Source organism: Apium graveolens, chromosome 3 (assembly GCF_009905375.1).
Source record: "Apium graveolens cultivar Ventura chromosome 3, ASM990537v1, whole genome shotgun sequence".
Lineage (NCBI taxonomy): Eukaryota > Viridiplantae > Streptophyta > Magnoliopsida > Apiales > Apiaceae > Apium > Apium graveolens.
This window is the reverse complement of record NC_133649.1, coordinates 31,923,973-32,068,151: the sequence shown is the minus strand read 5'-3', so window position 1 is coordinate 32,068,151 and position 144,179 is coordinate 31,923,973. Positions and strand designations below refer to the sequence as shown.

The 144,179-nt window shown below is 36.3% G+C and overlaps 4 protein-coding genes, 1 long non-coding RNA gene and 1 other non-coding gene across 8 annotated transcripts; 3 read left to right on the top strand and 3 right to left on the bottom strand.

Annotated features, from left to right (window-relative positions):
• The first annotated feature begins 2,262 nt into the window (after positions 1-2,262).
• On the top strand, positions 2,263-5,277 carry LOC141710656 (proline-rich receptor-like protein kinase PERK3). Its single transcript, XM_074513208.1, has 8 exons — positions 2,263-3,169; positions 3,278-3,319; positions 3,403-3,513; positions 3,606-3,719; positions 3,859-4,077; positions 4,168-4,283; positions 4,450-4,710; positions 4,791-5,277. The coding sequence occupies exons 1-8, from the start codon at positions 2,458-2,460 to the stop codon at positions 5,061-5,063; spliced, it is 1,848 nt and encodes a 615-aa protein (XP_074369309.1). The 5' UTR covers positions 2,263-2,457; the 3' UTR covers positions 5,064-5,277.
• Positions 5,278-25,007: 19,730 nt separating this feature from the next.
• LOC141712063 (RING-H2 finger protein ATL46-like) lies at positions 25,008-27,269 on the bottom strand. 2 transcript variants are annotated; one of them, XM_074514845.1, is made up of 2 exons: positions 26,969-27,269; positions 25,008-26,846 (listed from the first exon to the last, which is right to left on the bottom strand). In XM_074514845.1, exon 2 carries the CDS (start codon positions 26,754-26,756, stop codon positions 25,629-25,631), a length of 1,128 nt encoding a protein of 375 aa, XP_074370946.1. In that variant the 5' UTR covers positions 26,757-26,846; positions 26,969-27,269; the 3' UTR covers positions 25,008-25,628. The 2 variants fall into 2 exon arrangements, with proteins under 2 accessions (XP_074370946.1, XP_074370945.1); XM_074514844.1 differs by having other exon boundaries at positions 25,009-26,856.
• Positions 27,270-38,678: 11,409 nt separating this feature from the next.
• LOC141710655 (uncharacterized) lies at positions 38,679-51,248 on the top strand. 2 transcript variants are annotated; one of them, XR_012571004.1, is made up of 3 exons: positions 38,679-38,984; positions 39,586-40,065; positions 51,025-51,248. It is a non-coding gene; the product is annotated as an uncharacterized LOC141710655 (long non-coding RNA). The 2 variants fall into 2 exon arrangements; XR_012571005.1 differs by lacking the exon at positions 51,025-51,248 and adding an exon at positions 50,523-51,012.
• A 1,851-nt stretch (positions 51,249-53,099) lies between these two features.
• On the bottom strand, positions 53,100-59,392 carry LOC141712062 (protease Do-like 9). The gene is made up of 9 exons (XM_074514843.1): positions 59,011-59,392; positions 58,083-58,282; positions 57,820-58,000; positions 57,438-57,629; positions 56,487-56,719; positions 54,318-54,419; positions 54,122-54,172; positions 53,615-53,719; positions 53,100-53,485 (listed from the first exon to the last, which is right to left on the bottom strand). Exons 1-9 carry the CDS (start codon positions 59,354-59,356, stop codon positions 53,387-53,389), a joined length of 1,509 nt encoding a protein of 502 aa, XP_074370944.1. The 5' UTR covers positions 59,357-59,392; the 3' UTR covers positions 53,100-53,386.
• Positions 59,393-60,817: 1,425 nt separating this feature from the next.
• Positions 60,818-125,509, bottom strand: LOC141714070 (xyloglucan O-acetyltransferase 4-like). The gene is made up of 3 exons (XM_074517613.1): positions 125,353-125,509; positions 61,901-62,184; positions 60,818-61,591 (listed from the first exon to the last, which is right to left on the bottom strand). Exons 1-3 carry the CDS (start codon positions 125,507-125,509, stop codon positions 60,818-60,820), a joined length of 1,215 nt encoding a protein of 404 aa, XP_074373714.1.
• Positions 125,510-130,760: 5,251 nt separating this feature from the next.
• Positions 130,761-130,867, top strand: LOC141715963 (small nucleolar RNA R71). Its single transcript, XR_012572701.1, has one exon. It is a non-coding gene; the product is annotated as a small nucleolar RNA R71 (small nucleolar RNA).
• Positions 130,868-144,179: the final 13,312 nt, after the last annotated feature.

Sequence of the window (144,179 nt, the reverse complement as noted above, 5' to 3'; positions counted from 1 at the left end):
ATTTCCACTTCATCAGAAAGGATTCAAAAACTATTATTAATCTGTTTGAAGACTTACTGTCAGCCATAGATATTCAAGGACCTTACACTCGCAAAAATCTAGTGTTTTTTTTGCGAGTGATAAAATTCTTTAGCAATCCAAACAAATAGTTTCTTAAATTTGATAGTTGTTGATTAAATTATTTAGAGATCTAGTTAAAGTTACTTTTTCTGCAAATGATCTGATCATATAAAATTTAAAAGATACTATGCAGCATCTTATTTTATTGAGGTGTTCACATATTTTTATTAGATACAATGCAATATGCAAGGGAATTATGCAGATATCTAATATCCAATCAAATAATGTGTAAATGGATTTATTGAAATGACCTCTTATTTTGAGCTTGATATTTTTGTTGATTATAAGAGCATCTGTAACTCTAATCACCGTTAGGTCTAATATCTACGCGTCTTATATTATACTAGGTATAATTTTAGATAACTAAAATTATACAGGCTACATTTGTCATCATCTATAATAATTCACGTCAACTGTAACCCTAATTTTAACCCATTATTTAAGTATAACAGAGCATATTAAATTAAATTATATTTTTCAATATTTAACTTAAATATTTTATATAATGGTAAGTGTAAAAATATTATTTTATTGTTAACTAAATTTATAAAAATTCTAATACAAGATATGTTTTAGTTGTATATTTTATTTAATATGTCAGTAGTGTTTGCTAATCTATTTATTTCATTTATTTTTAAATATGTTATTACACTTTCAGTTAATAATAAAAATTATTTATTTTTAGTTTTATAATTTTAGTTTAAAATATTGAAATAAATATAAATTTTTTATAAATTATTATTAAATTTCTTTTTATTAAATATTATTATTTTATTTTCTCTAATATATAATATATATTTAAAATTAATAAAAAAAGAGATTTTGAATATAGCTAATGATTATAGCTAATACCACTAGAGTATAATTACTTAGAGGTTCAACAAAATTTTACCTAACCATTTTTAACTAAGAGTTTTAACCCTTAAAGATGCTCTAGCATATTTCAGGAAAAATGGTTAAAAGGTGACCTGCAAGTCTGCAACCACACATTTGAAAGCATCACCCCTCTGACTCAAACCGCCTTATTTCGTATGGTTCCTTTTAACATTTTCTTGAATTCAAAGAAGACTTGGTTTATATTCCCTATGTTCCAATTTATCTATCTTATTTGATTTTTGTTGGTTAGATTAACTCAATTTTGATTATAAATAAAAATTCATTCTTTCATTATTTTGAGAAACTAAAAATACATATTAAATTAGATTAAACATATATTCTAGTGATATAATTTTTATAAATATTTTCGATAATATAATATATGGAATTTTCAGTTAGTCAATTTCACTACAAAAAATCAAATTAGACCGATAAATTGGGACATAGGAAGTACTTTTTTTCTCGTTACCACAGTATGGGTTCTTGGTCCGCCCACCAAAATTTGTTTACAATAAATTACTCTTAATAATTATCACTAATTGTAATTGACTATAGCACATTCCAGAGTCCATAAAACATACAACAGCAAAATCTCAATAATAAGACAAACCAAAAAGAAATATACCAACATGCTATTTTGCTATTGGATATTGGGCATAGGCGCTGTTTGGTATTACTGACAGTTATAACAGATTTTTGCTGAAAAGTTGTCAGAAAAATGTTTGGTAAATTCTAAAAGATGCAGAAAGTAACTATCAGTTTTACCATCAAACATTCTCAAAAATATTATTTTTACATATTATATCTCAAAATATCCATAAACTAAAAAAAATTACCAAACAATCATCTAATTTTGCTCACAATACTTTTCTCACGACACAGCAGTTTTAACAGCAGAGCCACAGTCCTTTCATTTTATAAAATTAATTGGACTAAACTTAATGAACACCCTAAATATGTTGCAGGGATATCATATCACTCCTTGTTAATTCCTAGACTCCATAATTCTTTTGATAAAATAAAGAATTATATTACAGTTCCATGTAACAAACTACCCAAAAGGCCAAAATTAAAGAATAAACCAAAGCAATACATACATATGTATGCAAGCCATTCCTGCATAGGCCAGCTATGGTACATTTTTTTTTCTTAAACAATACAGAAATGAAAGTGTTAAGTTTTAATTAATATATACAATGTGTTGTTTGTTTTGGTTGGACATTGTATTCTTAGCCCAGTTTCAACTGAATCATGCCAAAACTGACAACTGTTGGTACAATTTTAGAAATTACAGCACACTTTAAGTCTTAAGCTAGAGCTACTACTCCCAAGATGTTGCTCTCACTATACTGTAAAAACCAGCTTTTCTAAAGTTAACATTATGTGATGATTTGAATGTCAGACATTTAACTTAACTTTCTTGAAAGTCTTCTTGATTATCTAATAGCTTCTTGTATAATCATGGGTGAAGATTATTTAGATTTTTACTCTCGTTATCGGATTTTGCATCAAATACGAGTGGACCACTTGGTTAGCATCTTCGCGATCTTTACCTTAATTGGCAATATTGAATGTGGAGTATCTGATGGATCTGGATGCATTCTTGATCTTGGAGGGGGAATCTCGTCATCTTTTTACGATGCAAGTAATGCTAATGGGAGCTGGGGTGGATTTTTGAACAATAATTCCTGTGCTAGACCATTTGAAGAGTATCTTTATGCATTGGCTTGGCACACAAGTCAAACTGGAAAGATATTCTTGAACTCTGATGAACAGATGAAGTGCTTGACTACTATAAATAGACCTGGCGTCGATGTGTTGGGTTGTGGAATTGAGAAACTAACAAGAGGTGGTGGTGGATGCTCGGGGTTCTCTCGTAATGATGTCGATCATAGACTAAGTAATGAGTTTAGAAGTATGAAGGAAAACTGTGCGTTTGAAGATCAAACAGTAAAGCAGGAGCAGACATGTGGTTCCTGCCTAAGGAGTTGGAAAGACATCAAAGGATTATATTTTGACAATGACGAGGCTACGGATTCTGAATCTTATATTTGCAGGTTTGCAGTGTTAGTGTCTTTAACAAGTGCTAAGATTAACGATGAGATATGGATTCAGAACACGTTTAGATGCCTCAAGGATCAGGACCAGGTTACCATTACAGCCTTTTCACCAGGTACATATGACAATATGACATCCTTAAATTAATATTATCTACCTGTGTCATTTACTGTAGATGTAAAGAACACATGTCCTTCCTAATTAACCTCTTTGCTAGTTGCAGATGAAGCATCAGAGACGGAAGGGAAAAGAACGATCAGCACACGTGAGTAGGACTCTTTGTGCCTTTTACTAATCTTTTAGGTCTCATTATGCAATCTAATACTTGAAAAACTTTGAATGTTGCAGGTAGATGGATTTTATTGGGAAGCTTGGTAGGTATTCTTATTGCCGTCGTCATCTTCATTTGGAGGTTTTCACGAGGACGGTGCAAACTAAATACCTCAGCGAAAGATAATGGTATTTTCAGCTAACTTGTTTGTAGTATCATTAAAATTATGAATTTTATGATGAAGATAGCTTGCATGTAACACTTCTCACTGGCTTGACAGAACTAGAATTTGCATTGCCAATAGACTCTAGTCATTTAAAATTTTCAATTAAAGAGGTCTACTTTGCCACAAATAATCTACACACAACAAACTTCATTGGCGAAGGAATAGCAGGTATACATCTCTGTAATGCACGCTTGATGCAAACATTTGATAGTATTTCAGATGTGCAGTACATAAGTTATTATAAGCCAGGTGCAGTGCGGTGGTTTTGTTCACTTAATGCTCTATACTCCTAACTGATGTTCATTAGGTAAAGTCTATAAAGGCATACTTCGAAATAACCAGCATGTTGCCATAAAACAAATCACTGATGAGGGATATACAGAGACTTTTCTCACAGAACTTAAGAGCTTGTCAAAACTCAGACACCCAAACCTTGTGGCATTGTTGGGATATTGTAAACATAATGACGAGTGCTTCCTCCTTTACGAACTATGTCCCAATGGGAATCTCTCGGAGTGGATTTTTGGTAATTAATTGCCATGTTATGTTTGTGTGAAATATTTCATACCTATACTTGATCTGGTGCTGATGATTGTACTGTTTCACAATGTAACAGGAAAGGATAAGAGCCTGCCTTGGGTTCATAGGCTGAATATTGCAATACATTGTGCAAGAGGACTTTGGTTTCTCCATAACTATCCTAAAGGATGCATTGTTCACCGTGATATCAAGGTCTGTGACACCATTATCACCCTCGTCTCAAAACCTTATATTTCAGTAACTGGCCAACTCTTTACACATACCGTGATCTTTAACTGTTTGACGACCATTTGTTTATTAAAAATGATGAACAACAATTATCTACTGACCAATCCTGTGAACTTTTTCTCAATTGCAGCCTTCAAATATTCTCTTAGGTCCAAACCTAGAAGCTAAGCTTTCAGATTTTGGACTGTCCAAGGTGATTGATCCAGGTGATAGCTACAAGAGCTCAGAAGTGAGAGGAACATTTGGTTATGTTGATCCGGAATACCAAAACACAAGAAGAGTTGATTCAGGAGGTGATGTATACAGTTTCGGGGTAGTACTTCTGCAGATAATCTCAGGAAGAAAAGTTATAAATATGAACATGAATACACCTATATCCCTACATAATACAGTAAGCTTTCCTCATTTTAAGTAATGTACTTTCCCATAATTGGTCTTACATATATAATACTAATCATTCTCGTTTAACAGGCAAAATCCCTTACAAGAATTGACAGCATAAGAGGATTTGCAGATCCAAAGCTCGAGGGAGACTACTCCGAAGAAGCTTTTGACCTCACATTTAAATTAGCATTGTCATGCACAGCGCCTAAGAAAGAGAGACCATCTATGGAGAAAGTTACTCTAATCCTTGAGGAGGCACTAGACATTTCAATGACAGCTAGATCATCAACTCCTCTTACAACACCAGAATGGTCTTCAACTCCTCGTACTACATCTGACTGGTCTTCAACTCCTACCTAGAGAATCTTGAGCAAATTTATTGAATCATTTGTCAGATAGAAACCACTTAAACTTGGTTATTTTTTCTCCAAATGTTAGTCAGAATCCTTACACAAATCTGTCATGTTGTGGCCTAAGCATGGATTAGTAAACTATAGATGCTAAATGTAATCATTACAAGTCGTTATAAACATAAACAGTAACATGCTATTGAAATTCTTTGTAAGCCGTGAAGTACTCAGCTAATCGAATCAAATCTCCTTGTCAGATGAGACAATAGTTCTTGCAGCATGAAAATGCAGACTTTAATTTTTACTACGACTATACCTAACATTAAGCTTCATTTTTACAACGAGTTTTCTTTGGAACTCATTTGGAAATGGTCGGTCTTTTTCTGAAAAATTAAGCTAATAAAACTAGTGAGAAGTGCTATGCGTTCTGCTGTTTCTTGAGTTGGTTTGCCAACTCTTATTGTAGTAAAAAAATGCTATTTTCTATCAATTAACTATCTTGATTCAAACTATGTTATAATTGATTATAATTTATAAGTAAATGGTAAAATAGTAAACCTATTCTTACGGGTAGAAATTATGAAAATGCATTTAATGCTCTTAATTCTTCAACTTACCTATAAAACTTTTACCGAGTTTCCTTTCTATGCTCATATTTCCCACTCATCTTAGTCTTGAATTTAGTAGCTCTTTTATAGTTACTATTATTACTAGTATATTACAACATCTTATCAACACGAAATACGAAACCCTGCCGAAACTGAGAAGGTATAATTTTAATTTAAATATATATATATATATATATGAGTAGACATGATTACACCCTCTACATATAGTTTAAATATATATGACCGAAGTAGACGTGATTACACCCTCTACTAATAATTTAAATATATATGGCCAGAGCACCACCTATTAAAATTATTTTACGGTACCATTTAATTTTGGGTAATACCGAAGTATTATGAGAACCTTAATTTATAAATTGCATACTTATCGGATAATAACTTTTTACCCCTAACTAACTTATGCAGGATTGTCAACTTTAATTTATTATTGGTCGGAGATAACCTCCATACGCAGACGTCCGTATGGCGGGTGAAAATCCATTTGTCATTTTATATATAGATATGTTTATAATATCAATGATAATAATGATATATACATTAATTATTGCGTACTTGTTAACGCACTCGATTAATTAGGATTTTATGTACTATTTACATTGATGAATTAAAATTTAATAATTTTCGTGTTAATTCAGATTTAGTATGACAAATATTACAAGCTTGTCGTTCGTTGCCTTGGACATTTCTGGCGATAATTATTTATTATGGGTACAAGATGTAAAGTTGGACTTGGGTTCAAAGAAATTAAGCGATACAATAAAGGCAGAAAATAAATCCACGGCTGAAGAAAACTTTAGCTCTATTATTTTTCTCCGACACCACATGCATGAAGATTTCAAATCTGAGTACTTAGAAGTCGAGGATCCCTTTATTTTATGGAAAAATCTAAAGGATAAGTTCGATCACCAGAAACTAGTTTATCTACCTGCAGCTGAAAATGACTGGGCTAATTCAAGACTTCAGGATTTTAAGAGTGTCCGAGCATATAGCTCTGCTTTGTTCAAAATAAGTTCTAGGCTTATTATGTGTGGTGAGAAAGTTACGGAAAAAAGAAAAATCGATTAAACACTATCAACTTTTCACCCCAACAATATCAACTTAGCAGAGATGTACATGGAGCGAAATTTACTAAGTTCGGGGATCTTCTATAAACTCTCCTCGTTGTTGATCAGAATCATGAATTGGTGATTAAGAATTATCAATCCCGTCCAACAGGATCTGGCCCATTACCTTAAGTAAATAACATGTCATTCCAGCATTATATACGTGGAAAAGGGTATAGAGGTGGGCGGGGCCAAGGGCGGTACCGTGGACGAGGTCGAAGCCACGAGCATTTTCGTCTATATAACAACGCTGGTCACCGGAAGTGGCAATCTGAATCACAGAGTAAAAGAAAGGCACCACGAGGAGGAAAAACTGAAAATATTTGCTATAGGTGCGGCATGGATGGGCACTGGACACATAATTTGTTGTAAATCTCACTAACAAATATAGCAACATAGAAGGAAGTGTATAAAGAATTTAGCAAGTTTAGGCCAAGACCACAGTTAACAAAACAAAGCATGCAGGTAAACAAAATCAGTAACTGAAATAACGAAGAGAGAAATAAAGATGTACCCGAAACCATGGCTTTTAACAGTGACTGTAATAAAGGTTCACAGATACAAAATGCCAAGAAAATGATCACAGCTGAGTCACCAGGCCTTGCTCGAAGTCCTGGCTGCTCTTGAAGAGAATATTGCCCCTACCTGCTGCGTTTGGGATGCGCACAATATCTCCACCAGGATAAAACAGCTCGGAGTTTATGTTAACAGCAGCAACAAAAGCTCCACTTCGACCAGCACCTCAGTCGCCGGAAAATATCAGCACTTCAGGACTTTTGGGAGAGAAATGCAGAGAGGTTGAAGAGAAGAGAAGAGAATGTAGTGTCTCTGATACATTCACTTTAACCTCTATTTATAGGAGAGGAGAAAATAAAACTGTCCACACACTTAATGTCTGAATTAAACTGCTTCATTAATAAAAAATCAAAACTGATCAGATTTTGAATTTAAATTACTTGTAACAGCTTTTCACATTAACACCCATTAAAGCCCACATTATTATCAGAACTTAAGTTAATTTCTGATCTGATATCAGAACTTAAGTTAATTTCTGATCTGATATCAGAACTTAAGTTAAGTTCTGATATCAGAACTTAAGTTAAGTTCTGAGATATCATATCAGAACTTAAGTTCTGATTTTATTCATCAGTTACAGATCAGATTATTATTTGTCCAGGTTCAAGGTATTTAGACTAAGCCCACTAACAAAGTGACTTTCAGTATCAAACCCAACCCAATAATTTATAATAATCCAATCACTGATAAATAAATTTGAATTAAAATTAATTCTCAAATAAATAAAATATCCTCGCCCAGGTCGCCTCGCGTACGCGAGACGCCGAGACATTCGCCCAAATCGCCCTTCGACCCGACCCGGTCCGGTCCGGTGCGTGGCGTGGCGGGGCGGCGGCGCGCGTGAAGCACACAACAACACAATGGACCATCACACACCTTAGTAGTTGTATACTACTCATGTGGGTAATACCATATAAAGCACACAACCTCCTTTATTTATTTCAATGTGGGACAAACATTCTCAAAATTTTCCATGCTTTTCCAAGCTACTTTCAACTCTCATTTCATATGGATTTCATTAAGAAAATTCTTAAAACCATACATGAAAATTTAAGTTCAAATATCATTGAACAATTTCAAATCATTAGATTTTAGGATTAACATCAAGAACATAATTAAATTATGCTCTAAAATCCTAATTTTCTAACAATCCCCCACAAATCAATACAGAAATGCGATCAATTTCCCATCATGACTTGTTTTTCAGAGTCGGTACCCTTCCGGGTTTGAACCCTCCTAATTCCTCTACTTCAATGGCTATCGGACTCAGATGGAATGTTTCACCTTGAATCTTAATCCATTTAGTATAACCATATTTCATAGACGACGACAAGTCAAAGGTTATGGTGCCAATCTACGGCTTTGAGACATTAATGGTCATGTCTCGATCCTGTTCATCGAATGCTTCAAGGATTAACCCTATCCTCTAATTGCGACCACACAATTACATTCGCTTAGCTGGGCATCTCCAGAGATATACTGCCTCTATCTCGTCAAATGACTTGATCCCATTCAGGGTTTTAACACTCTTGCTTTTCTGGCAGTGTCAGTACCTTCTAGGTTTACAGGGGATAAACTCAGATACTATAATATCATCTATGTAGCAAAGGTACTACCAACTCATCCTTACAGCTTGTTATTACCCATTGAATACACTTCGAGGGATCTCCTCTCATGTGTATTGGGTTCCCACTGTTGATGAATTATGATGGGTTGACAATCCCATCCCCAACCTTGACTTAAGGACCACTGCAGGTTCTAGTCCTTTAGTAAGAGGATCAGCTATATTATTCTGAGTTCCTATGAACTCTATAGCTATGATCCTATCAGTCACTAAACCCCTTATAGACTTGAGTCTAACTTGGATGTGTCTCTTAGTTTTAGCATAATGCTTTTTACTGCTAATCTTGTCGATAGTTGTTCGACTATCACAGTGAATAGCAATTGCAGGAAGCGGTCTGCTTACTACAGGTATTGCAGACATAAGTCCGTGTAACCATTCAGCCTCCGTCCCTGTGGCATCAAGTGCACACAACTCAGCCTCAAAAGTAGACCGAGTAACAATAGTCTGTCTGCTTGACTTCCAGGATATTGCTCCACCAGCCAAGGTGAACACGTATCCAGTCACTCCATTGGAACCAGACTTCTTAGCTATCCAACTTGCATCACTGTACCCTTCAAGCACACCAGGAAATCTCCTGTAGTGTAAACTAAGGTACATTGTGCCTTTTAGATATCTAAGTACTCTATCAAGAGCATCCCAATGAGTTCTGTTTGGACAGCTTGTATATCTAGCCAATTTAGACACAGAATATGAAATATCTGGTCTAGTACAGTTAGCAAGATACTGCAAGCTCCCAATAATCTGAGAATACCTTAACTGAGACACAGGCACTCCTGAAGTATTCTTGACAAGGGCAACTTTCGAATCATAAGGTGTACTAGCGATTCTACACTGTGAATAACCATATTTCTCAAGAATAGATTTCTCTATATAATGAGATTGAGTCAAGGTTATTCCTTCAGTGGACTGAATCAGTTTGATTCCAAGAATCACACTTGCCTCACCCATATCCTTCATTTCAAAATGCCTTTTCAAGAATTTTTTAGTCTCGTTAATAATCTCAATATTGGTTCCAAACAATAAAATGTCATCCACATATAAGCACAAAATAACACACTCATTACCTTTAACTTTAGTGTAGACACACTTATCACTTTCATTAATCTTATAACTGAAAGGCAATATAGTTTCATCAAACTTTTTATGCCAATCTCTGGGAGCTTGTTTCAAGCCATAGATGGACTTGATCAACTTACATACTTTCCTTTCATTGCCTGATGCAACAAATCCATTAGGCTGATCCATATAAATCTCTTCTTCAAGTTCACCATGAAGAAAAGCCGTCTTTACATCCATCTGATGGATGATAAGACCATGGACTGAAGCCAATGCTATAAGCATTCGGATTGTTACCATTCTTGCAACCGGAGAGTATGTATCAAAATAATCAATTCCTTCCTTTTGCTTAAAACCCTTAGCTACCAATCTAGCTTTGTACTTATCTATTGAGACGTCAGGGTTCAACTTCCTTTTAAAGACCCATTTGCACCCAATAGTAAAACACCCAGGAGGGAGATCAACCAACTCCCATGTTCCATTAGAAATAATAGAGTCAATTTCACTCTTGACAGCGCCCTTCCAGTGCCTTGACTCAGAAGAATCCATAGCTTGCCGGAAAGTTGAAGGTTCGTCCTCGATATTGTAAGTGATGAAATCACCTCCAAAATCCTTGACTACCTTTACACGCTTACTTCTCCTTGGTTCCTCTAGTTCCTTAGGACTAGAGCTACTACTAGGTTCCGCCCTCACATTTGTCATCTTTTCCACATGATCAGGAATAGAACTTGATGTGTGAGTAGGATCTTCCTCAGAAGTCGTTTCAGGTATTCCAGTTTTCATAGGGTAAACATCCTCAAAGAATGTCGCATCTCGAAATTCAACTATCGTATTTACCACTATACCATCTATGTCAGATTTTAACACTAAAAATCTCATAGCTGTAGTGGTTTCAAGATAGCCCAGAAAGATACAGTCAACAGTCTTTGGACCTAGTTTCTTTCTCTTGTGTTCAGGAACAAGCACCTTAGCAAGGCACCCCTACACACGAAGATACTTAAGACTAGTCATCCTGCCTTTCCATAACTCTAAGGGTGTTTTATCCATGTGTTTCAGAGGGACTCTATTCAAAATATGGCAAGCCGTATTTAGAGCCTCTCCCCACATGTATTTAGGCAACCCAGAGTTAATAAGCATACTATTAATCATATCTTTAAATGTTCTGTTCTTTCGCTCAGCAACCCCATTAGACTCAGGTGTGTATGGTGGAGTAACTTCATGAACTATACCATTGTTTGCACAAAATTCATTAAAAGCATTACTCGTATACTCACCACCTCTATCAGATCTCAATCTTTTAAGTAGCTTACTAGTTTGTTTTTCTACTTCAGTTTTATATATAATGAATTTACTAAGTTCTTCATCCTTATGTCTAAGTAAATAAACATAACAGTATCTACTACTATCATCTATAAAAGTAATGAAGTATCTAAACTGGTCCTTGGTCAACACACCACCAAATTCACAAATATCAGTGTGTACTAAATCTAACAAATCTGAATCCCTAACAACGTTATGAAAAGGTTTCCTTATCTGTTTAGCAGACACACATACTTGACATTTAGAATTCTTTTCTATGGTATATTTTGAAATCAACTCTAAGTTCATCATGTTCTTAAGAACACCAAAGTTTAAATGACCTAGTCTAGCATGCCATATATTTGAGGATTCAATACAGTTAACAGTAGGAATAACATTATTATTCAAATTTCCCAAAACGGGATCCGCATTAATAACAAATAAACCATTTGACAAGTAACCCTTGCCAAAGAATGTACCAGTGTGAATAAGAACTACTTTATTACACTTGAACGAAATTTCAAAACCACTAGAAACTAAACAGCTTCCACTTATTATATTTCTACGCATGTTGGGAACATGATGCACTCTCGTCAGAGATAGAATACGTCCTGAAGGGAACTTCAGATCCACGTTTCCAACTCCATGTACTTGAGCAACACTAGCATTCCCCATCTTCACAGTCAGGCTATGACTCTGTTGATAAGATACAAATAAACTAATATCAGCACAAATATGTACATTAGCTCCAGTATCTATCAACCATTCATTTGACAGATAGGTAGAAAATATTACAGGATTGTAGGATACATACCGGTCAACGTTAGTTTCAGAAGCCGTAGCCTTACCAACAACCATGTTCACTACAGGCCCACTTGCGGTTCCAAGCACAACATTTGCTTGCGCTACCTCAGTTTTCTTCGCTTTCTTCGTAGGGCAGTCCTTACTCCAGTGCCCAACCTGCCCACAAGACCAGCATGGTTTGTTTGCCTTGGGTTTCTTGGCCTTGTCCTTGTCACACTTAGGTTTATTACTATTAGCTTTCTTAGCAAAAGCCTTCCTCTTTTATCCTACAGTTGCTATGTTTACCTTTGAGGTACCGTGTTTAGTTGGCATCACATGTCCCTGTTTGGACTTGTGTTGTTCTTGCATCGAGATGTCCAGCATAAGGTTGGTCCAGGTGATCTCTCCTTTCTGTCTTTTCAGGGAGAGAGAGAACTCTTCCCAAGACTTCGGGAGTTTTTCAATCACACTCATCACCTTAAACTTCTCCGGGAGATTCATTCCAGACTCCTTCAAAGCATGCACTATCATCTCGAACTCATGCACCTGCTCAGTCATGGACTTATTGTCCACCAGCTTGAACTCGAGGAACCTTGCCACAGAATACTTTTCTAGACCTTGTGAGTCAGTATTATGTGTCTGGTCCAGCTTCTCCCATAAGAGTTTTGCAGAGCAGGCATCTGAAGAATAGACATCAAACAAAGTATTTGTTAGTGCCGCCAGAATGGCCGCCCTAGCCACTCCATCCTTCTCAGCCCACTTCGCAAAAGCCTTAACTGTGTCAGCCTTCTCTTGATCCACTACTGGTTTCTCATATTCCACAACCGGCTACAGACCCTTTATAGTCAGCCACAACTTCATCCTTTTCTGCCAGCGAGAAAAGCCAATGCCACCGTTGAATTTCTCCGGTAAACCGGTTAGTTCAACAGCCTGTGGGAAACTATAGGTGGTCCAATCAATGGCCCCAGCAGTTGCACCCGAACTGCTACCACCACCAATGATAACCTCACTTTCGTTAACCATTATGCTAAATTCTATATAACTAATATTCTCTTCAAGAATGTTGTAAATCTCACTAACAAATATAGCAACATAGAAGCAAGTGTATAAAGAATTTAGCAAGTTTAGGCCAAGACCACAGTTAACAAAACAAAGCATGCAGGTAAACAAAATCAGTAACTGAAATAACGAAGAGAGAAAGAAAGATGTACCCGAAACCATGGCTTTTAACAGTGACTGTAATAAAGGTTCACAGATACAAAATGCCAAGAAAATGATCACAGCTGAGTCACCAGGCCTTGCTCGAAGTCCTGGCTGCTCTTGAAGAGAATATTGCCCCTACCTGCTGCGTTTGGGATGCGCACAATATCTCCACCAGGATAAAACAGCTCGGAGTTTATGTTAACAGCAGCAACAAAAGCTCCACTTCGACCAGCACCTCAGTCGCCGGAAAATATCAACACTTCAGGACTTTTGGGAGAGAAATGCAGAGAGGTTGAAGAGAAGAGAAGAGAATGTAGTGTCTCTGATACATTCACTTTAACCTCTATTTATAGGAAAGGAGAAAATGAAACTGTCCACACACTTAATGTCTGAATTAAACTGCTTCATTAATAAAAAATCAAAACTAATCAGATTTTGAATTTAAATTACTTGTAACAGCTTTTCACATTAACACCCATTAAAGCCCATATTATTATCAAAACTTAAGTTAATTTTTGATCTGATATCAGAACTTAAGTTAATTTCTGATCTGATATCAGAACTTAAGTTAAGTTCTGAGATATCATATCAGAACTTAAGTTCTGATTTTATTCATCAGTTACAGATCAGATTATTATTTGTCCAGGTTCAAGGTATTTAGACTAAGCCCACTAACAAAGTGACTTTCAGTATCAAACCCAGCCCAACAATTTATAATAATCCAATCACTGATAAATAAATTTGAATTAAAATTAATTCTCAAATAAATAAAATATCCTCGCCCAGGTCGCCTCGCGTACGCGAGACGCCGAGACATTTGCCCAAATCGCCCTTCGACCCGACCCGGTCCGGTGCGTGGCGGGGCGGCGGCGCGCGTGTGTGTGTGCGCGCGTGAAGCACACAACAACACAATGGACCATCACACACCTTAGTAGTTGTATACTACTTATGTGGGTAATACCATATAAAGCACACAACCTCCTTTATTTATTTCAATGTGGGACAAACATTCTCAAAATTTTCCAAGCTTTTCCAAGCTACTTTCAACTCTCATTTCATATGGATTTCATTAAGAAAATTCTTAAAACCATACATGAAAATTTAAGTTCAAATATCATTGAACAATTTCCAATCATTAGATTTTAGGATTAACATCAAGAGCATAATTAAATTAAGCTCTAAAATCCTAATTTTCTAACATAATTGTCATGCCCCAGATCATCTTGTTAAGCTATACCAATCTTTTCAAAAATCAAAAGAGAAAATGGTAGAAACAAATTTCGCCAACATTAACATAGATGATTTCCCGACAATCACAACTGGAGGAATAAGCATTAATGGTCCGAATGAACCTAACGAAACTCCCATATGGGAGGCTGAAGATTAGTTTCATATAATTATTATAGTAGTGTGTATTGTGTGCTTATTTTGTTTGAACTATGTAGTGTGTTATGTTCTTATCAAATAAATTATGTTTTTTAATTATATACAGAATGGATTCTGAAGATATAGGCATTGCTGATTGTGGTACAACTCATACGATTCTACAGAACTAAAAATATTTTACCCAAATAACCAAAACCGAAGCTCAATTCGGAACGATTTCCGGCGTATCTAATATAATCGAAGGTTTTGGAAAAGCTAGTTTCGCCATACCTAATGGTACCCACATACACATTTCAAATGTATTATATACTAGTAAGTTTACTAGAAATCTTCTTAGTTTTAAAGATATCCGACTCAATAATTTTCACATCGAAACTACCTCTGACGTTGATAGAGAACATCTTCTTATTACTTTCGTTAATCCTAGAAATCAGAAAATCTTAGAAAAGTTTCACTCACTTTCCTCAAGATTATATATGATGAAAATTAGAATTATTGAGTCACACAATGTCATTTCTTCTAAACTCATAGATCCAAAATCTTTTACACTTTGACATGAAAGATTAGGTCATCCTGGTGTCTCTATGATGCGTCGTATTATAGGGAATTCTACTGGTCATCCTCTTAAAGATTTTAAAGTTTTTTCAAACAATGACCTTCCATGTTCAACATCTTCTTTAGGAAAATTGATTACTCGACCGTCCCCTACTAAAGTTCAGATTGAAAGCCCAACTTTTATAGAAAGGATCCAAGGCGACATATGTGGACCTATACACCCATCATCTGGCTCATCTAGGTACTTCATGGTATTAATAGATGCCTCAACCAGATGGTCTCATGTTTATCTTCTCTCAACTCGTAATGATATTTTCGCAAAATTACTTGCCCAAATAATCAAATTACAAGCTCAATTCCCAAATCATTGCATTAAGTCAATTCGTTTAGATAATGCCGGCGAATTCACATCTGCAACTTTTGTCGACTATTGTATGTCTGTAGGAATCTCAGTTGAACACCCAGTTCCTCATGTACATACACAAAATGGGTTAGCCGAGTCCTTTATCAAAAGACTCCAACATATTGCAAGACCGCTGATGTTGAAAGCAAAATTACCTACATCTATTTGGGGTCACGCAATACTTCATGCTGCTAATATTATTAGGATTAGACCAACTTCCTACAACCAACATTCTCCGCTACAGCTGGTACTTGGTCAAGTTCCTAATATTTCTCACTTCAAAATTTTCGGAAGTGTTGTATATGTACCGATTGCTCCACCACAAAGATCGAAGATGGGAGCTCAAAAAAGAGTAGGTATCTACGTTGGTTTTGATTCCACATCTATAATTAGATATCTGGAGCCTCTAACCGGAGACTTATTTACCGCAAGATATGCATATTGTCATTTTGACGAGTCTATGTTTCCTCCTTTAGGGGGAGATAAACATTCAAATGAAGTTAATCCGGACATAACATGGAATGCATCATGATTATATTTTCTAGATCCACACACCGGTCAATGCGAACTTGAAGTTAAAAGAATTATTCATATGCAAAATATCGCAAACCAAATGCCTGGCGCATTTAACGATTCTAGAAATATAACAAAATCTCATATACTTGCAGTAAATACTCCAGCTAGAATAGATATACCAATTCAAAAATCAGATACAAAAGAATTGGTTACACAATCAAAGCCACGCTTGAAGTATGGTAGACCGGTTGGTGCAAAAGATGTTGCACCACGAAAAAGAAAAATAAAGAAAATTGCCCCTGAAGTGGCACATGCTCCAGAAGAAGCAAATACCCCTGAAATGGTATTATCTCTAGAAGAGATTCCAGTCCCTGAAGATACGGGATTAAACAATCATGAAATTTCAATAAATTATGTGCATGATATGAAATTATGGGATCGAAGTAAAGCTATAATCAATGATGTATTTAAGTATTCCACAGCATTGGATGTAGACATAAATTCAAAATCTGAACCACAAAATATGGATGAATGCCGTCGAAGAAAAGACTGGACAAAATGGAAAGACGCAATTCAAACAGAATTAAATTCATTGCGTAAAAGAGAAGTATTTGGACCCGTTGTCCAAACACCAATCGGTGTGAACCCTATTGGGAATAAATGGGTATTCATAAGAAAACGAAATGAACAGTATGAAATTATGAGATATAAAGCCCGACTTGTAGCACAGAGGTTTTCTCAAAGGCCTGGAATTGATTATCAAGAGACATACTCGCCAGTGATGGATGGAATTACTTTTCGTTTTATATTAGGTATGACATCTAAAGAAAAATTGGAAACACGTCTTATGGACGTCGTTACTGCATACCTGTATGGTTCACTTGATAGTGAATTTTTTTTTGAAAATCCCAGAAGGATTAAAAATGGATGAGTTCAAGAAACCTCGTCATATATACTCCATTAAACTTCAACGATCCTTGTATGGACTGAAATAATCTGGGCGTATGTGGTATAACTAGCTAAGTCATTATTTACAAAAGAATGGGTATATTAGTAACCAAATTTTTCCATGTGTTTTTATCAAAAAATCATAATCTGGTTTTGTGATTATTGTTGTATATGTGTATGATTTAAATCTTGTAGGAACAGCTACGGGGGTTAATGATGCTGTCATATACCTAAAGACAGAGTTTGGAATGAAAGATCTTGGAAGGACAAAATATTGTCTTGGGATACAAGTCGAGCACTTGTCAACATGAATTTTCCTCCACCAATCCACATATACAGAAAAGGTTTTGAACAGATTTTACATGGATAAATCTCATCCATTGACTACTCCAATGGTGGTTAGATCTTTAGATCCTGATAAAGATCCATTTCGACCACGAGAAGATGATGAAGAGGTTCTTGGTCCTGAAATCCCATATCTAGGTGCAATTGGTGCACTTATGTATCTTGCAAATAATACAAGGCTAGATATTGCATTTGTTGTGAATTTATTGGCTAGATTTAGCTCTGCTCCGATGGACAGACATTGGAATGAGATCAAACATATATTTCGTTATCTTTTTGGAACAACAGACTTTGAATTATTCTTCCCGAAAAACTCGACATCTCAGTTGATTGGATATGTAGACGCTGGATATTTGTCAGATACTCATTTTGGTAAATCACAAACTGGATATGTATTTACATATTGCGGTACAGCCATTTCCTGGAAATCCATGAAGCAAACTACAGTGACAACCTCAACAAATCAGTCAGAACTCATTGCAATTCATGAAGCCAGTAGAGAATGTGTTTGGTTGCGATCTATCATCAAGAATATTCGGGAATCATGCGGATTACCAGACATCACTAGAAGTCCTACCATTATGTTTGAGGATAACACTGCATGTATTGATCAACTCAATGAAGGATATATCAAAGGAGATAGGACGAAGCACATTTCACCAAAATTCTTCTACACTCATGAGCTTCAAAAGAATGGTGAAATTGATATACAACAAACTCGGTCATATGACAACCTTGCTGATTTATTCACGAAATCATTACCGAATTCAACATCTGGGAAATTACGACATAACATTGGAATGCGTCGACTCAAGGATTTGTTACAACAAAACTTCGGAGAATGATTTGTTTTTCCAAGGGGAGATTGTACTCTTTTTTCTTCGTCAAAGTTTTTATCCCATTAAGTTTTATTTTGACAAGAATTTAACGAGGTAATCTATGATCCATGTTAAATGACAATCAAAGGGGAATGTTATTATTGATTGTGATTTATAAGTCAATGGTAAAATAATAACCTAGTCTTAGGAGTAGAAATTATGAAAATGCATTTAATGCTCTTATTCTTCACCTTGCCTATAGATAGATGGCTTTGCAGTATGAAAAAACTTGTACCGAGTTTACTTTCTATGCTCATATTTCCCTCTTCTCTTGCTCTTGAATTTAGTAGCTCTTTTATAGTCACTATTATTACTAGTATATTACAACAAGAGAAAATGGGGTCTGAGGACAACCTCAGGGTTGTCCCCTGAGGTTATAAAAATACGACGTCGTTTAGTATGTAATGATAGAACTACTTTTTCAGGGTATTCATCTGTGGTATTAACAATACGAGGAAGCTCCAAGCTGTTAACGAGGCTCATGACACCATTAACCACATCAACACCAATAATAGACCAAGTAGCAATGAAGATTTCAGTGAAGTAACTTCGACCCCATTTGCATCTTCTAAGACTAGAATTTTATTTAACTTTCATCAATTTTTGCAGCTGTTAAATAAATATTTATTGTTTCCGTCACCATTCTTCAACCAATTAACACGAGATTTCTATTTTAAGAATTGTTCCTCCCTATTATTGTGATAGTTATACAAGTTAAGACGAGCCTCCTGCACTGCAATGTGCACGTTTCCAGTTGTCAAAGTTTAACTCAACCATAGCCTTTTTAACTTTCTTCAACTTTGTAGTTAAAATAAACCACGCAGAACCATGTACTTTTGAATCCCAAGCTTTCTGCACCTCAGTTAAGAATTTAAGATGCTCAATTAGGTAATTTAAAACTGGAATGGCTTCCGAATACAGTCCCAAGTCCTGCCCAAAGTAACCGTAGCGGGACAGTGATCAGAGAGGCCACGTACCAAGAAATAAGCATTTGATAATGGAAAAGCTGATTACCAATTGTCATCCACCAAAACCAGTATGCTTTACAAATAATCACAAAAAAATAGTTATTCCAAAATAGAAATTTTGTGGAGAATTCAATGAGCACACCAAATAACCTAAAATTTATAGAATGCGAATAAATAATCTGAATATTCAAAATTCATTTTAATTCTAGTGGAAAATATTCAACTCAAGTCACTCTACAATTCAGTCTAAATAAGAGTAATAAAGTATCAAAAAAAAATTGCTACCGTAATAATAACAAGCCAAATAAATTCACTTCTTAGAACATTTTCTTGCATTATGCCCTGTTCCACCACATGTCCTGCACGTACGTGGTTTCGATTGAGTCTGACTCTGAGCAATCTCTTTTCCAAATTGTATCCTGGTTGCTACTTTTGGCCTTCCTTTCGTTTTCATTTCTGGGGTCTCTTACACTTATTTGAGACATATTGCAAGACTGGCCTGGTTTTAGTATGGATGAATCAATTTGTGCACTTGGTTGCATTTTCTTACTCAGTTCCTCTGCATTCATAATATCAAGATGTTTAACAATATCATGTAACCCAGTAGTAGCAACAATGACGAGCCTTCGATCATTTATAACCCTTTCATACACTTGATTAACAAGAGTGCGAAACTTCCAAACTTCTACAACACTGAGTTCTTTTTCACCTGATTCACTTTGATCCTCTAGTATCTGCTTAACTTCAGAAGTATTGTATCTGGCACTTAGTGTCCATCTTCGAAAGATATACTTCTCGGGTATTGTTTTCATGAAGAATTTTTGTTTCATGAGATATAACACGTGCTTGCACAACAACCCTGCATTTTCAAACTTTGCACAAATACACACAAAATTGAAATATGATGTATTAACATCAACCATGTGGGATACAAGTTTATTTTTATAGTCAAAGGTCACTTCATAAGTTAAATTCTCTCCATCTCCTTTAACTTTCTTATGCCGATAATGATATAATAGTCTAAATTCTTCCATAAATTTTTTGAAGACCGATCTGGTATATACTTGTCCTGCATGAGCTTCAACCGGATATATCTCTGCAAAGTTTGGTTTAGTTGTCATACAAATAAAATCTTATTTCTCTTCCTTATTGCGACGATCATCAATAGCTGCGTCATATTGATCAATAAATTCGGACAATGGAGTAGTACTATGAACAAATATGTCAAAGAAGGCATTCATACTTTCGCTTCTTTGACTGGATTTCATACCTGCAATAGTTATAAATATTGTTTGATTCATAGTTAACAAATAAAAGTAGCAGTATGAGCAGTAAAGGTTTTCCCTAAAGATACAGAAATATAGAGGTACCTACAAAAAAGGTTTTCCCTAAATAAGCTCGCACCCAATGATGCCTTTGCGCATGCATAGTCTCTAACCATCTCCAGGATTTCTTTTCGCTTTTTTGTTTCTCTATCAGAGGCTCTTCAAAATGGTGTTGGTATTTGTCTTTCATCATAGTCCAACATATTTTCGATTCTTCGATGCTTCTACTTTTTTGACCATTTAGAGTAGACTTCATCAAATTCTGGATTATACGAAGATCGAAGTGAACGAATATGTTCATCCTCGTGTAGTCCAAGATGCCACTAACAAAATCCATGATGCGTATGCGGAAAAACCTTTTTAATTGCATTACGCATAGCTGGGTCTTGATCTGTAATAATTGCACCCGGAGGTTTGTTCCACATACATTTCAACCAATTTTCAAATAACCAAATAAAAGTCTCTTCACGCTCATCCGCCAAAAGGACACAACCAAACAAAGTGGATTGCATATGATGATTTACACCGGTAAATGGTGCAAATGGCATTGAAAAGCTATTAGTTATGTACGTCAAGTCAAACACAACATCGCAAAATAACATATATGAATTCCTCGCTCTTCCATCTGCCCAGAAAATGCTTCTACAAACTTGATTCTCATCAATTTCTATTGCATAATAAAATTGAGAATCTTGTGCGTGTCTCTCCAATTTTTTTTATACTGCAGTGCACTCTCTCCCAATGTTACTTTTTCGGCTAATTCTCAGATGATTACTAACTTGTTGTGGAGTAATTTTATTTGATGGCTGGCCAGATCCATTCAGCAAACGAGAAATTTTAGCCGGCCCAATTCCACATCTATGATATTCTTCTATGGTCACCTTGGTTTGTTCTTCGTGACATAATTTATGATGTGAACGTAAATGCACATTCTTTTTTGGAGAATCAATCATTGGATGTGTATGTGTGTTATAAAAACTGTTAATGTACCAAGTTCCTCCATTAGTTTGATGAATATTAAGATGAGCCTTACAAAATTCTCTTGTTTCTCTTTTTCGTTTTACTTCCCTCCCCAACTCTCGTTTATCAGGCCTTTTAAAGCCCTCTTTGTTACACACAAAATATCTCTTTATAACCGTACCATCTTTAGATTTAGTAGATTAATATTTTCGTGTAGCAAATCCTTGTTTCAAAGCAAAAATCTTATAAAACTCGTAAGCTACTTCACTAGTAGGAAATTCCATACCAATTCGAGGCACTGATGTATCAACATGACAGCGTTCATCCGTGGTAGAATCTGGTTCCTAAATAGAGTCGTGTGATTCATCTTCATAATCTTCATAATCCGATAACTGCTCTTTTTCCTCAGACTCATATATACACCGACTATATTCATCATTCTCATTTGATTTAATGCAGAAAATCCTAATTTTAGGATTGGACTAAATTAAGACATGATGGTGAATTTGGATTTTAAGGGAGTAAGATTTTGGATTTTGTGGGAGAGAGAGACGTGAGGTTAGAGAGGTGTTTGTGAATTGTTATAAACTCATCAAACAGATGTATATACTAAAGACGTCGTATTTTTATAACCTCAGAGGACAACAACCCCGCAGGTCCCGTTATCTCTTACAACAAACTCTTCAATTTTGTTCAATTTTACTGTACATTTAATCACAATTAAAATTGATTGTCGATGGATGATATTAACCGCTTTCGATTTTACTGTACATTTTACGGCAAGCAGTTGAAAATTCAGTTTGTACGCATGGGGATTGGAGAGTACTGGTTGTCTGGTAAATTATTTGAAACGTGTTTAATATCCCAAATCTTTGTTCGTATGCAGATTATTTGTATTCCGTGGCAAGTCGAGCCCTTTGGAACATATGAATTCATAATGCTACAAATACGATGTCACATATAAAAACATACTTAAGTGAATAAATTGCTCATGTTAAAAATTAAAGGAAAAAGGAAAGAATAAATTGCACTATGTGTAGTATTGTATTGACTTGGCTTGTAAAAAATAAAAATAGAGGGAAAAAAAAACGAAATAATTTGGTAGCAGAGCCGATTTGCAGTGTGTACTGACTACTGAACAATTATCACTAATCATGGTTTTGTTTTGAGCGGCATGGTGCTATCAACGTACGAATGTCCAACACCAGGACTTGGCCCAGAATGCTTTATGCTGCCCCATATCGCTATCATCTTCTCCTCGAACTTCTTACCATTAACATCGACATTCTTTCCAACGTAAGTGCTACCATCAACCGGCAGACGTCGAGCTTGCATGCAGCTGCATAGCAAGGTGAAGCTCAAGAACACAACTATAGTCATATTTAGGAATTGCTGCTGCTTTCGTTGTTTACAACATGCCATATCACAAAAATGATGATCGACAAGTAAAAATGATGATCGACAAGTTCACTGAGAATTTGACTATGCTTTGCGAGAAATGGAGTAAAAACTATCGATTCTACGAAGAGAAGGGAGACAAGATTATAAGGTGTGGTAAACATGATGAAGCTGGTGTACTTTATAGTAGTAGGCTAGGAAACCAAAGTTGTTGGTAAAACTTGTTGAGTTTGCTTATATTGACTAGCTAGTATAGCTATCTTAATCATTATGAAGGACTTGAAATTTGCATTCAAGATGCTGCACAGTCTAAACACGCAAGGATTCAGGAAAATTGCATACATTTGTTGATAAATTTACATATTGGAGTGGTTGAAACACATGCGTGAATCTGTTGCAGCCTTTGGAGTGCCAATTTTGAACAGTTGGTTCCATAGTAAAATAACTTATCAGTATTACAAACAAACAAAGGAAACTTGTATTATTTCAAACTTGTTAGTCATCCTCGTGCTTATTGCAATTTCTATATCTACTTGTAAGCGTGATACTTCACTTTTGTACATAGGTTCAACATGGACTCAGAATTTTCAATCACCTAGGTAGTTATCACACGGAATGTGAGATGTAAACTGTAATAGATTCTCTGCATTCTGGTATTTAGTAATATCATAACACAACTCAAAGCCTGTTATCATGGAACGGATACAGCGGAGGATCGAAAGAGTAAAGGTTGTGGTACCCTAAAAATGTGAACAAAAAAACATTTTGGCAATGATAAATTGTAGTAACAAATTATAATGCAATTTTGGCAAGAGTTTGATTGAAACTTGGGACCATGTGATAAAAATCATTCTTTGTAACACAGGGATCCGAAACTTATAATATGTCACAAAGGTGACACACGTGAAAGGGACTAGATGACCAAATCAAAGAGACAAAACAATTATTTCGTGAAAAGTATAGTTCTGGTGATGAAATATGCAATTATGCAACTGCACGACTACACAGGCCACCCATGCAGCATTGCAGCTAATTCAGCTACGGGGAAGGATAGATGGTAAGGAGAAAGATACAGAAAGCATTAATACTCACTACACAATTCAAGTTTCTATGCAGTAGCAGAGTAGGACTAGAAAGTAATATTGGCAAGCACATTAATAAAATCTAATTTAAATCACTCCCTGCAGTTAAATACATCAGTAGTTAAAGTCTTTAAAGAAGCAGCAAAGACTGTAAAGTACAGATAAAATGAGAAAGAGAATAGCATGCTATATAGAATTGTCGAAGAATGAACATATCAGTCGCACAACATCTGGGAAAGGTAAAATGTCAAGAGGATGCAGTCTCATAAAGGGCAGTAAACTAGTGATCGAGTTAAATTATTCTTTTTTCTTAATTAATTACCCTTCAAGATTACTTTTATTTTGGATAACATGATGTATCAAATATAAACACCTAGGCTTAGTTCTATGTTACTCCGGCTAAGCCGAAATCAGCCAGCATTGATACATGTTCAAGCATTGGACCCGATGAAATTTGAAAAAATTGCATGTTCTTGGGCCAAAATGCAGTTTTAATTGTCGATGCTCATTTCACGTCCATGTGCCAAGTCTCCGATATGGGTACTCGAGGGAAAATAAAAAATTTCTAGCTGCCAATCTCATGAGTCATGTCTATGTCCATGACTCAGAGGTAAAGTTAAGATTTACTACATAACAGGCAAGAACCCTTATGGCCTGAGGGGCCAACCTCATCCATTAGGATATGGGTAGCCCTGGATGAGGCCCTAAAGTTACGAAATCCAGTGTTCAACAGTGCCTGTTTAACACTGAAGGGCAAAGGAGGGTGTCCGGCGATAAAATGCTAACAAGCACAAAATTTCGTTTTACCAGCATTACAATACTTAAAAGTAAATGTTCACATATAAAGAACACTTGTATTTTTAATCTCCTCGATAATTAGAAGATGAGAACTTTGGGTAACTCAGACTATGCCAGGACTAACAGGAAGTTTATGGTTATATCAAGAACAAAAGTGCCGCAGCAGAGTTCTTCGTTCAGATTACTCTCTAAACTATGAATTCATTTAGGCTCTAAAAGACGTAAACGTGGACGCACATTGATTTCTTATTGTGCTTGCACAGGATGAGGCATATCCCACATTTCTTGAACTGCTGGATTTTGCTTTGTAACAACATCTGTGTTCCAGTTAATTTCAAGCCGCTGCTGCTTTCTTAGAATTGCTATTGTGTTCGGTGCAACCCCTTAAAACAGAAAAAGCTAAAATTTGTCCAAACATAATTCTAGGGGCCATCATTAAGGGTAGTATAATATAAGTAAGAGCAGCCAATAATTCATTTACAGATTCTTCAAATGGATTTTTTCCCACAAGGCAAACAAGAAGACTTTAATGGATGAAATTTCTAGTTAAATAGAATAGGGCTAAATTAATCAAAAGCACCCATATGAGGCATGTACTCTGAGATTCAATGAACTTTCGATAGGCCCTCACAAAATTTCTGCTAGAACCAGTAGTGCCAATAGAATGAAGCTTTAAAGCTCGAAAAGTTCAATAATCGATCAAAAGAAGGAAAAAAAAATCTATACAGTATTCAGTTACCTTAAGTTCTATCAATCCAAGGAAGGTCTGCATCAGAAGATAAAGAATAATTCACTTGATTTTCTGAAGAACTCGCAAACTTTCCTTTCTTAGACCAGAGCCAGATCTTCGAAGTAGAGTAGCTATCGATCTTAGTCCCTATACTGATCTTCTTTCCTTCGTCGTCACCATCAACCGAAAATTTCTCACTGTGAAGCACCAACAAACGACCATCCCTCTCGTTGTTCAGAGCCACCTCAAAAGTAATATCATCAACCACATATTGATACGAACCCATTGAGTAGCACCTTCTTGCATCCAAATTACTGCTACTAGTCTCCTCTCCTGCCTCGTCACCCCCATGATTCAACTTCCTAAATTTACCAAGCCTGACAGGTAAAAGCCCCTTATCAATGAAACTTTCGTCCATTACAATATTTTTCTGATTGGAAGATGCCTCATTTTCTCGAATACCATGAAACTCCTCTTCTCTTGGATCATCAAAATCAAACATCGGGTTTTCTATTGGAAAGCCAGGACAAAATAGAGCGCCTCTACAAAGAGGACATGACGAGTTTGATAGTAGCCATGTATCTATACAGCCAAGGTGAAAAGCATGACTGCAAGTGGGAAGCAACCTTAACTTATCATTCTCACTAAATTCACACAAACAAACAGCACAATCAAACGGTTGTTTAAGACCCTTAATTTCCTTGTACACGAAAACAGGCAAAGCATCAATAAAAGCTTGGTCCAAACCAGAGTCATGTAGATGAAACAATTGCTGTAGCTGCCTCTGAAGAGCATCAGAGCTGGAAATCTCCGGGTATCTACCCGACTGAGAAGCCGTAGAAGATGGTTGTTTCGTGAGAAATCGAACAAGCAAGTGGAGTAGTCCAGAAATGAAAAAAAGAACAGCTAAAACAACAATGATTATAAGGACAGAAGGGCTAATTTTACTACCAGAAGAAGAGGATTTCAAATGAGTAGTAGTACTAGCACCACCACTATAAGGAGATTCAATTGAAGAAGAAAGAGGAGGAGGGTATGTAAAGATTCCATCTTTCTGCTTAAACTGATATTCAATCCAAGAAATCTTGACATGGGCATGCTCAAAAACCCATCTTTTTTGTTTTTTAAACTCTGACATAGAACAGCTTCAGTGGGCACACTCAGAATCTAATCTATAGAGTTATCAAATAATCTTTATAGTTCATCATCTTGCATTCTTGAAAGATCCCTATATAAAACTGCAAGATCATTACTTTTTCACTCATATGTAAAGGAGGGGGGGGGGGAAGCAATATACAAACACTGAGCTAGCTGCTTTATTACAAATGTGGAAGATGAAATTAGAGGTACCTTGATAACTGAGAAGTCAGCATTGATGAATTCTTGGAAGAAGGTCTTGATAGGGACCTAATGTTGCAGTAGCAGCAGCAAAACCCTAACACTTGATGACCTCTCTTTAAAGAGAGGAATCATATTATATTACGACCTTTAAAAATTGACAAAACACACACTCTCTCTCTGTTCTTGATATAATATAGTATTAAGTGTATACAAATCAAGGTAGTCAAGAATAGGATGTATACAATATTTGTATGTGGAAGGCCGGAAGAAACGTAGAAGCCAACTAAGGGGCACTTTTCGCTACAAAAATTGTCCCCTATTATATTTCATGTTCCCAAAATGACAAAGAAAGTATCATGTCCGGGCATCGTCCACGCGCCTACACACGTTCAAAGCAATGTCTGTACATGTAACCGTAGCACTTAGAATCATCATCAATATCTTTATTATATATATAACCTCAAAAACTTAATTATTTATCTATTTTTCTCAAGCTCCTCAATTTTAATTTAATAAAATTAAATTTCCTTTTATACATTCAAATTAATAGGGAAGATAATAAATATTTAGAAGTCAATTCTGTTTCGAATTTATTTATTCAAATTATTTCAAATTAATGGGGAAAATAATAAATATTATTAATCAATCTTGTACTTGTATTAAGGAGAAGATGGTGGCACCACATTTTATTTTTCTAATTTTCTCAATTTTTTGAGTTAATAAATATTAAAAATTATAATTATCATATATTCTCCTAAATATATTATCAACTTCGTAAAATTCTCCTAAAATTTCTACAAAATCTTATATTAAAAATTTTGAAATCAACTTTCCATCATAATATTTTTCTAAAACTTCCCCTTGCCATTTAAAACAACTTAATATATTAATATTCTCCTAAATTTCTTCTTAAATATCATTTCTTCTCTTTTTTCCAAAATCAACTTAATATATTATATTTTCCTAAAAATTTTCTTTTATTTTTTTACCCTACTAAATACTATAAGGACAAGTATCTATAAATATATTTTCTCAAAATTTTTTAAAATCGTTATATCATCGTATTATTATATACTTATGCAAATGAGAAGACGAGGGTGGTGAGGTGGTGACTCTAATATCGTTTTGTTATGGATAAAAAACTAAGGTTATTATTTGCTGTATTTATTACTAAGATTCGGGAGCTCAAGGCCTTTAATGGCTGCTCTCGTGTTTCGTAGCTCAACTCTGCCTTTACGAGATGCCTACGTATCTCTGTGAATTAGAGAATCAAGCCAAAAAACGTAGTTCTGATTTGTGGGGCGAGACCCCTTATATAGATGTTGAGAGTCCTTGAATTGGACTTGGTATAGGAGACTTGGTGGGCAAGTCTCATAATTAGAATGGACTTTGAAGTCCTAGATAGTAGGAAACTGATTCCTTATCCTTTTAGGTCCCCTTGAGGCCAATCTACAAGGATTTATATCCCCACTAGGACTTATCTTAATAGCTGTTTTTCTCCTTTATTTATTAATTACGAAATTAATAAATAATCAGGGTTTTTGGGTCTTCTTTGTTCCATCAGGCCTGATCAATGTGTTGACCTTCTTGGTCTGAATGTCATACATCTTCTTATTGGGCCTAGCAGCCCACACCTTGCAATATTTATTTATACAATCAGGATTTATTTATCCCTATCATTTGCCCCCAACGTTTGGGAAACATTGATTAGGTTTCGCAAAAGTTAAGTCTATTCATTCTCTTACAGAGTTTCGTTTTTGTGTAAAGCGTGGAGCGACCTACACATTTACAACGATTTTTCCTTTATTTCTGGATTTTTCCCTAATTTTCTGGGATTTGTCCCTAATTTTCTGGATTTTCCCTTATTTTCTGGGATTTATCCTAATTTTCTGGGATTTATCCTTAATTTCTGGATTTTCCCTAATTTTCTGGGATTTATCCCTAATTTTCTGGGATTTATCCTTAATTTCTGGACTTTTCCCTAATTTTCTGGGATTTATCCCTAATTTCTGGATTTTTCCCTCATTTTCTGGGATTTATCCTAATTTTCTGGGATTTATCCTTAATTTCTGGATTTTCCCTAATTTTCTGGGATTTATCCTTAATTTTCTGGGATTTATCCTAATTTCTGGATTTTCCCTAATTTTCTGCCTTAAAATCGATCAGGATGTATAAAAAATCGATCAGGATGTATACAAAATCGATCAGGATTCCTGACCGATTTCGATCAGGATCCTGATCGAATTAGCTCAGGAACTTACATTCTGGTCGACAGGATTCCTGATCGATTTCGATCAGGGCTCTGATCGAATTGGCCTTCAAAGTGACACCCTAGTCGACTGATACATGGGCTTAATCGACCAGGATTCCTGATTGATTTCGATCAGGATTCTGATCGAATTAAGTGGCTTTCTACCATTCTGATCGAATAGAATATCGATCAGGACTCTCTTCTGTGTCGATCAGGACTCCGATCGATCTTAGGGGATTTCTTCCCTCCTATTCGAATGAGATATCGATCAGGATCCTTTTTTGCGTCGATCAGGACTCTGATCGAACTTAGGGGATTTCTTCCTTCCTGTTCGAATGAGATATCGATCAGGAATCTCTTCTGCGTCGATCAGGACTCTGATCGAACTTAGGGGATTTCTTCCCTCTTGTTCGAATGAGATATCGATCAGGACTCTCTTCTGCGTCGATCAGGACTCTGATCGAACCAATTTAAAATTCTGGTCGATTTTTGACCTTTCAAATTCCACAGGAGTTTCTAGATTATTCCTGATATTTCTGGTTGATGGGCTTTTAGGTTGGGCCTGGCTAAATGGGCCTAAAAACGCCTCGTATCCCGAGCTTTTCGCCTATATAAGTGTAGTGTGAAGTGAGAATCCTCATTTCATCTCACATCTCTCATTTTCTCTCATAAACCTCTCTAGAGTTCTCTCCCTTTGAGAAGGCGATTTCCGGCGACCTCAGCCACCGCAGCTCCACCTTTCTCAGGTTTTTCTGGGTTTCAAGCCTTCAACCGAAGCATATCAATGGCGGATCATGACTTGGCTCGTTTGCAGAAGATGAATGTCTCTAAGAGAGGTACAAACATTCAAATTCAATCTCCATATACTTCCCTACTTGATATGATTAACTCGAGGGGTGATGAATATCCCTCTCTATCTGAGTTAGATTCGTATAATCATGGTAACACCTTTCATGAGTTAGATGGTAGGATAGAGTCTATGAACACCCTGTACAGACTTCCACCCCACCTTAGGATTACTCCAGCCGCCCCTGGGGATAGGACTTGTAATTGGGAGGGGGATACTTTGTTTATCTATCGAGGAGCCCTGACCGCGGGTCTCAGGTTCCCATTCCATGAATTTATTCCTCGCTTACTTGCAGATGTACAAATTAACCCTTGTCAACTCCCTCCTAACGCTTGGAGGAACATTATCTGTTTTATGGTCCTTTGTCTTAGAAACAATTTTCCTCTTTCCGTAGCTGTCTTTAGGAAAGTTTTCCAATTCTATAATAGCGCCATGAGTCAACCAGGTTGGGTTTTAATTCGTCAACGGCCCAAAATCCCTCATATCTTCGATAGTAATTCCATAGTTGAGAATAACCCTAAATGGAGGGACGAGTTTGTGAGGCTGACCTGGGCTGGGGGTGATTGGGCCACACTCTTCCGTAGGCCCTTTTGCAAAGTGTCAGATGGGAGTCCAGGTAGCATCAGATTATCTGATGAGGAGGAGGTGGCCCACTAAGCCTTAATTTCGGATGATGGGAAAACAGACACCTGGACCCTTTTAGAGGAGTTTTCCTTGAAGAAAGTTGGTCTCTCTCAGGCCAGTGATAAGGGTAAATTTATAACTGGATAACCATTTTTCCTTCCCTTTATTTGTAACATTTTATCTCTCCTGCAATTTAATATTCTTTCTATCTTTCTTTTTCAGCTTGCGAGGCCATCAATAATGTCAACAGGCCCAAGAAAGGGGAGTCGGGCCGTCAGAAGAGGGCCAAGCTAAACAAGGACCCCAGGAGCAAACTTGACGGTCCTTCTTTTCTTAAGCCCCGCGTCCCGGTGGTCGAGTTGGGGGACGACACTTAAGGCACATTCCTTCAGGCCTAACTGGGGCTTCAGGAGGAGCGATACGGTGGTTGGATCCACCAAACATGCTAAGGATTGGTCGTACCATTCCATCACTCCCCATGACTTTACTGACATTGTTACGGGGAGTGATATCGAGACTATTGAGCTTCTGGGTTCTCAAGCCCAAGCTGCGGTAACTTTCTTTTTTCTCTTTTTCTTTGAATCCCAATCTTCTCGTATTTCAACGAACTTGTGCTAACTCATACATATTTCTTTGCAGAGTAATACCTACTTCCAGGCGGCCCTCCACCAGGCTAGGTCCTGGAAGGGTAACTCAGATGGGTTTGAGAAGGAGATGAAGAAATGGGAAGAGAGAGCCAAGGTCCTGGAGAAGAAGCTGGACACGAAGAAAGAGGAGCTGGCTAAGGCTCATTCCGAGCTGGTGAAACTTAGGAGCGATAAGGATAAGCTCATTGATGACTACATGGATTCTGACAAGTTTAAGAATCTCATGGAGATTCATGATGAGGGTCTTTATTCCCTACAGTTTACTCAGGGATGGGATGCGGCCGTAAAGGCGGTTTCTGAGAAGCACCCGGGCTTAGTCGATCCTAAGGACTTTATAAGTCCCGAGCAGGCTGAGTCGGAGGACAACATAGACGCCCTCTTCAACTCCCCTTAGCCAGATGATCGCATCTTGGATCCTAACACTGCTTCTCCTCCCGCTTCTCCTGCGAAGGATGCTGAAGGCGCTGATAAGGAGCAAGAGAATGAAGGCTCCCGCATGGAGGAGTAGTTTTTCTATTCTGTAATTTTATCTTTAACTTATGTCTGGACTTTTGTTTGTATTAAAACTTATTACCCTCCGGGGCTATTTTATATGCTACTTTCCTTACTTGCATTCTCTCCTTTATTTTTCCGATACTTTAATATTCAAACTTGGCTTAATGGGCCACACAAGTATTATCACAACTCAAACATCCATAGGTTGAAATAATTTCGAACTCTTCAATTTCAAGTCTGGTTTTCCAAAACCTTACATAATATGGGTTCGACCCTGATCTAAAATAAAAATCCTATGCAAACAAAGCTTCAAGGTGCTTTTAAACCTACTTGTCACAATGACAAGTGAGAATCGTACTTCGGCCATCTTACACGTAGTAAACCTTCAGGTTTTGTGCGTGCCAGGTTCTCGGGACTTCAAAACCATCCGTAGTCTCCAGCTTGTAGGTTCCTCTACCCTGAACGCTCTTGACTTTGTACGGCCCTTCCCAATTTGGGGCAAGTTTCCCTTTCTGTCCTACCCCAGAAGCTTCTATCTTCCTCAAGACTAGGTCACCTTGTTTAAAGAACCTTTCTTTAACCCTTAAGTTGTAGTAGAATGAAGCTTTTTTCTGATATTCTACTATCTTTGCATGTGCTTTATCTCGCACTTCATCGATTAAATCCAGGGCTAACCTCTGCCCTTCCTTATTTTCTTCTGCATTGAAAGCCTGAATCCTTGGAGAGGAATGTGATATCTCTACTGGAACTACTGCTTCTGCCCCATATGTCAACATGAAGGGAGTTGCTCCTGTCGTGACTCTACAGGTAGTCCTGTAGGCCCATAATATTGGAAGTATTTCATCCACCCAATTATTTCTTGACTTCTCGATCCTCTTCTTTAGTCCATCCAGGATTATCCGATTTGCTACCTCTGCTTGCCCATTGGCTTGCGGGTGAGCCACAGAGGTGAATCATAACTCAATTTCATTTTCTTCACAATACTTCTTGAATTCCTCATTGTTGAATTGTGTTCCATTGTCAGTGACGAGGATACGGGGAATTCCATATCGGCACATAATATTTTCCCACAGGAATTGTGCAACCTGCTTAGTTGTGATTTTGGCCAAGGGTTTGGCTTCGATCCACTTGGTGAAATAATCAATGGCTACAATCAGAAACTTCCTTTGTGCTGTGGCCATAGGAAAAGGCCCTAGAATATCCATCCCCCACATAGCAAAGGGAATAGGCGAGTTGATAGAGGTCAGCATCTCGGGGGGTTGTCTAACAACTGGTGCATGCTTCTGACAGCGATCACACTTCTTCACATATTCTTTGGCATCAACCATCATTTCTGGCCAATAGAAGCCTAAACGGGTTATCTTATGAGCCAAGGCCCTGCCCCCCAAGTGTTGCCCACAAATACCTTCATGCACTTCCTCAAGAGCCAAGCGTGCCTCGTCGGGCCTGAGACACCTCAAGTAAGGAACCACGAAAGATCTCTTATACAGAATTCCATCTATCAAGGAGTACCTTAGTGCTCGAATAGTTAACTTTCGTGCCTTAGTTGCATCGCTTGGCAACTAACCGGTCTGAATGTGAGCCTTGATGGGATCAATCCATGACGTCCCCAAGCCTATGGGAGCCACAAGCTTAACATCTATGCTTCGTGTCTTCAAAACATGGAAGTACACACTTTCTGAACTTTCTTCAATATCAGATGAAGCAAACTTTGATAGCGCATCTGCTTTAGCATTTTCTTCCCTTGGAATGTGTTCAACATGGCATTCATTAAATTGGGTCATCACATCCCTTACTAGGCGAACATACTTAGCCATTGTATCATCCCTTGCCTCAAATTCTCCCTTTACCTGGGATATGATCAGCTTCGAGTTTCTGGACTTTCAGTTCCTCCTTAACCAACACCGCGCTCAAGGCGCTCTCTGAAACAGCCAAGTACAAGAATAAAACTTCACTCAGAACTGGCTTGGCCAACAACGGGGCCTGGCCCATATACTTCTTTAACTCTTCAAATGCCTTCTGATTTTCCTCACTCCATACAAAGTCTTTAATGTTCTTTAGTGACTTGAAAAATGACAAGCACTTATCTCCTGACTTGGAGATGAATCGTCCTAGCGCAGCAACCCTTCCTGTGAGCTTCTGAACATCCTTAATAGTTTTTGGTGGTTCCATATCCAGGATCGCCTTTATTTTATCGGGGTTAGCCTCAATTCCTCTTTTTGAGACCATCAATCCCAAGAATTTTCCAGATGCTACTCCGAAAGCACACTTCGTAGGATTCAACATCATCTTGTGGTACCTCAGGACCTCAAAAGCTTCCCTTAAATGGGCTATATGATCAATCTTTATTAGACTCTTCACTAACATGTCATCAACATAGACTTCCATAGTCTTACCAATAAGATCCTTAAAAATTCTATTCACCAACCTTTGATAGGTGGCTCCTGCATTCTTAAGACCAAACGCCATAACAAGATAACAATAAACACCAAAGTCAGTGATAAATGATACCTTTGGAATGTCATCCTTATGCATTTTGATCCGGTTGTATCCGCTAAATCCATCCATGAAACTCAGCATCTCATGTCCAGCAGTGGCATCAATCAAAGTATCAATTCTAGGCAGCGGAAAACAGTCTTTGGGGCATGCATCATTCAGATCAGTGAAGTCTATACACATCCTCCACTTTCCATTAGCCTTCTTCACCATTACAGGGTTTGCTAACCACTCCGGAAATTGAATCTCCTTAATGAAACCAGCCTCTAAGAGCTTTTCCACTTCCTGTTTTATAGCCTCTTGTCTTTCCGGGGCAAAATTTCTTTTCTTTTGTTTCACTGTCTTCCGACTTGGATCCACGTTTAGCTTGTGAGTAATTAACTCCGGGTCTATGTCTGGCATATCAGCTGCCGACCATGCAAACACATCACTATTTTCTTGCAAAAATTTCACTAACTTCCCTCTAAGGGGCTCCTCTAATGTGGCTCCAATGAAAGTCATCCTCTCAGGATTCTCGGGGTCTAAAGGAACCGAAACCAATTCTTCTGCTGGCCTTCCTCTATTCTCATCATTTTCTCGAACATCCATATCTTCAATAGGAAAAACCTGCCCCCCGACTCCATCTGCCCTCAAAGAGGCCACATAACAGCTTCTAGCCATTTTTTGATCTCCTCTCTCTTCTCCAATCCCGTTTCGGGTGGGAAACTTCATGACTGAATGGTAGGAAGAGGGGACTGCCTTGAAGGCATGTATCCCTGTTCTCCCCATGATAGCATTATAAGTTGAACTAGCCTTTACCACCACGAAATCCAGCATCTGCGTTGCTTGCCTTGGTTCCGTACCTATGGTGGTCGGCAATTTGATTATCCCTTCCATAGGATATTCTACTCCAGCAAATCCATATATCGGCATGTCGGTTGGTGTCAACTGGGAGTCGTTATACCCCATTCTTAGAAAGGTGTCGTGGAGCAAGATATCCACAGAAGCACCATTATCCACAAGGACCCTCTTAACCGGGCTATTTCCTATTATCGGTGTTATGACCAGCGGGTCGTCATGGGGAAACTTCACACCCTCTAGGTCGGAATCATCAAAAGCCAATGTTACTTCTGTCCTGGCCCTCTTCGGGGCTTCTCCAACAATATGCATAACCTCACTAGTATATGCCTTTCTGGAATTTTTGGACAATCCAGCAGCAGTTGGACCTCCAAAGATCGTGTTTATCACAGGTCCTCGAGGGCGTCGCGGTCCTCCAAAAATTGCATTTATAACCGGCCCTCTAGGTTGGGGATTCCGCCCCTGATCGTCTTGGTCCCTCCTACGATCTTCAAAGTTCTTCCTTCCATTATTATTTATGTCCCCTCCATCTCCAGTATACTTGTTCAATCTTCCTTTTCGAATCAAAAACTCAATTTCATCTTTCAATTGCCTACACTCATCGGTGTCATGGCCAACATCTTTGTGAAACCTGCAATACTTGCCCTTATCTAGCTTGGCGGGATCAGCCTTCAAGGGCTTAGGCCAACGAATATCTCTGTCTTTCTCAATCTCCATCAAAATCTGACTTCTAGGAGCATTCAGCTTAGCGTATTCAGTGAACTTTTGCCCAGGTCCTCCCCTCTTGGGGGTTGAATCAGGGTTTTGTTCGGTTCTAGGATATTTGTCCTTTGCAATATATTCTAAATCAGTTTTCCGCTTCTTGCCTCCAGTGGGCTCATTACTTACTACGGTCTTCCTCATACTTTCTTCAACCTTGATATACTTCCCTGCCCTCTCTTGGAGCTGCAACATGCTTTCAGGGGGACGTTTGGCCAAGGACATCTTAAAAAACTCGTCCCTAGTTCCTTGTTGCAGTGCTATCATGGCTACCTTATCATCAAGGTCCGGGACTTTTAAAGCCTCCTTTGTGAAACAATTCAGGTAATCTCTCAAGGATTCCTTAGCTCCCTGCACAAGACTCATAAGAGATGCTGAACTTTTCTCATGAACTCTTCCACTGATGAATTGCTTAATAAAAGCCTGACTTAATTCTCTGAACGATCCAATAGAATTTGGGGGTAAGCGACTGTACCATCTTTGAGCCATACCCGACAGGGTTTGAGGGAAGGCCCGACACTTAATAGCGTCATTCACGGGTTGCAGCAGCAGTGCATTAGAGAATGTCCTGACATGGTTAGCGGGGTCTCCGGTACCATCATAGGCTTTGATAGTGGGCATCTTGAATTTCCTTGAGATATGGGCATTCATTATTTCTTCTGTGAAGGGTGGAGTTGGATCATCAGGGTCTCCAAAGGGAAGGAGATTGCTTGGATCAGTTCTTGGAAAGACAGCCCTTCTTTGTACCGGACCATCCAGGTCTATGACAGGAGGAGGATTTCTCCCCCTAGGAGGCATCTGGGGTCTGGTGGCCTGGTGAGCTTCCAAGCCACGCCTCAGCCTTTGGATCTCAGCCTCATGAGCCCTTATCCTTTCCTGCACTTCCTGGGGATTCGCCCCTTGGGTGCTTCGAGGGCGTTGCCTTCCATCGGCCATCGGCTTCTTGCCTGGACGTCTCCTTCTTGGGGCCACTTCATCATCCGAAGATTCGGAATCTCTCTCAATGTAAGGACCAGAAAATTCCCGATCCTCGGGGATAGGAGCCAAACCTCGTATATAAGGGGGTGATTGCCCCCGTGCTTCACTTCGCCCAGCATATCCACTTCCTCCAACCTCGGGGTAAAGGGGCATCCCATAAGGGGGGTTAGTGGTAACAACAGTTGAATATTCATACCCGACGGGTCGAGAATTCACAGGTATATGTACTTGTTGAACTTGAGGATTCGTACCTTGAATAGTCGGGGGAGTCGTCCCTTGTGGCTGAGATTGAGTTGCCCCTATCTGGGTTTCCGCTTGAGTAGATGCATAAGTTGAGTGGGGAGGAATCTCCACGGTTGACGAAATCACCTGAGTTGTCCCTGATGGTGTTCCCTCCTCCAGAGCGCTAGTTGTTCTCCGTGTTCTCGCCATGGTTGTTGTTCTTTTCCCACAGGCGGCGCCAAATGTTATGGATAAAAAACTAAGGTTATTATTTGCTGTATTTATTACTAAGATTCGGGAGCTCAAGGCCATTAATGGATGCTCTCGTGTTTCGTAGCTCAACTCTGCCTTTACGAGATGCCTACGTATCTCTGTGAATTAGAGAATCAAGCCAAAAAATGTAGTTCTGATTTGTTGGGCGAGACCCCTTATATAGATGTTGAGAGTCCTTGAATTGGACTTGGTATAGGAGACTTGGTGGACAAGTCTCATAATTAGAATGGACTTTGGAGTCCTAGATAGTAGGAAACTGATTCCTTATCCTTTTAGGTCCCCTTGAGGCCAATCTACAAGGATTTATATCCCCACTAGGACTTATCTTAATAGCTGTTTTTCTCCTTTATTTATTAATTACGAAATTAATAAATAATCAGGGTTTTTGGGCCTTCTTTGTTCCATCAGGCCTGATCAATGTGTTGACCTTCTTGGTCTGAATGTCATACATCTTCTTATTGGGCCTAGCAACCCACACCTTGCAATATTTATTTATACAATCAGGATTTATTTATCCCTATCACGTTTCAATCTATTTTTGTATTTTTTTTAAATTTTAAATTATTAAAGAGAAAAAATATTACATCGATTAATAACTAATGTATAATATAATTTTATGATAAGAGTGGCTCATTGGAATAAAAATGATTAACAAGACGACTTTTTAAACGTTTTGATCTATTATATTTATTTATTATTCATAATTTCTGAATGACCAAGATAAGAAATATTAAAAAAATAAAATATTATTTTAGAAGGTCGCTGGGAAGCGTGGGTTAGTAAGCTAGTTTATAAATAAATTTATTTGAATCGTCACACCTTTTGTCATTTGATGTTCTAATGCCTAATTTATTTGTCTTTTTTTTCAAAATATAGTTCGTAGTAACAATTAACAAATAGCACTGATAGACTAACGGCTGCTGTAATTTTCAAATATTCTTTTACTAGTTAAATACACTCACATTTTCGAACCCCCATGTTCCATTAACGAAGATACAACTACACCAATTGATCCCACATCCATTAATCCGTTAAAATATTATTGCATTCCGGCTTCTCAGCGTAGATTTGACTATTACTAATGCCTTACACTCTTCTTTAGCGAAAAAAAAAAGTCTTTTGCCTTGCTCCCGATTTTTTATGAAATTTTTTTTGCCTTACTCCCGAATTTTTATGAAAAAAAAAGTGATAAGGAGGTAAATGGGATAAAAGTTTTGAAGCGAAATACGTAAAATTTATATTTATTATCACTTGATTACGTTCCTTTTAAAAAATCGGGAGTACAATCTATATATCTATATATAGGAGAATCACGGGTGTCTACGTGACGGTGTTGAGATTGTCTCAAACTTCTTTCTAAATTTTTTAGGCCCTCTCTAATTTATTCTCATTCACAACTCTTGTGGTAGTAGTTTGTGAAACGCTTATCATTATCAACGGAAATACCAAGAGACAGTCCATTCATCCATCCATCAAATCGAATTTAATAATCGGTTATGGTCTTCTTGCCTTCCCATTCCAAACAGTATGAAATGATCGCTATAAATCTACTACAGGCGACACAAATCGAGTATCAAATTTTCTCCACATGCTCAGGTCATATTTAGTTATTGATTTGTAATTTTATATCTCAATTTGTGTTAGAGATTTTGATTTGTAATTTTATATCTCAATTTGTGTTAGAGATTGGCTTTTTTTTCCTTATATATTTCATTTGGTATGTGCTTTTATGCTCTGTTTTAGTAATTATGTTGTTTTCTTAAATTTAATGGTGGTTGTGTGGTGTTTGAGGAGTTAGATTATAGCCTTCAGTTGTGTGTTTGTTGCCAATTACTTGCAATTTGGGGTAACAAAAACTCGAACTTTATGAAGTGTTTGGTAGGTGATCATGGACTAAATTATTGATTTTGTTAGTGAAATTGGGATTCTACGGGGGTGGAGGAGGTTTGGAATCACGATGAGAGGGGAAGAGACTATTAATAAGTGCTTGAAGGATGTGTATATTTGGACCTTGAATCAAAAATCTTAGTTTATGACTTTCTTTGAACGTATAGCCTCCACACTTTTTTGTTGGGGATTGGTTACAAGCTTTAAACAATGCTTTTGTTTGGTCTAAATAATTTTCTAATAGCTAATTTTTGGAAATACATATATAAATTGCGTTTGTCATTTTTGTTTCTGATTTTGTTTGTTTCAGGAATAAAAAAATGGACGTGATTTAATGTGTATATTGCCTTATGAAGATGATTTTTATTGAAGGTACTGTCATGCTTACAAGTAGAGAAACAACAGACCCCCTTTTAAATATAAGGTCATCCCTACATGGACTCTAAAGCAAATATTCTATTTTAAATTATTGTGTCCTCTTATTTTGTTCTGATGTGAAACCAGAAAAAATTTGTTTCTTATATATGATACAACATTAATATCTATCGTGTTAATATATATCTATGTGGTTTCAATTTTGAATGACGTTCTATGAAATCTCTTACTTATGAGGAGTTGTTTATGATATTGTTTCTGCAAGTCGATCCTGCAAACTGGTTGTGGTGATTCCCAGACCAAAGTGGTGATTTAAGTTATTCAATTACAAGTCCTGGCCGTCGCCGTTCTATATGATCCTTTTTGCTACAACTGTGGTGATTACCAACTCGGAAATGGCTACGACCCTATCAAGGTTATGGTCCACCAATGCTAATTCTTATTGATAAATTATATTATTTGTGTAGCTTGTATGGTTAATATATTATTATTGACTTAATTACTAGATCACTAGAATAGTATGATAACATAAGAAACCTGGTCTGGATGCATTAGTATACACATAGCCTCCACATGTTTGGGTAGGGAAATGGTAAAAAATTTTAAACAATGCTTTTGTTTGGTCTCACTAATTTTCTGATAACTAACTTTTGGTAATACTTATATAATTCGGGTTGGTTATAAACATATAGAAGTGATTTAATGTGGCAAAAAGTGAAAGATAAATTTAAGCTAAAAAGATAGATTTTCCCCCTCTGGCCCTCTCCCCTTCCCTTTTGTGTTGACCCCTGTAAACTTTTCGCATTATTTTTTACAAACCTCTTAGATCGTCGATTTTGCTTCTGGTCGGTGCACACGGACCATTAAATTTGTCTTTTTGTGACAAATATCGTTAGAACAATTTTTCAGGCCAAGTAGCTGCTTAGATACACATCCATGAGGAGATAGGATTTTTTGATAATTTTATCTTTAAATATATAAAAACATTTGTATTAATAATGGAAGAAAAAATTTATTTTCAGAGATTCGGCACAAAGGATGTTGTAACATAATTGTTTTATTAAATGCAACTAACATGTTTGATATCCAGAGTGAATTATAATTGAAATTCGATGGCTCGATAGATAAAATAATATTCTAACTGTCAAGGCAAATGGGACAGTCTCTTATGCAAATGGGACAGTCCCTTTACAAATGAGACAGGGTATGGGACAGTCTCAATTACACTGCAGAAAATAAATAACAGAAATAAAATGCAGAATGCTGAAAACTGAAAAGTAAAAACACCAGAAGTTTTCACTTGGTTCGGCCCCTACACCTAGTCTATGGCCTACATCCAAGTCCCCATGCCAACTAGCATAGAGAATGTATTATATCAACTTTAATAAAAGAACTTACAATCTTTTCCTTGATTACAAATATAGCACCTGAAAGAAACCCTTTCCCAAGCTACCTTGCTACCTAGCCCACTGCTATTCCTTAGCCTTCTAGCTACCTTGCTATACTTTGAAATCAAGCTTGCCACAACCCGGCACAAAGTTGATATGAATACACAAGTATAAGAATAAACAAATTGATTACAACTCAAACTAGGTTTCTTGTTTTTCTGGATATGAATATCTCGGGTATGAAACAAGAAAATGATTTCAGATGATGAAAGATTCTCGTGAAAGTGTTAGCTGCAAATCTGAAATGAAGAGTTGTATTTATAAGCAAAGTTCTAACAGATTTATTTTCAAACACAAGATAAGGTTGGAAGATAAGTTTGTTTGAAAATATTTGAATGAAACTTTTAAACTGATCTGTTAGTACGTTTGAAAAAGAGATAAATCAAGTAAAGAGATAAGGCTTGAGAGATTTAAACTTGATTTATAAGATAAGGTGATGAGTTTGTTTGAGATAAGGTTTATCCAGATAAACAAGATTTACACAAAACCCTAACAAACCTAATCCTGAGAAATAGCCTCTGCTGGAACTTCTGAACAAACTGCAAACTCTGGACTCTAAACTGCTGTCTGATATGTTGCAATCTGAATATCATCATAAACTCGTAGATTAACATTCTCCCCCTTTTATGATGATGACAAAGAAAGCATAAATGCTCCCCCTATCAAAAACACTAAAGGCCTGTAAAACAGAGTTAGATTCAACAGAATATATTGCAGTTTATAATACATGCAATCAATATGATAATGAGACAACTAAAGACTGAATGAGACACGAGATCAATATGCATAAAAGAAACAGTCTCAATCAATAAATACTTAAAACATAACAACCCATCCCTAAACCAGGATGTCCAGTTGCAATCTAAACAGAATCCAGAATAACGATTAAACACATAAAGCACATCCAAAATCAAAGTTCAAAACCAACACAATCAACAATCAAAGTCTTAAAAACCCAAACAACACAACCAACCCATAGTCTTAAAAACGAAACACCCATCAAAGAAACCAAAATGAAACAAACGTCTTAAAAACAACAAACGTCTTAAAAACATCTCATACTTAAAAACATCTCATAATTTCTCCCCCTTCATCATAAAAGGGTCCTCTAATCAGAATCGTCATCAACATGAACTGGAGCTTTGCCTTTGCCTTTGCCTTTGCCTGAACCAGAAGCCTTGTTCTGGGATGAAGGAAACACCGGAGCTGAGCCGTACTCTGAAAATAGCTTGTCAAAAGCTTCCTGAGCTGGTGCCTTCCCGTCCCGTTCACGAAGCCAGTCAAAAATCTTTGCCTTGTATTCTTCTCTGGTCATACCAAAAACTGAAGGTGGAGGAATGGCAGGGAGTGGCAGAGGAGCAGTGATTTCTTCTAAAGTACAATCTCCAATCCAGTCTCTTTTCTTGTGCCAATACATCTTGCTCTTGTCTTGCATGGCTGACAACTGCTGAGATAAAAACTTAGTCTCTGACCCAAGCTTAAAAAACAACTTAACAAATTCCTTTTCCCATGCCTTAGCAGAGGAAACCATCCCTTCTTGCAGAGTCCCAAACTCAAAATCTATGGTCTTAGACAACTTGACATCGGAAGTATGCAATACAGAGAGTTTAGCATTGATATCATCCAAAGACGAACAAACATACTTCCTAAACAACTCAAAAGAAGCATTGAGAATACTAACTTCAGAAGTTAGTGATCCAAGAGTTTTGACAGAAGCAAAATGCTGATTAAGATTAGCCAAAGCAACAGAATTTTCATTTAATTTGATCAACAGAGAATTAAGAAGAGTATTGGTAGGCTGATCAAAGGGGTCTGAGGCATAATTAGGAGACTTAGGAATACCACCAACATTCCTAGAAGCATCATCAAAAACTAACTCATTGGACTCAGAAACAACTAAACCATTTAAGGTTAATACTGACAAGTCAAAAATTACGGAAATCTTATCAGACACAGAAGCAGGGGTCAAGGCACAAAAATATTCAAATACTCGAGACAAAAGACCAGGGTATGGCAAGTGCATAGAACCATGCTTGGCACAGTGACCCATATTGGATATAATCAAAGAAGCAACATTGCACTGAATCTTTTTAACAAAAACAGACATAAGAATACAATCTTGGAAAGTGACTCTATCACGACCGGATTTACGAGGCATAACATTCGTATGAAATAAACGAAACAAAACAAGAGAAACTGGGGTTAAATCATTTACCGAAGGTTTGACTGACACCGAAACAAAATTGTCACCAAGAATGACCTTGAGCTGTTCCTCGTACTGGAGACCAGGAATGTCTTGAAACGCTTGATGAGTTGTCGACGGACAAACTCCCTTGTCAGAAACACCAGTAAGTCGTGCCAGAAGATCTGCTTTAAAACAAACAGGATTCCCTTGGACTTCTGAGAACACAATATTTCCATCCAAAATACGAAGCTTGGCGTAGAATTCTTTCACTAACTCGGGATAAATAATCTCCGGGGGCGACAACAATGACGAACAACCAACTGAATCAAACAAATCCGCAATACCGGTTTTCTTCAGAAGATCCAGATCACACAGGCGTTCCTTCAGAATCAACTTTGACATCACTTTCGTCAAAGTAGTCTCCTTTGCATGTCGCTCAAAAGAACTATCAGACATTCCGCTTGATACTTCCGGTTCAAAATTACCGACCCGTTGACGCTTAGAACCTGAAGCCGCATCAGTTGGGGTACGTTGAGCGGTAGATCGAGAACGGGTGAAAGGGGTAGATTTACGTGCCATGGATAGAGGCGAGAAAATAGAAAAGAAATGGAGAAAGGTTTTCGATTGTGTTTGAGAGAGAGAAGATGAATAGGAAACTGAAAGGGTTAAGAAGATTAGGTTAAATAAAAAATGAGAATTGAAGAGATAGAGATTGAAAAGAAGTCGAAGAGATGCAAGACAGAAGTTATGTACTGAAAGAGTGATACATGCACGAGTTTCAAGGATATGAAAAGTCTAATCAAAAGATTTACAAAATCTAATGCTATATACACGCATAATCACACGGACAAATAAAATAAAAAAATAAAACACAAATTCAGAAGGTGAAATTAGCACGGAACCTAATAAATACACAACAAATATTCAAATATTATGACATAATTGACATATTTAAACACATAAATTACATAAAATCACGTAATAAATTACAGAGAACACATACCTAATTCACGACGCATTTTACAAAATCTATCTTCAGCTAAAGGCTTAGTGAAGATATCTGCACGCTGTTTCTTAGTAGAAATATAAATAAGCTCAATATTACCTTTAGAAACATTATCTCGAAGAAAATGGTGACGAACATCAATATGCTTAGTACGAGAATGCATAACAGGATTTTTAGAGACATTAATTGCAGAGGTATTATCACAATAAATAGGAATATTTGAGTAAGAAATACCAAAATCCTGCAATGTTTGTTGCATCCACAAAATTTGAGCACAGCAACTTCCAGCTGCAATGTACTCTCCTTCAGCTGTAGAGAGAGCTACTGAAGTTTGCTTTTTACTATGCCATGCAACTAAACAATCTCCTAAAAATTCACAAGCACCACTTGTGCTTTTTCTATCAACCTGTGACCCTGCATAGTCAGCATCTGAAAAACCGATTAAGTCAAAGGAAGAAGAGCTTGGATAAAATAATCCCAAGTCACTCGTACCTTTCAAATATTTAAAAATACGTTTAACGGCATTCAAATGAGATTCTTTAGGTTGAGATTGAAAACGAGCACACAAGCATACACTATACATAATGTCAGGTCGTGAGGCAGTTAAATATAACAATGAACCAATCATACCTCGAAATTTAGTGACATCTACAGGTGTACCTTGTTCATCCTTAGTAAGCTTAACTGAAGTACTCATCGGAGTTGATTTAGGTGTGACATGATCAAGTGCAAATCTTTTGAGTAGATCCTTTATGTACTTGCCTTGGTGAATAAATATTCCTGCATTAGACTGATTAATTTGCAAACCTAGAAAGTACTGCAATTCACCCATCAAACTCATATCGAATTCCTTATGCATGCAATCAGAAAACCATTTACACAAAGATTCGTTAGAAGATCCAAATACTATATCATCAACATAAACTTGTACTAAAAGAAAGTTATCACGTTTATGAAAAATAAAGAGAGTTGGATCGAGTGTACCACGAATGAAACCATTGTTCACAAGAAATTGACTGAGACGCTCGTACCAACAACGAGGGGACTGTCTCAATCCATAGACAGATTTCTTGAGCTTGTAAACATAGTTAGGGTACTTCTCGTGAATGAAACCTGGAGGCTGCTTCACGTAGACTTCTTCCTTGAGATAGCCATTTAGAAATGCGCTTTTGACGTCCATCTGATAGAGCTTGAACTTCTTGTGAGCTGCAAAAGCCATTAAGATTCGAATAGCTTCTAAACGAGCTACTGGAGCATATGTCTCGTCGTAATCGATTCCTTCTTGTTGGTTGTATCCCTGAGCAACCAAACGAGCTTTATTTCGAATAATGTTGCCATCTTCATCCTTCTTATTCTTGAAAACCCAGCGAGTACCAATGATCTTGGCATCCTGAGGAAGTGGGACAAGTTCCCAAACATCACAACGCTCGAACTGGTTCAATTCCTCCTGCATTGCAACAGACCAGTGTTCGTCTGCAACTGCTTCTTGAGCATTCTTTGGTTCGAATTCAGCAACAAAAGCACAGAATGCACATAGATTATGAAGTCTGCTTCGAGTAGAAATCCCTTGATCTAAATCAGTAAGAAGATTATCTGGTGGATGATTCTTCACAGTCCTAGAAGACTTAGGAAGTTGAATATTACTCATTTCTTCCTCATTAGAATTGTCTGCCTGGAAATGAATAGGAGTTGTCTCATTCAAAAGAGACTGCCTCATTTCCGCTTGTGAAGATTTATCCAGAGGAGTAACAGAATTCACATTTGAAACACTATCGGGAGTCTTTGGAGAGCCAGAAGATTCATCTGAAGCTTGAGTAGATCCTGCAGAATTATCAGAAGACTGAGATGGACCTGGAGAGACTTGACTGTTTGATTTGTCAGAATGAGACTGACTCTTTTCAGAATGAGACTGTCTCGTTTGGGAATGAGACGATAGATCCGCAGTGTCTTCATCAATTTGAGATATATTCCTTGAGGATTCATTGAATGTAATATTGATGGATTCTTCTACTTTGTTCTTGACAGAATTATAAACACGATAAGCTTTGCTTGTTGTAGAATATCCCAAGAAGATTCCTTTCGTGGATTTTGCATCGAACTTGCCTCGATTATTTTGAGTATCTAAAATAAAACACTTGGAACCAAATACTCGAAAATAACTAATGTTAGGAGTCCTTTTCTTAAGCAATTCATACGGAGTTTTAAGCAAAATAGGACGAATAAGTACTCTATTTAAAACATAACAGGAAGTGTGTACCGCTTCAGCCCAAAATTTTCTTGGAAGCTTACTCTCATGCAGTAGAGTTCTGGCAGTTTCCTGTAGCGTCCTGTTCTTGCGTTCTACTACTCCGTTCTGCTGAGGAGTTCGAGGAGCTGAGAATTCATGAGTGATTCCTCTTGATTTACAGAAGGTTATGAAATCCTTCTCGAATTCACCTCCATGATCACTACGAATAGTCTTGAGCTTAAATGAATACTTAGTCTCAAGGTTAGTAATAAGATCCTTAAACTCAACAAAAGCTTCATCCTTAGTTCGTAAAAATAATACCCAAGTGAAACGAGAATAATCATCAACTACAACAAAAGCATAATTCTTACCTCCTAAGCTTACATACCTTTCTGGACCAAAAAGATCTAGATGAAGGAGCTGCAAAGGAACAGAAGTTGATACTTTATTCTTAGCAGTAAAGGAAGTTTTCACCTGTTTTCCAAGTTGGCAAGCTGAACAAGGTTCTATTTTCTTGTACTTCAGCTTTGGTAGACCTCGAACCAGATCATGAGAAGATATCTTCCGAAGAAGATCCATGTGAACATGGCCAAGACGTCGATGCCAAAGATACTGTTGATCTTGAACAGTAGCAAGACAAATTTCCTCCTGCTGTTCATCAAAATCTAACACGAAAATATTTCCTTTTCTTTTGGCAACTAAAGCAAACTCGTTAGAATGAGTACCAATATAGCATACATCTTTATCGAACTTAACCTTATGACCAGCATCAGTAAGTTGACTTACACTAATGAGATTATATTTCAAACCATCAACTAAACGAACATTAGAAATGGCAAACCTGTCATTACCAATGGTGCCTTTTCCAATAATTCTGACGGTGTTTGAATCTCCAAGAGTAACTAAGCCACCTTCCTTGGCAACTAGAGATAGAAACTTGGATTTATCACCTGTCATGTGACGTGAACAGCCACTGTCGATGATCCATTTATTTCGCGGAACATGGACCTTCAAACAAACCTGCAAAAATTGCTTTATGTCTTAGGTACCCACTTAACCTTGGGTCCTGGTTGGTTAGTATCACTAATCTTATATAAATGTCTATCTGATTTCTTAATCCACATCTGAACAATATTAACAGAAGTATTAGCAGATTTATATCTAGTAGAAGATTTATACGATGAGTTAGAGGAGTGGCCCTTGATACCACATAATCTAGATTCAGATGTAGGATGGCCAGCTTTGCCACAATCTCGACATTTCTCATAAGGCATCTTATATTTCATAGGAGCTCGCTTATAACCGCCTTGAAATGCACGTTTCTTGATTGACTCACATCCTAAACCTCCTTTATCAAGAGAAGATTTTTGTTCACCAAGAAGAGCATTCAAAGTTCCTTCTCCATGAAAACATTTAGCTAAATCCTTTTCAAGCTGTTCGACTTTCTGCTTTAATTCAGGAACAAGGGGATCAGGAGCACTGTCTTCTTTAACGGTTTCTGAATCAACAGATATTGACTCTTTCTTCAAGGCTTCAAGGCATACATCCTTCATCTCAATCTCATTTTTGAGATATTGATTTTCTTCAGTAAGTTTTGAAACCCTTTCAAGCAATGATTTGTTCTCAGCAACTAGGGCTTCTTCCTTCATGGGGTCATCCATTTCACTAAGAACTTCACTTAAAGCTTGCTTTAAATAAGCATTCTTTTCTTTCAACTTCTTGACCTGGACCTGCAAATTTAAAATAGACGAAGATATATTTGAATTATACTTAATATTCTGTACCTCATCATTATCACTGGAGTCGTCCTCTAGTCCAGCAAAGCAAAGTTGAGCAACTTCATCGTCTGAATCGATCTCCACGTCAGATTCATCATCACTCCAAGTAATTAATGCCTTCTTTTTGTTCTTCAGCTTGTAGCAGTCCTTTTTGAAGTGCCCTTTCTTTCCACACTCAAAACAGGTATCCTTGCTTTGATTTGATTTACTCTCCTTGCTCGGATTAGATTTGAAGTCCTTCTTTGGAAACTGTGACTTCATAGGTCGTTTGGAAGCATTCCGTTTGGCAAGAAATTTATGAAACTTCTTTGTTAGAAGAGCAATATCTTCATCAGAATCGTCAGGAGACTCATCTGCATCTGCATTAAGTGCAAGAGTTTTCTTACGAGGAGCTTCATCTTCTTCATCATATCTACGTAACTGATTTTCGAATTCCTCCAATTCACTGAACAGTGTTAGAGTATCCATAGTCGAAAGCAGTGTTGAATCCTGCAGAATGGTAACCTTTGGAGCAAACTTCTTTGGCATTGCTCTGAGGATTTTCCTATTAATCTCAGATTGAGGAATGATCCTTTCCAGAAGTGAGATGGAGTTCATCAATGTCAGAAACCTCCCTTGAGCATCTCGCACGCTTTCATCTCTTTCCAACCTGAAACCTTCATAGTCACTCATTAGCATACTTAATTTTACTTCACGTACCTTAGACGTGCCTTCGTGGCTGACTTTGATCGTATCCCAAATCTGCTTGGCAGTAGTACATGCTGAAACTTTTCTTAATTCTGTAGCTACCTTGCCATTGAGAAGTGAGTTCATAGCTTTAGCATTGGAATTCATTGCGTTCACTTCTTCAGGAGAGAGATCCTTGAGAGATTTTGGCTTCCCTTCTTTCATAGGAATTGTGAAACCATTTTCTACAGCATCCCATTCAAATGCATCACGCTGGAGAAAGATTTTCATCCGAAACTTCCAGTCATTGTAGTTTTCAGCACCATGAAGCAGTGGTGGATAATTGTTTGAATACCTATCTGGTTGAGCCATGGATCGCTAGCAAAATAAACACTAAAAAGAGAATTAAATGCACCTGCTCTGATACCAAATGAAATTCGATGGCTCGATAGATAAAATAATATTCTAACTGTCAAGGCAAATGGGACAGTCTCTTATGCAAATGGGACAGTCCCTTTACAAATGAGACAGGGTATGGGACAGTCTCAATTACACTGCAGAAAATAAATAACAGAAATAAAATGCAGAATGCTGAAAACTGAAAAGTAAAAACACCAGAAGTTTTCACTTGGTTCGGCCCCTACACCTAGTCTATGGCCTACATCCAAGTCCCCATGCCAACTAGCATAGAGAATGTATTATATCAACTTTAATAAAAGAACTTACAATCTTTTCCTTGATTACAAATATAGCACCTGAAAGAAACCCTTTCCCAAGCTACCTTGCTACCTAGCCCACTGCTATTCCTTAGCCTTCTAGCTACCTTGCTATACTTTGAAATCAAGCTTGCCACAACCCGACACAAAGTTGATATGAATACACAAGTATAAGAATAAACAAATTGATTACAACTCAAACTAGGTTTCTTGTTTTTCTGGATATGAATATCTCGGGTATGAAACAAGAAAATGATTTCAGATGATGAAAGATTCTCGTGAAAGTGTTAGCTGCAAATCTGAAATGAAGAGTTGTATTTATAAGCAAAGTTCTAACAGATTTATTTTCAAACACAAGATAAGGTTGGAAGATAAGTTTGTTTGAAAATATTTGAATGAAACTTTTAAACTGATCTGTTAGTACGTTTGAAAAAGAGATAAATCAAGTAAAGAGATAAGGCTTGAGAGATTTAAACTTGATTTATAAGATAAGGTGATGAGTTTGTTTGAGATAAGGTTTATCCAGATAAACAAGATTTACACAAAACCCTAACAAACCTAATCCTGAGAAATAGCCTCTGCTGGAACTTCTGAACAAACTGCAAACTCTGGACTCTAAACTGCTGTCTGATATGTTGCAATCTGAATATCATCATAAACTCGTAGATTAACAATAATTTCTTATGTTTAGATTTTTAAACATTAATGTATTTGTTCCTGCATCCGTTTTTTTATATTGCTAATTATTAGCTGGGCATATTAGTTTGTAACATATGCTATGTGTGATCTTTTTATCCTTTAGATCTTTTAATATATGCTAAATTCTTAATTTTATAATTGTTGCAGGATAGAGCTTGCTTAACAAAATATATGAGTTCTTAGGAGTCCGTAAAGTACTCTGTTTATGCCTGAGCCTGCTAAAAATATATAAATTCTTAGGAGTCCTGTAAACTAGGCTTGGTTTTCAAGGAGGTACCTTGTGGCTGCTGATGCATGTAATGCAGCACTGTATGGTCGTGTTTTTCATGGATACACTCCGACACGATAAGTTAATCATTAATTGCCAAAAAATTGATCAAGATGATATAATAATTAAATCACATTGTACATGCTAAAAAGGTTTTGTATGCTCAGAAGTAGTATAAGATATATGCACAAAGAAGTTGATACCTTACATCAGGCACTCTTGGAATATGAATATCTATTTGAAACTATCCCGTGGTTAGTATCTTCAACTACCTTGTGTAAATGATTTGATGATGTTACGTGCACATTCGGTGATTTGGTTATATTTAATAAATTTATGTCTTTGATTCATTATCTTCTAATTGTTTAACTGTATTTATAGCTACTTCATTCATTGGCCGCTCAGTTACATTATAGAAAACCAACGAAGAACAGAGAAGAAAAAGTTCATATTCTCGTGGTGCTGCTGGTGGAATATCATCGAGAGTGCAAGATTTTAATAAATTTTGTTGTATTTGTCTATTTACTTTGTGTTGGTGGATAAAAAAATTGGTTCTCTTATGATTTTCAGTGTATTAAACTTATTATTATTTTTTCTTTTAAAATTTATTTTAAAGGCTCATGGGAAGTGTTGTATGTTTATGAAATAAGCATGAGATTCTGGAAATGATCTGCAAATGTGACTCCTTAATTCATTTTAAATTGCATATTAATTCTTACAAAGTCTACATTAACTGAGGTGAAAGCTGCAAATAGGATAAAACTCAAAATTAAAATCGTGCTCGCCAATGTCAAGAAATTAAAGTCTAAAATATATTCACATTGTTAAAATCTGAATTAAATATTGTTGCTTAGATATATGTCTTATACTTGTAATTTAGAACTAAGGAATGATTGTAATTTCATGTTAATTAAAACCCTAATAATACTTTATTGGTTAAGATTATAATAGCGTACGAATTGATTACCACACATAACAAAGCATGATATGGAATTTTAAAAATCTAAACTAGAAGCAATGAATGGTATTATCAGGAAAACATTGAGTTGATGGTAGGTCTAAGGTAATATAAGGTAGACCCGAAACCCACTGGATCCGCTATTCTGATATTAAAATTCAAAAGCAAAAATATTTTAGGTAAGTAACAAACATGACCCCGCAGTAGGACTGTCAATAGATCGGATATCCGATCCGAGAGTTAATGGAGCAGATATGAGTCACTTAAAATAAAATCCGATCCGAAAAAATCCGATCCGATATACATAATATATGGATTTAATAAAATCTGATCCGTAAAAAATCTGATTTAAATATATATATATATATATATATATATATAAGAATAAAAAACCACCGGATAGTCGTGCAAGTTATGTTCACGCATGTTTTTATTATGTGGTCTTTGATTTGAGAGGTTGAGTTCTACTCGTACTAATGTAATACAAAATTGTTCTCATTTTGTTTTGAGTTGGTGAGAGATAATGCAATTTAACTGTTTTGTTACTTATGCAGCATTTTGTGGCATTGGTATTGTTTAATGCAAGATTTTGATCTTGAATATTGCTGATTTATTAACATCCACTTTAGTTAAATTTAGGGATAGTTAGCTTAGTATTGTCTAAATAGTTTGCTTAAGAATAAACATTTTTTTGTTAATTGTGAATTGTTATTATTAGTGATTTTTAACATATTATAAATGCATCTTCTTTTTCTAAATATAAGAGAGCGGATCCGCTCTGATCCGAAAATCCTACGGATTAGGATATGGATCATACTTTAAAAAATCTAGCTATGATCCGATCTGAATCCGAATCCGCTAAAAATAAATGGATCAAGATATGAATCAAGGGCGATCCGATCCAAATCCGATCTATTAACAACCCTACCCCGCAGCAGTCAAACAATATGGTTCATGTCCATTCAATTTTTTTTAATATATAAAAAAAGATTTTACAAAATATTAAGAAGAATTTTTTTACTGCAAATATCTGATGTAATGATGTTACATTACCACACACAAATACAAATAATTTAATAAAGTCGAAAAGCAGATATTTATATAAAAATTCTGTTATAAGATGTCTTTAACAACCGCGCGAAGGGCGGTTTTTTCAACTAGTTAAAAATGAAAATAAAACTATTTTACTTTCCACCCTTTTTAAAATTAGGGAGTAAGGATTACACTCTTGCTACACGAGGAAAATAATGCTTTGCCGTTGGAAAGTCGTCAGTGAATCCCTGAAGGCCTGAACTACATATATATTATCTCTTTGAAAATGTCGTCTTAAAGAATTTCCAGTGGTAGAAATTGTAATTAGTACCTTTTTTAAAATTTTCACCAATGGAAAAGCAATTTAGTGGCAACAGCCATTTCACCAAGCAACTCTCCACAGGCTATAAGCTCTAAGAGCATCTAATGAAAGATAAGAATATATAATAAGCAACATAAAACCATCTAGAGAAACATAAAACCACATAAACAGTAAGCAACAACACAGGCATAACCTCTAATTTGTTTACTACATAAAAGTATATTTCCTATGGATATTGAAGATGTGGTAATTACCAAATTTATTGTCTAATTTTTTTAACAAGTCATATTCATTAACTAAAGTCAATTTTCTGTGTGTGTGTGTGTGTATTGACAATCTCTGCTAAATTCTAACTGGTATCTGCATATATAGCACAAAAGATCTCTACATAATCATTTTCACTTGATGCAATTTCCAAATGCAGTCTGTTTTTATGCCTTGAGATCATCAGACATGGCCGAAGGTATGCAATGAGTTGTTAAAATATCTGTAGTTGCAGCCTTCGCTTTTTTGGTCTGTAAGACCACAATCTACATTCAATGAGATTAAATGAATAACGGACAGAAGGACAAAGATAGATAGTATATATAATTATCGAGTAAAAATGATATTACAGGTAAAGCATGATTTATAAGACACGAGTGGAAGATAGAATTAACCTGTTGATGTTCAAGACTAAATTTCATGTATTCTTCATCACAGTTCTCTACCATATAAGCTAAGCTCTTCAGGTTCTTTACAGGTTTTCCATTAAAAGCGAGAACCTTCAAAAGTAAAGTTTAAATCAGAAAAGAAGTTTGTAGCTATACATAAATAATGTTATCTTCGGGCCTTGACAAAAGGCGTCATTTCCTTGCTGCCATTAATAAAAACTTCTTCTCAATATTATGTAAAAAAGTTTGTAAGCAATAACTTTTTTGTTACATGTAAGTTTGTACAAGATAAGGTTAAAAATATTGTATAACATGTCTATTTTCTTCAATTTGACATATTTATACATTATTAGAAAGAAAATTAAATTTTGTAAGTGTAGAATACTTTTCTATCAATCGTCTATGTAAAAAAACTGATACATCTTATGAACTCATTTCCGGCTTCTAGGCAATCATAAAACAAGTATTCTGCATAACAAAAATACTAGTAATAATAAATAAGATTTTATAAACCTGGGTGTTGACTATATCTTCATAGCCAATATTGATATCCGCCACAAGCACCTACAAAATTAAAAAAAGGGGGGATGCAATGAGCATTTACTCAGTGCACTTCATATTATTTAGCATATAAGACGTCTGTGGCGTCAGGGCATGGCAAAGAGGGAACACTAATGTTGCTGGAAAGGATTGATAAAGTAAATTTCACCTGAGAAAGAACAACTAATTGTTCATCAACTGATTGTGCCATTCCGTGTATATACTTGTCCAACAGCTTAACTGGAGCATCATAATCATAATCTTTTCCATACTACACACATCACAACAAGAGTCAGAGGAATATTAGATAAGAACCCTTAATAAGGTAATACATGGAACCCCGCAAATCTGGAACTGGTTGGAACAAAAACATCTACATATACAGGGCATCTAGTTCATGGTTAATGGGTCCGGTTAATGGGAATTGAAACCTCAATCCCATGTGTTAGTGTTTAGATTAGCAATTTGGTTGATTGGAATGAGAAATTCATTCCCTTTAAGTGGGTAATTCATTCCGTACATACTCTCTAGGATTCCATGTCATTCCCATCTAAACGCCCCTTTAGAAAGAGTAAAGATTGAGCAATAGCGTACCGTAGGTGACAAAAAGCAGGTAGCAGATCCAATTACATGATAGACATTGGTATGACCCTTACTTAGCACCATATATGAACTTACAGAAATCAGAATTGACCCTTAGTTGACACCATATATGAACTTCCAGAAATCAGAATAAGCGGTAAAGATAAACTTTTGAGGAAAAAAAATAGTTGTCTTGGAAAAAAATTTTAGACCCATTGCTTAGAATTAAAATTCCCACATAAATTCAAACAATGGTGAAGTAGTTTACAGATAAAAAAACTATTTTTATCTGTCTGAAAAACATAATTTGTTTCCGCTATTAATACCAGAAGGTGATGTGTTTGCCTTTTGCCTTAATAACAAGTCATAAGATATTTAGCTCTTATTAGTATTTGGTTAATTTGAATAGTATGAGGTGGGAATAAATGAGTTGGAATATATATACATTTTTTTATATATAAAATATATATACATTCTATATTGGTACAGTAATCAATAAATTTACAGCAAGCCAAATTATGTCAACAGACATTATATATATAGTATGTTCTTCAGATCCACCCAGTAGAATTATTACAGAAATCAGAATAAGCGGTCCGAGATAAACTTGCGAGGATTAAAAAACTATAGCTTGTAGTTGTCCATGCCAAGCAAACAGGTAGATATCAGGAAACTAGAAACAGTTGTCTTGGAAAAAAATTTTAAGACTCAATTGCTTAGAATTAAAATTCCCACAAAAATTCAAACAATGGTGAAGTAGTTGTTTACAGATAAACAAACTCTTTTTCCTCTCTGAAAAAAATATTATGTTTCCGCTATTAATACCAGAAGGTGATGAGTTTGCCTTTTGCCTTGAGAACAAGTCATAAGATATTTAGCTCTTATGTAGTATTTGGTTGATTTGAATAGTATGAGAATAAATGAGTTGGAAAAAATTTCAATTCTTTAAACAAAAGGGTTGACAGCATAGAACAAGATGAGAGTGACATGAAGAATAAGAACGCAATGAGGTAACCCATGTGAGAGATTGTTGGAACAAACTGAGGATAGTAATATGCTTTGATGGTTGCATAATGTTCTTATGATTTATTCCTTTCGGACCTACAAATGTGTGGAATTAGTAATCAGAGGGGGGGGGGGAGGTGATTCTTTACCCGATCACTTGTTTCTTTCTAGGAAAATTCATTACCTTACTCCTATACTTCCTATTCCCTAGACCCGCGATAGAGTTGTGCAAGGGGCCAAACATCTCTCATTGTCAATGAGCCTTATATAATTGGGAAATTCATTCATTTAATTTATTCGGTAAACACTTTATTTGTTTATGAATTCCTATCCATCTTTATCAGTGATCATTTTCCTAAACCAGCTTTTCAAGAAGTAAACGATTGGCACAGGTAGAGTCATACCTGAAGCAACTGAGAATGAAAGTAAGAATAATTAACCTATACATGTTTCAATTCAAATTTTAATGACATAATATCATATTCAATTATGACATCAAGTAACACTTCAACCCAGAGTAGTGCCACTTACACAGACCAAGTGCTACAAAATAGTAAAGAAAGATGTTTTTATAGTGAGTTAAGATGTGCATATTTGGCTAACCAAACATAGCGGTTACAAACCCCTAGCTGGATACATCAAATTTTATATAAATCAAGAAAAGATGCTTAGAAAAAAGGTAGAAATATTAGTAAAGCAAGGCATAGAGTAAAACAAAAAAGATTCCAAGGTAGTGTGACATATGGTGTACCTCTGAACGCAAATACGGAACAGACACAGCTGAAAAAACAAATCCAGCAACAATGTAATAAGAAGGTGGTTTTCCCTCAATGTGTGCTGGTATAAGCCTTGTGTGAGGTGCTAGTTTTATATCAAACTCCAGTGTCTCAGAATTACGGAGAATTTTAACTAGAGCCGTATCTCCAGTATATTTTTGGGAAACAAGGTAACTGAAACCTATGCGTTCTCCATCCCTGAAAGGAACTGAAATTTGACCCATGAGCGCAAATGATAAACAATGTTTTCTTGAAGGGTGGACTGATATTATTCTCGTACGCAAAGATGTAAATGAAGACTCCAGCACACAGACACCAAGACATTTGCTTTTATAAAACAAACATTTATGTTTGGCTATTCATATAATCTAACATATTATATATGTAAATGCAAGATATATAAATGGTTGAGAAACAGGTCAAGTCCCCAATATCCCTGCATGGAATTGAACATTAACCTGCTATCCGCTAAAAAAGGTTATCTGGATCAGTTGACTTATCTTGACATTGTCAGATAAATAGTTTGTAGTTTGCTGACCAGGTAAGCTACCTTTAGCCTTGAATAAGGCATTACAGCATTACCACGTGATTGGCACACATTCACAACCAAATGGTAATTAGTGCCTATTTGTTCTGGACACACCAGTGCTCATTATACAGGTTAAATGGTCACAAATATATTGAAAGACCTTCTATTCTGTGAAAGTGGTGATACAAAATGACCTACAGAATTTAAGTCACTGAGGTGCCATAATACAAGGTCTCGAGGATTATAAACAGTAAAGAAAATACTAGTAACATCCATATTGTATTTTACGTACAAGTATTTCCAAAATTACAGTATATCTGGTCAGAGTTCCATGATTGAGAGTGTTCCAGGAAACGGGATTCATTAAAACATCATAGGCGGATAAGATAAGGCTCACCTGTACCATCATTAGCAATATTAACCCCATCAAAGCTAAGGATAACATCAGATTGCTTTAAAAGATGAGATTCTGGAGCAGTAGGTAAAATCCTTTTTATGCGCACACCCTTCTGCTCAGGTTCCATTCCCATAGACATCCGAAGATCAGGATTCTCCATATTTTGCCACATAACTCCAAGAATTGGAAAACCTAACAATGAGAAGACGTCCAGAAATAAATAACTATGAGTAAACAAAGGTAGCACCCTCACATATTCTAACTTAGAATGGATTACTACACTAAGAAATGAGGGTCACGTCAAAACTTATATCTAACGGCAACTGTTCTCTAACATCAAATAAGATCTCAATCAATAGCAGAAACACGAAAAATATCATACCAGTATACATTCCATTGACTTCATAATCTTGAATAAAATGCAAAATTACTGGCGTTGGTATGACATAACCAATGTTCTCAGCATCGTCATGTTTAAGGGACTGAAATGCAATACCAACACACTTGCCGCTATCACTAAAGGCAGGCCCGCCAGAGTTTCCAGAGTTAATGGCGGCATCTATCTGCATATGTATCATGTAAGTGACAGATCATAACTTTGAAAATATGTACACTTGAAACAAGATAGTAATTGAATCTTACAACCTGAAGTCCAAGCAGTTCTGTAGCTCCATGAACATATGATAGTATCTCAATGCGAGACACAACACCGCTTGTCACTGAGATTGTGTCTCCGCCAATAGGGTAGCCTGCAACTGTGACAGCATCTTGCAATGCAGGCAATCCCCCAAATTCAAGAGGAGACACTCCTTTCCAAAATTCTTCATCGCTCACTGTCAATAGAGCTGTTGTTCCACAATGATGAAATTGAATCAGAATTAAGCTTCTGAGAATTTAGCAAAACCGCCCCAAATTTAAGTAAAAAGATAATGGTGGCCTAGAGGCAGTGCGATCAGGCAAAGATTGTGTTTCAATTGTGTGAACATTATAGAGTATTTGGGAGTCTCAATAATATCAAGTGGTAAAAAACCTTAAAAGTCTTAAACCACAAACAACAGCTTATAAGCTTGTACAAAAAGCATAAACAAAATCAAGGAAACACACTACATACCCAGGAAAAACTAAGGTCACATAAATGAAATCTAATATGAGAGACCTAATTCTCTACACCAGCAGTCCAACTTAAGCTTTTAACAAATGATATCTTGACATGATACAGCTACGAAAGCTACAAATAGAAACAACATGCAAATATTCTTCAGAAAGTATATAACATGTACAAAATATGAGCGGCGTTATCAATATGAAGTGAACTATTTTGGCATCAAAATACATATATATTGCCTAGAACCTGACTTGAAGTCTTGTGTTCTTTATTACTTATTGGACTTCATTTTCTGAATCAAGAGCAAGAAACAAATAGAGGTAATTAAAAACAAACTCATTTCTTCACAATCTCGGTATTCTACATAACAACACTAATACACAAGATTCATTTAACACTAAATTACTTGAAAAAAAAATGTACTCCACATAGCAAAAAAAAGAGAGGCAAGAGGTGAAAAATCGATACCTATATCACATTCGGTGGCAATAGCCAAAACAGTAGCTAAAAACTTGGTATCAGAGCCACGTTTCTTCAGCTTAATCTGAGTAAAATGCTGTACAGAATGTGCATTTGTTAAGACCCTTTTACCCCCAATCACAAACCCACTACTACTTGAACTATACTGTCTTTTTCTTTGCCATGGGAGTGAGTAATTAGGCTCTGTGTGTGTACAAAACACCTTCACCACCGCGTCCATTGATGGCATCACTTTTTTCATCGGCGGCGCGTTAAGTAACGCGCTGTCGCGGTGGTGTGGAGACGGGGTTTGTTGTTTACCTCGTTTTCTTTTGTTGGGTTTTTGTTTCTCCATTTTGTTTGGTTGATTTGTACTGTTTTATAACAACACCACTACAAAACAAAAGCCAGGTCTTCTTACTTGGTATCTTTCATCCGAATTTATTAATATTTGATAGTGTGCACTTAAATTAAGATTTGATGGATCAAATTTCAAAAAGTTGGATTTGGAAATATGGTAATATTCAGTATTAATTATAAAGAATTTTTTGAAATCCGGTAACATCTTCAAAATTTTATTTGATCTGATAATACTATATTTCTGTTGAATTTTATAGTAATATTTTCAATACTTTTGAATCTTGGCATTAATTCATCTGAATAAAAATTAACTGTAATTGATTGGTAAAAAAGAAATGTGTGTTATTTTTGTCCAAATGTAGTATCCTTTTTTAGAGTACACTGCTACTTGAATTGATGATATAAGCAAGCAGACAAGCTTAATGCAGAAACTGTTGATTTTTATTTGTGTTTGCACTGCAGAAACTATAAGCTTGTAGACATTTACAAACAGATTCAGCTCCTAGCCTCTTCTGCTTCACCCCACAGCACACTATAGAATGCCGATGCCACCATGATTTGGCCAATCAAACTGCACACTACACTCAACTGTTGCTCTGGCATTCTAGTATGTATGCCGTACAATATCACTTGTGTGAAATGATATTGAACCTCATTTACAGGCCTTACTTTTCAAGAACTGAGCTTCAAATACAACTGTACATACACTACTCATCCAAATCTATGTTGCTGAAAAGTTAACTGAACAAGAAACAAAGTTCCAGGATTCTTATTGCAACAATATTGCAGTCATCTCAATATCGGGTCCTAAAATCCAAGAATTTCAACTACTTTCCATGAAAAAGCCTGAAGATCTTAGAAAAGAAACAGGAAAATAAGCATAAGAAGAAAGCTATTGTTTATTTTTCTGGGAACTCCTGCACTTAGCTGTCTGGACTTAAGAACAAACATACTATTGTAAATATGCAGATTAGTTTAAGTTCGTGATTTGTTTCATAACTTGGAAATGGTATAAACATACATGAAAGATAATAGATGAAAACAGTATAGTTGCGATAATGTAAACAACAAACAGCATATTTAATCAAACAGCCGTTTACACGTTAGAATATGTATGAACAATGTGTGCTAAGGGATGTGTGAGTGTGCATATACTATGTGAATATCAATAAAAATGAAAGACATACATATAAACAAATGAATCTCCAAAATACAATCATGTTTAGAGATTTTATAAACCCAAATTTGCTTCAGAAGATATATCAGCGTTTTTGAGAGACTAACACCAAGACATATTAATCATTGCATGAACCGATAAACATTTAAACTTCTATAGCGAAATAGTACTTTAATATTTATCATGCTTGAACTTCACAAAACATGGTTGAAGAAACTAGGAAGTTCGAGAATGGTGCATGAAATCTAGAGTGCTGGTACAAATTGGTACAGTATTAAGTTAGACAGTCCCCTTGAGCAAAGTTGCGAAGAAAAGGTCATTCCATGCATCAATTGGACCTGGCAAGCACCAGTGAACACAGTCATGACTTCCTCTCTTCCATACATTGCCAAAGTGAACATCAGGATGCCCGTCAGGTCTCACTAACATTGCCCTTGTCACATCCAAAGCCAAAAGCCTCCTCTCTTCGACTCCCCTTCTTTTAGCTCTCTCCAACTCTTGAAGCTGAACTCCCCTCAATTCCATAGTCTCGTTATAAGTACTTATTAGTTTATAAGCATCGGCCAGTTCATGTAGAGGACTAGTCCGTATGCAGGATCCTCCAGCATTCCAACCCCCATTCTCAAAATGTCCAGGGGAGAATGTCCTTAACACTGTCGTTATACCCTTGAAACGTTCTGTGTACTTAAGAGCAGTTCTTATAGACATTCTGAGGGCAAACGTGGAATCGTACTTAGGAATATCCGGTTCACTACACGAAACACATCCAATCAGTGCACCACCTTGGTAAAGATAGAAGCGTCTCTGGAAAAACCAATGACCGCCAGATATAATAGCATAATCTAAAGTTGATGGAAGTTGTTTTATCCAAACTTCATGGACCTTGTCAAGATGTAGGGTATAGTTGTCTGTCTTTGATCCATGGCTGATAATTTCATCATCTTGTACAAGGAATGTAGTCCATAAAACCATAAGAGTGAAATTATGGTTTGGAAAGTGATATTTTGCAATCCTGCCATCTTCAGACCAGTATATGCTTAATGGAATTTCCCCCTGAAAATTTAAATTTTCAAAAATGTTCTTATAATGGAAAACTGAGAATTTAGAGTTCATTGGTCCCTCACTTCATAAAAATATATAGTAACTAATTGTTTTATCCGAATATGAATTTAATTGTTCCTACCAAAGATGTGAATTAAATTATACCAAAAATCAATAAATCTGCACTAAAAGGGGGATAATGAACAAAGATATTGTACCTCAAATAGTCAACAATAAATGAAATTCTTTAATAACACATTTGAAAAGAAAAGAAAGAAATATACTATGGGTTGAATAAAATTTAATAAAAAGATAAAGAACCTGGTACAAAAGACATAGCAGTGATTCCATGTGATTTCTAGCAACAGAGTCGCCGATGAATGCCATGGATTTGCCTCTAACAATCTCGAGAAACAACTTTGGATTAAACCTCGAAATTTGACAAGTATCAGGCTGCCATCTCCACTTGAGAAAATCTGTATCTACCCTTCCATTCAAGAAACAATTCCTTGAATCTCCTATTAGAGGACAACTTTTACTTGTATACAGAGGCTGCTCCATGTCCCTCATCCAGTGACCGCTAAACAAGTCACATTCTTGATAACCTGCAACATAAAAATCAACTTTATTTCCCCAAAAATTATTTTCCTAAATATGTGTATGTGTATTATTCTGTGTTTGTCTTCAAAGACATATATATATATATATATATATATATTAATTTAATTTAATGTAATGGCGGAACCGGATAGGGGCTAAAATATGGAGGCCTTCAAAAATACAGGCTTAGACGTTTTTAGAATTCTGGTTCCGACACTGTTAGAATGTAATGCATTGAGTGAAGTTGCTTACGCTGCATGAGAACGGGTATATGGTTTACTCGGGGTGTAACTTTGTTGAAGATGTTTAGAGTGTAGGGATAACTTAAAAAATAATAGGCGCATACAAAAATACAAACACAGCAGTAGACAGAAAAATAAGTCTTCATAGTTTTCATCAAAAGAAATGAAAATAATTCTTCCCTTTGTGCGAGAGAAGGGGGAGCCTTGTTCACTATCTACTCTATTTAAAAAGTGAACTCGAGGGCTTCTTCTTTTTATTTTTCTTGTTTTCTTGATTTTAATTTTTTGTTTATATGAAAGGTTGTGGTCTTTTTTCGGATTCCTGTCCGTTTGAAAAAATTAAGAAATTAAGTTTTAGTTATAACGTAAAAAGAATTCCATTTAAACTTTTTTCCTTTCTTTTTAGGATTCGTCTTCCGGTTAACTTTGCTTGATCTATCTCCCTCGAGGTTTTTTTAAGAAAAAAGTAAATTTCAGTAATCTTTTTATTCAGGATTCATCTTTTTATACTTCATTTCCTTTGATTGATTATAATAAAGAATTGGACTATAATAATATCTCCAAAACGGTCCATATCTTTATAATTTGTTTCTTAAAATAAGAATAAGAAAAATTGACAGTAGAGTAACTATTTTACTAAGCCCTTCTAAAACGATGTTTCGATTTTTTTTAATTTCTTATCTAATATTGATCATTATGAAGTTATGAATAATAAATTAAGAAGTTAAAAAAACCGTTATCTCGTTAAACATATTTACTTTAATGGGCCTCTTTCTCACTAAACATAAATATAACATCATAGAATTATATTATTTATAAGTCAATAATTAATGTAACATTTTTTATACTTAATGATATAAAAATTTGAAAAAATTACAAAAATATATATGAGAGTTGCCACCCCACCGATCTCGTCTTCTCATTTACTATGATATAAATTATATAACGATTTTAAAATATATTGAAAACATATTTATAGAAACTTATCTTTGTAATATTTCATTGGCTAAAAATTAAAAGAATTTTTTAGAAAATATAATAAGTTAATTTTAGGAGAAAGATAAGAAATAGTATTAAAAAGGAAATTCAGGAGAATATCAGTATGGTAAGTTGATTTAAAGAGAAATAATAAATTTAAGGAGAATATTATGATGACAAATTGATTTTTTAAAATCTTAATGAAAGATGTTGTAGAAACTTTAGAAAAATATTAGGAATGATGATAAATAATTATAAATATCTGTCTTTGTAATATTTCATAGGCTAAAAATTAAAATAATTTTTTTAGGAAATATTATAAAGTAAGTTGGTTTGAGGAGGAAGACAAGATATGGTATTAAACAAAACTGGAAAATATCAAAGGTAAGTTGCTTTAAAGAGAAAGTATGGTTTTAGGAGAATAATATGATGATAAGTTAATTTCAAAAATCTTAACGAAAGATGTTGTAAAATTTTTACGAGAATATTCTAAACGATAATAATATATTTAGGAGAATATAAGATAATTGTAATTTTTGATATTTATTAACTAAAAAAATTGAGAAAAATAGAATGAGACAATATGAGATGCACTACCTAAACGCTTTCGTCTTCTACTTTATATTAGTATACTAGTGTACTAAGTCGCGCTTCCCAACGGCCTTCTAAAATAATATTTTATGTTTTTTCGTATTTCTTATGTGACCTTGGTCATTCTGAAATTATGAATAATAAATATATATTATAAATCAAGAAGTTTAAATAGATGTTTCTCGTTAAACATGTTTACTTTAATGAGCCGCTATCTCATTATTCACAAATATAGTTTTATAAAAATATATTATTTATTAGTCAATAATCAATGTAATATTTTTTCTATTTAATTATATAAAAATTTAAGAAAATTAAAAAAATAGATTGACATGATGTAAGAGGCGTCACATCACCGCACTCCTCTTTTCCTTTATATATGTATAACATAATATAATGATTTTAAAAAATATTGAGAAAACATATTTACAGATTTCATAGGTTAAAAATTAAAATAAAAACTTTTAAAAAATATAATATAATAAGTTGATTTTTGGAGAAAGAGGCGAAATGATATTAAAAAGAAATTTAGGAGAATATGAAGATGGTAATTTGATTTAAAAATAAAGAAGAAGTTTTAGAACAATATTACGATGGTAAGTTAATTTCAAAATTCTTATTGGAAGATCTAGTGGAAACTTTAGGAAAATATTATGAATGATGATAAATATTTATGGATACATGTCTTTATAAAATTTTATACTTTAAAAATTATTTTTTTTTTAAAAAAATGGTAAGTTAATTTAAAAAGAAAGTAAGCTAATTTAAATGGAAAGCATACATTTTAGAGAATATCATGACATGATGGTAAGTTGATTTCAAAATTTTTAATATGTTGTAGAAATTTTTGAAAAATATTACGAATGATGATAATATATTTAGGATAATGTAAGGTAATTGTAGTTTTTGATATTTTATTTACTCAAAAAATTAAAAGAATTAGAAAAATAGAATGAGACGATTTGAGAGACACCACCTAAACGCCCCTTAAACGCCCCCGTCTTCTCTTTTATATAAGTATATTGATTGATGATTTTTGTTATTATGCTGCTATCTTTTCCATAGCCGGTAAATGTAAGCATATACAATATTAAAAAAATTATATTTGTTGACAGATTTTGGTAAAGGTCAGTTTTAAGTAAACATACTCTTTTATCTTAAAGTTATAATATTTGGAAATTTAGGAGTTGTTTTAATTATCAAAATGTACACTATATTAAATTTATATGTTTATACCTAATAACGAATACAAAAGAACACTTAGTGGGCTTCTACTGGTTTTCTCTGGTTAAAAACCCCAATCTCTTTATTTTCTTTTGCTCTCATTGATTTTTCTTCAATAAAATCAGTTTTATTTTTCTTCAATAAAGCCAATTTTTGGGTGTTCGCGTGTCTTTCCTTTTGTAGTGGTTATTTTGTCTTTGCTTTTGAGTGTTTTGTTATACTTTTGTTTAGTTATGTTTAGATTTATTCGGTGTTGGATCTGTTGAAAATAATTTTGGATCCGTTGAAAATGATTTTATTGATGTTTTTGGGAATCTGGAAAGCCCACATCAAATTTGAGACGGTGGTGATTATTGGAAAGGCCCACCTTTCACAACCAAATATTTTTCATCTTTTTACGGTTTATACTTTCGGCATGTTTATAGATGATATCCAGCATACAGATAACTAGGGTGTCGCTCCTCCAATTTCAATTTATGCGATTGAGGTTTCAGAACACAGAGTTAACACTGGGTTTTATGTGTTAAGGTCAATTTTGGATTGCTATTTTCAAGGATGTTGGTGTAGTTTGGATCTTTTGGGATGTCTTTTAATCTGTCTTTAACTTCAAGAATTTTTAAATTGTGTGAGTTAAACAATGCGGAAACAAAATATCTATTTATTTTAAGTATGCTATTTATTTTCAATCTGGTTGTATTGACTGTTGGGGTTTTGTCCCGGCTGTATTATGTTTTGATTAAAGAAAACTACATTTTGTTTGTAAAAAAACACTTAGTTAGAGATAAAGATTTGATCATATTAACAATTTTATGTATATGTATGATATTTATATTTAATTGCAGGATTTAATAAGTTCCAACTAATACCGACCTTCCGGGATACTGAAAAAATATATTCAAAATATAATATGTGTATATTTAATAAGTACAATATAGTTATAATTCTTTCTTATAAATTATGTCCCTCGTTTTGATAAATTTATAAATTCACCAGTATATTTAATCATAAATCACCATTTTTGCAAAAAGAGTAATTGAAAATTTTGAGATTATTGAAAGGTAGATTTTATTGAACTACATCTTCAAGATTAAACATTTAAGATCAATTACAGTATTAGAAATACAACTAATTATAAATGTCATGATTTTTTTTTCAAATATAATTTCCTCTCAATATTTTTAACAAATTCAATTTTCATGGATTACCTGATCTTACACGTTTTTAAAATATTAAATCATTTTCACATGTTTTTCTTCAAAAACTCAAATGAAAAATATATTTCTTAACAATTATCAGAGATTTTTTTATATTTATGTAACAACTCGGTGACTTTAAAATATGGCATATATGATAGATTTTGTTGAGGTTTTTTTTCGATTCCGATTCATCTTTTTTCAAATAGCTACTACAGAGCTCTCCTAATAATTACGACATCTCGATAAGTTTGATCTTCCTAACATTGTTTTCAATATTGTCAAAAGTGATATCCAAACTGGTATATATAACACTTTATACTTATCAACCTTGATACGCTATTAAATTTTCATGCATAATAATTCATTATCTAAAAAAGTTACAGTATGTATCGATAAGATGGATATTTTTCCCCTCCATAGTTGTAACAAACTCAAACACATATTCATCAATAAATCTATACTTATTTTACACGAGCTAACTTCTCTACTTGTAAACACTTCGCATCAATATTCACAATCTGTTGATAATAATTCACATCTCTTGATTCTACGCAATAATAATCAACTATCTCGAAAAAATTCTTTAATTCTGAAAAATAAGAATTCGGGAAACAATCAGTGCAATTTGCATTATTTACTAAGTAAAAACTTATCATTGTAAATAGTGCTTTTTTACACTTGTTGAGACGTCTTCACTTCATGCTCATTGGAACAGTGTCAACCATATAATTATTAATTGAATTTTAAATGATGTAAATGACTATATTTGCAATATATGAACCATATGAGTAGTGATGCTACTATTTAGAATCAATTAATGAAAGACTCTCAGTTGTTTATGGTCATTGCTTTTATAAAATACAACGTGACGTGCTTAATCTTGAACAAGGCAATGATAATGTTTCCTGCAAAATTTTATTTCCACAAACTCAAAGTCTACTAAGATGAGTTTAAAACTCTGTCCCTTATTATTTGTTGTACATATTGCTATATATATTTGATAATGTCATGACTAATATTATTTATGTTTAGTTTTCAGATCTTACTTAAACAGGACAAATCATTACTTAACTGAAATGAGCACTTATACTGAAGTCAGAACTTAAGTCATCAGTACTTAAGGTTCAGGAGATATTTATCAGAAGATAATATCAAGACTTAAAGGAAACGTTCAGATAAGGAAGGCGGCTGATTAAAGGAAGAGAAGATCGAGACAAACGTAAGAAGAGATATGCATGAAGAAGGAATTCTATGAAGAATATAATACTTGGAAGAAAAGAAATCTGATTGATATATTTTAGGAAACAAAATTATATTCCATATCAATTAGCGATTATCTTGTAACTGTATAGTATATAAACACAGACATACGGTTTATACTATAAGTGTTATCATTATCGAGAATATTATTCATTGTAACCCTAACAGCTCTCGTGATATTTGTTCATCACTGAGAGAGGATAGTTCCGTACTGTAACAGAGTTTATTGCTTTGAATAAAGTCTGTTTTCTGTTACTTGTGTTATTAGAATTCGATTTTATTGTGCTATACACTGTATTCACCCCCCTCTACAGTGTGTGTGACCTAACAAGTGGTATCAGAGCCTATCTGTTAACACACAAACAATTTAAGATCCAAAAACAATCATGTTTGAAGTAGAAACTCCAACTAAGTCCACCAAAACTGAAGAACCTCCAAAAACACAAATCCATAGACGATATGAGACTATTAGAGTTCCCATTCTGAAGCCATCTGAATATCCCGTATGGAAGGTGAGGATGACCATGTTTCTGGAAGCAACTGATCCAGAATATCTTGACAGAATCAATGAAGGGCCTCACAAACCAACCAAGCTCGCAGTTGCAGTTGCAGGTGAAACAACAAAGTCAGTACCAAAGGAGAAGATAGACTACACTGCTGAAGATATCGCTTTAATTGCTAAGGATGCTAAGGTACGACACTTACTGCATAGTGCCATTGATAATGTAATGTCAAATAGGGTAATTAACTGCAAGACTGCAAAGGAGATATGGGATGCCTTGGAAACAAGGTGTCAGGGAACTGATTCGATTAAGAAGAACAGGAAGACAATACTCACTCAAGAGTATGAACACTTTGACTCAAAGGCTAATGAGTCATTGACTGATTTATATGATAGATTTGTCAAACTCTTGAACGATTTGTCACTGGTTGATAAGGAGTATGATCTTGAAGATTCAAACCTTAAATTCCTGTTAGCTCTTCCTGAAAGCTGAGATTTGAAGGCAACAACTATAAGAGACAACTATAATCTTGATGAAACGACTCTTGATGAAATTTATGGGATGCTCAAGACTCATGAACTTGAGATGGAACAAAGAAGCAAGAGGAAAGGAGGAAAGTCAAGGACAGTTGCTCTTAAGGCTGAAGAAGAATCCCCCAAGGCAGCTACCTCAAGGAAAGGCAAGGGAAAAGCGCTCATCACAAAGTCTGATACTGAGTCATCAAGTTCTGATAGTGATGATGACTCAGAATCTGAAAGCTTGCTTGAGACGGATGCTGATGAAGAGATGATGAAGCTGTGTGCTCTTATGGTGAAAGGAATCACAAAGATTGCATATAGGAAGTTCAGGAAGGGAAAAAAGTTTTCCAGGAAAGGTGCAAGTTCTGATATGAAGAATTTCAGAAAATCTGAAGGCAAAAGAGGGAAGTCTGATAGAGGAGATTACACAAATGTCAAATGCTACAATTGTGGTGAGAAAGGCCACATATCTCCTGATTGCAAGAAAGTGAAGAGTGACAAAGGCAAGGCTCTTGTCACAAAGAAGAAAAACTGGACAGATACCTCAGATTCTGAAAGTGAGGAGAATTATGCCTTGATAGCAAATGCTGATATGGCAAGTGCTGAAAGCAGTTGTGAAGTTGCTGAGTTAAAGGTACCTCAAACTACTTATGCCTTTCATACTGATGATATTAATGAGTTGAGAAGATATCTTAAAACCATGTTCATTAGCTATAGAGATCAAACTTTAACATGTGAAAGATTAACTTCTGAAAATCTTGCTTGTAAAAAGAGGAATGATTATTTAGAAAAAGAGTTAGTCATGTTCCATCAAACTCAGAAAGATAGAGATGATGCTTTCTATGTTAGGGATGAATTACTCAAAATGAATGAATCTCTAAAAACTGAGTTAGAGAAGGAAAGAGAGATTACCAGGACTTGGACTAACTCTGGCAGAAAAACTCGGAATTTGTTAAGTAGTGGAAACTGGAAAGAGGGCTTAGGTTATGGAGATGATAAGAATGATAAAGGAACTGTAGAAATTAAGCCTATAGTTGTTAAACAAAAATCAAAGTTAAAACCTGTTAAGTTTGTAGCTGTAAAGTCTGATACTGAGAAATCAGAAGTTAAAAAGGAATTAACTTCTGACAAACTAAAACAGGAAAAGACAATTGAAGTAAACGTATGCTTAATGACAAAGAAGCAGCTTAAACATAAGCTGAAATAAGTTAAGAATGCAAACAAGGTAAAATCACCTAGGAAAAATAGGAATGGAAAGGAAGGTGTGAATAAAAGCAATGATTATAAACCTGTACCTGATGCTTCTAGAAAAACGTGTCATAATTGTGGAAGTTCTAACCATCTGGCTTCTTTTTGCAGGAAGAATAAGAACATAAACTCCTTACCTTCAAAGTCAGGAGTTAAGAGTCAGTCTGTTAGATATAAGCCACAAAATTCTTATTTTCATTGTGGTAGTTTATGGCATTCCATTTATACTTGTAAGGAATATCATAGTTTGTACTATGATTATTATCAATTAAAACCTTCTTTAAAGAAAGTTAGCATTGTTCCTTCTAGTATAAGTTCTGATACAAAGTCTGATAGTGTAAATACTGATAAGAAAAATGTTAACATAAACTCTGATGCTAAATCCGCTACAAATGTTAACAAACTTAATAAGGTCATAGGATTCAAGCAAGTATGGGTCCTTAAAATTAATCATTAGTGGTCGTTGTAATTGCAGGGCAACAGGAAAAATATCCTAGTTCTGGATAGTGGATGTTCAGGACATATGACTGGAAATAAAGCCCAGCTATCAGACTTTGTGGAGAAAGCTGGCCCAAGTGTTTCTTATGGAGATGGCAACATTGGAAAAATATTGGGATATGGCAATATCAATCTTGGGAATGTCATCATTAAAGAAGTAGCTCTGGTCTCAGGAGTTAAACACAATCTGCTGAGTGTTAGTCAAATCTGTGACAGAGGTTATCATGTGGATTTCTTTGAAGAACACTGTGAAGTTGTAAGTAAATCTACAGGCAAAGTTGTTCTGCAAGGTTACAGGCGTGGTAACATTTATGAAGCCAAGCTTTCAACAAGTACTGATGGTTCTGCAATCTGTCTGATGAGTAGAGCATTAATTGAAGAAAGCTGGAAATGGCACAATAAACTTTCTCATTTAAATTTCAACAATATAAATGATCTGGTCAAGAAAGATCTTGTGAGAGGACTGCCAAAGTCAGTATTTGCTTCTGATGGCCTTTATGATTCTTGTCAGAAGGCTAAACAAAGGAAATCTTCATTCAAGAGCAAGACTGAATCATCAATTCTTGAGCCTTATCATGTGGCGCCCTCCAAACCCGGGTCAGAAGTTTGGGATCCACACATACACCTTATTTATAACCTGTTTATAACAATAATAAAGATAATAATAATATATGCAGTGACCCTACTTACCAACCACCACGGACCGCAACAGGTTAAAGTATGCACACAAGCCAAACACACTAATATATTACAAACCGTTCAAATCCCAACTATTTCAAACTCAAATTGAGTATTAAACATTATTACAAACTTTTACAAACTTAAATTATTCCAAAAGAAGCCTACTAGCTCAGCTTTCTCAACCTGAACCCCTAGCTCTCGCGCTGGACTGGGGATCCTCTTTACCAACTGGTTCCTTTTTAACTGGAAAGAATATAAACAACATCGCACAAATGAGCTAACTAGCTCAACAAGTCACAATGACAAAACTGAGAATAATGATCATCAGGTGAATATGGTTATGATATCAAGTGAACAATGGATTATGATTTAGAATTGGATATTATACTTTTAATTTAAAAAACCAAGGTTAGGCTACTGATCAGTCACGCACTAACCCCGAGCAAGGCACACAGCATTGCTCTAACTACTGGATCCAAGGCACACATTGGCCTAACTTGACCATTATATGGTCTGACCATGAATCTGGTCCACAATTTTATAAAAACAATCCAATTCTAACATAATAACAGAATATGCAATAGTAAACAATAACCGAAATCATTAACAACAATAAATGTTTAACAATGAAAGAGTTTCAATCCTTGTAAGGATCAACCAGGTACTTTCAAAGCTTGAATGCTGGGTAAGGAAAGAATTGGATAACAAAGGAAACAACGTTTCAGGGTTTCAAGGATTTGGTCTTTCAAAGCATAAGATATCATGGATTGAGTATATAGTAATCCAGTTCAGTGTCTGGTATTTAGTTTGTATGTATTTGTGGAGTAGTATCGTAGATTTGTGGTTCGTGTTTGGGTATACAATTATCAATGGCTTAGAAAGAATATGGTTCATGGCTCAAGAACAATAACTGAAATCAGGATTTAGGTTTCCGTGCTTCAAAGCACTTGCAATGTCAACAAGACTATCAAGAATTACAATATCTCGAGAAAGTTCAGAACACATGCCTGGTATTAGCTTACTACTCTGCACTCGCTTCCAATCACAACCGTCTTACTCTTCAACTATCTGTTTTCCTTTCCTACGTCTTGCCTCTTCTGCTCACATATCATAAGCATCTATCAATCATCAACTCACAAGATTCTATTCAACACATACTTCTATCTACCCTCCGTTTTACCCAAATCCGATTAACGGATTGTAATCTATGCAATAATCAAGTAAACACCGAATATATACACCGATAGTCAATTAATAAGTCATATATAGCACATAATACATCACGTAATCAATGATATATTATTTATAAAGAAGTCTAGGGTCATAAATAGGCTTTCTGGTATTTAAAATGATTTTTAAAACATTTTTCGGAATTAAAACGGGTCGTTGGATCAATTTCGGGTTAATAAACAGGGTTCGGTTGGCCCATTCTGGCTCCGAAATAATTTTAGAATAATTATCGAGCCTTGGAAATAATTTAGAATAATATTTTAAAGCTCGAAACTATTTTTCAGAATTTTTAAATCATTTTTAAATAATTAAATCTAATTAAATAACTAATTAAAATCAATTAATAATTAATTAAATCAATTAATCAATTAATTTTCGAATTAATTGACTAATTAATCAATTAAAAATTAACTGAAATTAATTAACTAATTAATTCAGATTTATTTGTGAATTAAAAATAATTTTCGGAATTAAAATAATAATTTTTAGAATTTTCAGAAATTAAAAACGAATTTTTATAATAAAAATAAATAGGAAATATGATTTTTAAACATTTTTAAAACAGAAATCCAATTTTTGCAAAGTCTGTAAACTACAGGGACCAAACTGCATCGTTTTCAAAACTATAGGTACTAAACTGTAATTTTCCAGGGGGTCGCCGGAAAATAGTCGGGTTCGCCTGAGAACACGTTCCCGGCGTCCTCACCCCACCAACACCTCCAGATCACATCTACACCACATCAGGAACACAACCATGCAATTAATTCATCCTAACAATCCCTGAGTTGGCCGGAATTTGGCCGTGAAGTTTTCCAGTTTCCGGCGAACATCGGAAAACTTCAAAACACAACTCCCTTCTCTACAGACCTCGTTGGTTCATGAGACTTATACGACTAGATTGCAAATTTCACAGAGAACACAACCCACTATAACACAACATCAATCTATCACAGAATAAGAAACCCCCAAATTTCAATTAAGAACATTCATACGGGTTATAAACCCTAATTTTGAAATTCGAAAATTAAACCCACTTTTGAGCATGTTATTGAACTCCAAATCAGACGTATAACATATGAAAATCATCAGGAAAACAAGCTCTACAACATGCAATCATCAAATCATACAAATAATCATCCGAACAAAAATTCAAATTTTTAATAAAATAAATTCGAAAATAAATAAATTTTTAGAAAAATAACCTTGATTTCTGCAGTGAAACAAAGCTCAGAATCTGATAGAACACCTCAAATCCTTCGTTTTGGTTACTCAAGCTTTAAAAACAGAGATCGGTAACGCCTTCGTTTTGCTGTTTGATTCTTAGAACAGTTTATGTAATTAGGGTTTTTCTCTGAAAATTATATAATTAACTATCTGCAAAGATTTTGATACGAAATAAAATACGGTAAAAGGCTATTTATAATTACGGAAAATTTGTATCCCGTTGGATCATTCCGGATATAAAACAGTACGTTTATCTGTAAAAACTAATTCAAACGGTATCGGTTTTCGGGATAATTATCCAAATCAGTACAATTTGTACTGCGGTCTTGGTCTCAGCGCCTGGTTACACGTATTACGAAGTGATAATTGGGATAGTTTAATAAAAAGCTCCCGTTTATCGAAAATACGGGTTTTATTGATTTACCGAAACGAATATTGTATCGAAAATGTTGCGCCGGGACCCGCGCAGGACAAACCGTACGCCGGATCGAAAAAGTCGAAACATGGAATATGCTCGGAATATTACAGTTAGGTTAGGAAGGAGTTCTCAAAAGAGTTTCGGGTTCCAAAAACGTAACAACGGTTGACGTCGGCTGGTTCCCGTTTTTATAAAATAGATTTTAATTACCCGGAAAAAGATTTTAGAAATTTCATATGATTCTTATAAATCCATAAACCAACATAAAAATAATTAGGAAGATATGACAATTATCTATATTTTATTTTGGACATATAAAAATTAAAATACTCAATTAATATTATTTTTGAATATTCAAGTACAGATAACACTTAACAACTAACTCACAGAATAGATACTGAACACACATAATAATTATATAATAGCAAAAATAATTACACGATATATCCTGGATATTACATCCTTCCCCCCTTAAAAGGATTCTGTCCTCAAAATCTCTAAGAAAACAAATAAGGGTATCTTTCTCTCATATCACTTTCTAACTCCCAGGTTGACTCTTCAACCTTTGGGTTTCTCCACAATACTCTTACTAACATTACCACTTTATTTCTCAATACTTTCTCTCTTTCTTCTAGAATCTCTATCGGACTCTCTACATATGATAAATCTGCTTGAAGTTCTATTGGCTCATATTCTATTACATGCCTGGAGTCTGGATTATATTTCTTAAGCATCGATACATGAAAAACATTGTGAATGTGCTCCATGTGCGGAGGTAACGCCAATTCGTAAGCTACTTTGCCAACGCACTTTAGGATCTCAAAAGGTCCGACATATCTTGGGCTAGGTTCCCTTTCTTTCCAAACCTCGTTAGTCCTTTCCATGGTGATACTTTCAGTAATACCAAGCTTCCTTCGTCAAATTCCATGTCTTTCCTTGACTGGTCTGCATATTTCCTCTGACGATCTTGAGCGGCTGTTAATCTTTTCTGGATAAGTTCAACAACTCCCTTTGTCTGCTGTACCAGTTCAGGTCCAAGTATCTTGCGTTCTCCTACTTCGTCCCAATATATTGGAGATCTATACTTACGTCCATAAAGGGCTTCATAGGGTGGCATTCCAATGCTGGCATGATAACTGTTGTTGTAAGCAAACTCTACCAGAGGTAAATGTTCGTCCCAACTTCCTTTGAAATCGATCGCACAAACACGTAACATATCCTCGATTGTCTGGATCGTTCTTTCACTTTGGCCATCCGTTTGGGGGTGATAAGCTGTACTCATATTCAGTCTTGTTCCCAAACATTCTTGAAAACTCTTCCAGAATCTTGAATTAAACCTTGGATCTCGATCAGATACGATAGACACTGGAACTCCATGACGAACTACAATTTCTTTCAAGTATATATGGACTAACTTGTCGAGCGAAAATCTTTCATTTATAGGCAGAAAATGAGCTGACTTGGTAAGTCTATCTACTATAACCCAAATGGCATCATGATTAGCCCTTGTCCTTGGTAATCCAACTATGAAATCCATGGTAATATGTTCCCACTTCCATTCTGGAATCTCCAATGGTTGTAGCAATCCGCTTGGTCTCTGATGCTCTACTTTAACTCTCTAACAGGTATAGCATTTGCTAATCCATTCCACAATTTCCCTCTTCATATCTGGCCACCAATAATTCTTTTTTAAATCTCTGTACATTTTGGTACTCCCTGGATGGATGGAATATCTTGAACTATGTGCTTCTTGTAAAATTTCATTTTTCAGCTCCGTCACTGGTGGAATCCAAATTCTTGAGGAAAACCTAAGAATACCTTGATCATCTTGTTGCGTGCATAATTCCTCACCTACCAAACTATTTATATCTTGATCCATTACCTCTTTCTGGCATTTCTTTATTTTCTCCAATAACTCCGGTTGAAAAATCATACCGTACACTTTTGCTTCCTCAGGCTTGCAAATTCTAATCTCCAATTCCAATTTTTGAAATTCTTTATATATCTCTTCAGGTACGGATAATACATTTAACTTTTCCTTCCGACTTAACGCATCTGCTACAACGTTTGCCTTACCGGGATGATAATTGTTCGAGCAATCATAATCTTTGATCAATTCTAACCATCTCCTTTGTCTCATATTAAGTTCCTTCTGGGTAAATATATATTTCAAACTTTTGTGATTCGTGAAAATTTCACACTTTTCTCCATACAAATAATATCTCCAAATCTTCAAAGCGAAAACTATAGCTGCTAACTCCAAATCATGAGTAGGGTACTTCTGTTCGTGTGGTTTCAATTGCCTTGACGCATACGCAATCACCTTGTCGTGCTGCATAAGAACACATCCTAATCCTTTGTAGGAAGCATCGCTATAAATTACGAAATTCCCTTGATCGTCTGGAAGTGACAAAACAGGTGTTGTGATTAATCTCCGCTTCAATTCCTGAAAACTTTCTTCGCACTTGTCATTCCTTATAAACTTTTCATTCTTTCGTGTAAGCATTGTCAATGGTGTTGCAATTCTTGAGAAATTCTGAACGAATCGTCGATAATATCCTGCCAATCCCAAGAAACTTCTTACCTCAGTGGGTGTTCTCGGTCTTTCCCAATTCGTAATTGCCTCGATCTTTGCCGGGTCCACTTTGATCCCTTCGTTACTGACTATGTGTCCTAAGAACTGAACTTCCTGTAGCCAAAACTCACACTTCGACAATTTAGCATATAACTTCTTTTTCCTTAAAATTTCCAAAGCTGTCCTTAAATGTTCCGCATGATCCTCCTCCGTCTTTGAATAGATCAAAATATCGTCTATAAATACTATAACAAACTTGTCCAAATATTCCTTGAAAATTCTGTTCATCAGGTCCATAAACGCTGCTGGGGCGTTGGTCAATCCAAAAGACATCACTAGAAATTCATAATGCCTATACCTTGTTCTGAAAGCTGTCTTTGGTATATCTTCTGGCTTGATCTTTAGTTGATGATATCCCGATCTTAAATCAATTTTGGAGAAGTACTTGGCTCCCTTCAATTGGTCAAACAGATCATCGATTCTGGGTAACGGATACTTGTTCTTGATTGTCAGCTTGTTGAGCTCCCTATAGTCGATGCACAGTCTCATGCTTCCATCTTTCTTCTTGACAAATAATACCGGGGCTCCCCACGGGGATACGCTGGGTCTAATTACTCCTTTCTCTAACAATTCCTGCAATTGCTTTGCTAGCTCTTTCATCTCAACAGGCGCCATTCTGTACGGGGCCTTGGACACTGGTTCTGTTCCAGGTGCTAAGTCGATCGCAAATTCAATTTCTCTATCTGGAGGAAGTCCTGGTAACTCGTCGGGAAATACGTCTGGAAATTCATTCACTACTGGAATATCTTCAAGTTTTGCTGGCTCCTGACTTCTGTCGATCACATATGCTACGAAATGCTCACATCCTTGTCGTAGTAACTTCTTGGCTTGAATCATCGTTAAGAACTTCTTTACTTGTTTCTGACCTTTGAACGTTACTATTCTTTCGTCTGGCATTTTCACCATTACTTTCTTATTTCGACAATCTATCTGAGCATCATGCTTAGATAACCAATCCATTCCTAATATCACATCAAATTCTCCTAACTTAAATGGTATCAAATTTACACAAAACTTATTACCAGAAATCTCAATCTCATAATTTCCACAAACTTGGTTCACAGTTACACGTTCTTGATTTGCTAATTCCACAGTCATTATTTCATTTAAGCACTTAACTGGACAGTTTAATTTACTAACAAAATCTTGTGAAACAAACGATCGAGTTGCTCCCGAGTCTATTAACACTTTGGCACATAAATAATTCACATTAAGCGTACCTGCCACAACATCCGTATCCTGGATCGCATCCTTCACCAACATGTCAAAAACTCTAGCCCTTGGAGTCTCATTCACTGTTGGGGTAGATCCCATAATTCTCAATGCATTACTAACTGGGGCTGGTGTCTTGCAATCCCTGGCCATATGTCCTGGCTTCCCACTCTTAAAGCATGTAAATCCAATGACTGGAACTTTCACTGCTGGATTCCGGATAGGTTGATCCTTATTTGCTGGCTCTCTTGCTGGCTGATTTCGGCACTCCCTCGAGTAGTGCCCTTTCTGGTTGCATTTAAAACATACCACATTCAACTTGTTACAAACTCCTCCATGCTTCTTTCCACATACTTGACAATCTAGAAAAGTTAATCTCAACTGATTCGGCTGATTCACATTAGCTGAACGATTGCCCTGGCCTCCGTCTCCTACATTTTGTCTCCTGAAATTAAAATTTCTCCCTGGCTGAAACTTGCCCTTCTTAAAATTTGGAAACTTCCCTGTTTGTGACTGACCCTCACTTCCCTCAACTTTCCTTTTCTTGATTTCCTTTTCTTTCTGGAACATCTCACTCTCTGTCTCTGCAATCATAGCTTTCTGTACAACCCCGGCATAAGTATCCAATTCAAAAATAGCTACCTTCCCTCTGATCCATGGCTTCAAGCCTTGCTGGAATCTCTTAGCTTTCTTTCTATTAGTATCAACATACGATGACACATACCTTGACAATTCCTCAAACTTCCCCTCATAATCTGTTACCGACATGTTTCCTTGCTTTAATTCTAAAAACTTCAGCTCCATTTGATCCTGAACAAACTGAGGAAAATACTTTTCTAAAAATAATTCCTTAAACCTTTCCCAAGTAATAACATCTGTGCCTTCCAATGTCTTCACCATTTCCCACCAATAGGTGGCCTCATTCTTCAAATAGTAACTTGCAAACTCAACCTTCTGTTCTTCCTTTACTTTCACTAAGGCAAATGCCTTCTCTATTTCCTTTAACCAAACATTTGCTTCAATTGGCTCTAAGGAACCCTTGAATTCTGGTGGGTTTACTGCCTGAAAAGTTTTGAAGGTTACCTGGGGATTGGTCTGTCTTTGTTGTTGTTGTGCCAGGTGAACTGTTTGTTGGGCCAAGATTTGAAGAATCTAGGCTATTGCTGGGTCTATAGGTCCTGGGTTTACATTCGGGTTTGTATCATCTTGATTGTTGTTGTTGTTGGTTTCTTCATTCTGGGTGTTGGTGCGGGTATTTCTTTTGGGAGGCATTTTCTGTAAAGAATCAATCAATTTATTTAGCTTTTGAATCAAATATTTGCATAAAAGAAAAGTTTTGTAAAACAGGAATATCTCTTTTTGAAAACAGTTGTAACTAAGTAAATTGCATGCTTCTTTACAGAATATAAACAGTTATGGAAAACAGGGTACATGGTATCACATGGTATAACTGGTGTAATAAATAAGGTAAGGTAAAACAGGTGCAATAAAATAAATGACAGTGCTGGAAAGGAAAAAGGTACTGATATATATAGATCAAAAGTTTTAGGGTAGTACAAGCGTAAAGACGCTTCGAAAGTAAAAGCAAAAAGGGTACAACAACCTACTCACTAGTCAGCATCGCTAGTCTATAAATAAAACTCAAGAGTCTACTGATACACGCTACACACTACTGTCCATACTACATAATCATAACAACACTACTCAGCATCTTCATCTCAAAATCTCTAACTCATAGCAAATCTGGACCTCCTATCTCCTCAAGCTCCTCTAGAACCCACTTAGCCCACTCCACTAGGAAATCAGGGGTGATGTCCTCATATGTAGCCTCAGCAATCCTTACAGCAGCTGCTCTATGAAACGCCTGGAGCCTCTCCCTAAGTCGCCTCTCACCACTCCCCATCTCTCTGGTATGCATGATATGCAATAACTCCTGGATCTGACCCTGTAGGAATCGCTGCTCCATAAGGCAAGCCTCAAACTGATGATATGGGACAGGATAGGAAGAGAACTGGAAAGGTACTCCTGTGACTGAATGACTAGTAAAGCCTGAATCAGCAGGTGGGGGTCCTCTAACAGGTGGCCTCATGCCTGGAGGTGGAATAGCCTGCAATGGTACGGGCTGCAACACCGGTGGAGGTAAAATAGCCAATGCTGGTGGAATAACAGGACGTGGATCCGATACTGGTGCTCCAACTGAAGGCTCTGAGTGATCAGCTGATACGAGAATAAAAGAGTCGGCCATCTCTGTTATCTGAAATCATATCGTAATATAAGAATCTCGTACCACGACGCAAACTATACTAATACCGGTTATACCATAACACTCAACCTCTCGACGTTTTATCATCCTATACCTTACTTCTAATCCTATCCCTCTACCCATTCCCATCAACCTAGGCTTGTGTCAGTGACTTATAACCTATAGCTCTGATACCAAACCTGTGGCGCCCTCCAAACCCGGGTCAGAAGTTTGGGGTCCACACATACACCTTATTTATAACCTGCTTATAACAATAATAAAGATAATAATAATATATGCAGTGACCCTACTTACCAACCACCACAGACCGCAACAGGTTAAAGTATGCACACAAGCCAAACACACTAATATATTACAAACCGTTCAAATCCCAACTATTTCAAACTCAAACTGAGTATTAAACATTATTACAAACTTTTACAAACTTAAATTATTCCAAAAGAAGCCTACTAGCTCAGCTTTCTCAACCTGAACCCCTAGCTCTCGCGCTGGACTGGGGATCCTCTTTACCAACTGGTTCCTTTTTAACTGGAAAGAATATAAACAACATCGCACAAATGAGCTAACTAGCTCAGCAAGTCACAATGACAAAACTGAGAATAATGATCATCAGGTGAATATGGTTATGATATCAAGTGAACAATGGATTATGATTTAGAATTGGATATTATACTTTTAATTTAAAAACCAAGGTTAGGCTGCTGATCAGTCACGCACTAACCCCGAGCAAGGCACACAACATTGCTCTAACTACTGGATCCAAGGCACACATTGGCCTAACTTGACCATTATATGGTCTGACCACGAATCTGGTCCACAATTTTATAAAAACAATCCAATTCTAACATAATAACAGAATATGCAATAGTAAACAATAACCGAAATCATTAACAACAATAAATGTTTAACAATGAAAGGGTTTCAATCCTTGTAAGGATGAACCAGGTACTTTCAAAGCTTGAATGCTGGGTAAGGAAAGAATTGGATAACAAAGGAAACAACGTTTCAGGGTTTCAAGGATTTGGTCTTTCAAAGCATAAGATATCATGGATTGAGTATATAGTAATCCAGTTCAGTGTCTGGTATTTAGTTTGTATGTATTTGTGGAGTAGTATCGTAGATTTGTGGTTCGTGTTTGGGTATACAATAATCAATGGCTTAGAAAGAATATGGTTCATGGCTCAAGAACAATAACTGAAATCAGGATTTAGGTTTCCGTGCTTCAATGCACTTGCAATGTCAACAAGACTATCAAGAATTAAAATATCTCGAGAAAGTTCAGAACACTTGCCTGGTATTAGCTTACTACTCTGCACTCGCTTCCAATCACAACCGTCTTACTCTTCAACTATCTGTTTTCCTTTCCTACGTCTTGCCTCTTCTGCTCACATATCATAAGTATCTATCAATCATCAACTCACAAGATTCTATTCAACACATACTTCTATTTACCCTTCATTTTACCCAAATCCGATTAACGGATCGTAATCTATGCAATAATCAAGTAAACACCGAATATATACACCGATAGTCAATTAATAAGTCACATATAGCACATAATACATCACGTAATCAATGATATATTATTTATAAAGAAGTCTAGGGTCATAAATAGGCTTTCTGGTATTTAAAATGATTTTTAAAACATTTTTCGGAATTAAAACGGGTCGTTGGATCAATTTCGGGTTAATAAACAGGGTTCGGTTGGCCCATTCTGGCTCCGAAATAATTTTAGAATAATTATCGAGCCTTGGAAATAATTTAGAATAATATTTTAAAGCTCGAAACTATTTTTCAGAATTTTTAAATTATTTTTAAATAATTAAATCTAATTAAATAACTAATTAAAATCAATTAATAATTAATTAAATCAATTAATCAATTAATTTTCGAATTAATTGACTAATTAATCAATTAAAAATTAACTGAAATTAATTAACTAATTAATTCAGATTTATTTGTGAATTAAAAATAATTTTCGGAATTAAAATAATAATTTTTAGAATTTTCAGAAATTAAAAATGAGTTTTTATAATAAAAATAAATAGGAAATATGATTTTTAAACATTTTTAAAACAGAAATCCAATTTTTGCAAAGTCTGTAAACTACAGGGACCAAACTGCATCGTTTTCAAAACTATAGGTACTAAACTGTAATTTTCCATGGGGTCGCCGAAAAATAGTCGGGTTCGCCGGAGAACACGTTCCCGGCGTCCTCACCCCACCAACACCTCCAGATCACATCTACACCACATCAGGAACACAACCATGCAATCAATTCATCCTAACAATCCCTGAGTTGGCCGGAATTTGGCCGTGAAGTTTTCCAGTTTCCGGCGAACATCGGAAAACTTCAAAACACAACTCCCTTCTCTACAGACCTCGTTGGTTCATGAGACTTATACGACTAGATTGCAAATTTCACAGAGAACACAACCCACTATAACACAACATCAATCTATCACAGAATAAGAAACCCCCAATTTCAATTAAGAACATTCATACGGGTTATAAACCCTAATTTTGAAATTCGAAAATTAAACCCACTTTTGAGCATGTTATTGAACTCCAAATCAGACGTATAATATATGAAAATCATCAGGAAAACAAGCTCTACAACATGCAATCATCAAATCATACAAACAATCATCCGAACAAAAATTCATATTTTTAATAAAATAAATTCGAAAATAAATAAATTTTTAGAAAAATAACCTTGATTTCTGCAGTGAAACAAAGCTCAGAATCTGATAGAACACCTCAAATCCTTCGTTTTAGTTACTCAAGCTTTAAAAACAGAGATCGGTAACGCCTTCGTTTTGCTGTTTGATTCTTAGAACAGTTTATGTAATTAGGGTTTTTCTCTGAAAATTATATAATTAACTATCTGCAAATGATTTTGATATGAAATAAAATACGGTAAAAGGCTATTTATAATTACGGAAAATTTGTATCTCGTTGGATCATTCCGGATATAAAACAGTACGTTTATCTGTAAAAACTGATCCAAACGGTATCAGTTTTCGGGATAATTATCCAAATCAGTACAATTTGTACTGCGGTCTTGGTCTCAGCGCCTGGTTACACGTATTACGAAGTGATAATTGGGATAGTTTAATAAAAAGCTCCCGTTTATCGAAAATACGGATTTTATTGATTTACCGAAACGAATATTGTATCGAAAATGTTGCGCCGGGACCCGCGCAGGACAAACCGTACGCCGGATCGAAAAAGTCGAAACATGGAATATGCTCGGAATATTACAATTAGGTTAGGAAGGAGTTCTCGAAAGAGTTTCGGGTTCAAAAAACGTAACAACGGTTGACGTCGGTTGGTTCCCGTTTTTATAAAATAGATTTTAATTACCCGGAAAAAGATTTTAGAAATTTCATATGATTCTTATAAATCCATAAACCAACATAAAAATAATTAGGAAGATATGACAATTATCTATATTTTATTTTGGACATATAAAAATTAAAATACTCAATTAATATTATTTTTGAATATTCAAGTACAGATAACACTTAACAACTAACTCACAGAATAGATACTGAACACACATAATAATTATATAATAGCAAAAATAATTACACGATATATCCCGGATATTACATATCACCTACTACATGTTGATCTATTTGGTCCAGTGAATATCATGTGTATTGCAAAGAAGAAATATGCAGTGGTCATAGTGGATGAGTTCACCAGATACACATGGGTGTATTTCTTGCACACTAAAAGTGAAACTCAATCTATCTTAATTGATCATGTCAAGCAACTGGATAAATTGGTCAAAGATTCTGTGAAGATAATAAGAAGTGATAATGGCACTGAGTTCAAGAATTTGATCATGGAAGAGTTCTGCAAAGACTATGGAAGTAAGCAGGAATTTTCTGCTCCTGGAACTCCACAGCAAAATGGAGTTGTTGAAAGAAAGAATAGAACTCTTATTGAAGCTGCCTGAACTATGCTTGATGAAGCAAAGCTACCAACCTATTTTTGGGCTGAAGGTGTGCAGACTGCTTGTTTTACTCAGAATGCAACACTCATTAACAAGCATGGAAAAATACCATATGAGATGGTGAAGAAAAAGAAGCCAAATCTGAAGTATTTTCATGTATTTGGATGCAAGTGTTTTGTTCTTAAGACTCATCTTAAACAGCTATCCAAATTTGAAAAGCTGATGAAGGAATTTTTGTTGGATATCCACTTTCCACAAAAGCCTTCAGAGTCTACAATTTAAGAACAAGGGTTGTCATGGAATCTATCAATGTCTCTTTTGATGATAAGAAGATTACTGGACTTGAAGATTTCAATGATCATGATCAGCTGAGATTCGAAAATGAAGACTCAAATTCTGATACTGAAAATCCTGAAAGTCTAAATCCTGATAATGCAAACTCTGACGGATTAAACTCTGATGTTATTGAAACTGTGGTGACTACGTCAAAGGAAGATGCACCTGTGCAGGGGGAGCATACTGAAGATATATCCACATCTCAAGAAATATCAGAACATAAAACTGGCTCTTCAAGTTCTGATTCATCAAGTTTTGATAAGCCAAGTTCTGATAGTTCTGAAAACTTAAATTCTGAAGGATCCAACTCAGAGAGCATAGTATCAGGGGGAGCATCAGAAAATGTTGATGAAGATAGCATGGATCATGAGGGAGCATCGAGTTCTAGGGAAAACCTTCCATCTGTAAGGAAGTGGACTAAATCACATACACCTGACTTAATTATTGGAAATCCTGATGCAGGTGTCAGAACTAGAACAACTACTTCAAGTGAATGTCTTTACAATTCTTTTCTTTCTCAGACTGAACCAAAGAAAGTGGAAGAAGCTCTTCAAGATGCTGATTGGGTGCAAACAATGCAGGAAGAGTTAAATGAATTTGAAAGAAACAAAGTCTGGACCCTAGTGCCAAGACCAAAGAACAGATCTGTTGTTGGTACAAAGTGGGTGTTCAGAAACAAAACTGATAGTGATGGCATAATTATAAGGAATAAGGCAAGGTTGGTTGCAAAAGGATATTCTCAACATGAGGGAATTGATTATGATGAAACATTTGCACCAGTTGCTAGACTGGAAGCCATAAGGATATTTTTGGCTTATGCTGCTCACAAAAAGTTTACTGTCATTCAAATGGATGTGAAAAGTGCTTTTCTCAATGGAGAATTGGAAGAGGAAGTATATGTTGAACAACCTCCAGGCTTTGTAGATCCCAAATATCCAAATCATGTCTACAGGCTTGATAAAGCACTTTATGGCCTTAAGCAAGCTCCAAGAGCATGGTATGAGACTTTAGCTCAGTTTCTTCTGAAAAGTGGATTTAAGAGAGGAACTATAGACAAAACATTGTTCTACCTCAACCATGGAAAGGACTTACTTCTGGTTCAGATATACGTTGATGATATCATCTTTGGTTCTACAAATGACAGACTTTGCAAGAAGTTTGCTAAACTGATGCAGTCAAGATATCAAATAAGTATGATGGGGGAACTTAGCTATTTTCTGGGCCTTCAAGTCAAGCAGAATGAAGAAGGCACTTTTATTTGTCAAACCAAGTACACCAGAAATTTGCTGAAGAAATTTGGAATGCAAGATTGTTCAAGTGCATCCACTCCCATGGTCACTGCAACAAAACTGGATAAGGATACTGGTAAATCAGTAGATATTACTGATTACAGAGGTATGATTGGCTCTCTACTTTATCTAACTGCTAGTAGACCTGATATCATGTATGGTACCTGTCTTTGTGCAAGATTTCAAGCAGATCCAAGAGAACCTCACTTAATAGCTGTGAAAAGAATTTTCAAGTATCTTAAAGGAACAGCTGATCTGGGATTGTGGTATCCCAGAGAATCAGATTTTAATCTAATAGGTTACTCAGATGCAGATTTTGCAGGTTGCAAAATTGACAGGAAAAGCACAAGTGGAAGCTGCCAATTTCTTGGAGGCAGATTGGTTTCTTGGTTTAGCAAGAAATAAAAGTGAATTTTCACATCAACTGCAGAAATAGAATGAATTGCTGCAGGAAGCTGCTATGCACAAATTCTTTGGATGAAGAATCAGTTACTGGATTATGGGTTAACATATTTTAAAATCCCTATTTACTGTGATAATCAAAGTGCTATTGCTATGACAGGTAATCCAGTTCAACACTCAATGACAAATCACATCAGCATTAGGTACCACTTCATAAGGGAACATGTGGATGAAGGTACAGTGGAATTGCACTTTGTTCCAACAGATCAACAACAAGCAGATATCTTCACAAAAGCACTATGTGAAGCTACTTTTATAAGATTGGTAAATGAACTTGGAATGGTTTCAGGTTCTTTCTCTAAATCTGCTTAGCTTTTGTTCTGATGCATCAGACTTTATGATCAGTATTTACAGATATTACTCTCTTTGTGTATTCTGTGCCTAATTGAAAATTGCTTAAGTACTGATTGTTGTCTGATGTGAATTTCTAAACTCTGATAGTGAAATGACTGTTTCTGTGACTATTCAATCCTATGAGGATAACTGTGCTAGATACTGACCAAGTAGTCTTTAATATACTAAAGATCCCATGTTTGAAGTAATTATTTATGTGGAAATCTCTTAACACAAGCAAACTCTGATATTGAGTTTAGTTCAATTTACTTTGTGTATCTTATTACTAAGTCAAAAACTAGAATAGTGCTTCTTATCTATTAAGTTCTGATGTTAATAAATCTGATGGATGTTCTAAGTGCTGATAAACCTAACTTATCAAAAGAAAAGGGAATAAAAATCAGGTACTCCTTTGAGATCTAGAGTACAAAATGTGGAAGGGACGACCCAAGTGCATTGCTGGTATTAAGTAATATGCATCAGAAAAGCAAAAATAAATATTTTTCTTGGTGACTTTTCACACTCTATGATTACTGGAGAAATACTCTGATAATAACATAAATTCTGATAAGCAGTCGTGACTCACTTACACTGAGAAGCCACTGTAAAATGGAATTTTAAAAGATGCATAAAATAAGCACAAAACAGTTGATGTGGACTCATGCATGAACTCATTCAATAGTAGGCTTCAGAATAATGAAAAATTTTAAGTAAAGTTCTTAGTTATGCCTTATTTCTAAGATGTACTGAAGTGAATCAGACTTTACTCTTTGTCTGATATTTCACTTAATGCACACACTTACACTCCATATGAATGATGAAAATTACTGTGGCGATCAATGTTATTTTAGATGAACAGTTTATGTGTTAGATTGCATAAATTCTGAGGACATGTTCTGATGGAAGTTCTTATGATTAAGTTCTGAAGAACTGAAATCAGAATTTGTGTGAAGAATTACAGAAATAGGCAGTCAACTTTTCGAGTTAAGAAATCATGTTCTGATGACTGTTAAGTTCTGATATAAGTCTAAGTGCTGATATTAAATTCTGATTCTTTACTTGACTTATTTGTGGTTAAAATCTGAAACAGTCTTATTTTAAATCAGAATATGTTTGGGTGGAATATTAAGATGTCAATACAATTAGGGTTAGTGGTACACGTCCATGCACAGTAATATTTACTTGTTTCTTGTGCGCATTAAACCCTGTTTTACACTTCCAATGGCTGTTTTTATTCTCCTCAGTCTAGGGAGACGAGGTAGAATTATTTCTACCTGTCAGCATTAAATTTTCCTTGCGTCTCCTGAAATTCTATTGCCTATATAAACCAACACTTCACTCCAGTCAGTACATCTCCCATTTTCTCTCATTTTCTATCAAACTCTCAAGCTCCCAATCTCATCTATTTCTCTCTCATCACAATCATGGTGAACTACAACTTAGCTCTAAACTATGATACTTTCTCTCTCACCATGAGCTGTCCAGATTGGCAGCAGGAATGGCATGTTACTGCCATTCCTGATGAGGTTTGGGACTCTGTTCCCCAAGAGGTTCTTACAGACCTCTTGTTCTTCTATATGGATTACCATCGCCATATTGAGCGACTAGAAGAAGAACGGTTGGAAGCTCTTCGACAGCAGGAGCGAATCATTCGGCTCGCTGTTCTGTTTGTAGAAAGTAGGAAGAAGAAATAGGATTTGTAGCTTAGGACAATCTTATAATGTTGTGATGTAAATTTAAATTTCATGAATGTATTTTCTCAATATATTAATAGAATTTTATATTTTTGCAAGATTTTGTCTCTGAGTCGTTTCAAATTCTGATGCATTTTTAAATCCTGATTTATCCATATTCTGATGAACATTTTATTACTGATACAAATAAAGTTCTGATTCTGACGTGGCAGTACCTGTTTACTTGATTTATTTTTTGGTCATTCTTTCACTTGGTGTATTTTTATAGAATATTGGTTTCGCAGTGAAAATGATTTAATAAGTGGGAACAGTTTAAATTTTAAATTAAAACTGAATTACCTTAATTAATGGGATTAATTGGTAAGTGGAACGGTTTTTCCTTATAAAACTGCATGTGATAAGTAATGATTACTGTATTCCCGTGCCCATTAATTATTCTTTACTGCTGCATGTCTGACATGTGTCCAACGGTTATTTTTTCTACCGTGTATAAGTAAAAGAGAGAGGAGATTGTAAAATATTTTATTTACTTTCACACTTTATCTCTCTTTCTTTACTTCTATTCTCTCTCATCTCCTGACGTTGTTTTTCATACAAACATTTTATCAAACACCTTACAGGCAACCTTAATTTTCAATTTTTCTCTTGGCACCTAAGGATTTGATCATAGATGGAGCCAAGTTCATTCCCAACAACTATGCTGCAATCTTAAATCATGATGAAGCTCCATCTGAGTTGCACTTTGTGCAAGATCTTCTAGCACACAGTGAAATTGGGTATGCATTGACCCAACCTCAAGTCATTTCCAGCCAACAAGTTCTGACGTTTTGGCGGACTGGGCATTTTGACAATGGTGGTTCTACTGGTACTCCCAGTATTATTTTCGAAGTAAATGATGTTGAGCATGTGGTAACTTCTGGAGCAGTTTCTAATGCTCTACATTTACCAGAAGGCTGCATTTTCTCAACAGCGGAGGAACCAGTTCTACAGCAGCTCATGGCCAATTTGGGGTATGAGAAGAGTTTGGCCAAACTTGGACAGTTGAAAAGAGCACATATCAGATAGGAATGGTGCTTTTTCTTTGACTGCATCACTAAAGCCTTAGGGAATAAGTGTTCCAACTTTGATGCCATTCCAATCATGAGTCAGCACATCGGGTATGCTATTATGCACCAAACTCATTTTGATTTTGCAAGTGCTGTGCTAGGCTTTATTGGGGATAGGATGACAGATGATAGAAATGTAGTTTACTTTGCTAGATTTTGTCAGCTTATATATACCTTTTGCTGTGATAATGAACCCCAACCATCCAGTTCTTTATTTCCACCTTTTAAACTTGCAAAACGTGCTTTTAATGACTTGGTAAATGCTAACCTTAAGAAAAAGGTGGTTAGACCCTTACAGATACCTCAGTCTGTAAAACAGATCTTGGTAAATGCTGATCCTCTAACCTATAAATCTGTTTACCCTGATGTACAACCCACCACCATAACTCAGACAACTCAACAACCATCAGAACAACTCAGAATTTGTTAAGTAGTGGAAACTGTAAAGAGGGCTTAGGTTATGGAGATGATAAGAATGATAAAGGAACTGTAGAAATTAAGCCTATAGTTGTTAAACAAAAATCAAAGTTAAAACCTGTTAAGTTTTTAGCTGTAAAGTCTGATACTGAGAAATCAGAAGTTAAAAAGGAATTAACTTCTGACAAACTAAAACAGGAAAAGACAATTGAAGTAAACGTAGGCTTAATGACAAAGAAGCAGCTTAAGCATAAGCTGAAAGAAGTTAAGAATGCAAACAAGGTAAAATCACCTAGGAAAAATAGGAATGGAAAGGAAGGTGTGAATAAAAGCAATGATTATAAGCCTGTTTCTGATGCTCCTAGAAAAACGTGTCATAACTGTGGAAGTTCTAACCATCTGGCTTCTTTTTGCAGTAAGAATAAGAACATAAACTCCTTACCTTCAAAGTCAGGAGTTAAGAGTCAGTCTGTTAGATATAAGCCACAAAACCTTGTTTTTATTATGGTAGTTTATGGGCATTCCATTTATACTTGTAAGAAATATCATAGTTTGTACTATGATTATTATCAATTAAATCCTTCTTTAAAGAAAGTTAGCATTGTTCCTTCTAGTATAAGTTCTGATACAAAGTCTGATAGTGTAAATGCTGATAAGAAAAATGTTAACATAAACTCTGATGCTAAATCCGCTGTAAATGTTAACAAACTTAATAAGGCCACAGGATCCAAGCAAGTCTGGGTCCTTAAAACTAATCATTAGTGGTCGTTGTAATTGCAGGGCAACAGGAAAAACATCCTAGTTCTGGATAGTGGATGTTCAGGACATATGACTGGAAATAAAACCCTGCTATCAGACTTTGTGGAGAAGGCTGGCCCAAATGTTTCTTATGGAGATGGCAACATTGGAAAAATATTGGGATATGGCAATATCAATCTTGGGAATGTCATCATTAAAGAAGTAGCTCTGGTCTCAGAACTTAAACACAATCTGCTGAGTGTTAGTCAAATCTGTGACAGAGGTTATCATGTGGATTTCTTTGAAGAACACTGTGAAGTTGTAAGTAAATCTACAGGAAAAATTGTTCTGCAAGGTTACAGGCGTGGTAACATTTATGAAACCAAGCTTTCAACAAATACTGATGGTTCTGCAATCTGTCTGATGAGTAGAGCATCAATTGAAGAAAGCTGGAAATGACACAATAAACTCTCTCATTTAAATTTCAACAATATAAATGATCTGGTCAAGAAATATCTTGTGAGAGGACTGCCAAAGTCAGTATTTGCTCCTGATGGCCTTTGTGATTCTTTTCAGAAGGCTAAATAAAGGAAATCTTCATTTAAGAGCAAGACTGAATCATCAATTCTTGAGCCTTATCACCTACTACATGTTGATCTATTTGGTCCAGTGAATGTCATGTCTATTGCAAAGAAGAAATATGCAGTGGTCATAGTGGATGAGTTCACCAGATACACATGGGTGTATTTCTTGCACACTAAAAGTGAAACTCCATCTATCTTGATTGATCATGTCAAGCAACTGGATAAATTGGTCAAAGATTCTGTGAAGATAATAAGAAGTGATAATGACACTGAGTTCAAGAATTTGATCATGGAAGAGTTCTGCAAAGACTATGGAAGTAAGCAGGAATTTTCTGCTCCTGGAACTCCACAGCAAAATGGAGTTGTTGAAAGAAAGAATAGAACTCTTATTGAAGCTGCCCGAACTATGTTTGATGAAGCAAAGCTACCAACCTATTTTTGGGCTGAAGGTGTGTAGACTGCTTGTTTTACTCAGAATGCAACACTCATTAACAAGCATGAAAAAACACCATATAAGATGGTGAAGAAAAAGAAGCCAAATCTGAAGTATTTTCATGTATTTGGATGCAAGTGTTTTGTTCTTAAGACTCATCCTAAACAGCTATCCAAATTTGAAAAGTTGATGAAGGAATTTTTGTTGGATATCCACTTTCCACAAAAGCCTTCAGAGTCTACAATTTAAGAACAAGGGTTGTCATGGAATCTATCAATGTCTCTTTTGATGATAAGAAGATTACTGGACTTGAAGATTTCAATGATCATGATCAGCTGAGATTCGAAAATGAAGACTCAAATTCTGATACTGAAAATCCTGAAAGTCTAAATCCTGATAATGCAAACTCTGACGGATTAAACTCTGATGTTATTGAAACTGTGGTGACTACGTCAAAGGAAGATGCACCTGTGCAGGGGGAGCATACTGAAGATATATCCACATCTCAAGAAATATCAGAACATAAAACTGGCTCTTCAAGTTCTGATTCATCAAGTTCTGATAAGCCAAGTTCTGATAGTTCTGAAAACTTAAATTCTGAAGGATCCAACTCAGAGAGCATAGTATCAGGGGGAGCATCAGAAAATGTTGATAAAGATAGCATGGATCATGAGGGAGCATCGAGTTCTAGGGAAGACCTTCCATCTGTAAGGAAGTGGACTAAATCACATACACCTGACTTAATTATTGGAAATCCTGATGCAGGTGTCAGAACTAGAACAACTACTTCAAGTGAATGTCTTTACAATTCTTTTCTTTCTCAGACTGAACCAAAGAAAGTGGAAGAAGCTCTTCAAGATGCTGATTGGGTGCAAGCAATGCAGGAAGAGTTAAATGAATTTGAAAGAAACAAAGTCTGGACCTTAGTGCCAAGACCAAAGAACAGATCTGTTGTTGGTACAAAGTGGGTGTTCAGAAACAAAACTGATAGTGATGGCATAATTACAAGGAATAAGGCAAGGTTGGTTGCAAAAGGATATTCTCAACAGGAGGGAATTAATTATGATGAAACATTTGCACCAGTTGCTAGACTGGAAGCCATAAGGATATTTTTGGCTTATGCTGCTCACAAAAAGTTTACTGTCTTTCAAATGGATGTGAAAAGTGCTTTTCTCAATGGAGAATTGGAAGAGGAAGTATATGTTGAACAACCTCCAGGCTTTGTAGATCCCAAATATCCAAATCATGTCTACAGGCTTGATAAAGCACTTTATGGCCTTAAGCAAGCTCCAAGAGCATGGTATGAGACTTTAGCTCAGTTTCTTCTGGAAAGTGGATTTAAGAGAGGAACTATAGACAAAACATTGTTCTACCTCAACCATGGAAAGGACTTACTTCTGGTTCAGATATACGTTGATGATATCATCTTTGGTTCTACAAATGACAGACTTTGCAAGAAGTTTGCTAAACTGATGCAGTCAAGATATCAAATAAGTATGATGGGGGAACTTAGCTATTTTCTGGGCCTTCAAGTCAAGCATAATGAAGAAGGCACTTTTATTTGTCAAACCAAGTACACCAGAAATTTGCTGAAGAAATTTGGAATGCAAGATTGTTCAAGTGCATCCACTCCCATGGCCACTACAACAAAACTGGATAAGGATACTGGTAAATCAGTAGATATTACTGATTACAGAGGTATGATTGGATCTCTACTCTATCTAACTGCAAGTAGACCTGATATCATGTATGCTACCTGTCTTTGTGCAAGATTTCAAGCAGATCCAAGAGAACCTCACTTAACAGCTGTGAAAAGAATTTTCAAGTATCTTAAAGGAACAACTGATCTGGGATTGTGGTATCCCATAGAATCATATTTTAAACTAATAGGTTACTCAGATGCAGATTTTGCTGGTTGCAAAATTGACAGGAAAAACACAAGTGGAAGCTGCCAATTTCTTGGAGGCAGATTGGTTTCTTGGTTTAGCAAGAAACAAAAGTGAATTTCCACATCAACTGCATAAGCAGAATACATTGCTGCAGGAAGCTGCTGTGCACAAATTCTTTGGATGAAGAATCAGTTACTGGATTATGGGTTAACATATTTTAAAATCCCTATTTACTGTGATAATCAAAGTGCTATTGCTATGACAGGTAATCCAGTTCAACACTCAATGACAAAGCACATCAGCATTAGGTACCACTTCATAAGGGAACATGTGGATGAAGGTACATTGGAATTGCACTTTGTTCCAACAGATCAACAACTAGCAGATATCTTCACAAAAGCACTATGTGAAGCTACTTTTACAAGATTGGTAAATGAACTTGGAATGGTTTTAGGTTCTTTCTCTAAATCTGCTTAGCTTTTGTTCTGATGCATCAGACTTTATGATCAATATTTACAGATATTACTCTCTTTGTGTATTCTGTGCCCAATTGAAAATTGCTTAAGTACTGATTGTTGTCTGATGTGAATTTCTAAACTCTGATAGTGAAATGACTGTTTCTGTGACTATTCAATCCTATGAGGATAACTGTGCTAGATGATGACCAAGTAGTCTTTAATATACTAAAGATCCCATGTTTGAAGTAATTATTTATGTGGAAATCTCTTAACACAAGCAAACTCTGATATTGAGCTTAGTTCAATTTACTTTGTGTATCTTATTACTAAGTCAAAAACTAGAATAGTGCTTCTTATCTGTTAAGTTCTGATGTTAGTAAATCTGATGGATGTACTAAGTGCTGATAAACCTCACTTATCAAAAGAAAAGGGAATAAAAATCAGGTACTCCTTTGAGATCTAGAGTACAAAATGTGGAAGGGACGACCCAAGTGCATTGCTGGTATGAAGTAATATGCATCAGAAAAGCAAAAATAAATATTTTTCTTGGTGACTTTTCACACTCTATGATTACTGGAGAAATACTCTGATAATAGCATAAATTCTGATAAGCAGTCGTGTCTCACTTACACTGAGAAGCCACTGTAAAATGGAATTTCAAAAGATGCATAAAATAAGCACAAAACAGTTGAGGTGGACTCATGCATGAACTCATTCAATAGTAGGCTTCAGAATAATGACAAATTTCAAGTAAAGTTCTCAGTTATGCCTTATTTATAAGATGTACTGAAGTGAATCAGACTTTACTCTTTGTTTGATATTTCGCTTAATGCACACACTTACACTCCATATGAATGATGAAAATTAATGTGGCGATCAATGTTGTTTTAGATGAACAGTTTATGTGTCAGATTGCATAAATTCTGAGGACAGGTTTTGATGGAAGTTCTGATGATTAAGTTCTGAAGAACCAAAATCAGAATTTGTGTGAAGAATTACAGAAATAGGAAGTCAACTTTTCGAGTTAAGAAATCATGTTCTGATGACTGTTAAGTTCTGATATAAGTCTAAGTGCTGATATTAAATTCTGATTCTTTACTTGACTTATTTGTGGTTAAAATCTGAAACAATCTTATTTTAAATTAGAATATGTTTGGGTGGAATATTAACAGTCAATACAATTAGGGTTAGTGGTACACGTCCATGCACAGTAATATTTACTTGTTTCTTGTGCGCATTAAACCCTGTTTTACACTTCCAATGGCTATTTTTATTCTCCTCAGTCTAGGGAGAAGAGGTAGAATTATTTCTACCTGTCAGCATTAAATTTTCCTTGCGTCTCCTGGAATTCTATTGCCTATATAAACCAACACTTCACTCCAGTCAGTACATCTCCCATTTTCTCTCATTTTCTCTCATTTTCTCTCATTTTCTCTCAAACTCTCAAGCTCTCAATCTCATATATTTCTCTCTCATCACAATCATGGTGAACTACAACTTAGCTCTAAACTATGATACTTTCTCTCTCACCATGAGCTGTCCAGATTGGCAGCAGGAATGGCATGTTACTGCCATTCCTGATGAGGTTTGGGACTCTGTTCCCCAAGAGGTTCTGACAGACCTCTTGTTCTTCTATATGGATTACCATCGCCATGTTGAGCGACTGGAAGAAGAACGGTTGGAAGCTCTTCGACAGCAGGAGCGAATCATTCGTCTCGCTGTTCTGTTTGTAGAAAGTAGGAAAAAGAAATAGGATTTATAACTTAGGACAATCTTGTAATGTTGTGATGTAAATTTAAATTTCATGAATGTATTTTGTCAATATATTAATGGAATTTTATATTTTTGCAAGATTTTGTCTCTGAGTCGTTTGAAATTTTGATGCATTTTTAAATCCTGATTTATCCATATTCTGATGACCATTTTATTACTGATACAAATCAAGTTCTGATTCTGACGTGGCAGTACCTGTTTACTTGATTTATTTTTTGGTCATTCTCTCACTTGGTGTATTTTTACAGAATATTGGTTTTGCAGTGAAAATGATTTAATAAGTGGGAACGGTTTAAATTTTAAATTAAAACTGAATTACCTTAATTAATGAGATTACTTGGTAAGTGGAACAGTTTTTCCTTGAAAAACTGCATGTGATAAGTAATGATTACTATTTTCCCGTGCCCATTAATTATTCTTTACTGCTGCATGTCTGACAGGTGTCCAACGGTTACTTTTTCTACCGTGTATAAGTAAAAGAGAGAGGAGATTGTAAAATCTTTTATTTACTTTCACACTTTATCTCTCTTTCTTTACTTCTATTCTCTCTCATCTCCTGACATTGTTTTTCATACAGACATTTTATCAAACACCTTACAGGCAACCTTAATTTTCAATTTTTCTCATGGCACCTAAGGATTTGATCATAGATGGAGCCAAGTTCATTCCCAACAACTATGCTGCAATCTTAAATCATGATGAAGCTCCATCTAAGTTGCACTTTGTGCAAGATCTTCTAGCACACAGTGAAATTGGGTATGCCTTGACCCAGCCTCAAGTCATTTCCAGCCAACAAATTCTGACGTTTTAGCGGACTGGGCATTTTGACAATGGTGGTTCTACTGGTACTCCCAGTATTATTTTCGAAGTAAATGATGTTGAGCATGTGGTAACTCCTGGAGCAGTTCGCAAAGCTCTACATTTACCAGAAGGCTGTATTTTCTCAACAGCGGAGGAACCAGTTCTACAACAGCTCATGGCCAATTTGGGGTATGAGAAGTGTTTGGCCAAGCTTGGACAGTTGAAAAGAGCACATATCTGAAAGGAATAGAGCTTTTTCTTCGACTGCATCACTAAAGCCTTCGGGAATAAGTGTTCCAACTTTGATGGCATTCGAATCATGAGTCAGCACATCGGGTATGCTATTATTCACCAAACTCATTTTGATTTTCCAAGTGCTGTGCTAGGCTTTATTGGGGATAGGATGACAGAGGATAGAAATGTAGTTTACTTTGCTAGATTCTGTCAGCTTATTTATACCTTTTGTTGTGATAATGAACCCCAACCAGCCAGTTCTTTATTTCCACCTTTTAAACTTGCAAAACGTGCTTTTAATGACTTGGTAAATGCTGACCTTAAGAAAAAGGTGGTTAGACCCTTACAGATACCTCAGTCTGTAAAACAGATCTTGGTAAATGCTGATCCTCTAACCTACAGATCTGTTTACCCTGATGTACAACCCACCACGACAACCCAGACAACTCAACAACCATCAGAACATACCACACATACACCTCACTCTACTCAACCTTCTGTCAGAACACATCTCAAAACTTCACAGATACCTCAACCATCATCATCATCAGCACATACTGTGAAGCCTTCATCTTCCAAGCCCAAGAGGACAAAGACTGTACCTCAAACACCACAGAAGAGAAGGAGGATTGTTCTGAGAGATGAATCAGACAGTGAGGAACAGGTTCCTGTATCAGAACCTGTCATGAAAGAAGCTGAGAAGGTCTCTTCTCAGAAGGATACTGGTATTGGGGGATCTAAGCTTCTCAAAAGGCTTAGAAGAATGTCTTATGCTGAAACTCCCAAAGAATCTCCATCTTCAAAGAGATACAAGAAACAGAGAGTTCACAGACCAGTTTCAGAGGATTAGGATGAAGCAGCTACGGAAGGAGATCAGGAATCTCTGATCTCAAAAGTGCCAGAAATTGCTACAGCTACTGCTTCTACACCTCCATTGTCACCAACTCAGGAAGCTGCTACAGATAAAGCAACTACACCACCCGTGTCTCCTATTCATGAACCAGTATCTACTACAGACCCAGGTACAAGTGCTGAGATTGATATTCACAACTTAATTGTTCCTGAGGTTCTTTACTTGGAAGCTCCAACAGCTCAGATACATCCATCAACAACACCACTTACTGATGCTAATGAAACTCCAGAATTGTCTACAACACCTTCTCTGATTCTAGATACTGATGATCAGAATATAGGTGAGCATCAGACTATGAATGTTGATCAGAACTTGGAAGCAGATTAGCACTTAGAGGATGATGTTGATACCTCAATAGCTTCTCATACTGTTCTTTTATCAGAAGATGCTGATTCTGTAAGTTCTGATGCTACAAATGCTGATGATACTGGTGATGCTGCTATAAATGCAGATGCTGATGAATCTGGTCCTTCAGGACATGCACCTCAACAGACTGTTCCTAAATCTGAACTAGTCAAGAAGTTTGTTCGAGGAGAAGTACCAGTACCTTGGAGTGAAACTCCTAGATGACAGGAGTGGACTAAGGAATGGAACACAGTTACTTTTGTTCCATTTGAAAAGATTCTTGCTGAGCATCTTGCAAAAGCTGATGAGTTCTTAGTTAATGAAGATTTCAAGACACAGCTACGAGTTACTGCACTTACCATAAGGCACCTTCAAGGTCAACAGTCTATTACTCAGGACAAGTTAAACAGGGTTCAAGAACTCTTAATGCAGCAAGATACACTTATCAAGATGGACAAGAAAAACTTTTTCAAACCTACCTTTAATAGAGTTGCTTACATTGAGAAGACCCAAGAGAAACAATAGTCTCAGATTGATGAAATTTTGAAAAATCAAGCTTCTCAGCAATCTCAACTCAATGAAATCCAATCCTCAGTGAAATTGCTTGTCTCTCTTCTCTTACCTGCTGATGCTAAAAAGGGGGAGAAAGTAATTAAATCTAAATGCAAAACTGTTAAGACACTGAAGGGGAAGGATGATGAAAAAGATGACCAGGGAAACTCTGGAATGGGTGAAGGTCATGGTCAAGGTAGTGGTTTCTCATTAAGAAGAGCTGAAGCTACAAGTCATAGAACAAGTTCTGATACTGGAAAAAGAATTACTTCTGATACTGGTAAAAGAATAAGTTCTGATGAACTTTTGGATCTTGATGAAGAAATATCAAGACAGTTATTTCTGAAGGAAAATCCAGGAATGGACTTTGAGAGTCTGATGGAAGAAGAAGCTAGACTTAAGTCAGAAAAAGTCAATTCTAAATCTGAAGCTTCTGTTGGTAAAAAGAAACTTCCTAAGGCCAAAGGCATTGTGATAAGAGAAAGGACAAATGTTGAGACAACCAAGGCTAAATCACAATTGCAGATAGATCCAAGGTCCAAAGGCAAAAAAAAAGTTGGTGAACCTATAAAGGTTTATGTGCCTCCTGTGGATGAAGAAATTATTGTTGAAGATGCTGATCTTACTCTGACTTCAAGGAAGATTTCTAAGACAACCTCTGACATGGCTCAAGTTGTTCAGAGTCAAGAGATAGTTAGTTCTGATATTACAAAGAAGCAAGTAACCTCTGACATATCTCAAGTTGACTTGATATCAGAAGATAAGGAAAAGGAAACCTCTGACATTGCTCATGTTAAATCTTCAAAGATACTCCTACCAGGATTCACCAAAGCCAAACAGACTCAACCTTTGAAGACTGCATCAAGTGGTTTTGAAGCAAGAGTGGTTACTGGAATGGAAGCAAGAGATAAATCTGGATTGGGTAGTGATGATGAAAGAAGAGTATAGAACACAACCAATGATCCAACTTCCTTAAGTGAACCAGGTATTGGAGCAACTCCTGAAAGATTGAATCAACTAGAATCTGTACAGATGGTTTACCATACCTACTTGAAAGAACACATCTTATTGTACTTCATGACAGATGGTCGGGTTTACCATATAAGGGAAAATGCTATTCCACTGAAGTATTTTGAAGAATTGGAACATGTTTTATTTTTACTTTAAGTGAATGACATAATAACAGAAAGTGCTACAAACTATTTGAAGACTCAAATTCAGAGACAGAAAAGGCTTTATTCTGTAAAATCTGACAGCACATATCTTCCAAAGTACAGAGATCACAAGGGTGATATTGTTGAGATGAAGCCTAACTCTGCTAAGGTTATAACTACCTTTCTGGGTTACAAGGCTGTAGAATTCAATCTTGAGTCTGACAAGACATATTTGATCAGACTGGATCAGGACATAAGGAAAGCTAGAATTAATGATCTCAGGCCTGCTATCTTCCAAACTGGTGAAGATTCTGCAGAGCTTAAAGATGCTAAAAGGAGGATGATTGATGAACTCAGATATTCTGAGAGATGTTTGTTAAAGAACTATCTCAGAACAACTCCTGACATTAGAGAGATCAGAAGGTGAAGCCAAGTCAAGATCTACAACTGCTCAAATTCTGATATCTATACAGACTGAAGTTGTTATCAGAAGTTAAAGTTGGTAAAGCTTTAAGGACTGTAAGTTGTGGTTATCTAGTCAAATTCTCATGCATTTGTACTTAATGTTTTTGACATCATCAAATATCTGTTAAACTTGTATATTATGCTAATTTACAAGTTTGGGGAGATTGTTAGATATATTTGATAATGTCATGACTAATATGATTTATGTTTAGTTTTCAGATTTTACTTAAACAGGACAAATTAGTACTTAACTGAAATCAACACTTATACTGAAGTCAGAACTTAAGTCATCAGTACTTAAGATTCAGGAGATATTTATCAGAAGATAATATCAGGACTTAAAGGAAACGTTCAAATAAGGAAGGCGGCTGATTAAAGGAAGAGAAGATCGAGACAAACGTAAGAAGAGATATGCATGAAGAAGGAATTCTATGAAGAATAGAATACTTGGAAGAAAAGATATCTGATTGATATATTTTAGGAAGCAGAATTATATTCCATATCAATTAGCGATTATCTTGTAACTGTGTAGTATATAAACACATACATAGGGTTTACACTATAAGTGTTATCATTATCGAGAATATTATTCATTGTAACCCTAATATTTGAGGAAATCATGTACCTGTCACAAATGTCTGTTAACGAGCTATATACCAATCAATTGCAAATTTCATAAGGAACACAACCCACTATAAATCAACAGCTAGTAACCCCTAAATCAAAAAGCCCCAAATTTCAATTGAAAACATTCATACGGGTTATAAACCCTAATTTTAAACCTAACACATATGTTGTTAATAAAGAATGATACCGTAGGTGAAAAATACTTGCTTAATACAATTTTTGATGGTCCATCATTCTAGTTATACAGTTGCTCGAGGTCAATCCTTGACCGATTGTTAACCATGCTTTTATGCTTATTAATTAGGGAGAAAAACATAGACAAACCCACTAAACAATGTCTTCGCCTATTTTCTCGGTGGTAAATATGTTAAGACTATACACATATCTAGAAATATATATTTTTTAGAGAAATTATTTTCAAATCTTATCACTTTATCTTAAAATTCAACATTATTTTTAAATGGTTGATATTTTAACCAAATCTTTTACACGTATACAATATCATCACATACTTGACATGTGTTTGGGGGTAATTTCCTTACCCTCCAATTTTAAGGGGGAATATTATCCGACGATGTTTATCCAGTTGTATAAATTATCCTTTTGTTGATAAACTAGCTCTATAATCAATGTGAGGCACATGTATACTTTGAAATATTATGTTTTTTTTTAATTTCAATTTATATTTAAGATATTTTAAAATTTAAGTTAGTGTTAGCTAATATGAGATTAACAACTTTTTTTGTTTTTATAAGAAGTTCGCGATGTGACTATATAATTATCGAGTTGCTGGTAAAAATTTGAAAATACATAATATATTCTTTGTATCGTATTGGTAGGAATTTCGTGTAATGCACGTGCATGGTATATATGTGATGATGTAACTATACTATTTTCGACTTACCAATAAATATTTGATACTAAATAATATGTTTTTTGTATTGTATTGGTAGGAATGTCACGTAAGTCAAAATGTGACTATAAAATTATTTATTTATAAACAAGTATTTGATACTTAATAATATGTCATGAATAATCATATTACATATTAAATAATTTTAAAAAAATATTACGTAAAATGATTTTACAAGTGTTCTCTAAATTAGGTAGTGATGATTTCTTTTCACCCGCCACTTAAATCATAATTAATGTTAGGAATATATTGTAGATTTGATGATAACTCACCAAAACACTCTAATTAGTTAAGTTAAATATTTTTGTACCTTTCAACGGATGATCACATCATTTATCCGTTGAAAGAGTAGCTTACTTGAATAAGTTTGTAACACATTCTGTATACTAGATTAGTTGGGGGATTTGGGAGTTTTAGTTATTTCTAAGTCATGTTGATTACTAGCAAGCTATACAAAATAGGTGGGTTAATTGTACATAGAAGATGCCTTGTAATTTTGTATAAGTGAAAGAGTATCAACTGCTATGAAAATAACTTCAACTGATATTATACAAAGCTTTAACACATGTGCTAGTTAAGTTTTAATGGATGAGCTAATCAAGCTTCAACGGATGAGTCAAGTCAAGTTTCAAAGGATAAAAGATGAAGCTTCAACAAATGACACATGTGAAGCCTCAACGGATAATCAATTCAAATAGCAGTTGAAAGTGACCTAACAGTCACATAGGTTGATTGTATACCAAAGGAATGTGGCAGCCTGAAATCAATATTTAGAAGAAAAAAAAGCATTTCCATTTCCATGCAAAACAATGACATATGTTGTATCTAACTGGATTGTATTGGGTAGAGAAATGAAGAAACATGTGATTGGACCTAGCTGATAGATTTTATGTTTTGTCTTATTTTCACATGGTACTTGGTGACATATATACCAAGAGTAGCAAGTGTTAAGTAAGAAGAAGAATTACATTTAATTTAGAACAATAGAGCAAGGCAAATTGTATTCTTAGTCTCGAGAGTTCTAACTTGTAAACACTTGTAAGAAACCGTGTGCTATTTGCATCACATAGATTTCTTCACATTGATATATATCTTTGGTGGAAATATCAATCCACCAAAAAGTTTTTAAACACTTGTTTAATTACTTTGTGCTTTGAATACTTTGTTTATCCGCACACAAGCATATTCAAACACCGATATATATTTAGTAAGAAGTTTTTCATAATTTCAAAAGTAACCAGAATTCCATTCAACCCCCCTTCTGTAATTCTGTTGATAGATTGTTAGGGAATAAACAATTGGTATCAGAGCTGGCACTCGACATACAAAGAGTTTAAAGATCAAGAAATCTAACAACATGAGTAGAAAAGATGTTGGAGTGAAGATCCCAATTCTAGACAAAGACAATTATCATCACTGGAAATTGAAAATGCACCTTCATCTACTCTCTCAAGATGAAAGATATGTTGACCGCTGTTATTTTCTAACAGTATAACAAGAATTACGGAAGGGGGTTGGATGTAATTCTGGCTTCTTTTTGAGATTTTAAAACTGTTCTAACTCAATAATATATAAGTGTTTGATTTGCAAAATACGGAATGAAAGAATTATATAAATCAAAACACAAGTCTTTAAAACTTTCTGGTGGATTTGAATGTATCCACCATATATATATATGTATTTATCGAGAGAACCCTGTGAAGCTTGAATAGCTCACAGCTGCTTTTACAAGTGAACAAACAAACTACAGAGAAATTCTTAACAGTTACAGCTTTTTCTATTTCTCTTCTAAAATGTGTTTGCTTGGTTATTTGTTCTACTAGCTACACTTGGTTTATATATCACCAAGTTTACATGCTAATAAGACATGATAATAGAACAAAACCTATCAAGTCTAACTCCATGCTACTTCACTACTCTATTCCAGCATCTTTGAAAATCTTCATAACTTGCATGGAAATGGTAATGCTTCTTTGTTTTCATTTTCCTGCTAAACAGGCTGCCACATTTCTTTTGCAAACACCCAACGCATGTGACTGTGTTATCACTGTCAAAAAATATTTGAATTGATCATCCATTGGGTACTTTTTTGACATCCGTCGGGTAGCTTTATTGCTCATCAGTCGGGTAGCTTTGCTGATCATCCATCGGGTAGCTATTTGATACTTGACTCCATTTCACTTATGCAGAATTACAAGACATCTTATATTTACAATTAATCAACCTATTCCGCATATCTACTTGTAGTCAACATGACTCATATGCTACTGCAAAATCTACACAAAGTTGTTTGCAGAAATGTGTTGCTATACTTATTCTTACATAATCTACTCACTTGATGGATATCAAATCATCATCCGTCGGGACTATATTGAGTCATCCATAGGGACTGTATTTGATCATCCGTCGAGTGCTACAAAATTCACTAAGAAAATCTACTAATGTGTTTTGTGTGAATTATCATCAAGTTCAAAACATATTCCTAACAATCTCCCCCAATTCATGTCTACTAGAATTATAGCCATAAATTAAAAGAAACTTGATGATAACAAAAAAATCTAAGAATACAAATTGAAAATAATAGATAAAACTGATAAGTTCTGCAATATTTACTGAAAATTGAACAATGCAGAGTGTACAAAGAGTAGCTCACAATAATTATCAAGGTGCTCCTCTAGTCTGAGCAGATAAATATTAGGCACAAAGTGTAACACCCCCAGATCCGGGGTCGGGGATCCGGGTTGTCACGGTCTTTCTTTCCACAATATCACTTCACTCAATTAATAATAAATAACCTCATACTGTGACCCCACACTAACACACACCACAACCCGTTATAGTCTCAGAGATGAAATTGAAATAAGTACAAGTCTTTGAATCCACAATTTAAAATTATTACAACCCAAAATGATTACTTGATAATTTACAGTTAATTGCCATTATCTGCCACAAGTTATAATTATACATAATTTGATTCTCAAAAGTAGATGGTCTAAACTACAATGGATCTACCTCTGCAGCTATAGCAGCTACAACATCAGCGGGAAGACGCGGGACGCTTCCCACGCGCTTGCGCTGGGTCTGCTGGAGTCTGGCCATCTCTCCTAACTGTTGTTGTGTGATGAAGAAATAAAGCAAGAGTGAGCCTTACAGCTCGCAAGATAATATGTATAGTGATAACGATAATATAAGTATCTAAATGGATACTTGATAGCATCTCTATCATATGCAAGATAATTACTTACTAGATATAAGTAAAAACAAGGAATGAAGTTACCAATACTTCACCACACTTATATCATATATAAAGCTACTTGAACTGCCACCGTTCAAAGTATTATAGGTTTTAAGAAAACATCCCATAGATGAGACCACAAGTTAAGACTTGAATAGATTCAATCTTTGAAAGATTATTGAATGAAAAAGTTATGAGATACTTTATTTAGTCCCGGTATATATATATCCACATATATATACCCCTTTAAACATTTCCTGAAACCTCTGTTATGTAAAGTATGAACAGAGTTTGAAACATCCAATGAATTTTGGAAAGGAAAAGAATTTTGGCATAAACCCGATATCTCGCTGATCAGGCAAAGATACCAATAAGTAACCTTTTCTACTGTAGATGGATGAATTCCTCACCGGTCATCACCCTGGCCGCATTAGGACCTTGCGCTCGACCGTACCCCGGTCCCTCACGCGTTGATGGACTGCCACCCAGCCACTTACACAATAATAGACCGTACCCCGGCCTGTCGCTTATGCCGACTCAATGAGATGGGCTTACTTCCCGAACGTTGGGCAAGTAATCAATTCATTTACCAAATCTGCAACCTCGTTGCGAATATAAAATACACCACAGAGCCGGATTCCCCAGGTTTTGAGCGAGTATTTAAATCCCCTTTAAAAGGAAGATCTTAAATATAAAAATGAGTTTTGGGATCCGCTCTGACTTTTAAAAATCATTTTGAAGACTCGAAAACACTTTAAAGAGTGTTTGGAGTAAGGCTGATTTAATAAAGTAAATCAGTCCCCAGAATATTAGAAAATATCTGAATATTATTAATTAAATAATATTCCCATAAAGAATAATCTTTATAAAAATAATTGAAGTAGAAGTATTAAAATTTATACTTGAAACGAGTATTAAATAACCAAAGATATACTTATATGAAAGTATTATCTTTATTTGAATAATCGAAAATAAGTTTGATTATTGACATCTTATTCTTTAATAAAATAAAGAATATATCTCAGCAAATAATCGGAGTCATAGATCCTCAAATGAATATTCAAATAATATTCAATAAATAAAATAAGCTGAGTCATAATACCTCGAATGAATATTATAAATAATATTCATTAAATAAAATAAAGGAGTCATACATCCTCAAATGAATATTCAAATAATATTCAATAAATAATATAAAAGAGTCATAAGCCCTCGAATGAATATTCAAATAATATTCAATAAATAATATAAAAGGAGTCATAAGTCCTCGAATAATATTCGAAATAATATTCAATAATAAAATAAAGTTTAAAGTTATCGAATAAACCTTATTCGATTAATAGTTTGGAAAACTATAACCATATATATATATATAAATATATATATATATATATATATCCATATCCATATATACAAGATTACTCGGGATCCTCGACTCCCGGTTTTAGAAAATATTTTCACCTTTGAGTCCCTATACTAAGGGTATATGCAAGATACCGCTATCCTCTAGCATAGGTATTATCAACTGAACCAACAGATATATATTTCAAGAATATGAAACAGGCATGCATATATACCATATCACATGCTACAATATATCGCAAGAATTTGCTAAATAACCAACATGCATCTATCGCAAGATAATGCATATACAAGTGTATACATCACAACAACAGTATAACGGATAGAATACTTGCCTGAGCGACTTGGGGGTGAGAAAGGCTTGGGACGAGTCTGATAACCTATAAACAACAAGTAAGTTGGAATTAAACCAAAATCACTTGTAAATCTATGATTTAACTAACTTAGACTCTAATGCTAGTTTTGCGCTCACCGATTCGCTTAAGTCACTCGGGTACCCTCGGCTCCACCATTTTTAATAATTTAACCTTTACGAGTTTTAAAGCGATTCCTTCGCGAATGACTTACCAACTGCCTAACACACTTACCATAAATGTTTCATACATTAATTCACCCTTTTTGATCTTTAACCTACATTCCAAAGTAAGGCGAGGGAAAAAGTTTCGTCCGCGAAACGCCGTTACTTGAAACGGTCGTTTCTCCTAAACCGTAAATCGGAATCGGACGAACTACATATCAAAACGAAGCTCGTAACATGAGCTATCTAAACATGGCAGTGGTCACAATCTAGCAGGGGGTTCTCGGGTCCTAATGCTATGCACAAAAACAGTCCAAAGAAAATCGGCCGTTACGACGGCTATGTTTACGCGATTTCCAATTTTTTAAACCATCCACAATCAACCCAAATCAACCTCAAATCCAACATACAACCATCCTCCATCCTTATCACATCATAACCACCCCAACCAATTCAATTTAATCTTTCATACTTATGCTTAAACTTAACTTTAATCATTCTTAAGTTTCTTTAAATCAAAACCACAAAATTATCATTCCATTACACTACCATTCCAAATCTCAAACTCTAAATCATAACAACAACTACAACATCAACCCACTACTCAAAATCACCTTATAATATATATGAACCTAGGGTTTGGAAATGGTATACCTTCCTTGAAGTGGTGGGTGGAGCTAGGAAGCCTTAAGAAGCTTTGAGAAGCCTTAGGAAAGCTTGGATCTTCAAGAAAAACAAGAAAACGTTCAAGTTAAAAACTTGAAAACACTATTCATTGTCTTCTTCCTTGATTAAATGAAGAAGTTAGAGAAAGAATTAATGGCTTAAACTCATGATATAGCCATAACTAAGCATAAAGATGATTAGGGAATTTTCTTACCAATTTAGGATGCTTGGATCTTGATTTTGAAAATTCTATGCCTTGAAAATGTGTAAAAGCCGAGAGCAAAGTGAAGAACAAATGCCTTGGTTGTTTTTGATTTTTTGATGAAATGATTTTGCTAGCTTGGTTGGCTTGGTTTTTGTTTTTGATTTAGCAAATTACTACCTTGCCCTTGAATTTGTGTGGTTCTTATTCAACCACACCTCCTTCCTTCCCATGTCATGCTTACCTCATCCTCATGATGTCATCCTTCCTTCCTTGTCTTCTTTCTATTGGTTGGATGACATCATTCCCCCTAATCCCTTTGATTAACTTCCTAATCGTTTGCCTAATGACCGCTGATCTGCTATACGGTTTGCTTAACTTTCGTTCTCGTTTATCGTTTGAAGGATCATACCCGGGATCTTATTACTTAGGTTCCCTTAACCTTTCTCAATACATTATATTCCTTTTTATGATCCTCTATTATAATCCTTTAATTTAAATCCTTTTTATCCTGTTACCTTATACTCAATTCTCTCCGTATCTTGTGGATTTCCGGGAAAAACCAAAGTGTTCGGAATTGGATTCTGACGATATTTACATACACTTATATACTTCATAGAGTACTAATAATATCCCAGAATATCCATAACAGAACCCCTACATAGTGTGGCAGTGAAAAGTTTTCTCATTCAGCTAAAACACTATTCACAAGGGTTACAAAAAGTTGAAAAATTTTGGGGTTATTACAGTCTCCCCTCCTTAAAAGGATTCCGTCCCGGAATCAAACAGAAAACAAATGGGGGTACTTTTCTAGCATTGTGCTTTCTAGTTCCCAAGTTGATTCTTCCACATTATGATTCTGCCATAGTACTCTGACTAGCTTGATCACTTTGTTCCGAAGCACCTGCTCCTTCTTATCCATAATCCTTACTGGCTTCTCCACGTAAGTTAGATCTGGCTGCATATCCACCTGCTCGTACTCCACTATGTGCCTGGCATCCCGATGATACCTCCTTAGCATTGACACATGGAACACATTATGAACCTGTTGCAAATTAGGGGGTAGGGCTAGCTCGTAAGCTAACTTTCCAATCCGTCTTAATATCTCGAAAGGTCCAATGTATCTTGGGCTTAGTTTTCCTTTCTTTCCGAACCTCATTAATCCCTTCCAAGGGGATACTTTCAACAGTACTAAGTCCCCTACTTCATATTCCTTGTCCTTTCGGGCTAGGTCTGCATATTTCTTCTGTCTGTCTTGGGCTGCTACAAGTCGCCCTCTGATAAGATCCACTATATCTTTGGTCCTTTGGACCACTTCGGGTCCGAGCATCTTCCGCTCTCCTACTTCATCCCAGTATAAGGGAGATCGACACCTTCTTCCGTACAAGGCCTCATAAGGCGGCATTCCGATGCTAGCATGAAAGCTATTATTATAAGAAAACTCGACCAACGGCAAGTGATCATCCCAACTTCCTTTAAGGTCTATTGCACAGACTCTCAACATATCCTCTAGTGTCTGGATGGTCCTTTCACTCTGTCCATCCGTTTGGGGATGGTACGCGGTACTCATATTTAACTTGGTCCCCGCACATTCCTGAAAGCTCCTCCAAAATCTGGAGTTGAACCTTGGGTCTCGGTCTGAGACAATGGACGCTAGGGACTCCATGTCGCGTTACTATTTCCTTAAGGTAAATGTCCACCAGTCTATCGACTGTGTATCTCTCATTGATAGGAATGAAATGAGCTGACTTTGTCAGTCGGTCTATAATTACCCAAATGGCGTCGTGATTGGCTTTCGTCCTTGGCAAGCCTACAACAAAATCCATCGCTATCTGTTCCCATTTCCATTCGGGAATCTCCAGGGGTCGCAAAAGTCCACTGGGTCTCTGGTGCTCTGCCTTTACTCTTTGGCAAGTCAAACACTTGTTTACCCATTCTGCTACGTCCCTCTTCATGTTGGGCCACCAGTAATATTCCTTCAAATCCCTATACATCTTGGTACTTCCCGGGTGAATGGAATACCTTGAACTATGGCTTTCATCCAAAATCTCATCTTTAAGTTCTTGAACATTCGGAACCCAAATTCGGTAGGAGTACCTCATTATCCCTTTATCATCTTTCTCAGTATGGATCTCCTCTCCAGTCATTGACTCTCTGTCTTCCTTCATTGTTTTCTCCTGGCATAATCTGATCTTTTCCAATAATTCTGGCTGCATTGAGATCTCAAAAAGCTTTTCAGTTTCGGTTCCGGTTACCTTTACTTCTATTTCCATTTTCTCAAAATCCCTTATCAACTCTTCCGAAGTCGTTATCATTCTGAGTCTTTCCTTTCTACTAAGGGCATCAGCCACCACTATTGGCTTTCCCTGGATGATAGAGAATCTCACAATCATAGTCCTTGATTAGTTCTAACCATCTCCTCTGGCGCATGTTGAGCTCTTTCTGCGTAAATATGTACTTGAGGCTCTTATGGTCTGTGAAAATCTCGCACTTCTCTCCATACAAGTAGTGCCTCCAAATTTTTAAAGCAAATACTATTGCTGCGAGCTCAAGGTCATGAGTAGGATATCTAACCTCGTATTCCTTCAATTGTCTCGACGCATACGCAATAACTTTACCGTGCTGCATAAGCACACACCCTAATCCTTTGTGCGACGCGTCACTATATATCACAAAATCTCCTTTTCCATCCGGCAATGCCAATACCGGAGCCGTTATCAACCTTTTCTTTAATTCCTGAAAACTATTCTCGCATTTCTCCGTCCATTCAAACTTCTCTGTCTTACGAGTAAGTCGTGTCAAAGGGGCTGCGATCTTCGCAAAGTCCTGTACAAATCTACGATAGTAGCCGGCCAATCCTATGAAACTCCTTACCTCTGTGGGTGTGGTTGGCCTTTCCCAATTTGAGACCGCCTCTATCTTGGAGGGGTCGACCAATACTCCTTCTTTATTGATCACATGTCCTAAAAACTGTACTTCATTCCGCCAGAATTCACACTTCGAGAATTTGGCATATAACTGCTCCTCTCTGAGTATTCCTAGAGCTATCCTCAAATGCTCTGCATGTTCTGCCTCAGTCCTTGAGTAGATCAAAATATCATCGATAAAAACTATCACACACTTGTCCAAGTACTTCTTAAATACTCTATTCATTAAATCCATGAAAGCCGCTGGGGCGTTGGTTAGTCCAAAGGACATTACCAAGAACTCATAATGCCCATACCTGGTACGAAACGCTGTCTTGGAAATATCTTCAGGTTTAATCTTTAGTTGGTGATATCCAGTTCTCAGGTCGATCTTGGAAAAATAAACAGCATCCTTTAGCTGGTCGAACAGATCGTCTATTCTAGGTAATGGGTACCTGTTCTTTATGGTTAGCTTGTTCAACTCTCGATAGTCTATGCACAACCTCATGCTCCCATCTTTCTTTTTAACAAATAAAACTGGTGCTCCCCACGGAGACACACTGGGTCTTATCATACCCTTATCCAAGAGTTCCTGCAATTGGATAGCTAATTCCTTCAATTCTAACGGGGCTAACCGGTAAGGTGCTTTTGAAACTGGCGCCGTCCCTGGGGCCAACTCAATAGCAAATTCAATCACTCTATCGGGTGGTAATCCCGGAAGGTCTTGGGGGAATACATCTTCAAATTCGTTGACTACTGGAATATCTTGTAAGCTGGGCACCTCCTTCTGTGTGTCCACCACATAGGCTAGGTAGGCCTCACTTCCTTTTCGTAGCATCCTTTTGGCCTGAGCCACGGTCAAAAATTTCTGCGTCTGCCTCTTTCCTCTAAATATAACTTCTTTCTTCCCGGGGATATTTAACTTAACTTTCTTCCCTTTACAGTCTATCTGAGCATCGTTGCTAGATAGCCAGTCCATCCCCAAAATCACATCAAACTCCCCTAATTTAAAAGGAATCAGATCAACACTGAAAGATTGCTCCCCTATGCCTATCTCACAGGCGGGGTGAATCTGGTTAACAGGAATAATTTCATGATTGGCTATTTCTACTTGTAAGGGTTCTATCAAGGGTTTAGCCTTAAGTCTTAACTTACGCGCAAAGTCCTTTGATATAAAAGATTTAGTTGCTCCCGAATCAAATAAAACATTTGCACTGACTGAATTTAGAGAAAGGGTACCTGCTATCACATCTGAATCTTTCATAGCATCCTGGACTGTCATGTTGAAAGTCCTCGCAGTAGGTGGCTTATTAGAAGCAGCCCTGCTTGCTCCCGAAGCTGCTGGTTTGTTCATTGGGCATTCCTTCTTCCAATGACCCGAGCGTCCACACTGATGACAATTGGTGGTTGGAACGACGGCAGGGGTTAATGATGGGCACTTATTTGAATAGTGGCCCTCCCGACCGCACTTAAAACAGGTTACTGGCCTTCCTTTACACTCCCCAGTGTGATTCCTTCCACATATGTTACAGGCTGGCAATGGGGGTCGAGATTGGTTGGGATAGGACATTCTTGACTTCCGGCCGCCCTGGCTCACACTCACACTCATTGGCCGCTTAAACCCAGTGTTCCTTCCTGGTAGGGACACTGCTCCTCGATTAAATCTAGTTGGGAAGCTCCTTCCTGCGGAACCTCCACCCATGCTCATACTTTTCCTCTTTATTCCTTTCTCCTCTCTTTCCTTCTGCATCTGTTCACTTCCAACTTCTACAATCGTTGCCTTTTGCACCAGAGTGGCATAGTCCGTAAGCTCAAGGATTGCCACCCTATTCTGAATCCATGGTTTCAGTCCCTGCTGAAACCTCCTAGCTTTCTTTTCCTCGGTGCTTACAAACTCCGGCACAAACCTTGATAATTCAGTAAATTTCGCTTCGTACTCTGCTACAGACAAGTTATTCTGCTTTAGCTCCAAGAACTTGAGCTCCATCTGGTTTTCCATAAACCTCGGGAAATACTTCCCCAGAAACAACTGACTAAATCTCTCCCAGGTTATTATAGCATCTGTCTCCATGTTTTTCTTGGCCTCCCACCAGTAGTTAGCTTCTCCTTTCAGAAGGTAGGTAGCAAATACAGTTTTCTGTGCCTCATCGATACTCAAAATCTCAAAAGATTTCTCCATTTCCTTTAACCATGCCCTTGCCTCAACTGGGTCGGCTGATCCGTGGAACTCAGGGGGCTTAAGGGACTTAAAAGCCCTGAAAGAGTTTGCCACTGCATTGTTACTTCCTTGAGGGGGTGGGTTGGGTTGACGTTCCAAATTCTGTCTTAGGAGTTGCATGAACTGGCTCATGGGATCCATGCCTGGGTTTGGTACTGGTTGCTCAACCTCGGTTTCTCCTTCTTCAGCCTCTATCTCAAATCCCTCAACATCATATGTTTCCTCTTCTTCTTCATACAGGGAGTCATCCTGTTCCACATAATCCTCATCTTCCTCTTCACTGTGTTCTTGGTTTCTATTGTCCTGATTATGGCTTCCCTGGTCCTCAGACCCAGGGTTCGCCCTAGTTCCAATCTTTCTTGGCGGCATGATTCTGATAATAATAAAAACAATTATTGGGAAAAATTCAACGTTAGGTCACAATCATATACAACATTGTGCCTTGCACAGCTCTTATAATGGGGAGAACGTATATCGCAATTCTATTATTTTAAGAAAGTTCTAATACGAAGTGCAGTAATAATAATAATAAAACAGTGATCCCGTCACTATGGAACTGAACTGAAAGGAAACAAATATATACATAATGCGAGAATACATAGTTTGATCTGGTCAAAAGTACAACAGTGCTACAGTCATCTGTCCCAAAAGTGATACACAAGAGTCTATCTGTCTAGTCAGAAAAAGGGATGCTATATACAAGTCAACTATCCCGGAAAATTGGCTCTTACTAAGGCCTCGGCTAACTAGACAACTAGACTATTCCATCATCAATCCTGAATCACACACCGGAACGGGTCAGCTCCCAAACCCTTTCCATCGCACGACGGAAGATATAGTCGGCCTGCCGCCTGGAGATCCTACCATGCCTGTCCCCCTGGAGAGATCTGAGTCTCGCTCGGGACGTGAGCTCTATCCCCGTAAGCTCCCTCCTCAAGGATCGGGGTATAGAAGCCCTGGTCTCATAAGCTCGGGTACGCCTACCCGCCCTCTCTGCATCCAACTCCCTCCTGGCCTCATCCAGTCGGGCCTCGGCAACAGCCACTCGGGTCCTCAAAACATCCTGAACATATCCATGAGCTAACGAAGACTGTCTCTGGGCAGGGTCAAGAGGTGGTGAATCCGGAGCCGCTGAGGGTGCCTCCTCGGTCTGCCTAGGCTCGGAAGTATGGGTCTCTGAGCTGTCATCATCAGGAATCCAAGATAGTGGTGGAGGGGTAGGGGCTCTGACCACCGGAAGTGTGGGTAAAGGGATACCAGCATACACTACCATAGATCCAACACGCTCCTCAGCTACTGGGACCTCATCCGGGTCCTCCTCATCTGGAATAGCAATAACCTCTGTCTCCGACTCCTCTGAGGGGTCCTCCTCATCTGAAACAGCAATGACCTCCGTCTCAGGCTCCTCTGGGGGGTCCTCCTCATCCTCCTCCATCTCAGGCTCCTCCTGATCCTCAACATCTAGCAGTGCCTCATCATGCTCACGCTCGAACATCTCGGGGTCCTCCATCTCAGGCGCCTACACATTAAACGAGCTAAGTTACTATCATGATACTTATAAGGGTTCCCGTAAGGGTTTTAACTGTCAGCACTACTTTAAGTAGTCCGACCATGAACTTGGCAAGAGTTCTTATTATCTTTGTGAGTTTGTTATTATATCGTCGCATCATCTCTGAGGTTTATAACGCTTAGCTCTGATACCATTTCTGTAACACCCCCAGATCCGGGGTCGGGGATCCGGGTTGTCACGGTCTTTCTTTCCACAATATCACTTCACTCAATTAATAATAAATAACCTCATACTGTGACCCCACACTAACACACACCACAACCCGTTATAGTCTCAGAGATGAAATTGAAATAAGTACAAGTCTTTGAATCCACAATTTAAAATTATTACAACCCTAAAATGATTACTTGATAATTTACAGTTAATTGCCATTATCTGCCACAAGTTATAATTATACATAATTTGATTCTCAAAAGTAGATGGTCTAAACTACAATGGATCTACCTCTGCAGCTATAGCAGCTACAACATCAGCGGGAAGACGCGGGACGCTTCCCACGCGCTTGCGCTGGGTCTGCTGGAGTCTGGCCATCTCTCCTAACTGTTGTTGTGTGATGAAGAAATAAAGCAAGAGTGAGCCTTACAGCTCGCAAGATAATATGTATAGTGATAACGATAATATAAGTATCTAAATGGATACTTGATAGCATCTCTATCATATGCAAGATAATTACTTACTAGATATAAGTAAAAACAAGGAATGAAGTTACCAATACTTCACCACACTTATATCATATATAAAGCTACTTGAACTGCCACCGTTCAAAGTATTATAGGTTTTAAGAAAACATCCCATAGATGAGACCACAAGTTAAGACTTGAATAGATTCAATCTTTGAAAGATTATTGAATGAAAAAGTTATGAGATACTTTATTTAGTCCCGGTATATATATATCCACATATATATACCCCTTTAAACATTTCCTGAAACCTCTGTTATGTAAAGTATGAACAGAGTTTGAAACATCCAATGAATTTTGGAAAGGAAAAGAATTTTGGCATAAACCCGATATCTCGCTGATCAGGCAAAGATACCAATAAGTAACCTTTTCTACTGTAGATGGATGAATTCCTCACCGGTCATCACCCTGGCCGCATTAGGACCTTGCGCTCGACCGTACCCCGGTCCCTCACGCGTTGATGGACTGCCACCCAGCCACTTACACAATAATAGACCGTACCCCGGCCTGTCGCTTATGCCGACTCAATGAGATGGGCTTACTTCCCGAACGTTGGGCAAGTAATCAATTCATTTACCAAATCTGCAACCTCGTTGCGAATATAAAATACACCACAGAGCCGGATTCCCCAGGTTTTGAGCGAGTATTTAAATCCCCTTTAAAAGGAAGATCTTAAATATAAAAATGAGTTTTGGGATCCGCTCTGACTTTTAAAAATCATTTTGAAGACTCGAAAACACTTTAAAGAGTGTTTGGAGTAAGGCTGATTTAATAAAGTAAATCAGTCCCCAGAATATTAGAAAATATCTGAATATTATTAATTAAATAATATTCCCATAAAGAATAATCTTTATAAAAATAATTGAAGTAGAAGTATTAAAATTTATACTTGAAACGAGTATTAAATAACCAAAGATATACTTATATGAAAGTATTATCTTTATTTGAATAATCGAAAATAAGTTTGATTATTGACATCTTATTCTTTAATAAAATAAAGAATATATCTCAGCAAATAATCGGAGTCATAGATCCTCAAATGAATATTCAAATAATATTCAATAAATAAAATAAGCTGAGTCATAATACCTCGAATGAATATTATAAATAATATTCATTAAATAAAATAAAGGAGTCATACATCCTCAAATGAATATTCAAATAATATTCAATAAATAATATAAAAGAGTCATAAGCCCTCGAATGAATATTCAAATAATATTCAATAAATAATATAAAAGGAGTCATAAGTCCTCGAATAATATTCGAAATAATATTCAATAATAAAATAAAGTTTAAAGTTATCGAATAAACCTTATTCGATTAATAGTTTGGAAAACTATAACCATATATATATATATAAATATATATATATATATCATATTATATATCCATATCCATATATACAAGATTACTCGGGATCCTCGACTCCCGGTTTTAGAAAATATTTTCACCTTTGAGTCCCTATACTAAGGGTATATGCAAGATACCGCTATCCTCTAGCATAGGTATTATCAACTGAACCAACAGATATATATTTCAAGAATATGAAACAGGCATGCATATATACCATATCACATGCTACAATATATCGCAAGAATTTGCTAAATAACCAACATGCATCTATCGCAAGATAATGCATATACAAGTGTATACATCACAACAACAGTATAACGGATAGAATACTTGCCTGAGCGACTTGGGGGTGAGAAAGGCTCGGGACGAGTCTGATAACCTATAAACAACAAGTAAGTTGGAATTAAACCAAAATCACTTGTAAATCTATGATTTAACTAACTTAGACTCTAATGCTAGTTTTGCGCTCACCGATTCGCTTAAGTCACTCGGGTACCCTCGGCTCCACCATTTTTAATAATTTAACCTTTACGAGTTTTAAAGCGATTCCTTCGCGAATGACTTACCAACTGCCTAACACACTTAGCATAAATGTTTCATACATTAATTCACCCTTTTTGGTCTTTAACCTACATTCCAAAGTAAGGCGAGGGAAAAAGTTTCGTCCGCGAAACACCGTTACTTGAAACGGTCGTTTCTCCTAAACTGTAAATCGGAATCGGACGAACTACATATCAAAACGAAGCTCGTAACATGAGCTATCTAAACATGGCAGTGGTCACAATCTAGCAGGGGGTTCTCGGGTCCTAATGCTATGCACAAAAACAGTCCAAAGAAAATCGGCCGTTACGACGGCTATGTTTACGCGATTTCCAATTTTTTAAACCATCCACAATCAACCCAAATCAACCTCAAATCCAACATACAACCATCCTCCATCCTTATCACATCATAACCACCCCAACCAATTCAATTTAATCTTTCATACTTATGCTTAAACTTAACTTTAATCATTCTTAAGTTTCTTTAAATCAAAACCACAAAATTACCATTCCATTACACTACCATTCCAAATCTCAAACTCTAAATCATAACAACAACTACAACATCAACCCACTACTCAAAATCACCTTATAATATATATGAACCTAGGGTTTGGAAATGGTATACCTTCCTTGAAGTGGTGGGTGGAGCTAGGAAGCCTTAAGAAGCTTTGAGAAGCCTTAGGAAAGCTTGGATCTTCAAGAAAAACAAGAAAAAGTTCAAGTTAAAAACTTGAAAACACTATTCATTGTCTTCTTCCTTGATTAAATGAAGAAGTTAGAGAAAGAATTAATGGCTTAAACTCATGATATAGCCATAACTAAGCATAAAGATGATTAGGGAATTTTCTTACCAATTTAGGATGCTTGGATCTTGATTTTGAAAATTCTATGCCTTGAAAATGTGTAAAAGCCGAGAGCAAAGTGAAGAACAAATGCCTTGGTTGTTTTTGATTTTTTGATGAAATGATTTTGCTAGCTTGGTTGGCTTGGTTTTTGTTTTTGATTTAGCAAATTACTACCTTGCCCTTGAATTTGTGTGGTTCTTATTCAACCACACCTCCTTCCTTCCCATGTCATGCTTACCTCATCCTCATGATGTCATCCTTCCTTCCTTGTCTTCTTTCTATTGGTTGGATGACATCATTCCCCCTAATCCCTTTGATTAACTTCCTAATCGTTTGCCTAATGACCGCTGATCTGCTATACGGTTTGCTTAACTTTCGTTCTCGTTTATCGTTTGAAGGATCATACCCGGGATCTTATTACTTAGGTTCCCTTAACCTTTCTCAATACATTATATTCCTTTTTATGATCCTCTATTATAATCCTTTAATTTAAATCCTTTTTATCCTGTTACCTTATACTCAATTCTCTCCGTATCTTGTGGATTTCCGGGAAAAACCAAAGTGTTCGGAATTGGATTCTGACGATATTTACATACACTTATATACTTCATAGAGTACTAATAATATCCCAGAATATCCATAACAGAACCCCTACATAGTGTGGCGTGAAAAGTTTTCTCATTCAGCTAAAACACTATTCACAAGGGTTACAAAAAGTTGAAAAATTTTGGGGTTATTACACAAAGCATGCACTAAATAAATCACGCAAGTATACGCGTTCGCAAGTAATATAGAATGATTTCTAGTTCGTTCCCACATAGACTCTGATTAATTATATTTAATTAACACTTACTCACCAATGTATGGTTACTCTTCAATGTCAAGATAATAATAATTAAGGTTGATTAACTAATATTAACTGCGAGAATTAAACACTTAAATTATCAATATTAAACACACATGAGACCATAACTTCATTACTACTTCATTCAATAGTAATTGTTATTACCCTTAGCATGTAATGGTGATGATATTAATCGAACAATACGAAACTGATAAACGCCAACTTTTGTTATACGAATACCATTCTACCAAGTATCCACAATTAAGATAGAAGTTGAATAGGCATCAATTATGTTGAGACCCTATATGTCTACATAATTTGACAACATAATGATTTAAGCGCAAGTTATTCACTATGATTACACATGATAAGTAAAACTGTTAGAGTTACCCACTAATCATGCATACAATACATGAACCTATGCTAGCATGGCAAGTTCTAAATCTCAAGATTCACTGTCGCTTCACAAGAAATTAACAAACTATCTTATATATTTATGACACACATAAGACGAATAAGCACAACCTATGCTAGATATCATATAATCACCACATACCAAGGTATTAAACAATTAACTAAAGAAATCCATAGTAAATCCGCTATGATCCCATGATCATGATTAGCCCATGATAGAACTCATCATCACCATGGGTTCATATGAAAACATGATAATAACACGATGATATAAACCAATAAAAATACTTAATAAAAACAGAGTACGTCACAAGAGTATTAAGGTTCAAAGTGTAAAGAAAACTAGCATCCACTGTTACGACGAATTAAAAGAATCACAAGATAAACGTATGCTTCCTCTTCTTCATTGTTGCGTGCTAAAATGGTCTTCTTGATCTCCTCTCCTTGTTACTTGTTGCTGAAAACGTCTCCCCAATAGGTTTATATAAGAGTCCACAAGAACCAGCGCCAACAGAAGCCCAATTATACTCAAATTATAAATTCTAGAATCTGATTTTCCGCACCCAGGCGGCTACCTGCAAGCCTTCTGGAAAAATCCAATTTTTGCTTTTGATTTTGCTGAATTCTTCGCACAACTCCCCGAGACTAATTCCAAGCACTTCCTAAGGCTTATTTTGATGAAATCCTCCTATCTAAGCAAGTTATACCCTGAAATGCAAAAACACTTGAAAACACGTTAAATACACAAAATACTCGAGTTCAAGACATCAATTCAAGCCGTTATGAGACGCTCTAAGTGGTATAAAATGCCACTTATCACACCCCCAAACTTAAATCGATGCTTGTCCTCAAGCAGTACAGACTCAAAAATAGAATAAAAACATGCATGAATGCAAACTATATGAAATGCAACGATCCCCATAGCGATGACTAAACCAACTAACACATGACATGTCAACAAATGCAATTAGGCAACTAGAGATCAATCAAATCACGCAAGCTAACATACAACTAGAAATGTGGTGTGTGCGAATGCTTAACATATATGCTTCGAAACTAGATCAATCACCATAACTTAATTATCCTCAAGACAATCACAAGATTATATGAAGAATATATTCTAAACACAAAATGACTTATAACACTTCAAGATCATTGGAGTTTATTACGGAATCATGCTTTTATTCAACACATAAACAAATGCTTATTTGATCGTGCAATGAGTGAGGTCCACAAAAGACTTATGCAATGATATCCATTTAGTGAGCGTTAGGTTAGCGGATACCAGACTATGAAAGCCTTAGGTCACTAGGCACAAAGTCCCCTAAGAACTTAATAACTCGAATACCAAAGAGCTCACTCATGACCAATTGTGCATTAAACCATATATATTTTTTTCTTTTTATATATTTTTTTCAATTTCTGAGCAAGTGCATTTCGTTCCATCTTGCTCAACCCTAGACTACTCGTATACAATACGAGCCGGCTACTAGCCATTTGACGCCTAGCCACAACTAGTAATGAATTCCAATTTTTACTCCAATTTTTATCTTTTCATGCCTTTTATCATTAAGAGCCTATCATACATTCTAAGCATAAGCAATAGATTCACCTCTAAAACCATTAAACCATGACAACAATCTAGTCCTCAAGCATACTCTAAGACTTAGTGAAATTACAAGTGTTTCTAGCATGCATGCCAACCTAACAAGATTCAACATCACTCTAGCGCTATCACTACACTCGCATCAATATCACATATCAATCGGTAAAGCAACACAAAAGGGATCATGGTATATGCATGAGCTATATGACATGATAAATAAAGCTATAAAATAAAAAACTATATAAAAAACTATATGGCAAAAATATGCAACTATATGAACTAAACTAACATGAAAATGCAACTACATGACACACACACAAATATGTTCCTTAACTACCACCCCCAAACTTAAAATCTTCACTGTCCCCAATGAAGGTAATAAAATGGAACTCAGGGTATACCTACTCAGAAGAATCATCATCATCTTCACCCTCAGAGGGTGGAGTGTCAGGAGGTGGATAAGCAGAATCCTCACCAAAAACGGGCCATTGGATGTCAGCTCCAAGGCCTCTAAATACAGTCCCAAGTGCTAGGGTGAGCTCCTGCACAAACCTACTCTGCGACTCATAGATCATATCCATCCTCCTGGAAAGCCTTCTGTACTGGACATCAGCCAATCCCGAACCATCTCCTCCCTGGCCTCTCGAAGAACCTGCCTCCCCTGAGCTTGACTGAACCTAGCCATGGTAGCACCAGCTGCTGGACGTCCTCCTGGGAGGTGATATCCCAAACCATGTGACTCGGGCTCTCCACTCGTCCACTCCTGCATCGCATTCATCATCGCTGAATCAATAGGAGCGGCCGACATCTGCAACTGCTCATAAGAAGGCCACTGGACTCCAACTGCCTTGCACAACTTAGTGACAATAGAGGCATACGGGATATAGTAAATCTGTAAATGATAAACACATAACAACACTTAGCAAATATTCAATTTCATTTCAAAATACTATATAAATCGGATCTTTATTCATAAGTGTCTCCCACTAGTTTATCTAATTTTTTCAACCCCCTAAGTGAAAATTAAGCATTCATAATGCTAGTGGGAATAGGGATCTTACATTCCATCACACAACCTCGGCTGTGGCACGAAACATCATGTGATGTTTAATAGGTAGACAACTCTTGTCAATTACATCTTATATTATTCCCTAATATAAGTTTAGCCTCTTGAATAATTGAGTCACGGCTGTGGCACGACAAACTCAATATTCTAAGTCAAGTCTAACCCAATATTTCGTACAATTGAATCAGTCTCCAACGGCCCACGGCTGTAGCACATACCGACCTTTAGATTCTAATTCAATGTACACATCTCTATGTAATAGACAAGTATTTCTTATTTCGAAATCAAAGCCCTCGGCTGTAGCACGAAACGACAATGATTTAAAAATAAGAACCACTTTCTACCATGTTGGAAGGTTATGACCGACACAAGCTCGTTGTGCCATTGGCCAATTACTACTTGATATTATTTAATTTTAGAGGGATTATATTACGTTACAATCATAATCATATTATAAAGAGATTCTTCCTTTTAAATTAAATATTTCAAATCAATAATCGATAATCAGATGATTCCCAGATCGGGTGGAGCATTGTCAAGAGGCGTCACTTAATAACCCTTTCTTACAGATATAAATCTGTTGTTGACAGAATCATCCTTTCTCTCAATATTGAAAATTCATATTCAATTACGTGTTTCATAAACATAAGAATCTCATGATCGTAATCATAATATTTATTGTTAAGGCAAGAAACGATTCCTATTCTAAATTTTCTAGAGCACGCTTTATATTGATTTAAGTTTACCTAAATCTATCATCGCATGGTAAACATAAGCATATATATCATATATAAAATTAAATAAACAAGTAAATGTAAAGTGCAATAAAGTAAATGTGTTTGGTTAAGGCCCCATCCTATGTGATCTTTATCAAGCTCATGATAAAGATCAAGGTCAATCTAATATGGTGATGGAAATAAATACAACTACTTATTACATAAGTCTTCTTGTATGCCTCGTCTTCTTCTTTGTATCACCTCCATTGGATAGCCTTATTGAGTCTTCAATTACATTACATGATTGAAAGTAAAACTAATCTAATGAACTTACAAGAATAACTCGAGTTACATTCAAGATTTATGATTACAAAGATTGACGACATGCAAGTCGTATTTAAAACCAAAACCAAAACCATTACACTAAGGTAGAAAGGCCATAACCATCCACCATGCTCATACAACACATAAAAGCATGTTAAAACACATAATCTAATCTTAACATATCATATTATCCATGATCTAATCATAAAAAGAAAATATGACAAAAATCAGAAAAATCAGAATCAAATCAGAAAAACAAGAATCACTGTTTACGGGCAGTAAACGACGTCAAATGCCTTACAGACGAGTCGATGATAGCTTTAGCTATCAATTTTGTTCAGACGCTCGTTTACCTATGGAATAGGGTATTCGTTTGCGTAAATCGGACACCAGACCCAGATTTCAGCAAATCTGCAGCAGCCAATTCAGAATCCGTATCTAATATGATTCTCATAATTAGAACAAACATAAATCATGTATATATCAGTATATATACAGATTAAATAATCATCTTATGATTATACAACTCACATGAATATCATATATTCAAAACCATACATATATAAGCATATTATATCAACATCAAATCACGGCGAATCACGTACATGCTCATATATCGAAAACAGTTAAACACATAAACGAATTAAAAACTTTTCGCAAGTAGCTCTGATGCCATTGAAGGGTTTTTAGCACATAAACGCAGCGAAAACAAAAACTTAAATCTTAAAAAAAACGAAACCCTCCGCAGGATCCATGCGAAAAATAATATTTAATTCGTAGTTCAGTATGTTTACCTTAAGAAGCTTTACATTAATGGAAAGATGAAGGTCTTTAATAGCGATCCAAGAACCACGAGCGGAGATCCTTAGCAGCTGCTCCTCAAGTGTGAAGCACTCCACCGGTATCCACCAAGAAAACGATGTAATGAAGGAGGAGGAGATGGAGAGAATTAGGGTTTTGTAAATCCTTTTGGTTGAGGCAAAAATAGGGTCTATAATAGTATATTTATAGGCAAAACTTTCAGCTGAAAATTTTCCCATAAAATATTATTATTATTAACCCTTTATTATTCTCATTAATAATTAAAACACCTTTTAATTATTAATCCTTTTTCTAAACACTTTAGAAATAATTCTCTCTCTTGATTTAATTTCCAAAAATTAAATTCTTAATTAATAATATTAAGAACCTTTTCTTAATTAATTTATAATCAATTAAATCTCATTTAATCAATTATTAAATTTTCCAATTAATTATTTATTTCATAAATAAATAATTATCAGTCATTATTAATTAATTCCTCCACCATTAAATCATTCTCTTTTATGGTGTGACCCTGTACGTTCAATATTAAGCCGACAGTAGAAATAAATAATAATAAAACTATTTTATCAATATTTATATAAATTCTCTAATTCATTAAATATGATTAATTAATTAATCATATTTATTCTACATCGTGAGAGATACGTCTCAGCATATCGCGACTATCCGGATAATACGAATTCACTGCTTAGAATACCAAGAACCTATTCAGTGAGTAGTTACCGTACAATTAATTCCTTCTACCCTGCAATGTCATGATTAAATACAAGGCATGGAACTTGTGCCAAGCCTATCTTATTTAATCACTTGCTTTCCCATTCACTATGCTTAGTTCTATTTAATGTAAATTAGAAACTCCTTTCTAATTTTATTCACTCTGGCCAGAGATTCCTGAACTAACATAAGTGGATCAGCATTGAACATTCTCTTCCTAGACTGGAAGGGGTAGATCCTTTATTGATCATATACTATCTTCGTGTACAAATTCCTATACCCAGTAGAGCCCTTATAATTGTCCCTTGAGACTAAGAACTAAACCAAAGCATAGTTCAGTGTACACAAGATGACTATGATGAGCTCAAGTCTAAGGATACTTGTACAACTATCACTATGTGAACAACTGCTGACACGTGAGTGAACTCCATCAGTTGTTCAGCTGTGTGAGTCATGTTCAGTGAACTTATTCTATAATAAGCACCTACATACTAGCTATAGTGTCACCACATAAATGTCTATGAGAACAGACATCCTTCATAATGAAGCAAGCATAGTATGTACTGATCTTTGCGGATTATTAATTACCAGTTAGTAATCCTACGACCAGGAACTATTTAAGTTTAGAGTTATCATCTTTTAGGTCTCATTATTATGATCTCATCACAATCCATAAAAAGCTTTACTCTAAACTGTGGTATATCTTATTTAAACATTTAAATAGATAGAGCCCGCAATAAAAAATAAAACAAGTCTTTTATTAATATCAATGAAATCAAAACAGATTACATAAAAGTTATTCCTAATTCCTCATAAATGATTGGACTTAGGACATATCTCTTTCACGGTAATCGTTGGATCCCCTCTTAAACTTCCACACTGTACCCGGCTGACAGAGAGTAGCAATAATCAAGTCTGAGTCAAAATCCTCAGGGGCCTTTTCATTCCAATTCTCCTCTTGGGGTTTCCTTTGTCGCTGCCCAATAACCCGGCGAATTGCCTCGGGATGATAATCAACAGTAAGCCCACGAACAACAGAAAACCCATTCTTGTTGGCCTTGGCATTCGCATAGAACTCGCGAATAACACTTATCGTTACAGCCTCAAGTGACTCGCAGAAAGTAATCCATCTCTTCTTTGCAATCATCGGTAATAACTCACCATCCCTCCCCGATGGCAAGAACCCCCTCTTCTTCATAATCGGCTTGGTTAACAGCTTAGCATACTCTTCTTCAGCAGCCCTATCCAACAATCGGGGCCTGGCAGCAGTGCTCCTCGACAAATCAGTAGCAGTCGGATTGGTGCTGCTGCTACCCATAGTTCTCGATCTCTTTGGTGCCATGAAAACTGAAAATAAGGGTTTGAGAGTTTGTGTTTGGTGTGTAGGAGAGAGTTTGAGAGTTGAAAGTATATGAGATGTGTAATATGAGGTTGTATGTATATATAGGGTAAATTAGGGTTATAATTTGACTAGGATTGGGGATTGTGGTTAATTTGTAAGAGGAAATCGTGGGTAATGGGGATTATGGGTTGTGGTTTTTTTGTTTTTGTTGTTTTTCTGTTTTTTTATAGGCTGAAAACTGTTTTTTCATAATTCAGGTCCGCAGGCGGTCGCTGGCACCAGCAGGCGGGCGCCTGCTAGCACGCGACCGCATGGTCCTAGCAGGTGGGCGCCTGCTAGGTCTCTGGATTTTTTTTTCTGCCACTTTTTTAATGATTTTTTAGGGTTTTTGGATAAAGTACTACATTCTAAGGGTTCCTATGGTCTCATATCTTTGGTTGCCTCCCAAGAAGCACTTCTTTTACAACATTAGTTTGACGTAGAGTAATGCGATCAAGTTGACAATAAAATGGCACTGACCACTTCCCGGTTTCCCGTATCTCCATAATAGTGTTTCAATCTCTGACCATTTACTTTAAATACTTGGCCCGGATCTTCCTCAAAAATCTCCACCGCTCCATGTGGAAATACAGTTTTGATGATAAATGGTCCAGACCACCTTGATTTCAACTTTCCAGGAAAAAGTCGGAGACGAAATTTGAATAGAAGAACTTGTTGCCCCGACACAAATGACTTATGAGATAGCTTCCTGTCATGCCACCTTTTTACTTTTTCCTTGTACATTTTGTTGTTTTCGTACGCTTAAAGTCGAAATTCATCAAGTTCATTTAACTGAAGCATTCGCTTCTTCCCAACTGCATCTAGATCAAGGTTTAACTACTTTAATGTCCAATAAGCCTTATGCTTAAGCTCCGCAGGTAAATGACATCCCTTACCATAGACAAGTTGAAATGGGGATATCCCAAGTAGAGTCTTGTATGTTGTTCTATAAGCGCAAACAACTTCATCGAGCTTCAAAGACCAATCTTTCCTTGATGGACAAACAACTTTCTCTAGAATGCGCTTGATCTCTCTATTCGGCACTTCAGCTTGACCATTAGTTTGCGGATGATAGGCAATAGCGATGTGATGATTCATATTGTAGCGTTGCATCATAGAAGTGAACTTACGATTGCAAAAATGCGACCCCTCATCACTTATGATAACTCGTGGCATTCCAAACCTTGTGAATATCTGCTTATAAAGAAAACTCAACACTACCTTTGCATCATTAGTCGGTAGAGCCTTGACTTCTACCCATTTCGAGACATAATCGACTGCCAGCAAGATGTACTGATTATTGCTGGACGAGATAAATGGTCCCATGAAATCGATTCCCCAAACATCGAAGACCTTAACTTCAAGCATCACATTTAAAGGCATCTCATCCTTTCTGGTAAGATTCCCAACTCTTTGGCAACGATCACACCTTAAAACGAACTGATGTGCATCCTTAAACAATGTTGGCCAGAAAAAACCTGCTTGAAGAATACAAGCTGCTGTCTTTTCACCACCATAATGTCCACCATAAACTGTGGAATGACAGTCTCGTAATATCCCCTCCGTCTCACAGAATGGGATACATCTCCTGATGATCTGGTCAGCTCCTTGTCTAAACAAATATGGTTCATCCCACATGTACCACTTCACCTCATGCAAAAACTTCTTCTTCTGAGCCGCATTCATATTAGGAGGCATTATATTGCTAACAAGATAGTTCACAATGTCTGCGAACCATGGCTCTTCCTCTTGAATTGCGAACAACTGCTCATCCGGAAAAGATTCATTGATCAATGTCTTACCATGTGAAGTAGAATTGGGATTCTCCAATCTAGAGAGATGGTCAGCTACTTGATTTTCAGTACCTTTTCGATCCTTGATCTCTAACTCAAATTCCTGTAGCAAGAGCACCCAATGAATAAGTCTAGGCTTCGAATCCTTCTTTGAGACCAAATAACGGATGGCAGCGTGATTAGTGAATACTGTCAGCTTTGTCCCAAGTAGATAAGATCGAAATTTTTCGAAACCAAAAACTATCACCAAGAGCTCCTTCTCAGCAGTGGTGTAGTTCAGTTGAGCTCCATTTAGTGTCTTACTAGCATAGTAGACTACATGAAAGATATTAGACTTTCGCTGCCCAAGAACTGCTCCCACTGCATAATCACTTGCATCACACATCATCTCAAAAGGTTCTCTCCAATCAGGTGCCGTAATATCTAGTGCAGTGATCAAACTCTTCTTGAGAGTCTCGAATGCTTCCAATCATTCATCATCAAATTTGAAAGGCACATCTTTCTCGAGCAAGTTGCACAACGGCTTAGATATCTTAGAGAAGTCCTTGATAAAACACCGATAAAAACCCGCATGACCAAGAAAACTATGGATTCCTTTCACAGAAATAGGTGGCGGAAGATTTTCAATGACTCCCACCTTGGCTTTATCCACCTCAAGACCCTTACTAGAGACCTTATGCCCAAGAATGATGCCGTGCTGCACCATGAAGTGACATTTTTCCCAATTGAGCACTAGATTGGTTTCCACACACGTTTTGAGCACCAAACGGAGATTATTCAAGCATTCATCATACAAATGTCCAAAGACGGAGAAGTCATCCATGAACACTTCGACATTATTTCCAATCATATCAGAGAATATAGCCATCATGCATCTCTGAAAAGTGGCAGGTGCACCACATAAGCCAAAAGAAACTCTGCGGAAAGCAAACATGTTGAATGGACAAGTGAAAGTAGTCTTCTCTTAATCTTCTGGTGCAATGTAAATCTGATTGTAGCCCGAATAGCCATCCAGAAGACAATAATACTCATGACCAGCCAATCTATCAAGCATCTGATCAATAAATGGAAGAGGGAAGTGATCCTTTCTTGTGGATTTATTTAACTTTCTATAATCCATGCATACCCTCCATCCTATGACTGTTCGAGTGAGGATGAGCTCGTTCTTCTCATTTGCTACCACAGTAATACCTCCTTTCTTAGGTACACATTGCATGGGGCTCACCCAAGAACTGTCAGAAATAGGATATATAATTCCTGCATCTAGCCACTTTAGAATTTCTTTCTTCACCACTTCTTTCATAATAGGATTAAGCCTTCGTTGTTGCTCAACAGTCGGCTTTCTACCGTCCTCTAGCAGAATTTTATGCATGCAGTATGAAGGGCTGATCCCTTTTATATCTGCTATAGTCCATCCGATGGCCGATTTGAATTCTCTTAAAATCCTCAAGAGCTTGTCCTCATCACTACCTAAAAGGTCAGATGCAATAATAACAGGTAAGGTAGATGCATCACCTAAAAAAGCATACCTCAAGTGTTCAGGCAATGGTTTAAGCTCCAAAGTAGGCGCTTCCTCAATAGATGGTTTAAGCTTTCCCTCAGCATTCTTAAGATCAGTATTACCAAGAGATTCAAATGGCATGTCTAGCTTTTGTTTCTAAGGAGAAGCATTCAGATATTGTAACTGCTCATTGCCTTCCTCATCATCACTGTCAAATTCCCCCAATAAGGCTTTTTCTAAGGCATCAGACCTTAGCACATGATCAAGTTCTGAAATAACTGCAGAATCGACCAAATCCATCTTGAAGCACTCCTCATCTCCCGTAGGGAATTTCATTTCATTGAACACATTGAAGGTCACATCCTAATCTTGCACCCTCATAGTAAGTTCACCTTTTTGCACATCTATCAAGGTACGGCCTGTATCCAAGAAAGGTCTTCCCAAGGTTATGGGAATCTTCTTATCTTCCTCGAAATCCAGAATAACAAAGTCTGCAGGAAAGATGAGCTTGTCCACCTTTACTACCACATCCTCCACGATGCCTCGTGGGTATGTAATCGAACGATCAGCCAATTATAGGGACATGTAGGTGGGCTTCAGATCAGGCAAATTCATCTTTTTGAAGATAGAAAATGGCATCAGATTAATGCTTGCTCCCAAATCGCAAAGGCACTTGTCGAATGACAACTTGCCAATGGTGTAAGGAACGGTGAAGCTACCTGGATCCTTAAGCTTTGGAGGTAACTTTTGTTACAACACGACACTGTACTCTTCCGTTAAAGCAATGGTATTAAGATCATCCAATTTCACCTTTCTTGAAAGAATACCTTTCATGAATTTTGCATAACTAGGCATTTGCTCTAGAGCCTCAATGAAAGGTATGTTGATGTGAAATTTCTTGAACACCTTCAGAAACTTACCAAACTGCTTGTCTAGCTTTTATTTTTACAATCGCTTAGAAAAAGGTGGTGGAGGATAGAGCTGTTTCTCCCCTGTATTACCCTCAGGTAGAGTGTGTTTAACAGTAGTCTTTCTTGGTTCCCCTTCTTTCTCCTATTACTTTTCTTCTTTATCTACAACTTCAGCTTCTCCATCTTTTGCTTTTTCAGCATCAGCAACTTTTCCAGACCTTAAGGTGACAGCTTTGACTTGCTCCTTAGCTTCCTTCCTGCCTGGCACTTTAGTATCACTGGGAAGTGTGCCAGGTTGACGATTGAGCAAGGCATTGGCTATTTGTCCAATTTGATTTTTCAAGGTCTTGATAGAAACAACCTGACTTTTGCACAACAGCTTTAACTCCTCAAAATCAACACTAGAAGGTGGAGCAACACCTCCTTGTTGAGGATATGATTTCCCTTGAGCATATTGTTGAGGTTGCTGGAATCCAGGTAAATTAAACTGTTTACTTGCAGCTTGCTGATATGGTTGCTGAGCAGCATTCTGATTATTGCTCCAGTTGAAATTGGGATGATTTCTGTTATTGGGATGATAAGTAGCGGGCACAGGCTACTGCGATCTCTGATAATTGTTCACATACTGAACATATTCATTAACAAGGGAACACTGATCCATAGCATGAGAGCCTGCATAAATCTCACAGACAATAGCTATTTGATTGACTCAATAGTTAGCTAAAGAATCGACCTTTATAGACAGCGCTTGAAGCTGCGCTGCAATAGTTGTAGCTGCATCAACTTCCAAAATACCTGCGACCTTCCCATGCATCATCCTTTGAGTTGGGTTTTGATACTCGTTTGCAGCCATAGTTTCAATGAGATTATAAGCCTCACTATAGCTTTTGGCCCACAAAGCGCCTCTAGAAGTTGCATCGAGCATGGGCCAAGATTGGGCCCCCAAACCATTGTAGAAACCAGTGATCACCATCCAGTCAGGCATACCATGATGTGGACACTTTCTCAACATCTCCTTGTAGCACTCCCAAGCTTCGCATATAGATTCTCCTTATTGCTGCGCAAACTGAGTAAGAGCACTCCTCATAGCTGCAGTCTTGGCTATTGGATAGAACTTCACCAGAAACTTTTGCGCGAGATCTTCCCAAGTAGTGATGGACCCAGCTGGTAAAGAATGTAACAAGTCCTTAGCTTTGTCCCTCAGAGAGAATGGGAAAAGCCTTAGCTTGATAGCCTCATCAGTAACACCATTATATTTGAAAGTACTACAGATCTCGACAAAATTCCTGATATGCATGTTGGGATCTTCAGTCGCAGCACCTCCGAAAGAAACAGAATTCTGCACCATCTGAATAGTGTCCGGCTTGATTTCAAAAGTATTGGTCTGAATAGTCGGATGAATGATGCTTGACTGGATGTCATCAATTTTAGGCCGAGAAAAGTCCATAAGAGCTGGATCAACTTGAACTATACGATCACCCATAGTTACAGGTTCTTTCTTTTCACTCTCTTTATCCGAATCTTCAAAAACTATCTTCTCCGGAAAGTCAAGAGTTGTACCTGTCTCCTCAGCCTTATCTAGATTTCTCTTGCGAGTGCGAGAACGTGTTTGCATAAACGCTCTCTAGAGTACCTGAAACACAACCGGAAGCAGTAAGTAACAAGTCTTAATCAATGAATCCTAATGACCACTAATGGCAAGTACATAAACTAAACAAATTAACACTGAGTCCCTGGCAGCGGCGCCAAAAACTTGTTAGGCACAAAGCATGCACTTAATAAATCACGCAAGTATACGCGTTCGCAAGTAATATAGAATGATTTCTAGTTCATTCCCACAGAGACTCTGATTAATTATATTTAATTAATACTTACTCATCAATGTATGATTACTCTTCAATGTCAAGATAATAATAATTAAGGTTGATTAACTAATATTAAATAAGAGAATTAAACACTTAAATTATCAATATTAAACACACATGAGACCATAACTTCATTACTACTTCATTCAATAGTTATTGTTATTACCCTTAGCATGTAATGGTGATGATATTAATCGAACAACACGAAACTGATAAACGCCAACTTTCGTTGTACGAATACCATTCTACCAAGCATCCACAATTAAGATAGAAGTTGAATAGGCATCAATTATGTTGAGACCCTATATGTCTACAGAATTTGACAACATAATGATTTAAGCACAAGTTATTCTTTATGATTACACAGGACAAGTAAAACGGTTAGAGTTACCTACTAATCATGCATACAATACACGAACCTATGCTAGCATGGCAAGTTCTAAATCTCGAGATTCACTGTCGCTTCACAAGAGATTAACAAACTATCTTATATGTTTATGACGCATATAAGACGAATAAGCATAACCTATGCTAGATATCATACAATCACCACATACCAAGGTATTAAACAATTAACTAAAGAAATCCATAGTAAATCCGCTATGATCCCATGATCATGATTAGCCCATGATAGAACTCACCATCACTATGGGTTCATATGAAAACATGATAATAACACGATGATATAAACCAATAAAAATACTTAATAAAAACAGAGTACGTCACAAGAGTATTAAGGTTCAAAGAGTAAAGAAAACTAGCATCCACAGTTACGACGAATTAAAAGAATCACAAGATAAACGTATGCTTCCTCTTCTTCATTGTTGCGTGCTAAAAAGTTCTTCTTGATCTTCTCTCCTTGTTACTTGTTGCTGAAAACGTCTCCCCAATAGGTTTATATAAGATTCTACAAGAACCAGCGCCAACAGAAGCCCAATTATACTCGAATTATAAATTCCAGAATCTGATTTTCCGCACCCAGGCGGCCGCCTCCTTCTTCCAAGCGGGCGCCTGCTACCAGGCGGTCGCCTACTCCTTCCAGGCGGGCGCCTACAAGCCTTCTGGAAAAATCCAATTTTTGCTTCTGATTTTGCTGAATTCTTCGCACAACTCCCCGAGTCTAATTCCAAGCACTTCCTAAGGCTTATTTTGATGAAATCCTCCTATCTAAGCAAGTTATACCCTGAAATACAAAAATACTCGAAAACGCGTTAAATACACAAAATACTCGAGTTCAAGACATCAATTCAAGCCGTTATGAGATACTTTAAGTGGTATAAAATGCCACTTATCAATAAATCTATTTCCTTGATTGTCTGGATTTCTTCCCAAGCCTTCTGTTGTTTTCTTCTATTTGGTTTTGGAGTTGTCTGTGGAATTAAAGTTCATCAGCTTCTGAGAGATTTTGCATTCTCTGCATTTCCAAAAGAGTCTCATTGCCAGAGATACTCAATTGGTCCTCCAATCTGAAGAATCTTCTAACTCCTTTTTCATCCCTGAATTCCATCAACCAATAGGGCCTCAGATGCACTCTCTTTCCTGTGAAGGGAATTGGCAGAGTTTTTGGTAGTGCATCTTTGGCTCTATTACTCCTCAGCTCCTCAATCTTCTTTACAACTAATCTTCTTGCTGTAACATTATAACCAAAATTCTTTTTGAATGAAGAGTAGATCTTTATCAAAACAGACTAGCTTTCAAGAAGGATCCTGTAAAGTGGCCATATGATCTCTTTTCCTCCCTTGTATTAAACACCAATCTTTCAGGAAGATGTCTGTGAGCATCAATTCCTCTAACTTCATCCAATTCATCTAAGTAAAGGTTTATGTCAGAAAACTCCTTGATGTCACATATGTACAACATGTCTCCCTTGTTGACTGTAGATTTAGCTTTGATTGGGGTCTTGGATTTGAGAATCACAGGCTTCACTTTCTTGTTTGCTTTTGTCTTTGTCTTCTTTAGCTTTTTGAAGATAGGAAAATTTAGCTCAGAAATTGGTAAACTATCCCAATCTACTGGCTCATTCTTATAAATTATGGGCTCACCATGAATGTTCCTTGTTGGATCCACCACTTTGAATTCTTTAAATACCACAGAGGGCTTTGATGTTTGAGTTAAAGTTGTAGGCTTCTTGGGAATTTGGTCTTCCTTTTCCTCATCACTAAAGTCCAATTTTCTCTTGGAATGGAGCTTGTATCTGAATTTTCTTTTCTGTTGTGGTTCCTGTTGCATTTTCTGATCTTGAGGTTCAGCAATCACGGATGGTTGTGTAGAGATCTCAGTTGAAGTCTTCACAACCTGAAGTTTGGCTAAGATAGCAGCTTGCTCCTTCTTTTATTTGAGCTTCTTAACATCTAAAGTAGTTTGCTTCTTTTCTCGCCTTATTTTCTCTTTCTCTTCCTTTTTGGCTTCTACAAACTGAGGGTGTCTAGCCACCAAACATATCTCTTTACCATTTCTGTAGATCTTTGCAATTCTCTTTTTAAGTGCTAAATCTGCCGGATCCTTATAAAATGCAATTGACCTAGCCAACAACTTCTTCTCATCTGGCCTAGGTGTCTCATACACAGTATCCATAGGATTTTTGTCTGAGAACTTGGAGTAGTTTCTTTTAGGCTTCATGATGAAATTTGCTTTTGGAGATTTATGCAGGAAGTTTGACCCTTTTCCAGATAATTCATACTTATGTCATTCACAGAGATTTTCATGACTTGAGAGTGATGACTGAAGACTTTATCTGGTTTCTGAATTGGCCCAAACTTTTATTGTATATCTGCAGCTATTTTTCTCCATTTTTCTCTTACTTCCTTCTCTATAGCTGTAACATCAAGCATCTTAGGATTTGACTTTGACTCAAGCTTTCCAGCTGCTATTTGGATTAGATCAATGTTATCCAATACTGGTGGCTTTGTGAAAGAAAGTGTTGGCACAATCACTTTGCTGACTTGTATTTTTAGCTGTAGCTCCCCCTCACTTGAGCCTTTCTCCCCCTCCCCCTTACTTGAGCTTTTCTCCCCCTTTTTGTTATCATCAATTAGAGTGGAGGATGAAGAGTGTGCAACCACTAGTTATTGTAGCAGTTGAGTTTGCTGAGCTTGATGTAGATGTATAGCTGTTAGAGAAGCTTCCATTACAGTCATTCTGGTGTCTAAGGAATCTATCTTTGGGGCAAGATCAGAGTTCATCCTGAGTTGTCTCTTAATATCAAACATTGTAGCTTCTGGAAGTTTAACATCCAATCTTTCAATAATGTCCTTCTTTATTTGCTCAACTTCATTTTTGATAGAAAAAACATCCTGATTGTGTTAAAAACCTTGGATTTGGTGTAACTGTAGAGAGGCCAGGTGTGCTTGTAGGAGCTTCTTGGTGCTAGCATTGGTTGTTGATTGCAGAGCAGATTGTGTCTGGATGATGAGTTGAATGAGGGTTGTCTTGAAATAATGTTCATCATATTTCTTTGAAAATACCCAAGATGGCAGTCCAGATCTGGAGCCAGGGCATGCTCCTCCCCCTATGTCTAGTGACTCTCCTTCACTAGAATATATGTCATCAGTCTCATAATATATGTCATCACCAGTTGTAGAGGGCATAGCTGTGATGCCATCTTTTGCTCTTTGCATGGATATAGTAGTGTGCACCTGATTCAATATCCTTTCTGCATTTTCATTGCCTAATCCAGCCAAAAGTTGATATATTGGAACATGATGAGTAAATGTCTCTGCATCCAAAGAGGTTGATTCTATAACAACTTGACTATGCTGAAATAGTTCCTCAATGTTTGCTTTATTAACATTCATTGACTCACTAACAATGATGTCCATCCTTATTTCTCCTGTACCCGCCTTTCTCTCATTTTCTCTCTATTTTTGTATCAAGGGCTCCCCTTGGCTTCCCACCCTCACACCCTCACCTTCACCATCTAAGGTGGGACTCCTCTCACTCACTTTTGCCAGTCCTGAAGAAATGGACTGCATTGGTTCACTCTTTTCCTCTCCTTTTTCCTGGGAACAACCCGGACTCTCACTCAATTCACTCCCTTCCCTCAGTCCTAAGAGTGATTGCACTACTACTAAGTCTTCTGCACTTGTAAGAATTGAAGAAATTTGAAGTTGTGCAGAGACACCCGACGGATGATGAATATCCATCGGGTTAGTAGTATGGCTATCCGACGGATGACTGCTGTTAGGCTTATCCGTCGGGATACAATCACTACTCGACGGATGATGAATATCCATCGGGATAATAGAAATGAAAGAGTTTGGAGTAGAGACTATTGTAGACTCTGTGTAGATTGATGAAAATTTTGGCATAGATGTCTCAACAGTCTCAGAAAGGAATGGTAAATGAGCCAACAAATCATCTAAAAGATGATGCTCACTTACTTAGATTTTTGGCTTCTACAAGAGAGTTAAAGATGGAGAATTTGGAAGTGATGTAATGATCATGTCAACATCTAGTGAGTGTGTGGGATAATTTGGTGTATCAGGTGCTTCAATTATGAGAGAATTTTGGCCGTGACTCCACATTTATTGGAGCCACATCAACCTGACTTTGAGAAGGTGCAGTGACTAGGTCTTTAGCACCAGTTTGCACTAAGTGTGTGCCTTGTGCATCCCCAAGGGTTTTTGGTTTCTTCTTTCTGATATAGGTTTGGGGCGAGCTTGTGTCCCTTACACTCTTGGCCTGTGCTCTTGGCTGAGAGCTTTATTCAATAGTCACAACCTTTTGGGAGGATGCAACTAGAAATGAGCTTAAATCCTTTTTAAGCACTGCAGTTTGTTGAGAAACTGCAGTATGGCTAGGCTGGGAAACACTCACCTCTCCAACCTTATTCTCAGGGCTTTTTTGATTTTCACCCTGTCCCTCACCTTTCTTACCCTCCTTCACACTCCCCTATTTAGGTTTAGTAGATTTTACAACTGATTTCTTTTGAAAGAAATCAGAGGTGGCTTTCTTAGCTTTGGCTTTTGGAATTTTGTTTTGGTAGCTTGGGTAGGCATCTATTTGGTCATTGGCACAGATGTCATAGCTGCACTAGAATGCAAAGAAATGTGTGAGGTTGGAAGAGTAGAGACAATAGAAATTACCTCACTTACCTGAGGTCCCTCTATTATTGGAAAATAGTATAAGGGTACCTCCTTGTGATGATTTTCCCTATTAAGATCTTCAATTATTCTTCTTTCTTGAACCCAACAATTCAGCTTGTTGGTTTGATTCTCAATCATAATATTCTCAATAAGATGGTTAGAAAGCATCATAAAGAATCTAGCATAATAGACACTTTTACCTCTCTTATTAAGTTCTCCTAACTTAAAGCCTAACTCAAACAAAACCAAGTCACTGAAATTAAAGTACTTATCAGTAACTAGCATGTAAAGCATGGATATATTGATAGAATCAAAATTGCCAACCTTACCAGAAAACACTTTAGTTACCACATCACACAGATAACTCCATTCTTTTCTAAGACCCAATCTTCTAATTTCACTTAACTTAGAAGTAGATAGTGCATAGCCCATGGAATTAAGTATGTTAACAATGTCAGTGTCTGTGTGTGAAGCAGTTACAATATTATCAGGAATCCTAAAGCATGCTTTGACAATATCACTATTTATGCAGATCTGCTTACCATTTAGAGTGAATGTGATGGTCTTATCTGTTGAGTTATAAACTGCAGTTGTCCATATCTCTTCTACAACCTCACAGTAAATAGTGGGTGATTCCAGCATGGCATAGTTGAGTTTGCAGTGCTTCATAAAATCCATCATTTTGTGATAGTCACCAGACTGTTGAATCTCCTTGTTTACTAAGGCTGAAAAGTTGTTTTTCTCATAGAGTAACCGATTTGAGACATGATTTTCACTACAGGTGCCATTGCTAAAGATTTGAAAGTTTGTAGAGAGAGAGAGAGTTTGCTTTTGAGAAGAAAGAAATTAGAGCAATTGAATCTTGGGAATGATAAAAGAAAAGAATGAAAAAGAATTTAGCTTTTATACTATCTCAGAGATAAACTGACAAAAAATAATAAAGTGAAATAAAGGACCAATAAAAATTGCCCAAATAGCCGTTTAAAAATGAATAAACTGTAAAAATTCCGTCACTTATCCGTCGTGTCATGCTTACAAACTGTAAGTATACTCGATGGATAATGTTCAGAGAATTAACTGCTAGGATTGAGACAATTCGACGGATGAAGATAAAACAGTTATCCGTCGAGTTATACAATATTCCAGAAAAACAATTAATTTTTATTGACAAATTGTATTCCGACGGATGATCAAACTCGATGGATAATGATCATCTGTCGGGATGTAAATTTTGACTTAGCCAAAATTTCATCCAAAACAGAAAAATCAATTAAATTTCTGGCTACATTGGAACTTGTAAAAATATCTGAAATGATTTAAGAAAAATTAAGCATACCTAACACTTACCAACCTTGAAAAGGTGGATTCATCAAGTGGCTTGGTAAATATATCTGCAAGCTGCTTTTCACTTGGAATAAAATGCAGTTCCACAGTACCATTCATCACATGTTCCCTTATGAAGTGGTACTTGATGTCTATGTGCTTTGTTCTTGAATGTTGTACTGGATTTTCAGTGATGGCAATTGCACTTGTGTTATCACAGAAAATAGGAATCCCATCCACTTGTAGACCATAGTCCAACAATTGGTTTTTCATCCACAAATCTGTGCACAACAACTACTAGCAACAATATATTCAGCTTCAGCTGTAAAAGTAGAAACTGAATTTTGCTTTTTACTGAACCAAGACACAAGCTTGTTCCCTAGAAATTGACAGGTTCCTGTTGTACTTTTTCTGTCTATTTTATAACCTGCATAATCTGCATCTGAATAACCAGTTAGATCAAACCCAGAATCTCTAGGGTACCAAATGCCAAGTTTTGGTGTTCCCTTGAGATATCTGAAAATTCTCTTAATAGCTACTAAATGAGATTATCTAGGATCAGCCTAAAATCTAGCACAAAGACAAGTAGCAAACATTATATCTGGCCTACTAGCTGTTAAGTACAGAAGTGAGCCAACCATGCCCCTATAACTTGAAATATCCATAGACTTTTCAGTAGTGTTTAATTCAAGCTTAGTTGCAGTGTCCATGAGAGTTTTTGCAGATGTGCAATCCATTAGATCAAACTTCTTTAAAATATCATGAATATATTTAGTCTGACTAATGAATATTCTATCACTAACTTTCTTAACTTGCAAATGAAGAAAGTAAGTTAGTTCTCCCATCATGCTCATTTCATACTTACTTTGAATCAATTTGGCAAACTTTTTGCAAAGATTTTCATCTGTAGAGCCAAAATATAATATTATCTACATAAATTTGAACAAGTATACTAGAGCAATTAACATTTCTAAAGAATAAAGTTTTATCAACATTACCTCTTGTGAAGTGATTTTCCAAAAGAAACTTTGATAAAGTGTCATATTAGGCTCTAGGTGCTTGCTTCAGTCCATAAAGTGCTTTCAAAAGGTAGTAAACATGATTTGTGAGGTTTGTATCTTCAAAACCAGGAGGCTGACTAACATAGACTTCCTCCTCCTAATCTCCATTCGAGAATGCACTTTTGATATCCATTTGATAGACCTTGAAATTGGCATGAGCTGCATAGGCTAAGAAAATTCATATGGCTTCAAGTCTTGCAACAGGAGCAAAAGTTTCAGCAAAATCTATTCTTTCTTATTGATAATAGCCCTTAGCAACTAATCTAGCTTTGTTCCTTACTACTATGCCATTTTCATCTTCTTGTTTCTGAATACCCATTTGGTGTCAATTGGATTCTTTCCTTTAGGCTTGGGTACCAGCTTCTATACTTTATTCCTTTCAAATTGGTTTAGCTCCTCCTGCATAGCTAAAATCCAATCAGGATCCAATAAAGCTTCTTCTATCTTCTTTGGTTCTTCCTTAGATAGAAAGCTGCTATATAGACATTCTTCTTGAGTTGCTCTCCTTGTTTAAAATCTAGAAGACACATCACCAATGATGAGCTCAAAGGGATGATCTTTTGTCCATTTTCTTTGTTGAGGTAGATTAGCTCTAGATGAAGAGGCCTCATTGTTGTCTTGATGTGTGACTGAGTTTTGATTATTAGAAACTCCCTATGAGTATGTGAATCTTTGATTTGAGAAAGGGGAATTTTCTGTTAGTGATCTATTCTGAATTTCAGCTTCTCTTAATGACCCGACGGATGGTGCACTTTGTGTTCCGACGGATGAAGCTGATTGTCTCCCGACGAATAAGGCAGATTGTCTCCCGACGGATGAAGCACTTTACAACTCGACAGATGTTGAATTATGTGCTACATTAGTTGTGGATTTTTCTGCATTATCCTTATTCACTGTTTCTTGATCACTTTTATCATCACTGTCATCACTAATGTGGCACCCTCCAAACCCGGGTTAGAAGTTTGGGGTCCATAACAAATACATAATATATAAACCTGTATACGAAATATTATCTGCAATGACCTTGCTTCACATAACCATGAATCACAATAGGTTAAAGTATGAAAACAAGCCACAACCTTAACTTTTATTACAAAGTACCAAATCCCAACTAATTTAACTTACAACTGATAATAAAATTATTCTTACAATCTTTCTATCTCACTACCGCAATAAGCTCCTACCAGCTCGATCCAACTCAATCTGGAATCCTAGCTCGCACTTTGGACTGAGGAACTTCACTATCATCCATATCCTTTTTAACTGTAAAATATATAAAAAGATTCGCAAGAGTGAGCTAACTAGCTCAGCAAGTCACAATAACGATAACTGAGGTTAAACAATGATCAAATGAGATGATTCAGAGGAATCAAGTTTCTTTTTAACTAATCGTTATAATTGGATATTCATTTTAAGTTTTAAAAACCAAGGTTAGGCTGCTGATCAGTCACGCACTAACCCCGAGCGAAGCACACAGCTCTGCTCTACGAACTGGATCCAAGGCACACATTGGCCTAATTCGATCACGAATCTGGCTTGACCACGAATCTGGTCCACATAAAGAAAACTATCCAATTCTAAAACAATTCAGTGTAATAAACTATGTAATTCAATAAGCAAGATTATAATCAATAGCGGTAAAACATCGGTATAAAAGCGTAATGCGATTCATGAGTATCACAAGGGTATATCAAGGTATGTATAAGAAACGGTTTTCAATTTGTAAAAGGATCATGTATTAGACCAGTAATAATTTTTCAAGGTATAGTTCTTTGATGTTATAAAGAATGGTTGGAGTATAAAAGTTTTTGTGTTTTCAAAAAATTCTCTTCCAGTGTTTGGTGTTTGGTAGTTATACAGTTGGGGAGTAGTATCATATTTGTGTGATTTGGTATCCGAGGATCAACAAAGGATAGTTTACAAAGAATAAGGCTTACGGCTCAAGATCGAGAAAGATCAGGGTTCAAGGTTAAATATTTTAAAGTACTTGTAATATTAAAACAAGAGTTATTTTGAATAATAGCGACATGTTATGAAACAGTTCGAAAATATTTGTGATATATCTTGAAGAAAAGTTCAGAAGTACTTGCCTTATAGGGCTTTACAACTATTACTGATCGACTCTAACCCGACTCTGCCGCTCAGGCTTTAACGTCCAACCACTAGTCCACATTAGATTCGACCTCGACACTCAGGTTTTTCTGTTGAAACTCTACTGAGCTCGTCGACTGACTACTAGGTCATCTTTAGTCCAATGTCCACTTTCGGTTTCCCGACTAGAACCTTCAGAGGCGAAATACTTTATGTTAGACACTCAGTTATGCTTGACATATCCTCGCTAACCGCCTACCCATACGATAGCATCTTCCGACTTGTAATCATTCATATTATAATAACACAAACAAGAATTAGGGTTCACGTTCTCGAAATCGGTTCAGTGTTCGTTTTCAGAAAATATGTATACTCGTCATTTTATGAAATTAGGGTTACTGAGTTTTGGAAAAACATTCACCACAACATACAATCAAGTTCGTATAAAGTATAAGTATATATATTCACTCGACGTCCCGATAATTAGCGGATACGCCCCCGCATTTCCATAGCTAATTTCCCGGAAATCGGGCAGCGTCTCTTTTGTTTATCGGACTACCCGTCGAAACATCAATCGACGTCAAATCCCAAACGCAACAATCGCAACAATTATCCAATCACATTCCAATTCCATAAATCCCAATCACTGATTTAAACCAACTAATTATTATTATTCGCGTTTTTAAATTTATTTCTTTTAAAATATTAGGATACAGAATCGCGTCATCAGAGTCCACCGTCGGCTCGCCGAGGCTCATCGCCGACGACGGTAAAATTCGCGGGTTTCCGTTTATACTGGACATCCAACGGAACTTCATCGATTAATATAAATTATTCCTATCCGAATAATTTATTTATATCACAAATATTTAGAAATTTTATATATTCATTTTCTGCAAAAATTAATAAAAGAGATTCCAGCAATAAAATAAAATCACAGGGCATCATCACGCGCATACGCGCTGCTAAACACAGGACATAACCGGAACAAAAGGGCATGGCCGGAAAAGCACCACACTGGCGGCGATAAACGCACACACAGATGACACACCCACAAGCACATATACACATTCAAGTATGTATATACGTATGCATAGAACGATAGGATTAAGGAGGCAATAGTACCCACAGCAAACGGCCGGAAAATAGGGGCCATCGAAGAATTAAAATCGGGAACAGGGAAAAGGGAATGGAAGAGAGTAAGGGGAGGGAGAGATATATGTATGTGTGTATATATGAAATCGAGAAGGAGAGATAGAGTGTGAGAGATATTGATGCGAGATGAGGGTGAGGAAAGAGAGGTTTCATCTATTTTTTTACTCTTTTGTTTTTCTTTCTGTAAATTCAGAAATCGACACGTTTCAATAGATTAACAGGGCACTGCCACGTGTTTGCTTTTCCGACTGGAAACCCAATATTATATCGTCTTTAATCTCTTAACGGAACAACTTGCGAATGAAAATTAACCCAAATGATCCCAAAATATTCTTAAAATTTTATAAATATCCCAAAACTAATAAAATAAACTTTTCATAATTTTTTAAAGCATTTTTGAAACATAACTCGTACCCGCATTTAACAATTAACGATCTGAGCTGCACTTAAAATAAATTCAGAAAATTATGAAAATAGTCTTAAAATATTACAAATATCCCGAAGTTTACAAAAACATATATTTCGTAATTTTAAAATAATTTTTGAAACGCAGTTTATACCCGCTTTTATCAATTAAATGAATCGACGCGCGTTTGAAATTTAATCCCGAAATTTTTTGAAATAATTTTAAAATTCTCAGAATATTCCAAACTTAAATAAATATAGATTTCACAATTTTTGAAGAATTCTGGAATTAAATACAGATTTTACAAATAAATTCAATTAGAAAATCAAACAGGATTAAATAATTGATGAAATATTAATTTCTAAATTTTATAAAATCCTAAAAATAATTATTATAACTATAAAACCATAAAAAGTGATTTTAGAGACATTTCAAATATTTATAAAAATAAATTTGCATTAAATCCATTTTTTTAAAAGTGAAAACAATTAAATACAATTCTATAATTAATTACGCGAACAACACGGTACACCATAAATCACACATAGATAATAATCAAACAACACATAGCGGTCAAAACCATTACACATATTTTATTTATTTAATAATTCCCATAATTACCCATTTAAATAATACAAAAATACACGAGTCGTTATATCCTTCCCCCCTTAAAAAGATTCTGTCCTCAGAATCTGACTTAACTAAACAAGTGAGGATATTTGTCAAGCATATCCGATCCTAACTTCCAAATAGACTCTTCTACTCGAGGATTTCAAACGTACTTATTATAGATATACACTCACTTTCAAGGACTCGCTCTTTAAGATCAAGAATTCAGATCGATCACTATATACAGAACATCTTGGACAAGAGCCCATTGGCTCCTAATCAATCACTTGATTCAAATTAGATACTTATTGCTTTAACATTGATAGGGAAAACACATTATATGTACATACTGTTGTGACGGTAACATCAACTCATGAACAACTTTATCTATATTTATCAATACCTCGAATGGTTTACTAAAATTAAGACTCAACTTGTCCCCTTTATTCAGACCTATCCAGCCTCTTTCAAGGTAAAACTTTTACTAACACTACTAGTCCTATTCCTATACTCATACACTCTCTCGATACAAATCCACCTTCTTGCTTTGTCTATCCAAAACTGCTTCAATCAATATCACTACGCCCTTGGTATGCTGAATTAACGTAGAATTTGACAACTTCCTTTCTCCCACTTTATCTCAATAAAGTGGGGACCTACATTTGCGTCCATATAAAGCTTGGTAAAGTGGCATTCTAAAGCTGACATCGATGATAAATGATCATCCCAGTTTTTCCTTAAAACTCAACCTCTAAACATATTTTTTTTTATGAATCGCTTCCTCACTTTGACCCTTCGTTTAAGGATG

Bases quoted from the DNA above. Each gene is read 5' to 3' on its own strand.
- LOC141710656 (XM_074513208.1), top strand. From the start codon at position 2,458: ATGGGTGAAGATTATTTAGATTTTTACTCTCGTTATCGGATTTTGCAT. The intron at 4,078-4,167 runs GTAATTAATTGC...ACAATGTAACAG, and splicing joins TCTCTCGGAGTGGATTTTTG to GAAAGGATAAGAGCCTGCCT. The intron at 4,711-4,790 runs GTAAGCTTTCCT...CTCGTTTAACAG, and splicing joins CTATATCCCTACATAATACA to GCAAAATCCCTTACAAGAAT.
- LOC141712063 (XM_074514845.1), bottom strand. From the start codon at position 26,756: ATGTCAGAGTTTAAAAAACAAAAAAGATGGGTTTTTGAGCATGCCCAT.
- LOC141712062 (XM_074514843.1), bottom strand. From the start codon at position 59,356: ATGGAGAAACAAAAACCCAACAAAAGAAAACGAGGTAAACAACAAACC. The intron at 58,001-58,082 runs GTTGTAAGATTC...ATACATATGCAG, and splicing joins CAGAACTGCTTGGACTTCAG to ATAGATGCCGCCATTAACTC. The intron at 54,420-56,486 runs GTACACCATATG...TGATGTGTGTAG, and splicing joins TTCCGTATTTGCGTTCAGAG to TATGGAAAAGATTATGATTA.
- LOC141714070 (XM_074517613.1), bottom strand. From the start codon at position 125,509: ATGGGTAGCAGCAGCACCAATCCGACTGCTACTGATTTGTCGAGGAGC. The intron at 62,185-125,352 runs GTGAGTTATTAC...TTTATGTTGCAG, and splicing joins CTTGCCATCGGGGAGGGATG to GTTATCAAGAATGTGACTTG. The intron at 61,592-61,900 runs GTTCTTTATCTT...TTAAATTTTCAG, and splicing joins TGCTATGTCTTTTGTACCAG to GGGGAAATTCCATTAAGCAT.